Source organism: Gymnodraco acuticeps, unplaced genomic scaffold, assembly GCF_902827175.1.
Source record: "Gymnodraco acuticeps unplaced genomic scaffold, fGymAcu1.1, whole genome shotgun sequence".
Lineage (NCBI taxonomy): Eukaryota > Metazoa > Chordata > Actinopteri > Perciformes > Bathydraconidae > Gymnodraco > Gymnodraco acuticeps.
The window spans coordinates 519,903-625,514 of record NW_022990747.1 but is presented as its reverse complement, the minus strand read 5'-3'; the positions used below and the strand labels follow the sequence as shown (position 1 = coordinate 625,514).

Genomic DNA, 105,612 nt, shown 5'->3' with positions numbered 1-105,612 from the left:
AGGAGGGGAATGAAGAGGAGAGGAGAGGAAAATAGCTAGTGATGCATTGAAGCTGATTCCAAAAAGAAGAAATAAAAGAGACACATAAAGAAAGGGATGGATTGAGATGAATATATACTGTAGAGGTTTATCTATACTCAATCCTCTATTCATTTGCTTTGTTCTTTCTAAAGCTAAGCTACAGATTAGATTTTTTTTCATTAACTCAAAGCAATTTGTTGCAAGTCTTTTAAACAGAATGTTCATTGTGATTTGTTCATTTATTCTGTATGTTACAATGCAACTCAGTATAACACCACCCTGAACATATCAAATATTACGTGGACACAAAAAATACAATGCCACTGAATTAAGTAGAAGCCCTGCATAAAGTCGTTTTTTCATCTCTCTGCTGGGAGGTCAGGAATTAAAACATGAGTGTGGAGCAGCTGCACTTGATGTGACAGGAGCCTTTCCAATTTATTTTGATTGGCCTTGCTTTATGCAGGCTTCTGTACAGATTTCCCATGGGCAACTTTGCATTCTCACTAAGACTGGGAGATTCAAAATGTGCAATGCCTACAAGCAGAAACTACAAATTATTTTCCAGGAGGATATGTCAATTAGGTTTCATCCACTGTGTGTTTTTGAGGGCTGACACTGATATCTTAATGCTTTCTTCAACATCTGAAGCTTGTTTTAAAGTGGAGGGCAATTATCCTGGTGCAAACTTAATTGAAGATCTTACAAAAATCTCGAGCTGAAGCTTATTCAGACTCAGACGGTATTTGTAATTGACTTAAACCCTTGAGGTGTATGATCCTGGTCTGCAGCCTCACCGCCACCCTGCTGCATGTTGGGCCTTACATCTGGCCTGTTTGTGTTTTCTCATGACAGCCAAAGAGATATAGATTAACATTAGATATCAGATGAGAGATCTCAGATTGAAAGAGTTCACTTCCTAAAATAGTTGAGTCAGACAACTCACGTGTTTCTTTAACATGTTTATTAGAAGCAGCATTAAGTTGAGTGTGGCGTCTAGGCTCGGGCCTCATCACTCCACAGATATACATAGCACGATGAGTGATGATTAAATAACTAACCCCCCCCCCCCCCCCCTCCCGAGCCTACAGGTGGAAGCTGGGGTGGTGGTGGGGCAGGCAAGCAGCAGCGACGTGGAAGTAGCTGCAGCAATAGCAGCAGCAAGCAATGCATAGAGAGATCTGGCAGGTTAAATAGAGCGGCATATTAAGGAGACTCTGTTTGGTTGGTTGTAGAGTGGCAAGGGGCGTTAGGTATGAATGCAGCATAAGTGCTCGAGTTGACTGCCTGAACCAGATCGCAGGCTTCGCCCCATTTTGCAGATATCAATATTTTAAGAGGAAACTTAACCATGAAGATCCAGGCTGTGTAATCACCACAACCACCTTGAAGAAAATATCAATCCATATCGTGTCCTGACCTTTTCATTGAAATGGACCTCACAAATCTATAAGTTGGGTTTGACTAGATATATCTGGTTGCCTTTGGATTCTCTTGATGTTTGTGTTACATTCATTTCAATGTACTTTTAACAAGCCTTATTGTTGTATTCATATCAGCATCTAACGTTATAGAATAAACAGAAATAAATGAAGCAAACTTCTACTTACAATGTGTTGACCATGAAACAAAAAAACATGGACATTTGATCATAAAGCATATTCGTGCACAAATGCAGAGATGTATTATGTATATGTGTATAGCATCCATCCACTCATGCGTTTTCTAACAATCTGTGTTTCATCTGAGTATTAACAATGTCAATGTTAGCCTCTGTACAGATAGCACTCTTTTATTTCCTGAATGCTTTTGTGCAACTAACCTCCAGTCAGTGACATTTTAAATTGCCTCCTCTGCCCACGTCGAGCTGGAAGCCAAACTTTGTGTTCTTCTCACTCCCTATGTGTCCTTAATGAATCAGGATTGATAGCACGCCAGCAGGAACACATTCACCTCATCAGCGACCAGCCAGGGGAGGGACGCTCTCCAATAAATAGTGCAGTAAACACACAATTAAGGGCCCACATATCACCGCTCCGTTATTACATCTATACCAATTAAGCATCAGGGGCAATCTCCTCATTTGTATCGCTTGACGCATGTAATCAGTAATTTAGTAATGATGTGCTGAGTCTCATCCGCAGACTCAATAACAAGTGAGAGGGTGAAAGTGGGAGGTGGTGATGAGACATGTGTGCAGTAAAACTGTAAGGTGGAGAGTTTAGGGCATTGCTAGACAAAATGTTGGAGGTATGTGGAGAAAAAAAAAGTGTGCTAATAATCTTAAGGTTCTCTATTCATTCTAAAGAGCCATGAGCTAACAATACGTTTAACTGATGCACTGCTATATATGCCAACAAAAGCAAACAGAGCCAGCATGCTAAGCTGCTTTAATATTGATAATGTTTCCAGCTCCAGGTCTTTTTTCATCAAGCAAAATTCAAGAGTCCTTGGGCTGAGAAATGAATGAAAGGTGCGCCGGAGCCAGTGAGCGTGCATTTATGATCTCTCTCATGTCTCGAACAAAGAGATGTGCATATTCCCTAAAAGCAATCCCCTACAACCACCTGAAGCTCCCATCGATGGAGGTGGACAGGCCCAGCCCCAGCTGCTGTCTGTTGGCTCGCAGCCTACTTCTAAATGTTTGTGTTTGACTGCCATCTAGTGTGAGAGACGGGCCAGTGAATGGCTGGAGCGCAGGCCTGTTGGCAAAAATGCATTGTGTTTGGAATAGCACAAAGACAATGGGTGTTATGAGCAAATATCATTATTATTGAATGCATTTCTATTTGACAACAGCCTTATTTTAGTAGTAAAGAAACAGATGTACGCTCACCACTCAGTTTGTCATGTACCACAATGCTTTTTTAAACTATTGTTACTTGTGTTTGAGTCAGGAAGTGTAAGTATGAAGAACTTGTCAGAAACAACAGCTTTACAAACTGGTATTATCATAGACTGAGGTTTTTCTCAAAGTAATAAACCATTTTAGCTGTCTGATTCTTAAAAGTCCCATGTCATGCTTTTCTGGTTATTACCCGTCCCCTTGTGTGTTATGTCGTTTTTTCTGCATGTAAACGGTCTGCAGAGTCACAAACCCTCAAAGTACACCCTGTAGCGAGTAAAACTCTAACACAGAAAAGACCTGTCTATGCTGCCCCAGAACGCCTCGTTGGAGATTTTCTTTTTCCATTTTTTTTTCTTCCGGGAACCAAGTGACGTAACGACGATCCAAACGGACCAATTGGTCCAAATGGATCCTCTCACACACACACACACACACACACACACACACACACACACACACACACACACACACACACACACACACACACACACACACACACACACACACACAACACACACACACACACACACACACACACACACACACAAAGGAAGCAAGAATAGATCTCGAACCCATAACCCAATATAGAGAAAACGGACACCCAGCAACCACCAATAACAATGTAATATTGACAACTGAAAACCAATCTGAAATCAGTGACCAAGAAGTGAGTGAAAGCCTATCAACCATAAATACAACCTCTGTGGATGACTCAGCCGACAACATTGTAGGGACCACAACCAACAGACATAATCAATGGCGAACAATCTTGATCAACTGTGGTGGCGTAAAGGGCAAGACCCCCAACCTGCATGCTCTCATCGATGACACCAAACCAGATTGCATAATTGGGAATGAGACATGGCTAGATGAAACCATAAAGAATGGTGCAATATTCCTCAAACACTATACTATCTTTAGGAAGGATCGCAATATAAACGGAGGTGGAGTCTTCATCGGCATAACGGAAGGCTTTACAGCAACAAGGATTGCAACCACAGACACAGAAATTGAAATCATGTGGGTCTCGGTCAAGGTTTCCCAAACGAGCAAAACATTCTACATTGGTAGCTTTTATAGACCACCAAGTGATCATCATACCAAACTGGATGAGCTTCGGAAATCAATTTCTCTATTGCCTGGTAACGCATCAGAAAAAACTATAATGCTAGGTGGTGACTTCAACGCACCTGGTATAGATTGGGAAAATGAACAACCAGGGACAAACAACATAGCTCTAAACCAACATGTTTTAGACATAGTCAAAGAATACTCACTAACACAAGTACAACTCGAGCCTACTCGAAAACAGAACATATTAGACTTGATATTCACTTCAAATCAAACGCTCGTGCAAAATGTGCAAACAATACCAGGCATATCAGATCACTGTGCTGTCATGATGGACTCTAGTATACATCCTGTATATACAAAGAAAGCCCAGAGAAACATTTACAAATGTTCATTAGCAGACTGGGAAGCCATCCAAACTGAGCTGGAAGTGTTCAGCACAGAATTTGTTAGAACAGAAAACCAGCAAACTGTGAATGACAACTGGAATATGCTCAGAGACGAACTGTTTTCACAGATGGATAAGCATATCCCGACCAAGTTCACTACCACACGGCACAACCTGCCCTGGCTCACTCACTGCATGAAACGCCAAATAAAAAATAAAAAGAAGTTATACAACAAAGCCAAGCGATCAGGCAAAACTCGTGATTGGGAAAACTTCCGCAACCAAAATAAACATGTTCAAAATAACCTTCGCAGTGCACACTGGGACTATATCGAAAACACACTCACCCAGAGTCTTGCTGAAAACAATACCAGACTATTCTGGAAATATGTCAAAGAGTGTGGAGCGGACAACATTGGAGTCTCCCCTATTAGAGAGGGTGAAGACCTCTACAGTAGCAGCAAAGACAAGGCTGAACTCATTAACAAACAATTAAGGATGATGGTAGCCAGCCCTCTATATCAGGAGATCCAGCCCCGCAGATAGAAGACCTGATCATCACGACTGAAGGAGTGACCAAACTACTGGCAAATATTAAGATCAACAAGGCTAGCGGCCCAGATGGTCTACCCAATCGTATACTCAAAATGCTGGCCCTCCAAATAGGCCCACTGCTCAAGTGCGTATTCACGCAGTCACTGCAAACAGGAAATCTACCCGATGACTGGCTGCAGGCAAATGTTACGCCTATATTCAAGAAAGGGGACCGGCACACCGCCGCAAATTACAGACCAGTTTCCCAGTTTCCCTGTATGTTGTAAACTCCTGGAACACATAATTTGCAAACACCTGTTGAATCACCTGGAAAGGCATAATGTCCTCACCCCGTTCCAGCATGGATTTCGACAAAACCATTCGTGTGAAACTCAACTCCTAGTTACAATGCATGACCTGGCAAAATATCATGACCAGAAATTGCAAGTCGATGTGGCAATCCTTGATTTCTCAAAGGCTTTTGACACGGTTCCACATAAGCGCCTGTTGCTAAAGCTGGCCCATATGGGTATAACCGGCCCAATACTTGATTGGACCACAACCTTTCTCATGCAAAGAAGCCAACAAGTAGTCGTAGAAGGGGTGAAATCAAGTACAGTTCACGTTGACTCTGGTGTCCCACAAGGCACTGTGCTGGGTCCATTGCTTTTCTTATGCTACATTAAGGACCTGCCGTCACATGTAGCATCTACAGTGCGGTTATTCGCGGATGACTGCCTGCTCTACAGGCCTATTAAAAATGGAAGTGACCAAGAAGACCTACAGGGTGACCTGACTAGACTTCAGGAATGGGCTAACACTTGGGGAATGTGCTTTAATACTAGTAAGTGCTACATCCTACGAACAAGCAGATCAACAAACCCGCACATTAAAAACTATACTCTATGTGGCCAGGTGTTAAAAGAGGTGACCCACCAGCCTTATCTTGGGGTAGAAATCCATAACAACCTGAAATTTGGCCAACACATTGGCCACATTGTAACACAGGCAAACCGTTCGCTCGGCTTCCTACACCGGAACCTGCGACGCTGTCCCCAGAAACTGAAGGAGACAGCTTTTGTGGCCCTAGTACGTTCTAAACTAGAGTACGCCAGCTCGGTCTGGGACCCCTACACTGATAAAGATAGTGATGCCCTGGAATCAGTACAAAGAAGAGGTGCAAGATTCATTTTTGGAGATTATGAATGGGACAGCAGTGTCACAGAAATGCTCAAGCGGTTGAACTGGGTGGAATTAAGTGAAAGGCGGCGATTGGCTCGTTTGGTTCTCTTCTTCAAGATTATCCATAACATCTCAGCCATTGATGCATCAATGTACCTAGAGCCAGTTAGAAGAAGTGCAACCCACAAAGCCAACTCTTTGAACTTTGAGCAAATTTTCGCAACTAGTGACACTCTTAAATACTCCTTCTTTCCGAGAACAATCAGAGAGTGGAATTTGGTACCAGAAGAAGCTGTCATCGCAGAAACCGTGGAGTGCTTCCGGCAAATTTTAAGAGACATTTAGCGGGGATCATCCATCCCCCACTGAGCGTGATACCTCTGGGTTCTGCTCAGTATTAATCCAGATCCAGATCCAGACACACACACACACACACACACACACACACACACACACACACACACACACACACACACACACACACACAGCCTTATTTTTCTCAGCTGCAGCTCCGCGGTTTTCTCAGCCTGGACTCAGCCTGAGACAGCGGGACACGGCGAGGCCCGGCCCGGACTGTCCCGCAGACCCCATGCAGCAACCAGGAAACAACACCAGCAAGCCAGCTCACACTGTCCGCTCCAGCAGCGAGCCCCGCAACATCCCGCCAACACGGCACCCAGACCCCACGCAGCATTCTCATCTGTTTGTCATTACTGCTGTCATTTTCTGGTTGCTAACGCCATTGTAACAGATAAACACTGATGTTCCGCTGTAACGGTGGTGGATTTATCAGAAGAACAGAGTGGGCGAGCTGATCAATCAGAGCACACTGGGCTCATAGGGAGGGGGGGGGGGGGGGGGGGGGGCAGGAGCTCCAACAAGCCGTTTAGGACAGAGAGTGAATACACATACTATACAGAGATGCTGTATGAGAAACCAATGTGAGTTTGGAAAATTGCACAATATAAATCTATTCTAGTAGACCTCAACAATGGAATTATGATCAGTAGAAATGGCCATGACATGGGACCTTTACATATATAGTTACCATCTTGATCCATTTGTAGCCATTACATATTCACACATTTCTAAAAGCTCCCTTTCAAACTACTGGAATCATCCAGAAATGACCTGAAAAACATTCAGATAAAAGTATATTAATGATCTAGCCACTGGTATCTCCTGATCCCAATTCCATGAAGTAGCTTTGGGATTAACTCACTGCAGCACCTCCTCCACCATACACCTCAAGCAGTTGCACTGATAAATGCATAATCAGCTTTTACACTGTTGCACTACCATTCCCCAAGTAATTAACGTTTATTTTTAAACAACACTGCCGGCCTTTAATAGACCAAGATACTCTATAGAAGTTTTTGTAAAAAAAGGCAAGAGGAGAATGTATTACTCTCTAGGGATTTGATTTGTTCTCCCATGGTGATGAGAGACATAAATATGACTTGTGGAAAGTAATGCCACTTTGTACAGCATGCAGAGATGTGCTGAATTTCTATAATCTTAGCTCCATTAATCATACAGTAGCTGTGGTATTGTTGTCAGATTTGTATTCTAAAAGCATGATTTAGTAGCCTTTATAGATATCACTGTTTTTATGTTTATTATAGTCAAGTTAAAGTATCACATTTTGGGATTTTATTGATTTCTTTGCAATTTTGTCACAGGTAAAAAAAAATTGGATTCATTATTCTTCTTGATTCTTTCTGTTTTGCTATCTTTGTTTAACATGCCTATACAAAAGGTTAAACAAAATCCAAATAAAACAATGTGTATTATTATTTATTTAATATAATATATTTTGTAATCTTTTCCATACGTCATTTTCACCTGCTTACCATTTGAATAATAGTCAAATCTGATCCTGTTATTAGCCAAAAGGCTTTTGAACAACAAGCATTTTGAATTTGGCTTTTATTAATTATCAAAAGAATGAGATCTACATAAGTGGCCATCTGTTTCTCTTGTGGGGGTATGAGTTAGAATGTCCTTTTTGCCAAGACTAGGGGGCATGTTCACAATATGCCTGCTGAAAAATACAACCATAATAAACATTATTCAATAGACTCACCTTGTCATCATCTATCCACTTTGTAGCAGACAGGGCTCAAAGGAATACAACGAAACACAGTGACTGATTCACATCTGGTAAGCATGATTAATCTGACAAGAAAAGAAAAAAGGAAAAGGAAAAACTGAAAGAATAAAACCTGTAATATATAAAATGCCCTCCTATTTTGTGCCAATGTTGTTTGGGAGTTAAACCTTCAAGAGACCTTCTGGCTTCCGATTTGATGGCTTTAATTTATTGTATTTAACATTACTTAAAATGTAAGAAAGTTTAAGTAATCAAAATGTCATGGTCCCTCTTAATCAATGTGTGAACCCTGCCAGTTTCTACCCCCATTTAGATTTCAGATGATGATGCTGGAACATCGTTATATATCAGTGCAGTCAAAAGCAACTTATTCTGCATTAACAGTTTGACCTGATAAAAATAATTCAAATGACATTTTCAGTTTTGGATACTTGACAAGCAGGGAGACATATTCCAGTTTGACATGTAACGGATTCTCTCCATACTGTAGATAAAAAAGGGTTTTTGAGTTTTCTTTTAGTCATCCATCCTACAAAACGTGTTAGGATTCTTAGTGTTGCAGCCATTAAAAAGCACACAGAACAACTTTGTTCTGCTCCATGCAGGTTTTATGATCCATATGGTACAGATTCTCATATGACCCCAGGGTCGGGTTAACTTTTAGTTTAAATGTTTTTAATACAATGATTTTAACAGGCTAAAAAGAGGCATACTCATACAATAAAGAAATTATGGTATTCTGTCGTTAGTGAAATCCAATTAACTTATAGTGCCATCAGTGGGATGTGCTACAACATGGCCAGATGTCCTCTGAAATGTCTAATACTCAGATAGACATTTAATTCCACAGGACTAGAAGGAACATTTGTTTTAAAAGTCCAACCCCATCAACCTACTGCAGATGAATTATTGTCATTATACATTTACACCACATGATTTAGTGCCATATTAAATGTTGATTAAGTAAATACTATTTTGCTCTAATTGGGATTTGCCTATTCAATTGTGTTTACTCTTTTTATGATGTAAAGCTTAGATTTGTTTTTCAACACATAGTCACAACCAACAGATTTTGTTTTGGATCCTACCCAGATGTACATGTTTTGCTCCTCCAGTTGCAAAGACTGTAAGGCATTCATGGTTAAGGTTACAGATATTAGATATTTTTTCTGTTGTCAACAAATACCATGAGTTGGCCAAGTCCAACGGGGAATTGTCCTACTAAACATTGTCTCTGTAGCTAAAGCCTGACACAGCTTATTACTCTGTGTCACAGCTCTACTGTTGTCTAAAGATTACATTGGGCCACACCACTGCACTGTGTTCATTACAACAAACATTTGCTGTATAGACTAGTTTTTTTTTTTTAATCAGCTTCATATTCGCCATCCTAGAATTTCCAAGTAACCCTTTAAACAATTTATCTACAGATGAAAATAGTCCCAGACAAATGCACTATTGTCAGCTATACCATTGGCTAAAGATTACAGAGCCCAGGTGTAACTTGGACTTGTGGTGCTGATTTAAAGCACATTCAGCTGAGGATTTCTTTGACTTTCATTACACGTATCCTTTCAACTGCATGCTACCCTCTATATAATGAAGGCAGAACGTGGCCAAAGATATGGAAATACTTCGCCTTTTTTACGTGACTGGATTTAAAAATGGTTTGTTTAAAATATGACAAAGACTGAGAGCTACATACAAAGTCTTAACCTATAAGAGATGAGAGGTAAGAGCTAGATGCGAGTAGAGCGCAAAGGTTCCTTACAAGCAGCCTTTCAATAATTAACCAACGTCTTAAAGTTAGACTACAGTCAGTATTTAGAAGACCAGTTCATCCATTACCTTGCTGTCCCTCTGTTTTGTGACATTTAACTCTAATACTGTATTCAACAATAAAATTCATTTTTAGGGATTTGTGAAACCTGGGTTATTGGGTTGTGTGACCGAAAATTGCTATGAGACACTTGCTGCTCAATCCCCAGTTACGTTTGAGTCGCCGAGAGGCTAAACTTGGCTATGAACTGTGACGCGTTTTTCGAAGAGAAAGTCCATATTGAAGCAATTTATGGATATTTAATAAACAAAATCAAAACATAGTAACTATGGACAAAACGGTCAACAGAAAAAATGACAGCACAAGCTCACCCTCTGTCATCCCACTCGACTTAAATAGACAAACCACACCCATGTGACAATTACCGGAAGTGCTCAACAAACAAATAAAAGTGACGTAAACAAATAATAAAAATAATACAAATTAAAGCTGCAAGCAGCGTTGAGCGGGTCTTCGAAGTTCCGCAGGCTGTTGTCCGCACGTCGACATATGTGTGTTGGTGTCTCGAGGACTCGGCCGTTGGCAAACGTGGGAAGTTTCAGGCCGATGGGACAATGTTTTTGAGTTACAGCAGTAACACAAACGATTTTGTTTAATGGCGGGCGATCTGTCTCCATGGCAACGGCATTTGATAACACCCCATAATATGCTTAGATGTGTTGAGGGCTGCATGGTTATCAAACCTGTGAGGTTTTGGGCCGTTTGGAGCATGTTAACTGGAGTTATGAGAAAACGGTGTTTCACGGCGACCATTTTGTTACCATAGCAACGAAATTTGACGAAATCTCAAAACTGACACATATATGTGTTGAGGGCTTGACGGTTAGCACAAATGTACAGTTTGAACAGTTTTTGACCATTTACACAGGACTTATAGCAATATGGTGTTTAACGGCGAGGGAAGCGTTGCCATGGCAACAGCTTTTGAGGAAAACTCACTATTGTCATATTGAGGTGTTGAGGGCCGGGCCATTAGCCATCATATGAAGTCTGGTGCAGTTTGGAGGGTTTTCCATTGAATTACGACAACACCAGGTTTTTTGGCGAGGGACGCGTTGCCATGGTAACGGCATATGATGACATCCCATAATTGACATAGTGCTGTTGAGGGCCGGACTAGGAGCCATCATATGAAGTCTGGTGTCGTTTGTAAGATTTTCCATTGAATTACAACAACACCAGGTTTTTTGGCGAAGGATGCGTTGCCATGGAAACGGCATACGGTGAGATTTCAGATTTCACGTAGAGCTGTTGAGGCATGGACCGGTGATATAAAAGTGAAGATTGGGGGACGATGGGACCGTGTCCATTGGAGTTACAGCGACAACGTTGTTTATGGCGAAGGATCCATCGCCATGGTAACGCCAAATTAAGTAACATCAGATTTGACCTAGAGCTGTTCAGGGCTGTAGTGTTAACCATCATGTGAAGTTTGGTGGCGTTCTGAGTATGTCAGTTTGAATTATGACATCATCGTGTTCCATGGCGAGGGACCGCCTAGCATCGAGTGAACGCGAACTTTGGCGCCAAATCACAGCTATGCCGTGCGAAAAAAACAAAAACTACGTGATAACAATTTGCCGCCCATGTCTCGAGATAATACCCGACGAATTTCGAGTCGTTCGGATAAAGTCTCGAACGCGATACAAAATTCGTACGGACACAAAATTCAAAATGGCCGACTTCCTGTACGTTATTTTATACCCCTCCAAGAGGCTTTTTGGTTCGTCTCTGCACCCTAGATATGCGTAGCGAGTTTCGTTTGTTTACGTGAAAGTTAAAGTAGGGGGAGTTAACGTTAAAAACGGAAGTGGGCGTGGCCTACGCAATTTTTGACGCAAAATTCCGGTACCTATTACACATTGCAATTTTGTCAACTTTTGACGCGCGTGCAACATTTGGTGAGTTTTCACATATGTTGCGGGGCTCAAAAGTGCGTTACAAGAGTTCAAATAATAATCATAACAAATAATCGGTCCGATCTCAATAATGTGCGATTTAACATGGAGGTGGGCTACGCCCACCTCACTGTAGTCGCATGGGCTACGTACTGGCATGATTTAGGCCACTTTTAATGGGCTTTTGCCCTCTTTTCCCCTGTTTTTGGTGGGTTTTGCATGGTTATATATTATACTACATTGATCGTAACGATATCAATTATGCGAGTTGCAGTCACGCGGCCTATCAGCCGTCATGATTTCCGAACCTTTTCTGTGCTTTTGCTGGTCGTTTTCCCTGTTTTAGATGTTTTTCGCAGGTTTATCGGTCGCTGCGCGACCGATTTCAATAGGGTCTTCGCCGACCTAGGTCTCAGACCCTAATAATGAACTTGGGCTAAGTAGCATTATGGCACCTAGTATAGTAGACATCCTACACAGTCATGTTTCTCTATCTTTGTCTTTTGTTTAGCTTCGCTTCTTCATCCAACATTTTTGTTCACTCACTCTCGCTCTGTTATCCCCCTCACATCATTTCTGCCAAAGGAATCTGGCATGAGTGCTAATTTGTGATTCGACCTGGAACACCACAATATCAAAGAGTCGTTGCAGCCAGGATGTCAGCACTGCAGGGAAAACATTGCACAGGGGAACAAAAACTATGTGGGGATATTTTTTAGGCAGGAAACAAATATTTGGGAAGAAAAAATTAAGGTTAAGGTTAGGTCAATGATATACATGCAAATAAAGTGTTTAAATTGTGCATGTAATTGATATTCAACAAAGATTAATGTGTGTGATTATGGAAGAGCAGCAGCAGATGATGTATCTGTCCCTGACACTGATAAGAAATTACTTTTAGTGAAGCCTTTCAAGCTGACCAATAGTGCTGCAAATCTATGATATGTAACATGAAATGCTATAATATAAAACACACACATGTAAGCATCAGCTAACTGGAGCAGTTCTGCTATGAGATTACATCTCCCTATCATTTATAAAAAGTGCTGTCCCCTCCCATGGGCCAGACAGTAAACAAAAATCACAAACTGGTACACTGCCACACAACAGACTGATAACACGTCTGGGAGACCGATCAAGCAACTAGAAATGATTCATGCACTCTGGTTTAGATCATGTTTGTTCTCTTGTAATCAGTCATTGTTGAAGTGATGATTAATCAGGGACTGATGCTGGAGACGATATTGTTATTTGTAGAGATGATTCGAGGTGGTTGTTTGAGATGTCAGGATTACATTGTGTTGTTGTTGTCGGCTTTTTGCACTTAGTGATACTGAATTGGCGGTAATGAATGAATAACATTTCCAGACAACATCCAACATAACATATAGACACCTTGAAATTAAACTATTTACATGTATACAGTAAATAAGTGGGCACAATAAAGTGACATCTGTTAAGTTATAAGTAGAGAAATTGGGATTCATCTTTGTGGTGAATGTGAATTGTGGTGGTCTTCCTGAGAATATAATTTTAGTTATTTATCAGTTAATTTGGCCAACAAGAAACATACATTTATTTTTTTGCAACACTTATTAATGTTTTGTGTTGTGTTGTGTTTATTTTTAACTGGAAGCTTACTTACCATCCATGGAAGTATTACATCCGGAAGTGAGTCCCGTGCGCTTCGTAAATCCACCACTGGACGTCGCCATTGTTCTGCTTCCTTCTTCCTACGAGCCCAGTTTGCCATCTGCTGAGTGATCACGTGACACATCTGTCAGGGGACAGCATGGCGGACATGCATGTGGAGCATCAAAACAAATTGCACCGACTGTCCAGCTAACCCTGCCGCGAGAAACATCCATACCGCGCGTAAAGACGGGCCGTCGGTGCCCGAACAGACTGCAGGATGGACGAGGCGAACAAACTCCAGTTCCCGTCTCTGCCCGCGACCAAAGATGACCTTTTGGTGAGGCAGCCTGCTTGTCCGGCTAATGCGAGCTAACTACACTCCTGCAGTATTGTCTTGGAAGCTCAAATACGCTCAGGAAATGCTGTACAATTTGGGACATTACGCAGAAGTGTTATTCCGTTTCACATGCTCGTGTATTTTGTTGCCTGTGTCGATGGCTGCATAGCGTTACTGTTCTCTCACTGATCCAACACTCAGTAGCATAGTCTCCAAACATTAGCCTACAATGTGTCCACAAAGTACACCGGTGCTCATTCCCCACCATGCCTGCTGGCTGAAATCCCTCCAAACTTCCCTCAGGTGCTAACCTCGTTTTTATTTCCCCATGTTACAGGACTGGGCTTATCCAATGAGAAGAGAAATGCAGGTATGTAGAGATTCTGTATGCTGTACAGAGAAGGATCATACTTGACAGTGTTTCACTATGCACCAAATATGTGGATTCACACATTTTAAAGCCGTTCTTAAAAGTATCTTTATTGTTAAAATATTTTCCATCAATCATCCAACTCAATTACAGGCTAATGTGTAAAAGAGTGTTAGTTTAAAAATATGAGTTGCTATTTAAGGGTGTGGCCATATTTTAAGGATGAAAAATTCTGCAGTCCAAAGTAATGATTGCCAAATGATTTACTGAAGATGTCTTTTTTTTGTTTACGTATTGAGTATAACAGTGAAGCCCAGCATTTAACGCCAATTACATTATTTTACACATGCTTTGAAATAATTTACAATGTTGGGACTCAATCTTTAACATATTCCTATAAACATATTAACTTCTTGCTGATATCAACACATTGCCCAGTGTTATACCTGAGATCAAAGTTGTTAAGGAAGCCTGATATTTAAAGGTTTATATAGTAGACATAATGGCTGTGTGAACTTATATCCAGGGTACAATTTGTGTGTGGACATACATATAAAAGTAAATAAGACATGTTTGTAATGGGGCTTTCCTCTCCTAAGTGTATAAACTGAGCCTAGGTTTGGGTAGTTATTACTGACTGTGTTGTTGTTGTTGTTGTTGTTGTTGTTGTTGATGTCTTGCTCTATATTTACTTTCAGGAGATCGTACCAGGACTCTTTTTAGGTCCCTACTCTGCTGCAATGAAAAGCAAGGTAATTATTTTACAGAATTTAAAGTTGCAATAGACACAGCTTTTAACTTTTCCTTTCCCAGCTATTCAAATGGTATCATTGGTATCACACACTTTCCTTATTGGGTTGAGCTTTTGATTCTACATGATGAATTACTGGAGGTCTTTTCCTCCTCTGGGCTCTTTTTGCTTTCCTCTGTACATTATCAACATCACAGTAATATTAAGGTACAAATGACTCCATCTGTTAAACCACCGGTAGCTATCAGGGTTATAAATACAAATAAATGGTGTTATTATCTGCGAGATGTTTGACATATCAATCTAAACACAGATTGTGTCATTCATTAAGCATTACATAACTTTATAATGATAACTAAAAGCAAAGAACATGTTTATTGTCAATTTACACTAATGGTATTTAGAGACAGCCACACAGAGAAAGTCATTTGCTTAAGTTGTTGTTGCTCATATTGCTTTTCTTTTTCTTTGTGTCTAGCTGCCAATCCTTGAGAGACAGGGCATAACGCACGTTGTGTGTGTTCGCCAAGACATTGAAGCCAATTTTATCAAACCTAATTTCCCTCATTCATTTAGGTAAGAATTATTGTGATCTGTGCACTCTGCTAGAGGATATCTGCATGTTTCTGTTATTTGAAGTGATTTCTGGCTAACATGTCTTGTTGCCTCTGCAGATACCTTGTGTTAGATATTGCGGACAATCCAGTGGAAAATATAATACGATGTTTCCCTTCAGTGAGTTACAAAGTGGGCTTTTACTTCCCTTCTTTGCAAGTGTTTGACTGACTAGAAGCAATGGCCTTTACAAAGTGCCTGATGTACTGTCATTCCTTTCCCTCCTAACAGACTAAAGAATTTATTGACGGCTGCTTAGCAACAGGAGGTAAGGATTTGTGCATTTTTCATACTTAAGAGCGTCAAGTAGAAAAAAAAGTATTTCATCATCAATCTCGGGTCTCATTCTTTTAGGAAAGGTACTGCTCCATGGTAATGCAGGGATATCAAGAAGGTGAGTTGGTTATACAAGTAATGCATTGGCCATCAGTATGCAATTTCCAGGGTTCGTACGGGTGCTTGAAATCCTTGAAAATGCTTGAAATTTGACGTGGTGTTTTCAAGGTTGGGAAAGTGCTTGCATTTTGGGAATGGTGCTTGAAATTGAGATAAAGTGCTTGAAAATGTAAATGCTTTACTTTTACAATAAATTGCCGAAACAAGTTTAATATTCTGAAAGCCAAGAATTGTTTATTTGAAAACAAACTGTCTTTATATAAAATTGAAGTATTATACAAGTAAAACTACATGTTGCTTTAATCCCATGTAATTGTAGAATGAACACAGTCTTACTTTGAAGATGTATAAGTAAGGTGTCTTGAGTAGTCAGCATTACCTACAAATCATTGTACACATTTGTAAATATTATTTTCCACTTGTTACCATTGTGAGTCTATTTCTATGCAGCTCTGCGTGATTTTGTGGCTACAATTCAGGCTAATACGCTACCAGAGGTGGAATAAGTACTCAGGTATTGTACTTGAGTAAAAGTATAAGTACTCAGATCTTGTAGTGAAATTATAAGTACTCAGATCTTGTACTTAGCAAAAGTAGAAGTACCAGAGTGTAGGAATACTCTGTCACAGTAAAAGTCCTGCATTCAAAATATTCCTCAAGTGAAAGTAGAAAAGTATTCTCATCCAAATATAGTTAAAGTAGCGACAGTAAAAGTAGTCATTGTGCAGATTGGTCCATTTCATAATATATGATATGTTTTATAATGATTGATCATGAAAGTGTTCTCAAAGCTGGTAAAGGTGCAGCTAGTTTGAATGACTTTGTATACTGCAGGGTAGCTGGTGGATTTACTCCAGGTGGAACTAAAGTCTGATTTAACACTTGATTAGATTTCACATCATTCATCCAGATCTGTGAAGTAACTAAAGGGATTAAATACATGTAGTGGAGTAGAAGTACACCATGTACCTCTGAACTGTAGAGGAGTAGAAGTACACCATGTACCTCTGAACTGTAGAGGAGTAGAAGTACACCATGTACCTCTGAACTGTAGTGGAGTAGAAGTACACCATGTACCTCTGAACTGTAGTGGAGTAGAAGTACACCATGTACCTCTGAACTGTAGTGGAGTAGAAGTACACCATGTACCTCTGAACTGTAGTGGAGTAGAAGTACACCATGTACCTCTGAACTGTAGTGGAGTAGAAGTACACCATGTACCTCTGAACTGTAGTGGAGTAGAAGTACACCATGTACCTCTGAACTGTAGTGGAGTAGAAGTACACCATGTACCTCTGAACTGTAGTGGAGTAGAAGTACACCATGTACCTCTGAACTGTAGTGGAGTAGAAGTACACCATGTACCTCTGACTTGACTTGACTGCCAACCTAAAAGTACCTCAAAAATAGTAATCAATAATGTATTGAAAAGTTATTTGGCTGATTGTTTTATATTGGCTCAGACAGGTTATATGGGACATACAGATGGGTCACTCATTTTGAAATATTAAACTTAGTTTTCTTTTAATTTTTCATCCTCGTGTAGAATGCTATCACGAAAGACACATTTGGTTGTTTATAGCATAAAGAACATCTGATTTAATGTGAGGTAGGGAAATAATCATTTGAGTATGTGTATATAAATATGTAATTTACAACGGCTGTAAGATGCTTGAAAAGCTGGAAAATGCACCTTGAAAATGCTTGAAAAGTGCTTGAATTTGACTTTGGAAAAGGTGTAAGAACCCTGAATTTCCCTAACATATTATTACTGCTTAAGTTTTTCTGTATATCATTGGATATTGTGTTTTTATAACTTTTTTTAAACCAAATTGCAGCTGTGGCTAAAATGGTGTCTCCTTCTTTCATTCTTTCAGTGCTGCCTTAGTGATTGCATACCTTATGGAAACATTTGGGATGAAATACAGGTGATTTAATTTGTTCACATCTGATTATGTCTTTCTATTGTACCACATTAGATTAAATTGTTGAGTTTGATTCAAGTATAAAGGATTTAGTTGAACATATCATTGCATTTTTGTATTGGACAACACTGTATGCCATGCGTTAAGTATAAAACCACGGGGAAAAAAGCTGTAATGGTGTGCAAGTTTATGAAACATACTGTTGCATAATTGGTAGGATGTCAAATGTAACTTTATAGAAGCACAAGTATATTCATATTTGCTGCAGCTGAAATGATAACACTAAACTGAATGTTATCAGTATTTGTTTCCGTTTGAACAGTTTGCAGTATCTCTCGGTGCTGTGGTTGTAATGTTCAAACATGTACTCTATAGGGATGCATTCAGCCACGTCCAGGAGAGAAGGTTCTGCATCAACCCCAACGTGGGCTTTGTGCATCAGCTCCAGGTAAGACATTGATTTCTCACACTCTGATCAATCATCATGAAAGTCCAATAAATAAGTAATCATTTTAATTCTTTATTATTGTAACTAAATGCACAACTAACTTTTTAGTCTACTTAATAAACTGTCCTGAGCTACTTTACTTTAAAGGCTGTTTCAGGCTGTCATCTCACAATGTGTGTTCTTATTCTGAGCCACTAGCTTCGGATGTGAAACTGCAAAAAGGATTTCCTTATCTTTGCGTATGCATGTTCAATCTCTGCAATCAATCAATTTGTCTAGCATCTTTCATACGGATAAGTGCAGTTCAAATTGCTTCAATAGATTGCAGAATGACAAGCACAAAGTAGACTGAACTAATCAAAACAACTGAAACATTTTGAGACCAATGCCTGAACAAACGTGAAATTGTAAAACGTATATAAAATAAATAAAGAGTTATAGAAGTCAAACAAAAACTGATATAATAATAAATATCAGGTTAATAAAATATTTTAAAAATGTATTGGTATTCAACTCTTAATACATTATATGTGATAAAACAGGATAAATCAGCTGTCAGATCCTCAGGCAAATATTTCCTGCAAATCAAAGTATAAAAACTAAACGTCCTCAGACCTCCATTTTAGAACAACCAACAGATGTGTGCCTGAGGGGCTTCACTGTTTCACATAGACACAGAAAGCATCTGAAATATTCAAATGAAATGACAGGCCTAATCTTTTAGTTCTCTTTCTGCGCCTGGACAGAACGCAGAGTAGGGTTCACTGTAGTTACTCCAGTGACGGTCCACTCTAGACATTTCACCTTCAGTGGAAGATTTATTCCAAAATTCACTAAAGAGAACCACAGGAAGTCATTCCCACCTGTGTCCTACAGACTCCTGAACTCCCTTAGAGCCAGTCTGAGCCAATAAACTGGCACTGGGACTAACCTCACCAATCAGTAGCTTAAACCATCTTAAACTGCAATATGGATAATACTCACTGTTGGCTGTATGTGCAATTATTCAACTGTAAAACACTGGTGATTTGAATTAGGGCTGCTCGATTATGGCAAAAATCATAATCTCGATTTATTTGGGTCAATAATTGATATCACGATTATTAAAAACGGTTATCCATTTACTTTGAAAACATCAATTTATTGGAGAAAAAAAATGTGAACAGTATGTTTTTAACAGTTGATTACCCTGAACTTAAAGTATAATTCAACGGAAAAACCAATAAAAGAAAATGTTATTTAAAAACAAAAAAGTAGTAGTAATAATACAAAAATAATCGTTTTATTTCGATTACGTTGTTTTCGTAATCGTTGCAAGCCATAATCGTAATTGCGATTAAAATACGATTTAATTGAGCAGCCCTAATTTGAATCCCAAAGGAGGCTGGTTTTGCTAGAAAAACAGAAATCCATTGTTGATGATTTCATACCATAATGTATTAATCTTTTCTCAATGTCATGGATTTTCCTTTTTACATTACATAAAATAAACAAACATTCACACACATTTAGAGCCCTCGATAAGCGTTTTTCATTCAATGTATTCTAACATGGAGCACCTGTCACAAAACTAAATGTAGTATTTCTTTTTTTTTATAGGAATATGAAGCAATCTACTTAGCCAAGTTGACCATTAAGATGATGTCCCCGATGCAGCTGGGCCGGTCCTTCTCCTTACAAGCTGGGATGACAGGTTTGTACCCAATGTACCAGTCAGCCACACCCCTCCCCTTGTTTTTGATTCACTGCCAGACTATTTTAGAAAGCATATTAAACGGGTTTGATGCGTTCCAGGGAGGGGAATAGCATTAGCTGTTCGTTTAGCACATTGTTGAGACTGACTTACAGGATTGCTGACTTAATTTATCATCAGTGTTTCGTTATTGACGATGATTAAGAGACAGTAGCTCCTAATGGTTATAGTTTTTCTTTGAATCGACAAGGAGGCTGGCTCTCATTTGCTAGAAAACCAGCAAATCCTTTGTGGGTGATTTCATAACATACTGCATCCTCTTTCTCAATGTCATGATTTTTTTCCGTTTACAAGACAGTAAGAGAAACTAATGTCCACCTACACTTGGAAAATATCTCATTCTTTTTTATTATAATTAAATTATTTTTGGTTTCTACATTTATGTTTCAGGAAGCCGTAAGCGCAGCCTGGAGGAAGATGAGGACTTTGGGTCGATGCATGTCACAGCAGCGCACAACGGATGAGCTGTGCTGATAGCTGTGCACTCGATTTTTTTTCCACATTTTTAATGGGATTAAAAATGTTGTAAATATTTGAACTTTTTCTAAGGGGAAGGGACCGGGGTGGGGGGGGGGGGGGTGCTCGTATCTGAGACATGCAGCACTGTCGGGGAACGGGACGATTTGATAACTCCTTTTTTTTCTCAAGCTGAATGCACTGATGGGAGAATTTTTGCAGTTTTATAGTATTTAAAGCATTTTGCATTTGCAGCGGGACAGTATTGCAATAATGCACTTTCGATACTTGAATTTGTGTAGAAGATGAGAAGGGGGCGGCTGGCAAAATGGAAAGTAGCCAGGACGCCGCCCGGTGGAAGACACGAAGAGAGGAAAAGCTAATGCCTTTATTTTGGGAGTAATAGGATTAAGGACTAATATCAGGCTTAATGTGGTATAGTAATGAATGGAAAAATAACAACTCACTGCTTAATAAAAAGAGTCTGACTGAGTACTGGGTTTTTATTCCTATAAAAAATATTTCCAGTATTGTTTCTAATAATGGAATGTTACTTTTTATCCATATTGCCTTTTTAAAGGCTTGAATTCATTTTGAACAACTTTGTGCAGACAATATAGCTTTGGAACGCCCAGACGCGCACCAACTCCCCCGTCTTCATCACCGTGCCTACGTCAACCACCGCCCCCCCTTCAAGACACCATCTGCGGTCACCGAAGCCTGATAAGAATGTGTGTGTGTACAAAACGCAGCAAACTCATACTAATATGTGCTGGGTCCAGGCTCAAGGGCGTATGGCACTCTCAACTCTTTCCAGGACATGCCGGGGCCCTGCCTGCCTATAGCTTTGCCGATATCTGTGTTGATAAGTAATAGATTAAGAGCGGTGAATCACCTTAGAAACAGGAAGGGCTCAAAAGTTTGTGTGAGTTTATCACATTTAGAAGTGATTCCATGTCAGCCACAGCTTGCCACAAAAAATCTGTCTGATATGATTTAACAAACTTAAACTAGCTTTATTAAATGTCAGATCATTGGCAGGAAAAACGTTTTTAATCATAGATTTTATCACTGAGCACAATCTCGATTTTGTTTTTAACGGAAACTTGGATTGAACAAAATAACAGTGCAGCTGTTCTTATCGAATCAACCCCTCCCAACTTTAGTTTTATGAGTCAGGAAAGAATGCATAAGAGAGGAGGTGGAGTTGCTATTTTGTTCAATGATTCCCTTCAATGCAGGAAGACATCTTATGGGAACTTTGCTTCCTTTGAATATGTGGCCCTTCAGCTGAAATGCTCCTCTCGAGCTCTGTTCCTAAATATCTATAGACCACCCAAATACTGTGCAAGCTTTTTTGGTGACTTTACCGAACTGCTGTCTATAGTGTGTATTGACTTTGACCGTCTAGTCATTGTTGGTGATTTTAAGATCAATGTTGACAACCCCCAGGACAGAGGGGCTAAAGAACTGTTTTGTGTTCTTGATAGCTATGGAGTGACTCAGCATGTGACGGAGCCCACGCACAATGGGGCACACTCTGGCCTTAATTATCTCAAAGGGTCTGAATATCTCTGAGGTTGTGGTGACTGATGTTGCACTCTGATCATTCCTGTGTTTTCTTTTAGAGCTCTATTTCTGTTCACACAAATGTTCAAAAAGAGGTAACCACAAAGCGATATTTAACTGAAAATACTACGGAAATGTTTACTCAGAATTTTTCTTCCACACTTGCCCCTACTAACATCTCAGTAAATGAGCTAGTAGATAATTTTTAATTTCAAAAATAAAAAATATTATAGATGCCATTGCTCCAACTAAGGTAAAGGAAGTGACTGGCAAGAAAATATCTCCATGGAGAAAGGCCATGACCGTGAAAACAAAAACAACGCACGTGCTACCGTTGACAGACTAACTAACCCCCCAGTGTCAGTAGCCTCTGAATTTCTATCCACCAGGGCCTGCAATTAATTTGCCTCCTTCTTCACTGACAAAATTCAGAAAATCAGACAAGCAGTCAGTGCCTCTGCATCAGGTACAGCAAATGTGTTGTCCCTGTGTCCACTTAAAATCAATTCAAACACCATGACACAATTCCATCAGATTAATGATAAAAACCTAGAGGACATTATTCAACTTCTGAAATCCTCCTCCTGCTGCCTTGATATTATTCCAACAGGATTTTTCAAAAATGTTTTTCCACAGGCCCTGAAAACTGCAGTCATTAAACCGCTCTTAAAAAACAATAATCTAGATGCTTCAGTAATGAACAATTACAGGCCAATATCAAAACTGCCATTTATAGGTAAAATCATTGAAAAGGTAGTTTTTCAACAGTTGAGTAATTTCTTGCATTTAAATAACTGTTTCAATGGTTTCCAATCAGGATTTCGTCCGAACGACAGCACTGAGACTGCTCTTGTAAAGGTCTTCATTGACATCCACTTAAACACAGACAGTGGCATAACTTCAGTGTTAGTATTATTAGATCTCAGTGCTGCGTTTGACACTGTTGACCACAACATATTACTAGACCGACAGGAAAACTGGGTGGGACATTCGGAAACAGTTCTAAATTGGTTTGAATCCTACTTAAAGGACAGAAACAACTTTGATTCTATAGGTAAATACACATCTGAGTTGACAAATATGACATGTGGGGTACCTCAAGGCTCCATCTTGGGGCCTCTTCTCTTTAACATCTACATGCTACCACTGGCTCAGATAATGCAAAACAACAAAATAAGTTATCATAGCTATGCGGATGACACCCACATTTACATAACCATTTCACCAGGAGACTATTCTCCAATTCAAACACTGAGTAAGTGCATTGAACAAATCAATGACTGGATGTGTCAGAACTTTCTCCAATTAAACAAAGATAAAACTGATGTAATGGTTTTTGGAGCCAAGGCAGAATGTTTTAAAAGTTAGCGCAGAGCTTCAGTCTGCAATGTTCAAAACAACAGATAAAGCCAGAAATCTAGGTGTAGTCATGGACTCTGACCTGAGTTTCAACAGTCACATTAAAACAGTTACTAAATCAGCCTACTATCACCTAAAGAATATATCTAGGATAAAAAGACTAATGTCACAGCAGGATTTGGAAAAACTTGTCCATGCTTTTATCTTCAGTAGACTGGACTACTGCAATGGTGTCTTCACAGGTCTCACTAAAACATTTATTAGAAAGCTGCAGCTGATTCAGAACGCCGCTGCTCGAGTCCTCACTAACACTAAGAAAGTGGATCACATCACTCCTGTTCTGAAGTCTTTACACTGGCTTCCTGTGTGTCAAATAATAGATTTCAAAATACTGCTGCTGGTTTATAAAGCTTTGAATGGTTTAGCCCCAAAATACATTTCTGACCTCCTGCTAAATTATGAACCATCCAGGTTTCAAGACCCTGGTTCGCGGAGGACACCAAAAAAGTCCTAGAAAAGACAACTTAAAATGAACTAATGGGCATTTAAAGAAAAGAGAAATAGTTTGGCGAAAACTAAAAAGGTACCATGCGGTACAGGAATTAGTTTTGGTTTCAAGACCCTGGTTCACAGAGGATACTAAAAAAACTCCTAGAAAGACAAGGTAAACTTAACTATGTGCATTTCAAATAAAAAAGAGGAATAGTTTTGGCGAAAACTAAAAGGTACCATGGGGTCATATTATAATTTTACAAAGGGGGGTTCGTTCAGATGTGTGTATCTCACACTGCACTGTAACTGTGATTTCATGTATCTTTGCATTTAAATGAGTGTTTTTAAATGCCATTTTATATCATTGCTTTTAAATGAGTGTTTTTAGATACCATTTCATAATATGTTTCTTAATGCTATTAATGTCTTTCATTTTTGTAAAGCACTTTGAATTGCCTTGTGTTGAAATGTGCTATATAAATAAACTTGCCTTGGAATTGTTGCATCAGAATTTATGTAAAAAACATCACATGGTCGAGTTGCTTTTTATTTCTAAATTCTTTGCAAGGCTTAGAGATCCATTTGATATATAGATTGAAATACTTTGCCACAACTATAAGAAGACATTCATATAAAACAAATGTGTGTACATTTGAATTAGTAGAAAAATAGGAAAACAAACACAGATCATAGAATATTTTATGTGATTATTTCATATTTGGAAAATAAATTACTTTAACTTTACTGTACTCCAGAATAACAGCATAATTATACAACTTAAATAATAGTCCATTAATAAAAATCATTTTTTATCCATTTCTCATCACAAAATGTTTCTTTCACATGTTCCTATCACACCTGGGATCAAAATTCAAATGTCGGCCAAATACAAAATGTTAATTCCTCACCACTGATGCACAAAATATAAACCTTTTTTTTCACTAGAAATATTATACATTACACTAACAGTCTTGATATTACTGATTCATGTCTTGTAGTGTTAAAACCTTCATTAGTTATCCAGCAACAGTACTGTCAAGCATATAGAGCACTTTGTACCAAAGAACATATTATAAAAAGTAACAACTTAAATGTCATCTATAAATCCTAAGCAATTGTATTTACTGGCAATTGGATAAGTCATAAAGATCATTATTTTCTTAGTAAGTTCCCAGAAAACAACTTATTGTTAGAAACACAACGAGAAGACATTTAGAGTAACTGACATTCGTTTCTTCGGATGTTGGAGGAAGATGATGGCAGAGCTCCACTCTGGTGAGGTAGCTATGGGTAGCTATGGTTACCAAAGGGGTGGAGGATGCTGTTGTACCATACGGCTTCAACGTCCATTTATGTTTACTCAGTGTTGAGTTCAGGATCACAACCACTGACTCATCCATGGCCAGCTCTCCTAATTCTTAAGACATTTTGTTTTGATGTTTCAGCGAGTAGATAAAGGTGTGGTCCATCCCCTCCAAAAACGGAGGTTTAAAGCTGCTGCTGTCCTTAGTTGGGAAATCGACACTGCATGTAAGTCTCGTGCGATGCGGTGTAGCCAAACTTTTGGTAGAAAGCCACATTGGTGGGTGAACATTCAAGTGTGATTTTGTAGCATTCCAGTTTTTTGCTGAGAAGAGTAAGAGCTGAAACCAACCTACAGGGACAGAGAGAAAACAACAGAGAGGAACATGAAAATAAAGCTCATTAAAATCCTAAATAACTGCATTATGTTTGTGATGTTTGATTTGTGGGACATAACATTACATTGCATTTAGCTGACGCTTTTATCCAAAGCGACTTACAATAAGTGCATTTGACCAAGAAGATACAAACTTGAAGAAAACAGAATCATATAAGTACATCAGGTTTCAAAGAGCCAAAACATTTCAAGTGCTACTCAACTAGCTTTGACAAAGAGAAGGTTCTCTATACTCACAGTTTACCCAGCTGCTTCCCTCTGCACACGTCACTGACTACTACTTCCTCCACCCGGCCTCTCTACAAATGAAACAGAATAGAGGATATCCATTAAAAACATTATGGTTATTATTCAAATTGAATTTACAAAGTTACAAGTGAACCAAAAAGTATTTGGAACTTTTCTTATGGTTAGGAACAATGGTGATACTAGTCACCATTCTGATAACCACTTCATTAATAAGTAACTTCTTTAGAGGAAATTCAAATAGCTTTACGGGATGTAATTTACCTTAGCACAGGAGTGGATGAATTTATGTTCTGTGATCAAGGTGGCTGTGGCAACGATCTGTCTCAGGTTTGTGTCCTCCACCACAACGACGTAGTAGTCTCCTGACTTCTTCATATGATCAAACTTTTCTGGAAGCAATCAGATAATAAACAGTTCACTGATCTTTCCTTACACAGGATTGTATATAAAGTTATTTTTTTAGGATAAGGGTTCTCTCTCTTCTCAAATATGTGATCTAATGCGTGTCAAATATGTATGTGTTGTGATTGTTTTGGCACAAGATGCAAGTTGGTAACACTTTAGGATTTTAAATATGAAAACTGCAAGTGGTAAATGTAGCATTATGCTAAGCACGACTTACTCGTGAACTGCTCTGGTGTGACGTCCCCCGTTGTGGTGAGTTGAGATAAAACTTTGAAGAATCCTAGAACACAAAAACTCTTATTAAATTATATAAATGTTGAATTAAAATATGAAATTCCCAAGATCCTCAGCAGGATGCCAAGGAACAACAAACATGCTTTCCACATCAAATGCTGGTCTGTAATATGTTGTGTATGCAGTATTTGACTCACCCCTGTGGAAGTCTGCCGTGCAGAGGGGCCTCAGCACCAGGCCCTCCCCCGGGCTGGAGGGAGAGATGGGGGGAGAGAAAGGGACAGTGTTGCTACTCCAGTCCAGCTCCTGGAGGAGGGAGGGCTCAAAAATTGGAGTCTCGTTTAGCAGCATTCCACAATCTCTTCTACGGAAACACACACATAGGCAGTAAGTAACCGGTAAATGCACCAACACACACCCATGACAAATGGTATATGGAAAATACAGGAAATATGACACAGAATATATCAGCCCGTCAGACTGGATTTGTCTGTTGTATATCACATAGAACTTTGACCTGACAAATAAAGTTTCACTTGGTAAAAAAAGTTTTCATTACTTTACTGCCACACTCCAGGAGATAAACTAGTTGGACAAGGAAACACTTATATATTAATTTCAATGTTAATCATCTTTCAATAATACATTATAAAGTGATTTCCGTCTTTAGCATTATGTAAGGTCTGTGCTCAAGACTGACCTTACAGAATTCATAAATGATTTTCTTTCCAGGATCTGGCCCAGGATATGTAATCTGGGGAGGGACTGTCCTACTAAATGTTTCCTCCTCATCTAAACTATCTAACTATGACTAATGCGTCATAATTCTAGTTTCCATGGCAGCAAAACACAATTACTATGGTTTACCACGTCATGTTAATTTAAATTAGTGGTATTATTATTATTTATTTCCCCTTCTGATGTAGCCTTTTTACTTTTATTCATTAAAATGGCATGGCTCATATCAATGAAGAAAAACACAATTACTATTCAGGGGTTTCCTCCTTCCCTGTGTTTGCCTAGAGTAATGCACCTTGTCGAACATTTGACTCTACTGCTTATATTAAAACATGTTTATCAAATAAAGTTACACTCTTATGTTTAAAGGGTAATGTTTGTCTAGCTAACATTAGCATCACACACCAAGTCTAATCCCACTATTAGTCATTACTTAATTAATTAAGTAGGAAGCTAAACAACTGCATTGATATGTTTTTTAAGAGTCGTACTTTTCTCCTGTGTCCTGTCAAACAGCTTCAAGAAGCCACCTACACGTGAGTAAACTATGTATAGTTTAGACCGCGTCAGAGCTGAAGTTCACATCAGCGTCACCCATTCATCCATGGCGTAACCCCCAAAGGCTAATACGCTAGTTTACTATTTTTAATCACTTACCTGTGGCAAACACACCCGAAAGATGGTCTCGTAAAGTATTCCCAGAGTGAGATAAATGAATGACAACCGGTGTAGGAGATTAGCTGGTGATCGTCCAGTGTGTTGGATAGAGGCGTCTTTGAGGACCCACTGTGGACGGACCAGGAAATGGAAAGTGTGATCGCTTCGACTCTTCGTTCTCTTTATACACGTGTGGTTCACATTCATCTTTTAGTATGTTTATGGTATAGTATGTTAGCCTTAGAATACTTGTATCCGCATTCAGTACGCGTTTTAATCTGTGTTTTAAAATGTCGATATCAGGACGTTTACAGATTGGACTAGACAGTATAGGTGACTGTGGAGATGCCTGTTCAGAACTTCGTTTAAAACGTGTCCTTTTTGACAGATTTATTACCAGACATCGTTCTTACTGTGATGACAAGCAGGTTTGATACCCGTATATACCTTCATACAGCCTATAGGTGAAGCACAGGTTGTGTGATAGGGTACGGATCGGGTAGTGATAATAAGCACACGTGGCTGATCTGTTGGCTGCTACTGTTGGCCGATGACATCAATGCATCAGTAAAAGTACACACCCCTCTCAGATATTAGGCTTGTTTGAGACGCGTTGCGGCTCGCCTCGAAAGTAGACGAGAATAGCCGATCGCAGCCGGGGGAGGTCTCAAAAAGCTCGCCTGAAGTCGGACAGCTCGGAGTCGGCTTCGTCTTCTTCTTCTCTCGGATTTCTTGCGGATTGCAAACAACTTTAAGGTGCATACCGCCACCTCCGGAGTCGGCTTGACTTGGTTTGCATTTATAAAGAATGCACACATGTGTTTAATCGTTAATGTCAGATATGTACTAAGAAAATACATTTGTTCCTGCTCAAGATTAGATTCAACTTTATTGTTATTGCACATATTACAGGTACGGAGACAACGAAATGCAGTTTAGCTTCTAACCAGGTACAACAAGCAGTAAAGTGAAAAGTAATGGACACAATCTACAGAATAAAATATAGAATTAATTGAATGATGAATAAACAGTGAGGGGTATGAACACACCAGATACACACAGCAGCCTGTGAGCAGTGTGAACAGTGTGTATGAATATGCTAAGATATATAAAGTATGAAAACGGTAAACATTGCAAGTATAGTATAAAATATATGGATATTAATTTCATGATGATAAACATTGTGGAACAATGATGAAAAATGGGAATGGAAGTAGTGACGTAAAACTGACACAAAACAACAACAAACTTTTGCCGAGCCAATTGGAGAGTTTCATCACCAGCACGTGGTAAAAACCAACAATGAGCGCTCAGCTCGAGATACCAGCGAGTCGTTTCCCATCAAGCATTTAGCTTCCGCTGCCCGTGGAGAGGAACTGTGCCGCCTCGCCGCGCCTCGCTCTCAAGGCTGCGGGCGTCTTTGTCCCGCGAGATTTCAACGTCTCATGTAGGCGAGCCTCCAGAGCAAGTCGGACAAAATGACTAACCATCATGCAACGCACGAGCAAGACGTTGATCGAAATTGCGCAGGTCTGCGCAGGTCTCGCTTGTCTCAAACAAGCCTAGTAACTTTTTTCTGGATATAACAAGTAGGCAACACTGTTATGTGGGATTAAGATGTGTTTACGGAAAGCAAGTGTTATTGTTTATGAAGGCAAACATTATATGTGCCGTTTGGTTGTGTTATGTATTTTAAATCTTCTCATTGAGTAAATGGAGTGTTTTATATTCATAAATGCAAATGTTCTGACTTGTTACCTAATATTCACCAGTACAATAAAATAATGAGAATTCAGTTTTATAGTGATCTAAAATGCAATGGCCGAGGCTATATACAGGACTGTCCTGTACACAACGCCAAATGGCTATACTGTATACAGGACCGTCCTGTACACAGCTCTCTGAAATGGCTATATACAGGACGGTCCTGCACAGAAGCCCTGAAATGGCTATATACAAGATGGTCCTGTATATAAGGTCTCTGAAATGGCTATATACAGGACGGTCCTGTATATAAGGTCTCTGAAATGGCTATATACAGGACGGTCCTGTATATAAGGTCTCTGAAATGGCTATATACAGGACGGTCCTGTATATAAGGTCTCTGAAATGGCTATATACAGGACTGTCCTGTATATAGCCATTTCAGAGAGCTGTTTACAGGACGGTCCTGTATATAGCCATTTCGGAGCTTGTATACAGGACGGTCCTGTATATAGCCATTTCAGAGAGCTTATATACAGGACCGTCCTGTATATAGCCATTTCAGAGGGTTGTGTACAGGACGGTCCTGTATATAGTCATTTGGCGTTGTGTACAGGACGGTCCTGTATATAGTCATTTGGCGTTGTGTACAGGACGGTCCTGTATATAGTCATTTGGCGTTGTGTACAGGACGGTCCTGTATATAGTCATTTGGCGTTGTGTACAGGACGGTCCTGTATATAGCCACTCCCAAATGCAATACAAATATATTTAAGTTAAATATGCATGTACCTCTTTTTTTTTTTTTTTTAACAAACTGCATTCCTTATATTTTTTGTGAAATGTATAAGCATTTAATTAAAGAACTAAAAATAAAAGCAAACTGATATTAACAGAAACCATTTCATATTTGATCAGACTGATATATGACTCCGATCAGTCATTTAGTCTGATTGCCTGTCAGAGCACTCACAGGTACAGTACACATTAGACCAGGGGTGCCCAACCTTTTTTGAACCGAGAGCTACTTTTAAAGTTGCCAGTCTGCCGAGATCTACCAGTCCAAATAGAGAGGCGTAGCCATTACTGACAGCCTACTACCAGGTGAATACACACTTCTACTTGTATAAAACTGACCTTTGTATGATGAATACTTCATAAAATACTGCAGATCCTTTATCTTACCTCTTTCTAATCTACACACATACAAGTATTTAACTGAAGTTACACAATAGTGTTGTTGATACAGAGTTGGTGTTTATTCACACGTCACTACAGTGGGTAATGTTTTCAAGAAACATTGAACAGTGCTGCCACATATGACACAGGGAAAAAAGAAAAGACTCTGAACCCTTTCTTTGCCATTATATAAAAATAGTGTTGCTGCAAAAGTATAAATGAGGCTTACTAATAAGACAACTCAGATCTGAAGCTACACAGGAATCTGCTGCAACAGTGCAATAAAAAAGACAACATTAATAGAATCAAACCCTTTTTTTGTTGCATTTTATTAGAGTATAAAAAGAAATGCCTGTAAAATAGGATGCAAGCAACACTAGTTTCTTAACCTGAATTGATGATAGACTATAATCAATTTAAGTTTGCATTCTTATACCATTTTGTACAATAATTATAATGAATAAGTTCAAACAAACTAAAACTTACAGCTGATTAATAACGGTATCTAACTTGAGTTGTTATCATATCAAAAACCTGTTGAAATGCTACTGTTATTTTTACTGTCCCCCAAAAGCGCGTCGGCACGATAAGATGCTCTGGTAGCAGCCTTGCTCTTGTTGTTGGGCCTGGTGAAAATGGACTGCTGTGCATTTAGCTGTCCTTTCAGGCCCCTCCCCTTTTGGGAGCGGAGGGCAGAATTAGGAGGGAATTCCGTCTCGGAGCGTTTGTGCACTGTTTTGAAATGCCGCTCCTAAATTACCCTTCTTCAATAAAGCCACGCTCGCATTGCAGATGAGACAGATGGACTTTGAATTGGAATAGATACAAAAATAATCATCCTCCCACTCGGAGTGAGAATTATATATTTTGGACTTTTTTGCTTCTGCCATAATTGCGGTCTTGTGTGTGTGCGGACTGTCACTCCTGTTGACACGGACAACGTCAGCGAAATAGTGCCCACTGCCCCCCAGCCACGCCCCGACACATGGGGTCTAGCCGGCCAATCACAAAGCTTTGATGCGTTCAAGTGCATTATTCTGGCACAGGAAGATTTTGTTATAGGACATTAACGAGAAAACAGAATATTGTTGTTCTTTTTTTAGACACATCTCGCGATCGACTGGGAATCTCCCCGCGATCGACCGGTCGATCGCGATCGACTGGTTGGGCACCCCTGCATTAGACTAATCAACTCAAAAGGTCCAATGTATAAATACTGGCCACTACTCATTGGGAAGGCTTCCCTATTACCTATATTGATTTACATTAGCAAAGGTGGTAAACATTAACAAAGCATCAACAAAGGTGGGTTTGTCTGGATACAAAATATTAAATTACCATGTTTCGTTAAAAAGCTGTTGAAGCTCTGTTTATTAAGTCTTTTGTATTCACATATTTTACAAAAACTACATTTACAGAAATTATCCATAACCGAACCAATCTTGATTTAGGCACAAACATACAGGAAAGCTCAGTCCAAAACGTTCCGTCATTAATAGTTATGAAAGATAACCAGGAAAATATATCATGGATATTAAAGAAAATAGTCCAATTTCTTTTGTAAATTGTGACAAATTGAAATCAAAAATCCTATACTGTATCATCTTACAACACCTTCAAAACAAAGAAATAAACACAAAGTAGAAATCACAACACTTCAGCTTTAAGTGGAAGTCTGTGGGCTGTTCTTTGGGATAAGGAAACAAAAGCACTTCTTCATGCGCATTTCACCTCACACTGCCCTTGCACTCTTATAACAAATAATTCAACTAATAACAAACACAGCGTCCATATTTTATGTCCATTGATAACAAACTTCAGATTCAGTGATATTTGACAATACTGGAAAGGATGTGCATCTGCTTTTCATTCATGGCGTGTTGTGTCTTTCCCTCCTCCTCCTCCTCCTCCTCCTCCTCCTTCAGCAGCAGTAGCAGCAGCAGCAGCAGCAGCAGCAGCAGCTTGTATTTGGGACTGATGTGATGTGGGTATTTTTCCTGTGAATTTGTAATCCTGTGTTCACTGATTGTATTTATTTTAGGTTTAGTTTAATTGTTGGATTAAGATCACACGGAGTCTTCCTTCTTCATGTTGGCCAGCACCTTGAGTCTTCTGTTAGTAGACTTTACCGTTAGTTAGAATGTTTAAAGATGAATTAAGCTACTCTTAATGTCTTTTGGTTATTCTAGGTATTTTTATAAAAGTGATTCTCTTGGGTTGTAACAACTGCACTACTTAAAATATATTTAAGCAGAGGATGATTATGTCCCTTACTATGAGTTATAAACTGGCATTCCTCAATGTGATTAATCAAAGGCAGATACGATCATTAAAAAAAATGAAAGATTCTCAGTCTTTCAGGTAATTAAATATCCAGAACTAATAAGTCAAAAGGACAGTGAACTCGTTGTCGACTCTTGATTACGTTTACTGCCAAAGCCTCTTGGATGAGTAGCAAAGAGTCTTCCAGTAAGTAGAGCTGTCACAGACCAACAATTTCTACTTGCACTTTCGTTCCAAAATGACGGACACAAATGACCCACTGTTATATTCAGTAGAATATAATATGATCTTATTAAGAGAGAACTGACCATTTTGAGATGCTAGTTAAAGACTGAGAGAACTTGTACAAAATATACTACATCCCGTGTTGCCTATGCATCTCAAGCAAACAGTATTAGAAAAACTAAGATGTACATGTCCACTGTGTTAAATAACAACTGGTTGCAATGGATGATATTTCACCCTAAATACAGAACCCATGTGGGTCAAAAACACTTTGTCTGCAGCATTATGTTGATAGGAACATTCATATTTGACATAAAGGCTGAACAATACTAAAGTGACATTCTCTTACTCCAAGGTAAGAAATAAGAACATGTGATTTTGCCTACAGTTAATTCACAGTCGAAACCCATAAAATAATAACGATACACAAATACATCAGATGAGTTTCTCCACTCAGAATACGTAGCTGTTCGCCATTAGCAAAACAAGTGAAAATAAAGTCTGATAAAAGGAAAACAAACAAAGACCCAAATAGCTTTTACCTAGTAAAGACACCTTCAAACCCCTTCTCTCTGAATGCAAAGCATGCTCATTTCTGACAGCCAGTCCTAAATGTGGCAGGAACCGACTCCCTGCTGAAGCTGGTGGTTCAATGTGTGGCACGTGAATAAAGGGCAATGCAACCTTGCATTTCTTGACTTGCACCCATCGATTGATATAAATGTTCCAAACACTCTGGAATCAGTAATGCAGAGGCCATTCACAATAGTCCCACCTTATTAAGGCAGCTCGAAACAGTCCAAAGGCCATGTTAGCAATGCTTTAAATGATGGTTTTGAATAGTTGATAACCACTGACTGTATACCAAATGGAGCAGGGTTGAAATAGCTCTGTCTGTGCCTCTTGTGATGATGATGATGATGATGTGGTAGACTCTCCTGCTGAAAACTATCTGTGCCTCAGGGTGCTGGGTCTTGTTGACTCTGCATGCGTCTCTCTGCAGCTGCTGCCATGGTTCTACGTCTCAACGTAGTCAAGTTCAATTCTGGACCAGTGTCCTCCTCCTCCTCCTCATCATCCTCCTCTTCCTCCTCCAGTTCAGGCAAATCCACGTCCGGATCCTCTGGACTGTTGTACATATATCTCCTAGAAGGGAGTAATAAACAACATACAGCATGATAATGGGAACAGAACATGGTTTGTTTTTTAAATGGGGAAAAAGGCAACCATAAATGTCTCCCAGTTGTGAACAGAGGTTCTACTTATTAGCTATTCTGGTAGCCAAATAAAGAAGACTTTTAAAATTGTTTTATGTGTCTGTTCCTTCCACAGACCAAGACAAACTCGACCCACAAAGAAGGGTCTATTTCCCAAAACACAATTTCTACAGCTGTGCTACGATGCATAATCACAGTCACATTACATATATAACCATAGCCAAGCAGCACATTCTACGAGTTATAAAATGAGCAGTGTGTATGTCCCAACCTGCGAGCCTGCTGGACCATCTCTTCTTTCCTCTGCCTCAACATCTTCTGCCTCTCCTCAGCCGACTTAGAAAAGCGACTTCCTCTGACCTCCATGGTTTCCGCCTCACTGAGGCCCGGCTCAGCTGCCTCACTGGACCCCTCCTGCCCATTAGACTCAGAGTTCAGCTGTGAAGGGGCACGCTCTATTGCCTGATGAAAGAAACAAAGACTTTATTATGTGACAAATTGTTGCAATCTGCCTTTAAGTAAACCAAAGGGAAGTCAAACAGAGATCCAAGAAATATTTGACTGACCTGTGTCGGGAAAGGCACCTGGATGCGTCCCTCCAGGATGTTGTCAGTGGTGACCTCCACAGAGCGGGTCAACTGCAGATCCTGCATCACCAGGTAGGGGGGCACCTGAGGGAACATCTCCTGGATCTGATGGGCCTGATGACCACAAGGTTCATCAAACATTAAAAAAGCAATAGGGACATTATTTAGAGTGATTATTGGAGATGGAAAACTTTGTAATGACTTAAACAGGTCTTAAACATACAGTATACATGATTTTTTAGGTATGAAGCAGTTTACATTTTCACTTAAATACCCTTGGCATCTTTTGTAACCAACAGTTTAAGTAACTCAGTTGATTAAATAAAGTTGTTATCTCTGTGTCAACACGCATTAACCAGGAAGTCAAATAAGGGTCATGGTACAAAACCCAGGCAACATTGGCTACTTATAAACAGACAGACAGGGAGTGGAGAGTGACTAATTGATGACAGAACTGGATTTATGCAAATCAACTATACCAAAACCACATACGTGGCCTCAAATTGCTATCTGTATACCACCTCTCATAAAACCAACAAGAATGTCAACAGACTGTGAACATGAACTCACCATGGCCATGAGCTGAGAGTTGTTGGCCTGAGCAATGCCCAAGATATTGGTGGTGTGCATTACTTCCACTGAGAAGCTGGGCAGCCAGCTGGCAATGCGAGATCCTGTAAGAGAATGAATGGATTTTAGAATGTATTCTCATTCACAGCCTGATAAGGTACGGCCACTTCCATAACACCTTCCTTAGGCGCTTTCACACCAAGTACTTTTCCTAGGAATAGTTCCCGGAACTTTTCACTAAATCACATTCACACCGGAATAAGTCCCTGAGGGAGGATTACGCAAATGAAGCCGCTGATGTCACTTCTTCTTCTGCTTTGGGTTTACTGGCAGGCCGCAAACAACTTCACGGCGTAATACTGCCCCCTTCCGGAGTCCCGGAGCCCCCCGGAGTCCGGGACTTTGGGTGGCAGTATACGCCACCCGAAGCCCCGAGTAAATCGCCAGAAGTGCCGACACCTCCTCATCACTCCACCGATCCCACGTTTTATTTTGTGTTCGATAAGTTAGTCTCTCTCCGTTGGTGCGCTGGGCTAATGCTAAGGCTAATAATGCTAATGCGAGGAAATAAAATGGCGGCTTCACAAAAACTTTTCAGAGTTTTACTGGGCGTGGTTTGCAATTTGCCCAGCCAATCAGAAATTGGAACCTTTTTCTGCCCAGGAAAGTACCTGCTCTCTAGTACCTCATTCACACCAACGCAACTCCTGTTCAAGCTCCGTGCTAGAGCTTTTCAGGTTCAGAACCGGTTCTTCGGTTTAGCGGAGGCTCTTTTCACACCGCCCAGAGTCCGACTGGTGCTGCGTCATTGCGTCATCGTTTGCGTCATGACGTAACCGTTTGCGTGCCTGCTTCATAAAGCCAAAACGCGCGGAAACCCCTCACAGCTGACACCGACAACAACAACAATGGCCGATTGTTCTCCAGCTTCCTCTGTACCTCTTCGGAAGACCAGATTCCCAGTAGGTAGCTGGTCTCTTCAGTGGACCACTGCTGCTTGTTAAGTTTCTCCATCGTTGTGTACAAACTGGATAAAACGCGGGCTTCTTGTTGTTGTTCAGGAGTTGATCCCGCCCCTGCCCCTGCCCCCGCCTCGACGTAAGCGTGACGTATGTGGTGCTTTTGCTCTGGCCGGACAATTATTTGGTGCTTGAAACGAACCGGATTCCGGAGCTAAGAGGCTGCTCCGCCGCGGTGTGAAGAGGAAAACCTGGTGCTTTTCAAGCTCCAGCTCCGAACTGGCCCTAAACACCGTTGGTGTGAATGAGGTATAGCAGACACTAAAAAGGGGTGAAAAGGTTTCCGAAAAAAAGGATATTTTTGGTGTGAACGCAACATCCCAGGAACTATTGGAACTATTTCTGGGAAAAGTACTGGAAAAGTACTTGGTGTGAAAGCGCCTCTTGTGTGTGACAGACTCACCATCAAAGTGGAAGAAGTGATTGTGGTGGTTGATGTGTGGTCTGGCCTCTGGAGCGGCTCCTACGGGGCCAATGTTGTCTTCCAAGCCCCCGCCTGGCTGCTGGCCTCTCGCCGGGGCCCCGTCCCCATTGATGTTCAGGGATGTCCGGCATGTTGGACAGGAGGTGTCCTGTTCGAGCCATGAGCGCAAACAAGAGCTGGAAACACAACCACAACTCGCTAATGTTATAATGGCATTTCTCTGTATAGAACCTGACATTATTTTAGGTATCAGAACAAGTCTTCTATAGCTTAACATCAGAATGTGTGCAGGGAATCTTAATGAAGCTTAAACTGGTATAATGAGAGGGCCGGAGATACATATCCAAACAAAAAATATCTTATAAAAGCTAATAAAAGTTCCAGTCGGGTCTGTTTTGGGAACTAACCAAATTAAGGATACTTTATTCAGGGGTGGTATATCCAGTTGCCTACAATTCCTTTAGCCTCTCCTTCAGCCATCTTTATTCTGTAAGTAACTTTTTCTATGTAGGCAGCCAGTTTAAGTCCAAGCAGGGATGCTGCTTAAAAAAAACACGTTACTTGTGGAAGAGATGGCCACAGGGTAGTCTGCGTGCGGTCAACATGGTATCCCAGCAGATGGCACAGTCATCGTCATTAGCTGTCAGCTCCTCTGCAGTTGCCACGGCAAATCTGCAAAGATAAAAAATAAGAGTACATAATGATGAAACAGTTGGTGGTCGATGGATTTATGAGAAACAATTGAACTATACCAACAAAAAACTACAACACAATGACATAAAAATTAAATCAAATATATATATATTATTACCTGGCCTCCATGTTGTTGATGACACGAAGGTAGTTCTTGTGTCTGCGTACACGGCGCTGGACCTCGTGGAAGAGATACCGCAGCTGCATGAAGATCACCAAGCTAGCCATGGACAGCCAGATGTTTCCAAAGAGCTAATGGTACAGAATTATTAAAGATTAAGAGAGTAAAACATGAGAGGGACAGATTAAATGATGATGACACTACATAGAGACACATGCTTCACTTTTGTCTTACCAGCATATGGATATGATGCATCAGGTCTAGGAAGAGCATAGCCAGCTCCATAACGAAGTCAGTGTAATAGACATATGTGCCCTTATTCTCCCAGGTCCCTGGATGGTTCAGATCCCACAGATGAATAGAATATCTGCGGAGACATGTATAACTCTGTCAGGCCATAACTAGGGTTGGGTACCGAGAACCGGTTCCGGTTCGGAACCGGTTACAACATTTCGATTCCAACGGCATCAATTAGAAATGTGAATTTCGGTTCCGCTTTTCGATGCCTGAGGAAATGTTTCTCACCGCTCTCCGTAGCCTACTGTACGACTGCAGCGGGGCGGGAAATGTAGCGTTGTACCTACACTTCCTACAGCGTAACCATGTTCGCCTAGGGCGCCAGTTCTGGGGGGTGCTGTGCTGACAGCTCTGGGAGGAAAAAAAAATGTTTTGACCGTTGGGGCTCATCCTAATTTTCGGCCTTGATGTAACAACATTCATATTTAAGTAAATGTAACACCCTTTTCATCCCGGTTACACGTTTCATTTGCCCTGTACGATGGGCGCTGTAAGTGATGAAAATGGGGGATGTTGGCTTATCTGGCGCCCGCAGCTCACAGCCAAAGTGCGAGTGAGCGTGGGAGCGAGCGAGGGAGAAAGGGAGGGTGCACCGGTACGCGCTGTTGTTATTAGCATCTGGTGCTAGCTGCTCTAACGGAAGAAGAAGATGTTTCTACAATGATGTGGAGGGAGAGTCCTCTCCAGTCAGACTGAGTGGCTGATAACTACAGCTCAGTGAGGTAAAGGTCTCTGAGTGTTTAGATAGTTCCCTTTAGTCTAAGTTATCTCAGTGGGTCTCAAACGGTTTGATCACAATTTATGTAAACACGTATTTTCAAGGCACTCCTTTATAATTATTGGGATAAAACAGGTTTGAAATCATTCCAATGTATACTATAGGACAGTAAACCAGACATATCGTTTTAAACTGGAGAGATACAAAAATATGCATAAATAAAATAGTAAAATAAGATATGAATGAACAACAAAAATAAAATACGTTACATGTATTTGTTATTGGCTATGGGTTATTGGTTATGCTCACATACTTATTTAATTATTCAAATGTAAACCTATCTTTTTCATATGGGTGTTTAGAGTTGTACCCCCTAGATCTAGTCTCTAGTAATTCTGCTTAAAGTGCACCAGATTGAAGCATTTTACTTTAAAATGTTCAAACATTTCTTCCCGGTATGCCTGAGAAGGCAGATATGCTTGTTTTTCTCAACAAGAACTGTTCTTTAAAAGTTGGACTGTTGCACTGTTGTAGCTTCAGTGGTTCTCAGGTTACAGTTACATAGCAGTGAATATAAACAGACTGATTAATGTGAATATTACTGTAAACTAACCTGTGTAAAAGTTTCTCGAATAAATGTAATTTTGTTGGTGGAAGAAGCATGCATCATTTGTGTACCCTGCCCCTCAAAGAATCGGAATTGAGAACCGTTAAGAAACGGAATCGAAAAGTGGAATCGGAATCAGAATCGTGGAAATTCAAACGATACCCAACCCTAGCCATAACACTGGTGATATTTAAACTGAATGGTGGTGACACAGCCTTTAACGTGAATGGATATTGTAAATTCATAAAATGAAGATGGTGTTTTGGGCAGATTAAACCGGCCACATTGCCATCAGAAGCTGCACACTAACATCCCAGGATAACTAACAAGAAGAAAGACTGACATCTGTTTAACAGCGTTATGCCAGTATGCTTGGTTTGAAATATTCAAACAACAACATATGGTGTGTAGAGACACACGTTAACACAAACAAAGAATGTAAAATCAATATATTTTTCGTTGATAAAGTAATGCAGTCTGTACGTTTTAACGTTAGATAAATCTGTAAGTATCTATGAGCACCGCGGGCGGCTGATTAGATTTGTATCCGCTGCTCTTATAATCCCAGCCACTCTCTTTGGGACAAAGAAGCCTTTCACACTAGTAGAAAGAGAACCAGAGAAAAACAAGGGCACGACTAACATTAGCCCCTAATTCTAAATCTGCACAGTCTATCTCATCTGCAGTGCTGCAGCATGCTCACGTGCATGCATGTAATATAAGGAGCCTTTGAAGGGACTTACCGCATGATGACATGCCCAGTGCGTACAGTCACAAGCAGACACTGAGGAGAAAAAGGACATAATGGTAATCAATGTTCCATAGAGATATTGATAAAGGTCCCAAATATTACATTTCAGCTGTGGATTAAAAAACTCAACAATTAAAAAAGAAATTAAAGGAATACATTAGGTGCAGAGTTAACGTGTGTATTTATAAAACTAAACCTCTCTTTTTAAACGTGTTCCTTTATGGAGACTTCTGCAGCTTCTGGATCAAATAAATACTACTTTTCCACCAGAGATTATGCCTCGTCATAGCAGACAAAGCAGTTGTTACTGAGAGCATTAGGGATTGTCCCAGAGCCCCCAGAGCCATGCTCCTGAGCCGGCATGCTCAAAACTGGGTCACTGGCACACATCAAATGAAATGCAACCACTATTTTAAATGACAACTAAGCTTTTCCTGCTTTATTGTCCTATTGTTTTCTAAAAAACATGTTGGCAGTGTTTACAGTATTGCACATGAAACACACATACAGATTGTCCAAGGCTCATTTGAGACATAAGTTAAAATTAAAATAACCTGAAGCTTAATTTATAATAAAGAGCCCACAATCATCCTGCCTTTGTCCATACCTAAGACACCCATTTTTCTACAGTTGTGTCTCCTTGTTTCTCACCTCTGCTGCCATAAAGCTGAAGGTGTGCATGCCATGAGAAGCTCCCAGCAGACCCCCACAGCCAATGGCCAGACCACAACAGTCCAACAGCAGGGAGACCAGCAGACAAAGCACTCGCACATGGCTGTTCATGGGAGTGGAGGGGGAGAACGACAGCTGCAGGGAAGAACATTTGAATTATGAGTCAAAGTGTGTTCATTACATCCAAAATATTTGTATTGTCTTTTCAGAGAGCTTGTGATGGTTTATGAGGGTCTGTTAGAACACAACAATATGTTCATAAAACAGGTTGATTTTGATGGCAAACTGTTTAATGAAATGGTAAAAACAACACAAGAATATTCCAATTAAATAATTAATTAAGCCAGCATAGAATATAATGTTGTTGGGTTGAACCTGCTCTCATGCACACACAAGCCTTAGCATTGGGCCCATTAACTAAGAAAGGCTGTAAAGCGAAATAGAACATTGTTTATAGGCAATATAATAGTTAAAAGTTAAAGGAAAAAAACAGGTACCATCGATCCAAGCACATTGACAACATATCTCTATGATCTTTAGAAGTGTTACCTACAAGCGTCATCCTGACCCAAAAAGCTAGAACCACATGCACAGTAAGGAAGACAGCTGTGCTAACACAACTGACAGACCTCGACGGAAATACAACATGCAAAATGCATAGAGTCAAAGCTAAGATGCAAAACCAAAAACTTCCAGACAGTTACGCTCTTAAACAACCATGTGTAGTAAAGGACACAGTCACAAAACGGTACATTTGTACAGCATTGAGACAGCATTACATCACAGGCAGCATACCAACTTAATGCCCATTTGAAATGTCACTGCTTGTAAGGAGGACGATTACATTTGATATTTTGTTTACCCCAACATGCAGGCCACAATCTGATACAGGGACGTGCCAATCAGCGGCCTCACATGCCAGTGAAAGGAACTATTTTTAGATTCAAAGCTGAGGAGAGTCTAGTTACTGTCAGACTTTGAGGACACTCCCCACACCTTTCAAAAAGACCACTTTATAAAAGTACCTGTAGGTGTTTTCAATGCCAGGCTTATAGCTACCTTCCAATGAGGTTTACTGAGTAGAATAAATAGGAACAGGTTTCAAACAGGGACATGTAGACCTGTCTATTAAACCCTATAATTCTACTGCATATCTTCACTTTTTAAACAAGATTTGGAGTTATTTGTTTAATGTATAGATCTCTATGTTTGCTTGATGACATAGCTACTTCCAATGCCTCCAAGTCATTGGTAAACTGTGTATAACTGACATTTCTAAAAGTAACCTTTGTGTCCCGTCTGAACAAATAAGAGCTCTGTAGCAGAAAAAACGGCCCCATGACAACAGTGAGATGTTTGCTTGAAATGCAAAAAGGAAACACTTTTATAAGAGCTTTAAGATTTCAAAAAAGGCATCCATGTATGATAAATGTTTTTTACTTTTAGTGGGCCATCCAGAAATATCGTGCATTGTCTAATATGTTATTGATAATACTGCTGTTTTGTATTGTAGAGTAATTAGTTGGTTGGTATAATATCATTGTTGTAACTCTTCTAAGTTGGATTGGATGAAACATTGGATGAAACATCATTTATTCATAATTCCAATAGTTTAATAAACGTGGTGTTTTGTCTTAGTCCAGATTACTATACCCTCTAGCCATAAACCATGGTTAGGGGCACTGAAATAAATCAGAAGAAGAAAACAATGTTATATTTAAATGACTTACATATTCAAATCTGTCTTTGCAGAGCTGCACCATGAGGTGGAGAAAGACCAGGGCGGAGAACCATAAACACCACATCACCACCTCCTCCACTGTCTGCACGTTCAATACGCCAAAGATGAAAATGAACTTGTAGAAGATAAAGTTCCAGAACTTATCTTTCAGGTGCTGAGGAATAAACAAAAACATCAAATTAGATGCATTTCTCTGGCAGGTCTGCACAGCGGCATGAAAGTAGTTTCAATCATCTTCTTAAGGCAAAATATGTGAAACTCCTGCATCTAGAGGTCTGTCTTTCAAATAGTAATAAAAGACAGAGTTTGGAAGTGCCTTGAAGCAGAAGGTATGTGGAATCATGATTGTCTTCACCACCATGTCCATAGTTGCTTGGCTCTGCAAGGTAAACAGTCTGTATTTCCCCAGCAGACGAAGAGGCTGCGAGCTTCTCAGAAATGTTTGCCTAGTTTGTTTTTTAAATAAGGTAAAATCCAGACATTGGATGACCAAGATCCTTTATCCATTTAACATCTATAGTTAAATGACCAAGATCTATAAAGTGTATCGTAAAAATGTGGCTTATAAGTGGACAAAAACTCCATTAATTACAACTACTGGGAAAAACTACAACGCTGACACATCTGCAAGGACGAGGATACGTTTTCACTACAGGCTATCAAATAAAACGTACTGTTACCGTGACTAACAGTGGAGATATTCTTTAATATGTTTGTAAGCATTGGGAATAACTTAACTAACGAAATAAATAACTAGTTTGTCATTTGTATACATTCAAATGCAATATTTTAACGTAGTATATTGTTCACACATTAACTCACCTGCTTCTCACTGACTCTGAGCGGGCCGAAAACCATATACTGAATCATTTTAGCTATTAACATCAAAGAACAGCAGAATGTGTTAACCAAGACCTGGAGGAGGACAGAGAATATAGTCACAATTAGTTTTCATAAGAAACACATCATCTAATCTAGCCATTAATAGTTAAAGACTAGGTGACAGTACTCACCCATACAAAGAGACTGTCAGTGACAAGATACCACAGGACAGTGGTTGCCAGTTCTGTGTTAGTAATATCATTGTTTAGATGTTCAAGATCCACATCAGGGGCAGCTGGTGTTTCGTCTGGTTCCAAGACCCCAAAGCCCGGGTCTGTCACAGTGGTGTAGGCACTAAAGATGCTGCCAGCAAGCAAAGCCAAACTCAGGGCAGTGTAGGTCTGCAGGCTGGGCCAAGGAAACCTCTCCAAAAACAGCAGAGGCATTGCAGTGTTTGCGGCCCACTTCTCAACTTGTAAAAATGGTGTGTGTCCCGAACCAAGAACTCGAAGAACCTGCGCAGTGAGTTAGTTAGCTCAAATTGGCAAAAGTTGCGTACCTTTGATACATGCAAATGAGTTAGAATACGACCCTGGCTATCTCATGTTAATAAGTGATTTAGTTATGATTTGAAATGAATGACACTATTTTTGTTACTCGTTTCCAAGAAGCTATAAGACTCACGTTAGCTAGCCGCATACGTTAACATACGTTGCTGTCAGTTGTCAAGCAATGCTAACTTCTCGTTAGCTCAGTACAGTTGGTAAAGGTGGACCTTTTTAATTGTCTTTAGTGAAACGTCAAAGGTAAAATCAGTCAAACAACATGAAAAGCGGTAACTTAAACTAACTGACATTAATACCCCCAGTGTCTATAGTGTAAAATACATTTAACGCAAACAAATAAGAGTTCACGCCCCGTAACATTAGCCATTTACGTTACCTAATTCTAGCTAACATTAGCAACGTAGCTAGCCTCTGTTAAACACCAGACAACACACTAATACTACATCGTCACTCACAGTTTTTAACTTATTTAGTTAAACAGAATATCCAGTGTCCCTCGCTGTATCCATCCAGTGCTGTGCTTTTAGTGCAGCTGCACTGAGAGCGTCGTAGTTGTCAACATCGTCATGTTTTTATTTAATGGAGAAGGCAGCTGACTGAGAGAAAGCCTTCTTCTTCTTCTTCTACGAGGTTTAACGCTTTTACTGCCCTCTTCTGGACTGGGTTAACATCTATATACTGTGTCAACATTTGCCTGATTTTTCCCATAAACTGTTCTACTGGGAAGCTGATAAAACCAGAGGTGGCGAAAGTACTTAGATTATGTAATTAACATGGTAATTAATGCCTGAATAGTATAGGCCTACCATGTAGGAATACTCTGTGACAAGTTCACGATTTACTTTTGAATTGTAGTGGGGTAGAACGTACAAAGTAGCAAACATTGAAATACTCAAGTAAAGTTCCTCAAAATTGTACTAAAGTGCAGTACTTGAGTAATGACTTAGTTACTGAATGAAACCCATCATAAATAGTCGACCGTGTCCATTTTCACCACAGAATGTATTGTATTAATTACAAAAAAATGTAAATGATACATTTAAGCCAGTGTGAGATATGACAAAAAGTATGTGGGGTTTTAGGTTTAAGGTTAGCCTGATTCTGATCCTGGTTGCAATAAATAACTTTGTTATATCTTTTATATCACTTTAAAATGATGCTCTTACCATGTAATACAACCTTGTAGCCCTGCAAAAAAAAAACTTCTATAGTTTTTTTACACGAAATTGTGAAAGTTAAGAAAAATGGACAGGGGGTTGTTTAATGAACTATTACATAAGTGTGCTTGGCACAGAAATAATTCTGACTGTAGCTATGAAAAAGCAAGTAATGATAATAAGTAACCATTCCAACGATTGCCATTCATGCAATAGATAAAGCTGACAGAGTTAAAGTTAAAGTGTGTGAATGGGACTTTCCAATTGCAAAGGTTGTTGGGGATGTATAGGGTGAGACGGCACAGACACAAGTCTAGCTTTGTGTCTAATCTTAGAAATATATGAACTATGTTAAAACTGGTGATCTCAAAGGTTTTGGAAGAAGGAGAAAAAAAAGTCATGACTTTCTTTCAGGTCAGCTGCACCATTGCAGTAACGGTCAGTTTATTATGATTTGCTCTATAATGTGTATTCCTCAAACACAGGTGGAAAAGAGAAAGACATGTTTCTTTTTGGAAATAATTAATATTTATTAAATGTATTTATTGTAGTATATTTAGGTTGCCAATGTAGAAACAAACAGAAAAACACATTTTAATAACAAGCATTGTTTTCTGATGTACACTTTGGAACATATTAGGTGCATGTCATTAATGTGTGTTGTGTAACAATCCAGATTGTATCTTTAACCTGTTAAGCCCTGTGCCTGTTTTTCAGGTCTCAGGCTCGAAAATGACATTCCCAGAACAAATGACTATATCTTCCCTTCTAAACGGGATACATTAATCATCTTTTTTCTCAAAGCAAGGTTACATCTGTGAGTTGGATGCAGAAGTGTCAGAATCAATATAGATGTTTTTATTTTAAAGTAAATTCAGATTGAACATAGTAAAAAAAAAAAATGATAGTGTCCGTCCAAAAAAAAAAAATTACTTATAGTTAAAACCACCCTTGAATGATGAAGGGTAGACTAAAAGCTTTAGGAATCCAAACTATCACATATAATAAGTACCCTGTATAACAAGTGACATTTGACCTTTTTAGAGAGGTTTAGAATAAAATAAAACACTTCTGGGGTCATTTGGGTGTATTTTCCATATCTCTGGCCCCCCTCGTTCGATGTTGATGATTGACATCTCTTTTTAACCATTAGAACCAATAGAATGGGGAAATTCCTCATCTGAACATTACCCATTGGTGAATGAGTGATGCGCGCAGCCAGAATGCCCCGGAACCGGAAGCTGCGATACACTCTAGTGGCTATCATTAGCAGCTAATATGAAATCTCCGTTTTTTACATAAAAATTGAATGATGGATTATCAGTAATTATTTCAAAGTGACACAGACACATTGGATTAACCATTGGATTAACCTTCAGCATCGTTTCTATCGTTTTAATGCCATTGAACACAACTTTTGATCAGAATAACAGCTAAAGTGAGGCGATCTCCCTTACGTGTTGTGATGTCTGGGTTTGCTTCCCCTGTCGCGAGTTCTAATCGCTCAGAGATTATACTGATATTTCTGGAATCTGCGGAATCTCAGTTTGCTAATCGCTGGATTGGATGTGCAGTTACGATAAGTAATGAGGGTATTTATACCGTGAGTTCTGTGCTAACTGTGTTAGCACTTAGCATTCTTGTGAGACTTGTGCTTTGTTTCGGTAAGAATGGTTCATATCTTCAGTTAGCTGAGATTCTAACCGTTAAGTGAGTATGACACATTAATATGTTTTTAAATATTAAGAATCCCTGAGACACAGTTTCATGAAAAAACTACCCGCCAGACCCGGATTAGGGTCCTCTCGGGCTTAACAGGTTAATTGTATTATCCTTGCGTGAATCTTTAGTGCCCTGTTTTCCATTCTCTATCTGTTGCTGCTTTAAACTCCTGATTTTACCCACAGGGATTAATAAAGGTCCATCTTTTCTTATTTTATACACTTTCTCAACCATCACAAATATACACAAAATAAAAGCATTCAGTGATTGAACTATAAAATACCTAAAGTAAATCATTACATGGCAATCAAATCAATATCACCCTGACTTGATCCATAACATACAGATAATAAAGTTCATCAACAGACCATGGTCTCAGAATAGAAACAGAAAGGTCTTTGGAATAACGGTAGATCATCGTTCTAGGATCTTACTGAGAAACCTGGTTCCTGTTCCAACTTATCCATAAAGGGAAGTTAAGACTTGCTTGTACAGCACTTTGTTTTTCTTTTCATGCAGACGCCACTGTAAAGACATACACTTGCAGCATGAATCACTCGACCGAGCTGTCTTCTTCAGTGGAAATGGTCCCTGAGGAGTTTGACGGCTGGACAGTAGTTGTGTGTGTGATCCTGGGTCTGTCATTTCTGATAGGAGCTCCGGGGAACCTGCTGGTGATCTGGACTATCCTGAGACATGTCAAGCAGCGCTCCCACACTGTGCTGCTCATCCTGCACCTGGCTGTTGCTGACCTGCTGGTCCTCATCACCCTGCCTCTTTGGATCTACTCCCTGGCTGACACCTTGGTGTTTGGAGGAGCCTTCTGCATGGCCTTGGTGTACATTGTCTATGTCTGCATGTTCAGCAGCATATTCTTTATCACCCTTATGAGTGTGGAACGCTATTTAGCCATCTGTCATCCATTTTTAATGATGCGCTGGAAGAACAAGAGCATTATGAACACATGTCTCGCACTTCTGTGGTTCCTCGCATTACTTCTAGGAGTGCCTGCATTACTGACCGCACCTATGGATGAAAGCGATGTAACTGAGTCGTGTTTCATCAAGGAATTCAGCTCTGTGACTCAAGCGATCATCTTGTTATGTTTGGAGTCCTTGGCAGGTTTTGTAGTCCCTTTTGTCATTCTAAGTATCTGTTACTGTCTAGTAGCTGCCCAGCTAAGGAAAATGAATTACAACTCCAAACTAAAATCTATGGTGCTTGTGCACACTGTGGTGATAGCCTTCACATTGTGCTGGCTGCCTTGGCATATCATCAACATTATTGATGTGGTTTGCATCCTAAATTCAGGCACAGATCATGAATGTGTGCAAGAGAGTGTTGTCTTCACCTCTGGAGCTCTTGTTTTTATCAGCAGTTCAGTGAATCCTATATTATATGTCCTCTTCGCAAGGAATTTACGAGGGAGTTTGGAGCAGTCCCCTCTGGTCAGGCTTTTCCAGGAAATGGTCACTCACACCAACAAACTCAGAGAGCTGGTAATACAACATCAGACAGGCCAGAGGGCAGCAAACACACAGTTGGAGCTGATGAGCGACTCAGAAACTAATTGAATCCCTGGAACTGTGATGCTGGGGAAATGTGACATTTTTATATTGCAGTTTATTATGGGACTATTCTTTATTATGAAGGCCTTTATATGATCGAAGGCTTTGAAAGACTGTACAGTATGTCACATGCACTTAATGCAGTCTCATCATTGACACAAGCCTTCTCTCATCGCCTTCCCATTTACCCTAAGATGTCAAGGCAAGAAAACAAATGACAATGTGTTTTTCATTTTGATGATCATATATTGATGTTTTGTTGAAAATCTTGAAAACATTCAATTTGATATGCTCTATGATTGTGATAAAGTGTTTTTTGTTTTAGAGTAAAAGTCTTGTATTTCTTTACATCAGATTTTTCTTCCTCCAATTTTCTCAATTTTGTAGATGATTCATGAACTGTCATCATACATATTCTCCCAAGCCTTAATGTTGTTGTGTGTACCATGGAGTTGCTCCCACATAACTTTTTAGTATGTGAGATTATGTATTTTCTGAGATCATTTCAAAAAGAAATTGTGGGTTTCTCTTTTACTTATTTGACTCATTTACTTACTTTTAATTGAGGTTGACCATAGGTAAAAAACAAAATGGATGTATGACGCATGTATGAATCACCTCTCTGTGTCTCAAATAGCCATGTGAGGAAACCCCTTTCCTGAGCTGTCTATTCTTAAAGGGAAGTGAATACTTGCTTGTACAGCACTTTGTTTTTCTTTTCATGCAGACTCCACAGTCAGCACATACACTTACAGCATGAACCACTCGACCGATCTGCCCTCTTCAGTGGAAATGGCCCCTGAGGAGTTTGATGGCGGGACAGTAGTTGTGTGTGTGATCCTGGGTCTGTCATTCCTGATAGGAGCTCCGGGGAACCTGCTGGTGATCTGGACTATCCTGAGACATGTCAAGCAGCGCTCCCACACTGTGCTGCTCATCCTGCACCTGGCTGTTGCTGACCTGCTGATCCTCATCACCCTGCCTCTTTGGATCTACTCCCTGGCCCACTACTGGGTGTTTGGAGAAGCATTCTGCAAAGCCATGGTGTTCATGATCAACGCCTGTATGTATAGCAGCGTTTTCTTCATTACCCTCATGAGTGTGGAGCGCTTTGTGGCTGTGCGCTATCCGTTTGCCTCAGCTGGCTGGAAGAGAAAGAAAGCTTTGGATAAAGTTCTGCTGGTTCTGTGGACTGCAGCATTCTTGTTTAGCATACCTGTCATCCCAACTCAGGTGGTAGGGACAGATTCTGGTGAGGAGCACTGTCTATACCGGCTGTACACTTCTGTGGCCCAGGAGCTTGGGTGTGTGCTGCTGGAAACCCTGGTGGGCTACATAATACCCTTCTTCATCCTCGTCGTCTGCTATGGCTGTCTGTTCAGCCGGATTACTCAGATGACCTTCAAGTCCAAGCGCAAATCCACTGTCCTGATTGCCAGTGTCGTGGTAGTGTTTGCCATTTGTTGGACGCCTCATCACATAGGAAATGTCCTTTCAGTCATCATCCTGGCCATTCACCACTCCCTACCTCAGGCAGCAAAGAATCTGGCAAGTGTCAGGGACACCATGACCTTCATCGCTGGAGCCATGGTCTTCATCAGCAGCACTGTTAACCCCATCCTCTACATGTTCGCAGCTCGCTCCTTCAGGAGCTCTCTGAGGGACACCGGCATCCAGAAGCTCTTCCGCCATATCTCCAGCACCTCCCCAGGTGAGGGCACTAAAGAATTGTCCTTTGTGACCAAAAGACAGAGCAATCAAACAACCAACAGTTCTCACTGTGAGTCTGAGCCAAAAGACCAAATGGATATATTAATAAATATGTGCGAAAATAATCCATCCTGATATTTAAATTGCATGTGTCTGTGCCGTGTGTATATTCATGTGTGTATTTGAAATGTATTTTTTTAAAGAAATAAAGGGGCTTTTTTCTGTGATTAAACTAATTTTGTATTAAATTACAACACAGAAAAACAGGAAGTGGAAGTGTATCTGTGCAATGCTTGTTGAAATCTGTAAATTACCTTTTTTAAATGTTGAAATTGTGAACACATATTTATAAAAATGTCCCATATCGTGTAGTTAAATGTTTGCGGTATAGTTTTCAAAAATTGCACAATAAATGATTCTATAAGCAATGGACACAATGGTCTCAATGGAAGCATTTTTTAATTTATAGCTTTGTTAATGCTAACAAAGGGAAATAATGATTATGTTATTGATTCTGTGTACATTTTTTCTAATTGCCTGTAATGTGGGAACAGAACACAGAAGGTTTTTATCTGATAAGGCTGTGGTTGTGTCAGACACTTCTTATTTTTTCTGAATTGCAGCAGAGGAATATTTCACTCACAACCACAGTGTTATTGTGAACTCATGCTACAAAACAATTTATGTTGTAGTGTTAAATTCTCCTCAATTGACCATTTTATTAATCAAATAATCCAAAAGGTTTCTTTTCTTCTTAAAAAATGGTTTCCACTCGTGACAAATTAGCAAACAATTGTCCTTCTTTCCCACTAGAAACAAAAGTCAAGCCTTCAACTTCCTCTACATGAGAAGATTGCAAAATGAACAACTGCATGTTCCCTTTGCTGAGCAGCAAAAAGCGGAATCATGTCTTAATGTTTGTCACAGTCTTATAAAACTAAAACACTTTAAGAAAAAAAGCTCAGTGTCAGCTTATTCCCTTATTTTTAAATGCCTATGTCTGTCATATATTTATAACATTTAGCATTCAGTTTGTGTTGCCATCACTACAGAAAAATGCTCTTACCGACTGGCACAACCAGTAGATGGCAGTGGCACTTTGTTTTTAAATGGAATTTAGATACAATTTTAGTGGTGTCTCATTAATTATACTTTTCTTTTACTATCCCAGTATATGTATTTTCTTATCCAAGGACTGGCAAAGGTGAGACTCTCTTTTTCAGCGTAGTCTTGCTTCATACATCACAGATCTGTGTGTTGACATAGCTGCACAAAAGGAGTAAAGTCGTAGAAACAAAGCAGAGGGACATCTATATGATAAAAAAAAGACCAAATTCATGATACTAAATATAAGGTGACATTTCACTGTGGAATTATATTACTTTAGTGGGACCCAAAACCATTTTAGGCTGACACAAATCTTTGCATTTATTAATAATTGTTCATGTCGACGAGGAGCTAAAAGTAACATGCATTTGATATTAGGAATGACAATTGAAAGTTGGGATTTGGGGAAAAAACATTTAAAAGAATTGACATGGTTGTGGTTGTTGTGGGGTGTCTTTGTATGTGTCAGATACTGTGAGATGGCTCATTGTGATACTGATTTGAACTGAAGTTTTAATAACCCATTCTGAGAGTGCTTGTCACCTCTTTGGCCCTAAGTACTAGTGAGTCAGACATATTTTAACTGTGATAGTTGAACATTAAAGAGGGCAAAGGGTATGACAACAAAATTAATTTGTCAGACGTGATTACACAAAAATCATAGCTGACATATTAGACCTTTTGCTCACAGAATGATGAAGCAGCATGTGAACGAAACAACATTAGCAGTGTGGTAATGCCTTTCATTATGAGTACAATCCTACACTATGCATGGTTATGAAAGCCTTAAGTGATGGGAGGAAGAACAATTATGCAGGACACTGTGACAGCCAGCTTGTTCAGCCACAGGCAGATTCACCTGCACTGTATGAAGGAGGTATGGTAAGTTCTTCCTTCCTGCTGCTGTCAGTTGCAATTCTCCCAGATGGCTGCACATACCAAGACTCAAAATTAATTTACTCGTTCATCTGCAATCAATATTATGTGCAATTTCAAATCCTGTGATATATTTTGTATCATAATTATGTGCCATAATCTATATCCTTTTTATGTGTATACACATTTTTTACTGATGACTTACTTACTATACTTGGTGTTTCCTCCTGTTGTTTCAGTGTTGGTGCTGTAACACTGTAGAAAGCCCTTTTGTAAGACTAATAAAGGATTATCCCATCTTATCATACTGTAAATTGATAACTTTTGCCTTCAAAATTTGCCTCTCAGCCATTAAAGTTTCAAATAGTAACCAGATTAAAGTTATCCATTTGAATTGAACCAATACTTCCACTAGCTAAAAGTACACAACAGGATGGAGCTGCCAAAAGCGATGACTGAGACACGAATCTTATCCACCCCAAAAGTTTATTTCAAAGTGTGTCAAAAGTGTGTCGCCTAGTTTAACAGCTTTTACCTCTGGCTTGATAGTAGACATGCAAAACACCTCACACAACATGATACTCCTCTGAGTCCAAAGCAAAGTTAATAACTGGGTATTGGGGTGGCTCGTACAGATTGCCTTCTCGATTGTACAACTTTTTTCTAACCAGTTAAACCTGCTTGAACAAAGACTTAACACTTTGGTGCCATATCAAGACAACTTGTATAGCATGCTGATCAAGCTAAATGCTCTTTGCTGTTGAGGGGGAACATCATTATGTGTCTAGGATTTCAGCTGAAGTGTTTCCAATGTGTCCCTCAACCAATCAGACTGGTTCAGATACTGATAATTACTCTCAAATAAGTTTAAGGAGGGGAAGAGTAAGAAAACCATGCTTTCACTACCGTCTACTGGCTCATAGCAAGCAGAGATGGGAGTGTCAGGAGCAACAAAACAGGGCATTCTGGGAACCAGGCCAAAGACTGGTAAAAACTCCAGCAGGCCAGTAAGGACCCGTTAAGTTTTTGAAACCTTTTGAGTTGTACATTGTTGCCCATTTTTTATGTTTCAAATTGTATTTCACTAAAAGAGCTGCTCATAGAAAAAAGTACTGCCATGCAAAATAGGATGAGACTTCATATAGAAAAACAGATACATGAATGTAAAGTGACAGTAAGTTATAGCCTATTCCATTTCACAGTGGCACTCCCACTGAAGCAGTAGCAGAGGTTCTCAGAGGATGAAAGGTCCCAGGTTTGAAACATGAAGGAGACAATACATGTATTTGTTCCCTCTGTCTCTAATTCTGCATGTGTCTGTCTGTGTTTCTTTGTTTTGTTTCTCCCTCTTCCTTTAATTATATCCTTCCTTCATTCCATTCTACCTTTAGCTTAAATCCAAAAGTTCAGAGGGCAACTGTCATACTTCATTTTTTTTATACTGACAAAAACCTGGAGCAAGGGCTATAGGACAGGCAACATTAATACGTCTCAAAACTCAGTACAGTTTAATATTGTCTTTATTGTCGAGAATAAGATGTATCTCCCACACATTTTTGTAACCTGTTATTTGATTTAAACATTATCAGCACTCAGTCAGCACTATGAGAAGTAGACCTGCATAACTCTTTTATCATTTAATACCCAAACACACTCAAACGTTTCTCTATGTTGGCAGCTGTATAGGTGTTCTTATTTAGAAATTGCATGAATTCCAATGTTCATTAACTTTCCCCTATCAAAGTGAAACATAAGTAGCCTATGCCTCATGGAGGTATTACAGCCCTGTTTTGCCAGACTACTTCCTCATTAGCACTTCTGACCAATGAGATTACAGCACTCACCTCAAACTCCCGCCCTCACCTTTCCAAACCGGCCAATAGGCGAGGCCTTTGGAGCTTTCCTCGCTTGGAGGCCGGGCCACACAGGTAACTCAGAAAAAAAAATAGAAAGGAGAGGAGGAAAAAAAACTCCAAGGCTTGTTATGGAGTTCGTGTGAAAGAAACACGGATTTCCACCCTTCTTTACCAGTTAAACCAGTATCTCTGGATAGAGCACACTCAAGTACTTCAACAGGTAGAGTCTCCTACCGCAAAACTCTTTCGTGGCGCCTCTGAAAATAATCTCCCCTTTTTTCTCTCTCCGTTTACCTCAATTGAGTTTCTAGCCCTTTTGTTCGCTCTTCTTATCACTTGGAAAAAGGTGAACCCTCGTGTTATTTTTATTTTAATCTTTGCTTTAATTGTAGTTTTTTACCCTTGTGGTCCCTGATGGCTTCGCACAGTGATACTCTGGTGGTGTTCTTTGGGGCAACAGCTGGTGCAAATGGGGGTAAACTGGGTTCGGATGAGAGGGAAATAATTCTCTTGGTGTGGCAAATTGTGGATCTACATGAGAAAAAGGTACGGACCTTTCTGACCCGTTCGTTCGTTGTACGGTTTCTTATGTACCCAGTGTTTGTGGCATAGTGTCTACCTGTAGTGAAACAGTATGTTTGTCATTTAAACCAACATGGTGTGCTCTCTGAAACCGTCTGTAACCTGCTTTATGCTAGCTAACGCTACATCAATTCTCCGTCCAGCCGTCTTATTAGCTCACCTTTTAACAGGTGTGCAACCAACATTTATCAAGCAGGTGAGGACTGTAGTTTCGCCTCCCAGGGAAAACACACCGTTTTGGTTTAGCATGTCAGCTTGTCAATACAAACAACGCTTTTAATGACAATTGAGTGATTTTTGCAACTACATTGTCAGTTGTTTTACTTTTGTAAGAGTGCATTTCCTAAATGTGGGGGGTTTTATTATACAATTTGCCATAAATTAGCAAATCTTCCACGCTTTATTCTGCGCCATGAACCGCTAAATCCATTCACAGGTCGGGAAGCTTCATAGGTGTCTAGTGAAGCCTGACTCTTTGGAGCGGACAGACGAGTGTAAAGAGGAGACAGGGCTGACTGTGGAAGATATCCTCAAAGCTGAGCCCCTGGATACAGTTCTGCAACAGGTGAGTCTCCCTGCTCTCTTACTAGAGAGGTGCATTTCTATAGAACTAACATTTAAGAATCAGGTGTCTTTTTTTTACACTCTTGATAAAATAAAGTGTTCACTCTGTTCTTGCACACATTAGCTTGAATGCACACACAGGAACTACACCTATGCATTATCATTAAGATGAAATGTCAGAGTAGAGTCCACACTGTGTTCCTAGACCTTGAATGCCACCTTGACATCCCCAAAAATTATTTCCCTTGCAAAAAAGGCCTTAGAAGTCCTGGTGCCATTTTCCTACCGTGATAAAAAATCTCTCACTATCATTAATGTCTATGGTATGAAAACCACAGCATCGGCTTGTAACATCTCGCTGCTGTCGGTAACAATGAGTATTTCAAAAGCTAATTAAACTGAGCCAACTTTCTTCTGACAGTTAATGCCCAAAGCGCGATGAGACAAGCCTGAGATGCTATTGAGCTGCAAGTTAATGTGAAGAGTGTCACATTTACCTGATGACCTTTTAAAAATAATAGTCTTCCACCTGGTTGAGATATGACATTGGTGTTACCCTGACAGTTAAACTCTGCTGACAGTTTGTAGGAGCTCAGGGGCTAGGATAGGCACAGCCTGAGGCCTCCTAAGATTAGGAGGAGTCGCAGGTCTAGTCTTGCCTTGGCCTGATGCATGCTGTAGACATCTGGAAGGTGGAATGTTTACCTGGGACCACACCTCTGATTTACACTGCAGGACAGACAGGAGGGAAAGCTTTTCAAAACTTCATCCCCATCACACCACTTCTTCACGGCCAAGATCTACATTTGCTTTGTGGTTCCTCCCAGTCAGGAGGTGTGTTTCGACAATAGTGCTTAAGTTGCCAAACATGTTTTTCAACCACCTTTGCAAGAGTGTTTGTTTGACTGACTGCACCTTCCCCACATGTCACAGTTTAGAAAACCTATTGTTATCATGCTGGACCAGGTTGGTTGATATTAATGCCGCTGAGGTCTAAAAACAATGCATTCACAAGCAGCTTAGTTCTGGTAATCAATCAAAAATAGGGTTGTATTTTTTTAATTATTTATGGGGCTTTAAAGCGATGAGGCTCCGGGGGTTATGACAGTCAGCGCAAAGCATAAAACAGTTACAGTTTTATTGACTTTTGATCCAATTGGTGAAGTCATTTGTGCCTCAGACAGACCTGGTAAGACTTCAGCTCTACTGTAGGTTAGTTTGTGTGCTGAACCTTCAAATATTAACCCAAGCTATCAGCTCGTTCTTCTCATGCCTTTGTGTTGTTGGTTACTTTTACTCCCTCTTTGTCATTCTACGATAAGTTTGATCCCTGTTGATACTGGGAAGTAAAATACATTAACATTATTTCTAGATATGTTGAAGTGTTGTCTAAAACTGCGGTGTGCAAGCATGTGTTCTCTTTAGATAAGGTAGCCCATTCCATTGTATTCAATGATAGAAAACAAACAAGCAGAGGCCTCTTAATGGTGGGCTTGTTGTATTGACCTGTGTGGTCAGAGCCCCCAAGGACATGAGTTGGTTTTCTTTAGTGAAAGATTTATTTATGGAGAGAAAGCTAGAGGGATTAAAACACTTAGTTTTCAAGCGTTTTAATGTAAGATTCTCTACTTGGAGCACAGCTGTCAGTACTGTAATAGCAATTAGGAGTTTTAAAAGGCTGCATTACAAAAACCTGTGACTTCTCTCTTGCAATGCTGTCAGAGTAGACCAATGAGCACGAATATGGCTATAGAAGATCAAGCATATATGCGTTTCACTATTACCTGTGACCCCCTTATCACGTTATGGTGTGTTCCACACCTGCAGTTCAGTTCCTGGGAACAGCCTGATGGATAATTGACCTGCTGTCAGGCTGCTGCTGACTGTACAGGCTTTGCTTTGGTCTGGACACTGCCAACATGTCACAGCCTGTAGAGCTGCACGTGAAGTAAGACCTCACCGACATTGTTTGTTTTGTTGTCATTGTGACAGCGCTTTCAACACTTTCAGACCACAGCCAGGAATACTGACTACTGGCTTCAGCGTTGACTTAAGTAAATGACTTAGCGTTATATCGTGACATGGAAAGCATGTGGAGTCACATCTTCCAGTGATTCACACAACACTATAGCAAAAGGCTGCATAATTATCAATTTGATTTATGAACCCGGACCGACAATGATGAAGTGACTGCTGGGGGTGGTTAACGTTTCCCTTGAACAAAATGTCAAGTTAATACCTTTTTGTAAAAGGAACATCATTAAATAATGTTGATGTGTTGTGCCTGTTGCTACAATGACTGTTGACATGTAGCTAAGAAAGCAAGTTATGGGAAGAAATCTGACTGAGACAGGAAGTTACTGGAGGAGGAGGATGTAGTGCTATGACCTCATTACATCAGTCAAGTTTCCAAACCAAGTCTCACTTCATTTTGTAAATGTATTAATGTTATGCAAAAAACAATGCAGTATACTGTAAATGACAGGGCAGCTACATCTTTATTTTGAGACTGCTTCAGGGAAAGAACAAGTTTCCTTATCGTTGGCATGTATTTGTGATTTTTCCTCACACTGGAACACTTTTGCTCTTCAGGTTTTATTTGTTTCTATTGATTATCTTTTCTTTATCTTAGCTTATGTTAGTTATTCTGCTGTGCTTGGTGATGTGGCGCACCTTCCCATAGTGTACAAACCTGGCACGAAATTGGCTTAAGAATACGCACTGCCAATGAAAGATATGTCATTTACATGATTATCCGTAGTGATTGTTTCCCAGTTTGAATGGTCCCTCTGAATGCCAGCAGCGTACTCTAATAAAACATGCTGATTCGCAGTGTGTGTTTGACTTTAGGGCCTGAAACAGTTACCACAGGGCCGGCTCCGGCACTCCCTGCTGCTCTTATCAGAGTTGCTTTCAGCCACCACCACCACCCCACCTCACCTCACCTCACCTCACCTCTGCATACAGCTACACTGGAGAGCAAACTGTGATAGGACCATGTTCAAAGGCCACTTCCTCCCCCTCATCTGTGGAAATGCTTTTCAGAGGGTAGAGTGAGACTGAAAGCTGCTTTAGAGGACACTTGGAAACCTAGTGTGTACAGAAATCATGTTGGAGACAGAACTTGATGTTGAAAACATTTAACTTTTATGCTTCCTTTTTATTATACAGAATTCTATTTTTGGATTAAATGTCTCCAATTATAATTGTTATAAGTATTACATCTGCATGTTCTGCAAGTTGCAACAGGGTACAGAAGGGAAATGTGGATACTGATCTGTTGGCCCTTCAATGTAAAGCAGTTGTTCTCAAATGGGGGTACGCGGACCCCTAGGGGTACGTTGGAGTACTGCAGGGGGTACGTGAGATTTATTTTATGTTAATGGAGAAAAAAAGGGTAACGAAGTTTGAGCAGTGTGGGTTTTATATTAATAGACTAGAGTTACACATACTTCAAAACACTAAGTGTAATAACTGCAGTTTGCCTCGCTGTCAGAATGACACAGATCCTCAGTGAAGCACAAGCCCATGTTTCACTACATTGTAACTTATTAAAAAGATCAGTTCAATGCAACTAATGTCATTTTAGTGTTATTGTATGATGTTAAAATTGGTTTGCCATGAATTTAGAGATGGATTGTAAACATTTGAAATGTAGCATTGAAGTGTTTCTCAGTTACAAGGTTGTTGTTTTAATAAATCAGACACTGATGGTGCAGCGCTGTACTGCACCTCTTTATATAGGCTTTTTCCCCTAACAAATAGTTTTTGTGCTGATCAGGGGGTACGTGGCTGAATTATTTTTTCAAAGGGGGTACATGATTGAAAACAGTTTGAGAATCACTGATGTAAAGGACTTAAATACTATACAGATCATGATGTTCATGAGCCCGTCTTAACGTCCTGTTGTTTCTACTAATCTGTTGTCACTGTGGGATTTCTCTTCTGTTCAGCTTGTTTGCTCAGTTCAAATGTTTTTTTGACACAGTGGAGAAAGGGAGTGGGTGTGCCACTACGTCATCTGAAACATTTGCTTTTCTCTCCGAAATCCGGCTTTAGTAATTTGCCAAGGTGGAGCTGCGTGCACAGCTATGAGCAAACACTACTCCTGTTATCACTGCCAACATGACATTGTCCTGTATGGTTACGCCTGCAAAGTGCTGGTGGATTAATCTACACAACTGTGGAGTAACATAGTTTTGGATTTCTGTGTTTAACGTCAGAACAGTAAAAGCTTCAGGTATTAAGTGGGATTAAAGATGGTACCTGACTTTTTCTTATTATTTTAGAGCGTTTAGACCCATGCTACTCCTTGAGAGAAATAAAAACACAGCAGAGACTGACTTATTGAGAATATACACATTAAATGAGTGAGGGAATTCAAATGTAGGTACTTAAATCCCACAAACGTTGTCTTTTACTTCTTGTTTTCTACTTACTTTACTATCTTGGTAAGGGCTATAATCCAAGGTGTGCTGCTTAGTTTAGCGGTACTGTATCATAACAATTGAAGAAAAGGGAAGGTAGATTGTTGTTGCCAAGACATTTCAGATATTTATTTTATTGTATAGCATGTATGATAATTATAGCCCCTGAAATAGAACAATTTGTGTCTGGGTTCCACCTTTTTAGTTTATCATAATATTGTGGTGCAGCTACATGTGGCGTGTCCTTTCACTAAAATGAATCGTTAACCTATTGTTCTGGCATTCAGTTTATTGTAACCGCCCTTCATTATAAGTCAGTCAGGTGTGGAATTAAAATGACAACACAGCACAACCTTCATCCTGTTGGGAATCTGTGGTGTGATGTCAATTAAAAACCCCTGTATCAGATCCGGGTCACCATGCAAACATTATTTTAAATTATTATTTTAAATAATTATTAGACAATGTAAAAAAAAATACATAAACATACATTATCTTTTGAATGTTGTACCCACTCTGTAACGTGTGTTGTAATATCTGCAAGTTGTCTTTTTGGCTTTAGTAAGGTAGCTGTGACTTTCTGCCACTAAGAACAGCTCTCGTGTTAAGCCCAATTACTCAATATCATTGTAAAACAAAGCTTTTTTTTCTGCTTTCCTTCTCAACTGAGCCATAGAACAACTTTTGGAAGCTGCAACCAGCAAGATGTTTGATTTTTGTTAGTGGTTTCACATGACCTTAACCCAGAACAGGGGCTTAGTGAATGAATGGTAATGACTGTCGATGCCTAAAGTCATTTTTGCACAACTGCAAACATATTTCCTTAATAGTTTGCAAATATTTGTAATTCACGGTTTAGCGACCAGTGATTATAGGTCTGATTGTGTTCATGGGCCCTAACTGTTTTTTCTTAGATCAATGATTCTTTCAGCTTTCTGTCCAGACCCCCCAAAACCCCCAAATCTAACCCAAGGCATTTGTTCCCTTGTCAGCAGCTGGTAAGCGTTGCCAAATAGTCCTGCATGACTGTTGGGGAGCATGCCTAAACACGCACCTCTAATACTCTCCCACTGTCTGAGGATAAGTCATATATAGCCAACGGCCATGTGAAACTAGGCAGTCGCCCTCACACTGAGACAGTCTAATTTAGCACTTACACTGGTGACTTTGAGGGGGTTAGGGAAAAAAGAATAACAAAGTTCTAACAATTTTCTAAAGTGGCCAAAGACACGAGCAAAAGCTACTCCCTGTTTGCATTGGAACATTAGGCCGCAAGGGAAGACCAGAGGCATTTAGGTCCATGATTTCAGAAAGATTTCAGTTTGACAGTATCACGCAAAGCTCGTCTTTATCCACATTGAATCAACCAACTCCTAGTATGTGAACGTGTTACTCGTACTGAAGATCTCGTTGAGAGTCAACAGCTTTCACCTGTCTCTATGTACAGTGGAGTCGCATGTAAACACGTAAGCATCCGCTCTCTACACAACTGATTAAATATTTAGCAAGCTAACATTATCAGATATTTTGACGATGAGCTGGCACCTAAATAAAATGTCATAGAAATGGTTTAACATGGTGTTATTTTTCTGAGACGGTAATCAAACGATGATATTCTCACATGGTTAGGTTGGGCCTCAGAACTCTGTCCTGTGACCTCGGATGTCATTTTCCTGTATTTGTTGACATTTAAGTAATGGCTTCTGTTGACAGTGAAATGTTGCCAAGAACAGGTTGACACAACAAAACGCTCATTTAATGTGGTAGTTATAAATAAACATGTACATACAGTATGTGGGAGCTGCTGGTATGAAGGATTGTGTGTTGTAACTGTCAGCGTAAACTGTAAAGGCAGGTTGGACCCGTAGTACCCGTACGGGTTGTTTTTCCTCCGGCTGTGACCGTTTGTCGTGCTGAGAGAAAACTGTGATTAGTGGTGTGATCATTCCTCTCCTTTGTCTGCTCCCTCCCTCGCTAGACAAACACTGAAACCGGTTAGCCTCGTTTGTAATAAGAAACAAACACGCAGTCAAATGTCAAACACGCCACCTTCACTTGTATGCCTTTAAGATTAAAGAACATTGTAATTCTCACTTTTACATTTTAGGTGGTGTTTGCACATATTTTAAACCAGATATTGCTATTTTCTTATAAATGTTTGTAAAGCAATGTGAATTAAATCATTCTAAATAAAGATGGTTTTGATTTTTTTTCCTTTTAATGGGCACATATTCTGAAGTATTGTGATAGTGTTTCATTTTCTTTTCGCCTTCCTTTTTGTTTCTTTATGCAGTTCCAGCAGTCGGTGTCATCCGAAGTGAAATCCCTCGGCAGAAGCTCGTTCACACTTTGTGTCGACAGTCCGCTCGTCATCCGACAGGCGCTCCATCCAGAAGCTTCCACAAAGGTAATGGTTCATACTGTTGTTGCACACGCCTGTTTTAACCATAAAGTCACATTTTAGACTTGGAGATACAACAAGAAAATGTTTCTAGTAGCATTTATCATTCTGCATTTGCAACACAATAAAGGCTACTAGAAAAAAGAAATGTGTATCTCCAACGTACAATAAGTGTTTTGCATGGAACAATGGCAATTGCTTTGTTCAAATGAAATGTCTTAAATGTGTATGTTTCCATTAAAGTTTTGCTAACTGCAGTTATCCCACTAAACAAATCAATTTGTCGTTCTCTGTGCATGGCTCCAGTGACATCATAGTGTCTGTGATAAGCATGCGGAAACCAAACACACTGTTCATTTCCAGAACTCAGTTAAATGCGCGTCAACGTAAGGATTTGTTACCCTCACGAACGTGGGCATTGTGCAGTATTAAGAATGAATGCATTTCATTGGAATTATTATTTTCTCTTTTTTCTTTCCTGGTATTACCACAAGAAGATATATTTACATTTCATCTTTGCTTACTGCTGTGTCCATGTTGTCATACTGAATCATTTGTTTTTTGTCTATTTTTCAGAATCTCGTCCTTCCTGAATGTTTCTTTTCATTTGTGGACTTGAAGAAAGACTTTCAGAAATGCTGCCCCGACGCCACCGCTGCACAGCAGCTCACACCTGCCTCCATGTTGGAATGTATCCTTACTAACATTACTGAGAGATTGTTCTAAATGCTGCCATTAACTGTATATTTCAGGAATAAGACAAAATTCTCTTTCTTTCTTCTTAGTTTTGGTTAACTGATAAAGTAGGCCTAAAACCCGACAGCAAGTCACATCAGCAAGTAGTACACACAAACGATAGTATCCTGGACAGTGTCCTTAACTGTGAGTGTAGATGTTGGTCTCCCAGCTGTGTCGGAGCAGTCGATGGGAGAGACGGAGGTGAGCAGCATGGTGCAGCTGACCCTCCACCTCCTGGCTGAGCCCTACAGTAAGTCACCACCACATTGAATCCACTGGTTTTGTCTTTAGTGGGAAAGTTCTGTTCATTCATTTCGGGCAAAAGTTAGGCTGTAGGATTATAGGTATGTTGCAGCTCCATCTTTTAGTTGCAGTGAGTTCATTCTTACCCTTTTTTTTTTGCGCAGATATGCTATAAAAACCGGTGTAATTACCTGATGTTTGGGGATATAAAATCAACTCTGTGACTGCCAAATCAAAGTCTTTGTATTCTAACAAAACCTGTCTTGCACATTTGAATAGCATGGAATCTTTGAACAAACCCAAATGTCACAGTGAAAAACACTTCTAACTTTAAGGTGTGGTAGTTTGTTAATCACATAATATCTTGATTATATTATTGCTAGCCAGAGGTCCTTCTATACTTAAACAAACATTAGATGATTAACTGCAGTACAGATGGATGTTATATGACTCCAGATATGTTGAAGTGCAAATAATAAATCAAAACTTAAAGCGCCATCTTGTATCTCGACTGTGGCAGTCGCCTCTGGCTTTACCCCCTTAATAACAGCCAAGCATGTCTTTGGGTGTGACAGTAACAGGAATGCAGAGGGCTTGAAACACACACTGTTGGCAGGGCGAACCTGTTCACCACAGAAAGGAGAGAACATTGTTTTGGACCTACAGGATGAAACAGCACACTCAATCATACAATTATATGTCTTTGTTTTATTTTAGACCACAAGTTCTCCTGTGTGGAAACGGTGAAGTACAAGTTTGATTCTGGCACATGGTATGTATAAACTTTTCATTTATGTACATGTATCTCACTTAATCTCTGCTCCTAACACACCTGTTTGTGTACAGACTGCCCCCCCCCCTCCTCCAGCCATTTTCAGCATTGATTACAGCTACTATGAAACCACAAGTGTGTCATTAAAGCTGTCCAACTTTGCCATCAAGTGCTTACCTGGCTATCTAGTAGCAGAACACCAAATCCTGCTGCTCTCAGACAGGGAAAAGCCTATCACCTTGACAACCCCCTGACATTTAATCATGTGTTACAGTGGTAAGCACTTACTGCGAGTGGCCTCTGTGTCTGCAATCTGTAGACAGTTTGATCAAACTTAACAAAAGCGTGGTGCTTTTTCTTAAAGCTAAACTAATCAGCAGGGTTTTGAATAATCTGTTTCTTATAATTCCTCTTTAGTAAGTTTTGTTTATATGTCGTTAATGTTTTTTTTTTACCCTCTTCAGCAGCAAAACAGAGCCGGTGGACAGTGAGACGGTGATCAGAGCGCGGGGACTTCCATGGCAGTCTTCTGACCAAGACATCGCTCGCTTCTTTAAAGGCCTCAGCATTGCCAAGTATGTTGGACTTCATAGACACAATTCCTTAAGCCACCTTAATCAAATAATTTTTATTAAAACTCCTACAGGAAAACATTTAAAGTGATTTATAGAGCTTTCAAAGTATTAGGGTGCAGATTTGATTTCACTGCTCAGGCATTTTCAGTGTTTTCAAGGTTGTATAAAATGCTTATTTGAATGTCCAATGGAGTTTTCCAAGATGAATGTAAAATGCTTATGTCATGTGTTTAAACACTTATCAGTTTTGTACAGTAGGCCAAAATAGTTGTAAGCAAATCCATGAAACCTCAAGGCATGGCTGTAAAATATTAAAAAGATTAGCTTGAATATAACAAAAGTACGGAAATATTAGGATTGGAGCTGCTTTGATTAGCAACGCCTTGATCTGCCACTGTTCTTGAGCAAATATATTACGTATATTTATAGCTTTCATTTTATTTATGACTTTGTAGGAAGACCTGTGCCGGAATGAGACATCGCTTTAAAAGCTTAAAATAGCTTTCCTGGAGTTTTTCTTGACCAAATGATCTGTGTTGGTACTCATGTTTGTCTCTTTGTGTTTCAGGGGTGGCGTGGCCCTGTGTCTGAACGCTCAAGGCAGGAGGAACGGTGAGGCCTTAGTTCGTTTCATAAACTCGGAACACCGGGACCTGGCTCTCGAACGTCACAAGCACCACATGGGCAGCCGCTACATTGAGGTTATTCTCTCTTTTCTTTTAATTCTTTGCTAAACACAATATCACTTTTAGGTTTTGCTCTTTTGTGTGAATCTCTGAAATGTCTTCTAAACTAAATGATTAATAAATAAAGTGCTTCAATGCCTAAATCTAGTTTTCCTCTTGTCGACTCAGGTGTACAAGGCCACAGGAGAGGAATTCCTCAAGATTGCAGGAGGTAAGATTTCAGATCTGTTTTCCCTCTCTTCTCCTCTCCATGTTTGTATGGGCACTCGTAGTGAAAGGCTTTCTGTTTTTGTGAGGTAGACTTTTATTTCAAGGCTTCCCGCATCTTTGAGGAAAAACAAAAACACACCTGTAAAAAGGGCAGCTCTTTAGTGACCGTTAAAAACAGGGGATCTCATTTGCTCTCCGGCTCTCTCTCCTATTACCTGTGACTTTGCCTCATCCCAGTGACTCTCCTGCAGCTTATCTGGTACTAATGAAAGACGCTTTGTGAGGAGCTTCCCCCCTCTGCCCCCCCCCCCCATCCCTTCCTCACCTCCTCATCCCCATCTAAGTCCTGCAGAGGCCAGTTGGAGAGAAATTTCACTCTCGGCTAACAGCGGCTCACCTGTTCAATGCAGCCTCGAGCGACACTCCCCCGAGGGGGAGACGGCTGCCGGCCGGGGAAAGGACCGGCTCAGTGCTGACACAAAGAGGGTGTGAAGAGACAAAGGCAGGGTCTGGGGTCTCTGGACCGCAGAGCAGCAGCCTCCAGTAACACAGGACAGAGATAACACACAAAGGAACAGTCACAGAGCAGATAACTGACAGTGGCTGCCGGTCCCACTGTGGACTTTACTCAAATGAGTTAAGATCAGCACATTGGACTCCAAGCAAACACTGTAGGTCCAGCAGACAAGATACAAGTGCATTTATCAATAGAAATGAAAGCAGTTCACTATAACCGTGTAACTATATGTATAATCCAAAACCTAGTGATCATGCACCGACATTGTGTAGGAAAATGTTATATTGTACCATAAAGAGCAATCAACAAATATGGGCTTGGCATCTCCTGGCTAGTAGTAGCATGAAGAGGGAGAATAACAATAAATGTGGCTCCACTAATTAGAAGGTTAGTGGTAACAAGTTCAACCCTGGCCCCTGCAGTACATGTCAAAAATATCCGTGCAGCAAGATACTAAAGCCCAAATCGATTTCCATATGAGTGTACTTCAAATGTATCGCTTGTGATTAGCAAGTAGCACCTTGTAAGGTAGCCTCGGATCCCAGAGAGTGAATTGGTTGACTAAGACTAAAACACAAACGCCGTTCATTAACCATGCGTTGTCTAAAGAGTGTTACTGGGATGGTCGTGTGATGCCAGGTGTTTAAACATTTCTGTTCTCTGACTCCAGGCACGTCTAACGAGGTGGCCCAGTTCCTGTCCAAAGAGAACCAGGTGATAATCCGTATGAGGGGCTTGCCCTTCACCGCCACATCCCAGGAAGTGCTGTCCTTCCTCGGCCCCGAGAGCCCCGTCACAGACGGTGCGGAGGGTCTGCTCTTTGTCAAGTACCCCGATGGACGGCCCACCGGCGATGCCTTTGTGCTCTTCTCTTGTGAAGAGTACGCCCAGAATGCCCTGAAGAAGCACAAGCAGATCCTGGGGAAGCGCTATATCGAGCTGTTTCGGAGTACTGCAGCGGAGGTGCAACAGGTAAAGGATTTTATATATGAGGGGTTGTAGAAAGATTTGTACATTTTGTCAGACTTTTAAGAATACTGCTAGGAAAATGTACTCACACACTACAACAAGGATCACAAATCCATGTCATGAAGTTCCTCCCTATGCGTGATGTCAATGACCGTAGACCGACCACAACAGAACGTTTCTAAACAACTGGTGTCATGATCAGTGAGCTGACAGGGTACCGGAAGTATATTACTAAACAGTTGAGACGTTTGCGCAACTGAAAATAATTGTTTTATTATGTCACAACGTATGTGTGTATTGTTGTTTTGTCATCACCCTGACAAACTGTGGGAACTTTGTGACCCTCAGTACAGTTATATTGGCTGGGAAATGTTAATAGAAAGTAGACTATACTTGATTTAACCTTATTTTCATTTGTATGTCAGTCTAGTTAAGGCCTTTTTGTCTTTGTCTTTTTTTCCCTTTTTAAAAAAATAAATAATTAGGATCCCCATTAGCACTAGCATGAGCATTGGCTATTCTTCCTGGGGTCCTCACACAAAACATACATACACACACATACATAAACATACATAAAACAAAACAAAAACAAGGCAAGCTTTATACCAGAGTTCCACTGTGGGGAATAGCATGAAATGATTATTAACCGTAATAGATTTAAGGCAGGCAACGAGCAGTAATGACTTTTCAGATTCATCATTCTCATCGTCTTTGCTCTCTAGGTCCTGAACCGCTACATGTCGGCTCCTCTGATCTCCACCCTCCCCCCCTCCCCCATCGTGCCGGTCCCGGTCATGGCCCAGCCGTACCTCCCAGCGGCCAGCAGCAGTCGGGACTGTGTGCGCCTGCGAGGCCTGCCCTACACCGCCGGCATCGAAGATATCCTGGAGTTCATGGGAGAGCACACCGTGGACATCAAACCCCACGGAGTCCACATGGTGCTCAACCAACAGGTCAGACTGCTGGGGGGTCAGAGACAACATGTAACTGTGAAGGTTCACAGTCTTAAAACCATATTGAATGTCGCTCGTCTTGTTTTTTGGTCATGTTCATACATTTTTGTATTGTAGCAAGTATTTAAGCACAGATAAGATCTCAAGCTGTGACATGTTTTGTTAGAATTTAACTTAATCCGCCAGCCCCAAACTTCACCTACTTTAAGCCAAAGCCACTTTCTTGTAATTTTAGAATTTTTGGGAGAGTTGTTAAAGTTATTCTTGTGCCTTTTGTGTCTTTTATTCATTTTGTCTGTGTCCTCCTTTATCCTCTTCTACAGGGTCGGCCCTCTGGTGACGCTTTCATCCAGATGAGATCACCTGACAAGTCGTTCATGGTGGCCCAGAAGTGCCACAAGAAGACCATGAAGGACCGGTACGTGGAGGTGTTCCAGTGCTCCACGGAGGAGATGAGCATCGTGCTGATGGGAGGAACCCTGAACCGCAGCGGCCTCTCCCCCCCGCCCTGCAAGCTTCCCTGTAAGAGACCACCTCCACCAGTTGAGACTTATAGCAGTGTTAGGATTGTCTTTTCCTATAATACATAATATGTACTGACACTGATTAATTTAGAAATGCTGCCCGAGCTATTAGGCTGACACCTTTCATGCCTGCATTGTTCCTGTGGATTTATCTGTTATTATTTCCAAATAGTCTTTAGTAATGTTTACAGCTTACTATACAACGCCTATATACAATACAGCTTTGTCTCTGCTCTCCTTTGAAACACAAATGCCGGTTCAGACTGGACTGAATGCAACTCTGTACTTTGCTCTGTATGGCTCATATCTGTCTATGGGACTGGAGATTAGATTGGATTGGCAGCCATTGAAGAGCATTTTCATTTTAGGTTGATTCAGTTACTTCCTGAGAGATGTCTTTTCCCCCTTCTACCTACTAGAATTAGAGTTATGGTGATTTCTTCTTGCCCTCACTACCGGAATCACATCACAAAGTCAGCAGTGTTTTGTGTCACTGTGTTGGCACTGAGGGTCACCACAGCAGCCCACAGCCTCACACTGATAATGGCTGTTTGTATGTAAATACAGCCACACTGGCATTTGTGTTTGTTTACATGATAGGTATGACAACCTGAAGGACACAGTAAGCTAAATAAAATACCTGGCTGGGTATACAGTTTGTTTTTTTCCCGGCATGATTCTGGTCTGATGGCTTTTGCAAAGGAAACATTTCTTAATATTTGTATAAATGTGGCTGCTCTGTCCTCAGCTGCCTTCTTGTGACACATGCAGACAGACCAAATGATCGATGTCTGAATGTACATCTTACAGTACATCATCTGAATTTTAGTCTTACAGAAACATGTGTGGTTTTGGTAACGTTTATGGACACACTTATGATGGCTCAACAGTCTGATTTCATGACTGCTTTTTTTGCTATCCCCTAAATCAGGGGTGTCAAACTCAAATACACAGTGGGCCAAAATAAAAAAAATCGGTACTAGTCGAGGGCCGGACTGGTTCAATGTTTATTGTAAAACTATTTGAAGTTAACTTATTGCACGTAGTAAACCTGGAACTAACAAAGCTTAAATGATTGCCTATAAAAACAACATTAAATAATCAGTTGCATTCATTTCTTATGGCTCTATCTGCAGAGTCATTTCTTATGATTACATTTTTCCACAGGCCAACAACAGCTTCAAAAAAACAATTTCCCTCAAAGAACAAACCAAACATGCCCTGTTGTCTCAAGAAACAAAGTGCAGAAGGAAACATCCATTAAACTCAGTGTGCTGCTCTGTGATGCTAGTTCAAGCCATATACTTGGCATCTCATCTTGGGTCAAAGGTCATCAATGTTTGGGCTCAGGCTCTGAGTGGAGGAAATCCTCAGGATTGAGTGAAGGTGTGCGTGCAATATACCGGCGGGCCAGATCTAATAGTAATTTCAATGTATCCTGCGGGCCGAAATTAAATCCACCAAGGGCCTGATTTGGCCCCCGGGCCTTGAGTTTGACACGTGCCCTAAATCCTCCTCTCTTTGTGATGACATTACTTCTGGCCAAGACGCAGATTGTCATTTAAAAAAATAATAATTAAATCTCTTGTTCACATGTCTTGTCTTATTACACCATCAGTCTAAACCCCAACAATGTTCGGTTAACAATTTAGTATATTCCAGACTTCTTTAGTAAGAATTGGTACATTTTCTACCTTCAGTCTGATGTTACGTCTCTCAGACACATGGTGATGTAAGTAACAATAAGGTCACATGGTTTCGCAGGCTGTTGAAATCCTCATGCAGCGTGTTGTTACCGTTCCCTTACTTCTCCGTATATGACAGGACTGTGCATGTACTGAACACAGCATGTGAATGACCGGATCCTCTCTGTCTGTTTCTGCAGGTCTGTCCCCCCCCACAGCCTACGCCTTCCCCACCCCCCCCTCCATGCTCTCTGAAGCGGCCCTCTACCAGTCCCCCCTGCTGGCTGCTCCCAGACCCCCCCAGAGCATGACACACAGCCCTGCTCACGCTCTGGCCTACTATCCCCCCCAGCCACACATGTACATGAACATGAACATGAACTACACAGCGTACTACCCCAGGTTAGTGTCTCATCAGCTACATCTTCATCGGTTTGTACCCTTTTGTTCTTTCTATCTTTACTGACCAAACTATCTCTCTCTCTCTCTCTCTCTCTCTCTCTCTCTCTCTCTCTCTCTCTCTCTCTCTCTCTCTCTCTCTCTCTCTCTCTCTCTCTCTCTCTCTCTCTCTCTCTCTCTCTCTCTCTCTCTCTAGCCCCCCAGTGTCCCCCTCCACAATGAGCTACTTTGCAGCTCCACCTGGATCGATGGCAGCAGCGGTCGCAGCCCAGCCCCACCCTGCAGGCTCCGCCTCCTCCGTAATGCCGCAGCCTGGAGCCCTGATGAGGATGCAGGGCCTGCCCTACAACACCGGGGTCAAGGACATCCTCAGCTTCTTCCAGGGATACCAGGTCAGCACATGTTGCAGATAAATAACCACAGATATAAAAGTGTACAGGGATGTAAATACAACCCAAAGATGCCCAGTGTGTAAATGTGTTTCCAAGAAAAAAACAGATATTGTGCTCTATTTGTGAAATTATGAAACCTTTTGGATTAAAACTGCACCTTATTTGAAGCAGGCCCATTGCAATTAGTTTAAACCATTAACAGCAGCCCCTTGATAATGAAAGTACATCTAAATGCTGACCAGGATAACAAGAGAGAATCTCCCCACAAACTTTAACCCCATGTGAAGGACCTCCGAGTGCAGCTATGAAGATTTACCCTTTACCAAGTCACACCACAGTAGGATTCAATTAAAAGACATGTGTGCACTTGTCCCCCCTCCCTTCTCTGTGCTGCCCATATTTTTCTGTTGCCAGACTAAATGAGGTGGAGTCCTCTGAAGCAGGTATGAACCCTGACGGGTGCGGCCTCAGACGGTTTGGCACGACAGGGAGTGGAGAGGGGTGTGAGGTGGAGGGGTTGTGCTGTGGTTTTTGTATGGCATATGATGACATTTAGTATCAGTACAACAATTATATATGTGTGTGTGTGTGTGTGTGTGTGTGTGTGTGTGTGTGTGTGTGTGTGTGTGTGTGTGTGTGTGTGGTGTGTGTGTGTGGTGTGTGTGTGTGTGTGTGTGTGTGTGTGTGTGTGTGTGTGTGTGTGTGTGTGTGTGTGTGTGTGTGTGTGTGCTGTGTGTGTGTGTGTGTGTGTGTGTGTGTGTGTGTGTGTGTGTGTGTGTGTGTGTGTGTGTGTGTGTGTGTGAGAAAAGGGGGGGTAGGAACCTTTTTTTTTTTTTTCTTACTTGCACTCTGGAGATCTCTACATGCTGAGGGAGTTCATGAGAAGTCTATCTGTGAGTAGATCTGACCCCAGGCCTGACTTTTGGCTGAAGTTCTGTAATTGTATCTCTGAAGGAGTGAGTGTGTGTTTTTCTGGCTGCAGCAGCGTCTCTCACACGGCCCCTGGGTGAGAGAAGAGTTCCCACACCAGAACTGGTCTCCTTCACCCCCCCCAGTCCCTAACTATTTCAAACTGTTTTTATTTTGTTCCTATTATAGCCTTTACAGCACGTTTTTGGTTTGTGTGTTTTTAAGTCTTCCTCAAGGAAGTATTTTTGAGAGTGTATACCTCTTCATCTTGTGTGTATGTAAAGCTGTGTACTGCTCAAAGCCTCCCCCCCCCATCCCCCTGACTGTGCGTTCGTTATTGTGCCGTCTGTAGTACGCCCCTGAGGAGTACAGCGGCATGGTTCAGATGAGCCATCAGGCCAGGAGTCTGATTCAGCCCAAAGAATGGCTCTGTCTTTAGGCACTCACCCCAAGGTAAGAGGAGCCCCCGACCAAAGAGACCCAGAGTGGGCAGAGAGGGCATTTCCTGCACTTAAATAACATCTATATGTTGAGGCTCATGCACAATATGCAGCACTGGACAATGAGCACTGATGGTGATTTGTGTTAACAGTTTAATAAGGTTGGTTGAATATGGAGTATATATTTTAAATGTCATACTCCAGCATTATGTTATATAAAGTATTTCAGTAAATACATGTGTAGCATGTGCCAGGTACACGTTAACATATAGCAATTTTCTACGTAAATAATAGCATATCTTTTAACTAGCAAGTCATTGAACCAATGCTTTCTGTGACCAAACTAGTTAGCTCCCTGAAGCTAAATGCTAAATCCTTGCAGAATAGAAGCTTTCACACCAAGTACTTTGCCGTACTTAGTTCATGAGAACTTAGTTCATGAGAACTCTTTAGTTCTGATGAACTCTTTAGTTCTGATGAGCTAAAGAGCAGATCGCGTTCACACCGGAATAAGTCCCTGAGGGAGGATTAGTCAAATGAAGCCGCTGACGTCACTGCGTCTTCTTCTGCTTTGGGTTTACTGGCAGGCCGCAAATAACTTCACGGCGTATACTGCCACCCGAAGTCCCCGGCCGGACTGGCTTCAGCCTTTGTTGTGTTCAAAATTCCAGGAAAGACAGATGACTTCTAAGTTTAAATATTTATTATGAGAGAGCAAAATATATATATATATAGTCACTTGGCCAAGGACTCCGTCACGTCATAGAAATTACAGGCTGTAATCTGTAACCACTATTTCCGGAAAAGAGCCTCGAACCTCGTGCGTGCATACATTTTTATTACACAGGGCGTTGCCCGTACATTTATGATTGGTCAAGACTAGCTGAAGAGATACCATGGTTTAGACTTGGTTCTCTTTGGTAGGTGCACAGACTCAGAAAAAAGTCTCTTGGCAACACGATCCTCCAATTAGCATTCGTCCGGCCTGTGGAAGTCCCTCCCATCACAAGGAATTTATTTTTTCTGAAGCTTTCTGCAGATATAGTGGAATCTTCATAATGCTGCTTCCTAGCTGTGTGTGGGACCTTTCCTCATGACTCCACCGCTGCCACGTTTTAGTTTGTGTTGCCATAAGTCTCTCTCCGTTGGTGTGCTGGGCTAATGCTAATAATGCTAATGCGAGCAAATAAAATGGCGGCTTCACAAATTTTTTTGGGAGTTTTACGGGGAGTGGTTTGCAATCCGCCCAGCCAATCAGAAATGGGAATCTTTTTCTCCCATGAAAGTGCTTGCTCTCTAGCAGGGACTGAAAAGAGAGTGGAAAGGTTCTCATGAACTAAGTTCTAGTTCCGGATCGTTTTGGTGTGAACGCACATTTTCGGAACTATACTGGGAAAAGTACTCCGGTGTGAAAGCGCCTATTGTAGCTTCCTAAATAATGCGAGTGTGAAACTATGGATAATTAATGCGACATGAAATATCTCACAAAAAATCCATGATGACAAATCACCACACACACCATTAAACACACGCCAGCCTTATGATACATTTCCAGCCCTAATCAAAAGGAATGCCCGATCTACCCACCGAAGCTCTGAGCTCCTGACCCGCATGTCGACCCGCCGCTTCCCAATCTGCCTCCTCCCTGACGTCTGTCCTGTGGGCCTGATAGGAGTGCTGAGTCCTGACACTTAAATAATAACCCATATCACACACAATGTATGAGATATTAGGAACATTTAACCACTGTTTGGGTAATTAAGTACTTGAAGGAAGTGACTACAGGTTAAAACAATTGTCACGATTAAAGAATGTAGATATGATAGTTGATATATCATTTTACAGCTTAGACTTGTGGCTGCACCGCCTCCTGCAGATAATTTGCATGCTTGTAAAATATGACACCCGCTCCTAGCAGGAAGTTTGGTGTTGCAATAAGTCTTTTGAGGATCATTTATTGTCATTGAGCAACACAGAAAATGCAGTTACAACCTGGTGGATTGATGCCACACCAGACAATCGACAATTGAGACCTTGAGATAGATTGTGCTATAAATGGTAAATGAACAGTATTTGTATTACTGAACAGAACAATAAGACAAACATTAAGATGCTTTCTTTTAATTCTGCCTCTGCTTACATAAATATAAGTGTCAGTCGGTCTTGATTCAGCACTCCTACACTGAACCTCGTCATGCAAATTGTTTCCTAAACATTGCCTAAACTCTTCCTCGACTCTTTCCAGTGAACGTCCTGAACGCAGCGCCTCCCTCTCTCCTGCTCTCACATGTTACTCTCCAACTCATTTCATCAGTGTGTTGTTTCGAATCTGCATGTCTTAAGAATGTATCTCCTTTTGCATTATAATTGATTTTGATGTTGATGCATGCAAACTAAGGGGTAGTTCCTGTGTGGCACCCCCCACCTGCCGCTGGGTTTCAGCTGCTCTGGGAACAGCATGTCCTCTGCTTCTGCTCTTTAAGCTCTGCCCATTAATCCTTTTTTCCCTACCTAACTGGACCGGTTTGATGAGCTGATCTTCTCCAATGTTCCTCCTCGGCTTTGTGGGCTCCCCCTGGTGTTTTCACAGTGGCGCTGCATCAAAATACTTAATGTGTCTCCTCTTTATAACTGCAGCTCCAGCCAGACGCCGTGCTCATCTTGTACAACTACAGCGGGCAGTGCAGCGGCGAGGCGTTGATCACCTTCCACAGCGAGGAGGTGGCCAGGCGGGCCGTCAGCGAGCACGCCAACAGCCCCTTCTACGGCCAGCCGGTCCGCATGCTCCTGATCCACTGACCTGCTCTCCATCTCTCTCGTCCTGCAATTTAACCCCCCATTGAAGAGCACTCATCTGCCAATTGCTTTACATGTAGCAGCAACTTTTTAATTTGATCCCAGTGCCACTAAAAAACAATATTAAAAAAAGCCCTCCCTTTTCCCTGATCTGTCATACTGACACCGCTCACCCTGACACCGCCTGTCCTGACACTCCTGAAGCAGCGGCTGGAGTTTGAGTATCCACTGGTGACGCCTCATGTCGGGCTTATGACTCTGTGGATGTTACACACATTAGTATTTGAGCCTACTGTAATAGCTGGTTGTGGAGACTAGAAGGTGAGGAGCCTGGACAAATATGCATGTATATTTAAATGCTCTTTATATGCCCCTCCCCATATGACTGTACAGATGTTCATCCTGAAATGCTTGAGGCTTTACGAACCACTTCTGCACACCATATTTTCTGTATATTTCTTATTTTTTCCCTATTAACCACAACAAGGATTTTCAGAGTTTATGATTCTGCGTGTTAGCTCGATGCTAACACAGATGTGTGCATGCACACTGTTTATTGAGTTGATGACCTCCAGCAGTGTAGTGGTGCCATTAAAATGATAAAAAGAGAGAAGCCATGAAGACTACTGAAGCAACAGTGAATATCAAACTGTACTGCTCACTGGATAATTTATAACTAACCTTGGCTGCAGTGACGATTGGTTAAAACGACTACTTTTCTGTTAAAAAGCATTTATGAGTTTGTCAACCCATTGAGACTTTTACAAGCACTACAAATTTATTTTCTCTAATGTAAGAGTTAAGTGACAGAGCCTCTTTAACTGAGTGGAACGACAAATTAATTCCATTTTTATTAACTTCACTTCCTTACATTTTGATATATGACCAGAGGCGTATCTCGAAGCCTTTTATAATGATCGACCCCAGCTACTAGATCTCTTCTGTTTTGGTTTCCAACGATCAGTCTGAAGCTGCTTTAATTCCTGCTTCTGACCGAGTACTGTGTAAAAGCTGCAGGAGTTGTTCTGTGACAGGCCTGCCGACAGCTGTCTGAGTTTATCCCCTCCCACTTTTTACCATGCCTACATTACCCAGAGTGCAATACTGGCCAAAACTAGGCTAGGTCAACCTCTGGTGGCAGAGGAGAAATGTATTTCTTTTGTTGCAAGTTTGACACTTGAGTTTATATCTGTGTATAAGTCAATACAATAAATAATGTTAAAATCTATTCATGTTTCATGTGGTCTCATTTTAAGAGATGCAATCGTAAGGTCCTAATAAAACCAATAAGTAAATTTGCCAAACAAAGAAATGTATATGATCTTTTTAAATGTGATGTGGAAAAGCCTCCCGTCCGACCTGAAGTCACCGGGCGAGAACATACATTTTTATAAAGATACAACAATTAATCAAATTACTTTTGATTGCACTGCTTTATGCAATTATAATTGTTTTAATAACACTAGAGGGTGCCACATCTGGGATTTTAAATGTTACACATATTACATGTAATTTATACATTTAACCCTGCATTGCTTGATAAGTCACCTTTTTATACTAACTTGCCTCGACACATGCTGCAGTTACGCTAAGCTTTATGAAGGATAGTTTGCAGCTGTCTTTGCTCCATATCATCTCTGTAGTTTGTGTAAACCTTTAAAGGTCACCTATCATGCTATTTTTTAGGCAATAGCATAGGTCTCAGATATATAAAAAACATGTCTATGAAGTGTTTTGCTCAAAATACCAAACAGATCACCCATTCTAGCCACGCCTCGTATCCCTCTATTTCACTTCCTGCTTCAAAAGGGCTGATTTGGGGTATAAAGCGTTAAAAAATGATAAAAAACGGAGGGGGCTGAGCTCATGCGGGAGATTCTACCGGCTGATTCTACGGTGATGAAACTCCATATCATGGATTATCAAGGATTATCTCTGAAACAGTACTGAGCTCAAAGGCTTTCTCTCTTGCCGGTTATACCACAAGATGAGTTCCTTTTTATTTCCTGCTTCTTCACACACATGCTCTCCAGTACAGGTTAGCTCTGAGTGTTAGCGATGCTAATGTAAACACCGACCATATTACGTACAAAACAGTCGGGCATTGTTTCTGATAGCAACGTTTCTGATAGGGCCGTAGGTGTAAAGCCAGCCTACATTTCCAATATTACGTCATATCGGACGCAAATCTGGATCAGCTCCGTTGTAGCCCCGTTTTTAGAGATTTGGGTACGGAGGAAAAGAGAGAGGGTTTTATTTTCTGACGCTGCGTGAGTTCCCTGACACACCGGGGACACATATTGATGTATAAAAGACATCAAAAAGTGCATTTTAAATGCTTGCAGTATGCAGAGTCTGAAGAAAACAGATGCTTTAATTTGTAATACACGCAGAAAAAAGGAGACACAAAGACAGATGCATTTTCAGTTTTATTGATATACACTACTTTAGAGCCTACAGTATGATGCAAGGTATTCCCTTTGAAGAATTTCAAAAAGCACTGCAGTCTTAAAAATTACAAAAAATGTAACATACAAAATATACAAGAAATGACAATACAAGGCTCGGTAAACATCAGCTAAACCTGTATTTCCCTTTTATTTTACAAAACATATATAAGTACACACATATAAGTATATGCACATGTGTCCATATATATATATATACACACATACATGTGTTTATATAAACATGTGTGTATATATGAAATGTGTATATATATATATATATATATATATATATATATATATACTATATATTCATATATAGCATATATATATTCAACACTCACATGTCCCCAACCTTTTAGGAATGACATCCATTTGAAAGTATCAAAAATCGAGTGGTGCAGTCTCTGTCTGACGGGAACAAGTTGTCCGCTCTTTGGTTGAGACAAGAGGACAGAGTTTACTGTCCATGCTGGTTTTCTATTCCTTTTTTTTTTACTCGGGTCTTTCAAGCTGCAGAACCAGCTTTATATGCAACAACTAAATAAAATAAGCTCTCTCCTCCCAGCCAACCCTCAAAGTCCACCCTGTGCCCCAAAACACAAAACAAAGGGAATACAACGAGTTACCGACTTCTGTCTTAGTCGTGGAGAAAAAGAAAACTCAAACAGAACACAAGCAGGAGTTAAGGCATCCTAATAGTTTACATTGTGACATGATTCTCCCTCTCTGAATGCTTTTCCTTTTCTTTCCGCTCTGAATAAGCAGCTAGATTATAATCTCATGTCATGTCTTTGCTGCTGTTGTCGTTTGCATAGCCTAAATACACGTGTGCTTCTTAAAACTCTTCTGTACAGCATATTTGGTAGAAACACACCTGAACCCATTAAGATGCTCGCACTGCGTCCTTAACAAGGCAGATTGGCTCCAGGATGCTAACAGAATCAATCAAGCGTCTACAACAAATCTACTTCTATAGGCATCAAGGTTTGTTTTTCTATTTTTTTGTATTTTTTCTCCTCATTTTAAAAGGCATTAGGCAGAATTTTAATGCATAGCAAAATCACTTTCACCTGGAAACTGACTTGAAAACGTCATAAGCAACACTCCTCCGCTCTCACATGCAGGAGCATCATTGTCAAGCTTAAGGCAAGAAAAAAGATCAGTTCTTCTCCACGCCCGAAGACCCTCTCAGGACCCCGTTATTGCTGCCGTACAGGCACTGCATATCTGTGAGAATAGGAAATATGAAAACATCATTCTGGAGACAAGTAATGAGTTTGATTGTGAACAGGAAGTGCATCCAGATGTTGTTCTCTAGACTTTGGGATTGTTTTTTTAATTGTTCATTAAGGAGGGGGAACAATACATGAATGCAATATATAAACATCGTTATGTATAAAATACTATTCAAATCAGATCATTTCCCATCCAAAGTATGGTGGCGTTTAGGAATTTGAAGGCACACAAGGGCCCCTGGGAGATGTGGGGAGCTATTGCATGAAGAGAGATGTCATTATTAAAAACACTTCTGTGTAATGTGGAAATATCGGGCCCCTTCAAATACATTTGAATGACAATCTGAGAACTCATCCCTTATCAGGATTCACGAAACCATGTTTTTTTGTACACAATATTACAGTCACACTCAAAGCCAGCTGTGCAACACATGAAAAGTCGTTACTTTAGTACCATTCGAAGCTGCTAAGTGTTAATAAGGCATTTGTTCAACTTGAAGAAGACGGTAGAGGAGAGGGAGGGAGTAAATGATGAAGAAGAGGGGGTTCATGTACAGATATCTACACGGCTGCAGGGGGGCTACAGTAGTGGAATGTTGCAGGTTGCAGATCCCAGACCAGATCCTCCAGGCCCTGCACTCCAGACCTGAATGGGTTTATCAGCGTTGCATCACTGAGCCAAAAACTGGTGCAAAACCACAAATGCAGGCAGATATTTAAAAAAATGATGGTTTGATTTGAATCAAGGAATCCAAAGTTGTGTTTTTTTAAACAGTTTTCTCCAACTGTGATTAGTTTTGCCCACTTAACTGTTTTTAATCCTGATTTTTATTGTTGTTTATAATTGTTTTTGCCTTTCTTACTGAACTAAAACAACCTCTAGAAACAATTTGTATCCCAGCTCTGGCTTTCTGTGAGACCACGTTGCACTCCTGAGTTTCTGTTCATCTAATATGTCTTCTTCATCCAAGAAGGGCGATGCTGGTGAGAGGGGACACACACACACACACGCACACACACACACACACACACACACACACACACACACACACACACACACACACACACACACACACACACACACACACACACACACACACACACACACACACACACACACACACACACACACACACACACACACACACACACACACACACACACACACACACACACACCACACACACACACACACACACACACACACACACACACACACACACACACACACACACACACACACACACACACACACACACACACACACACACACCGTGGTGTTGTCTCCACTACAGACAGTTATTCAAAGGGCGAGCTCCAGTCGTAGAGATCTGATGGTTGGGGAAGTCACGGGTCATTGCTGTGACTCCACATGTTCACCTTCTCTGTCTTCTGAGTGGAGTTGAGAGTTCTGTTTCTACATCTCTAAATAAGAGAAGTGGATTTGAAATGAAATCAGAGGAGACGTATGAGAGTGTCTGCGTGTCTAACAGGTCCACGAGGCTCCAACAGAATCACCACACTCTGTTTCTGAACACAGTCTTTCTTAGCTCTTCCTGCCATCGCACACAGCACCTGGACCTGGCCCGTGTCGCAGGGGGTTCCCTGAGCCAGAAGGCTGCATCAGGTCCTGGAGGGGGCGGGGCTATGACTGGTTGTGAGCTGACGGAGGACCGTGGGTGCTGGGGGACTGGGACATGTCTCTGCCGATGATTTCATTCACTGTGAAGAGAAAACAAAGAGAAAGTACAAACATAAGTTCTTATGTTGCAGCTCATTCTATGATATGTTGTCTAGATTTGAAGATAGATACTTTGTAAAGGGCGTTCAATGCTGAAGCACCGACGCTTGATTCACTCCTGTGAAGTGCACTGGTTCATGGAATTGCTTTGAAGCTTGTGTCATTGTGAAGAATAGGAACGAAGCTCAGGACATCTCTCTAACCTCACTGCTAGGTTTCATACATGGCAAAAAGAATGAGGAAATATCAATGTGAAACAGAGAGGAACTCTTTTTAGAAAAAAGGACCTGTCTCAAGTCTGATTGAAAAGTGAATGGTTTATTGTCTAACAGGTTAACTGTGTCATATGTCAATAACATGTATGTGATCAATGATGAGTAACTTTCCTTTGTTGTGTTGTTTTTTTTACTTTTATTTTATTTATCTTCTGCATATTGGTTGTTTGTTTTGTTGTATTTTAAAACCACTCTTTAAAATCAAATATATAAAAAGAAATATAAGGAAAAAATCTACTTTTTTTGCTGCTTTGATAAACATTGGTGGGAAAATAACAAAAAGAGTAACTGAGAAATAGTGCGACCACATGTCCACTTGATGCTATGACATAAGGTACTCAAGTCATATGCAGATGAAAACCCATCTCCAATCGATATTGAATTGATAAAGACTGAAACTATAACTATCAATGAGGAGTTTCATGAAACGCTGGTATTACTTTTGGAAACTGTGCATATTGAATTTGCCTTTACAGAAAAACACAAAGAAATCCCTCAAGCTTCATAACTTTAACTTCCATCACTTATACAACATAAAGCTCTATGTCTCTGTCCAGCAGAGGGCGGTGTTGTCCCACGCTCAGTTCCTCCCAAGACTGAAAGCTCAAACTTAACCAGCTGAAAGCTCAAAGTGGAAAAACTCAAATAACTGGCAGACCCGAAGGTCACCAAGTCACAGCTCTGACGTGCGCTAGAACCACCGCTCACATAACAGATGAGAGAAACTATTCCATTCACTCAAAGACATGCTAGCAGTAAGCAGCACATGGACCGTCTGTCGTTACTTCAGCAGAGCTTTAATGGAGCTCCGGTACATTTCCTCAGGCCTGTTCATGGTTTGTAAGCATGTCGAGAGGGCCGTGGGAAACCGATCCATTGTTAAAAACACGTTGAGGCACAGCGAGGTTAATTACTCCATCGACTCAGCTACAGCCTGATTTTAAATAACTAACACATTACTCTCGTTGTCCAATCCCACGCGCTGCCGCCTGTTTTTCAGCCAACCAGCGTGTGTGGTTCTTTTACATCTGCTGCCTCCATTCAGTATTCACACCGAGACCACCAGAGACCCAGCGGGGCGCCAGTTAAAAGAGCAGCCGTGAAGTAAATCAACTCCAAACACTTGGTGAGGAGGACACAGGCAGAGGGAAGACTGGTTCAAACTCTTCTGCCTTTCTCCCGCGGCTTCAGGCTTCATGTGGTTTCTAAAAAGGTGAGGTTGACAGGTCAGAGGCAGGCTGGGTGAACTGGTTTGGGAGGGTGCAGCGGGGACCTCTGGCCCAGTGTTACACCGGGAGAGGTTACCTGTCTGAACACGACAACTCCACCTACTTACGTCCACCTGTGAAGCTCTACTGTAAACTCACACATTCCCCTTGCCATATTACACCACACGTGTTTTACCGTAAATGACTTTTAAAAGAAGGGGGCAGGGGTGACTCAGTCAATGATGAGAAAAATGAACCCGACCAAGTGCTTCATTAGAGAAAAGAAACTGTATTTAAATGTGATGACACACAGGGACATCAAATCAAACTCAAATGTGCTCGCAAAGCAATTTAACTTTCATTAAATATGATAATCTTCACATTTACAACACTTCATCATCATTTCCTCCAGCTACAAAGTGCTTTTTTCTTGTGTATCAACTAGATATGTTTACATTAAACATATTAACATTCTTCTCCAGTCTGTGTCAGAGAGTTGGGGTTTACATTGTGTTGTTTTATTTGTGTTTTCGGCAGCCAGCTTGTTGTCTGGCCACCATCACTGCCATCATCCTGTTAGCGTGGGAGGCTCTTCCTTTCCCATGTCAACCATGTTCACACACACCATCACACACACACCATCACACACACAGCAACACACACACAGCAACACCACGCACGTATGAGGCTACACTGACACTATCAAAGCAAACATCTACCTGTTTTAACATGTGTGTAAAACACTGAGGGACAATATACTACAAGTGGGCCGCTTCATCGGTTCTTTCCCTCAATTACGGATCGCTGTAATAAAACCGTGATGGAGGAGAACTGATCTCCTTTAAAGGCTGCGACCTTACAAAATACAAACGGTGCAACTGTGTTGAAATAAAAGCTTCATAAAGACCATCAGAGAGAAGCTGTATCCAAAAAATAAAAAGACTAGTGCAGCAACGTAGCTTCTTTTGTCTAAGCTTCAATGTAGTGAAATATAGCTAAAACATGTTTCAGATTTCACTCCTATATCACTTTTTTCCACTTATATATAGTGATGAAAAGTACTCTATACTTAAGTAAAAGTAGAGATACTGCTCTGTAGAATTACTCTTAAATACAAGATTTCCCTTAAGTAAAAGTACAACAGCATTCACAGCCAAATGTACTTATTAAAGTGAAAGTACATGTTGGGCAGAATGGCCCCTGTCAGAGTTATATCCTAATATGGTATTATTGGAATACTATTACTGCACAAAACAGCATCTTATTGTTATAGCTGGAGCACATTTGAACTTCTCTATGTACTGTTGTATAGTTTAACATGTACAACAGTTTGATATTTGTACATGTATAGTAAGTTTTGTTTGTAAAATAATTCTCATTTCAATATAGAGCAGTCAAAAGTTTCACTCTGAGATGAAGAGAAACAAGTAGCATAAAAGTGAAATACTCAGGTGAAGTAAAAAAATACTACAAATTGTACAAGTTAGTACGTACTTGAAGTAAGTGACGCACTTTAGTGAATGTACTTTCCACCACTGCTTGTGCCTGAAATGCATTTGCACTAAAAACGGATCATGGTCTGTATTGATTCTATGGCTGGGTCTTAACAGTGATTTGAGGGCCTGCGCTCACATCTGAAATGTTTTGTGGTTAACTCTTTAACTTTGTGGATTCACCAATCTGCTCCAGCACCACAAAACATATGAGAAACACAGAGCGAAGTGCGAGAGACCGAGAGAGTGGGCGTCTGCAAAAACACATGACTTTCCACTGTTCTGTTTAGATTGTTGCACGGGCCAACATTAACCCGTCTACTTATAAATAACAAAGGAGACACAGAGGGCATAAACCAAAGTGCAACGTCGCATTCATCCGTCTCATTTGATCAGTATTTATCGTTAAAAAAGACGTGCTGAAAGAGGTTAACTCACACGATCTCTGTTAGGTTTCATTCTCGATATTACAGCCGAGAAATGAAAATCTGAACTCACGTGGAATTGAACTTCTGTCCCTGTTAAAAACGACAATGGGAAGAGTACCTAAGTCTCTCCAGACAGAAATAGTTCAAACAGTTGAGAAATAAAGCAGAGTTGTCCCACCTCAGTGAGCGATGACCTATGCGTCAGGTACCATTGAATTCAAGCTGGAGCTCCACACGTCGATGATCCACAAGTGAAAGAGCGGTGTGAGTGGAGTCGGGCCTACGAAGAGTTTCATATGCTGATAGTGTTTCTCAGATTTACTGGTATTCGTCATGACAGAGCAGCAGAACGCGGTGATTCAGCGCTGACTGTCAGCCGGAGGGAGATCCTCTGCAGATGACTGGGAGGAGGAGGGGGGGGTCCCTGATCAGAATATACATGATCAGTCAGCCCAATACTACTACGACGACTCTCAGGTGGGCTTACATCAGGAGATGCTTCCCCCTGCGTGCTCATGGCTTTTATTGCTCATGTGTGTATGAGAGGTTTAAGGATTTCTTAAAGGCCCCTCCTATACACCATGATTTTAAAAGGGCCTCTTTAATTGGCGCTGCTACTTGTACTGTCTTTTCAATGTTTGTATTGTAATGTTTTATCATGAATGTGTGTCTTAAATTTATGCAATCAGGGCTAGTTATAGTCATTCGTTGAATTCAACTTTATTGTGCATTAGCAGTCGGCATCAGTTAAAGTCAGGAAGAAGCAAGGGGGTTTAAATAATATAAAATAATATTTACACCACAAAGACAATTAAAAAACAAATTGTGGCCGCTACTGTATGTCAGACTTTAATAGTTTTTTGCAGCTTTTAAAGATAATTTGTTGCTACAGAACACTGAAAAAACTGAAACATGTACTTGAATGAAATGTATTAAGTCAACAAATATCACATAACTGTATTAGGTTAGTTGAAAGCAATAATAATAAGTTGCACCTAATTCTTTTTATTTATTCTTGCTTTATTTACTTATTTATATTATTGCTTTCAACTAACCTCATAGTTATGTGAAATCTGTTGACATAATACATTTAATTAAAGTCAACGTTTCAGTTTTTTCAGAGAAACAGATGTAGTCATATCTACATATACTTGACACATTGTTTACATTGATTTCCTTTCACTAAAGTGAAACGTCGAGCAGACCGCCGTGAATAGGGAATCTTACGTCTCCGTTTCTAAAGTGCACGTCAAAGGAGGGATATTAAAAAGATTTCCATAATGCAAAACAGAAGTGAAATAGGCAGATGGCCGTTCACTGCGATAAACATGTCTACTGTCGAAATGGAAAATGGGCACTTATCATAACCCTCTATGACACACTGAAAAAAGTTCCCTGACCCAGGCTTAGAAAACATTACTCTGGCAGAGCGGCTTAAGAAAATAACTGAGACACTGACTGATTCTGGAGTCCAGCAAATGAAGACAACATGTCACAATGGAAACATTTGTGCAGAGGGAACAAAACGAGGAAAGACTTTGCCTGCAAGAGGGAATATCAAAGCTCAGTTTCCACTCGCTCTGCGACGACATGCTCACGTCTGCACGGAGCCTCAGGTAGAGAGAGAACGTAAAGTCACTGAGCGATCACACACACATATCGGAAAATAGATGGTCAGTTGATTGAAATCTTCCAGGATGAGAAGCTTTATTCTGGTTTAGTCATTTAGCTTTGTGATCTGTTTGTATTTGAATGTCACTTTTGGAGTCGGTGACTGAGTGGGTGAGGTTCTTTCAAAAGTCAGCTTTTCAAAGTCTTTCATTTCAGTGAATCATCGCTGGATTTCCCATTTGATCTGACGTTAAGTGATTCACAAGACTAGATGGGGGACTCTGAATAGTGGCTCCCCCCTCAGTAGATGACCACGAGACTTCAGGAAGGAAACCACTGGAGCCCAAATGGCCGCCTGGGGGGATCGGTAGTGCTCATTACAATGGATACTAGTTCATGCTTTAGGTCTTATCAGCAGAGACAGGGTATATGCAGGAATCCTGAAGTCAAATGTAATACCTTTTAAGACCTTTTTTAAGACCCTTTCCGTACATTTTAAGACCTCATCGCAGTGAGTGTGCGATGTCCTGTTCAGAGGACGTCAAAAAGTACGACCAATCATTTTAGCCGGCCCGGCTAAAATAACTGGATGGCCTACCTGCCTGTCAGCCTTCCATCTGTGCACAAACTTATCTCGTGCCCTCATTGGTCATGTGCGCGTTCGTTTGTGTTGGAGGAGGGGCTCTGTAAGGAAGTCTGAAGGAAGCGGCAGATTGTTTCCGGGCTGTGTATTTTCAAATTCTAGCGCACTCGAGCTGGGCTGCTTCTCAGGTCGATTAAATGAAATCCTTGCTTCCCTCACTTGCGTCGTTTCCCTGCGTTTAGTCCCTCCCACCAGGGAAGCATGGAGGGACGCAAGGAAAACCACGAGAAGCAGGGAAATGAGTTTTAAGAGCAATGGGACGTCCTTTCCTCCGGAGCGTCACGTGAAGCGACGTCCGTTTGTGATGACGCTGCACAGCTGATCGTCTGACAGCAGCTCTGTCCCCGTTATTTCCACACACCCCCCCGCCTCTGTTAGTACACATTTACTGACACAAACATTTGTATCATCTGTTGTAGACCCCAATAAATAAAATAAAATAAGAACTCATTCTCAAAAAAGATAAACGCCATTCTTAAAATGTATAAACGAACAATAGTTTGATTAATATTGATTAGAGTGCACAATAGAAATAAAATAATTGAGAGAAGAAAAAGAGATATGTTATCTATCAAAACCCAGTTAGATTAACATTCATTGGATTGCACACTTTGTTTGTTTGTTTGGATATGTAGTAAATTAACATTTCAATAGCACTTAATGACTGACTGAATGGAAATGACAATAAATGAAAATGTAAAATGAAAAAAGCGATCATGAAAATGTTTCCAAAAAATGAATTAAATGATTTTTGACCACTTTGTTGTTCAGATATTTCACATATTTGTAACTAAATGAAACATGAATTGAAACAAAACACGGTATAAACTGAGGAGTGACTCCCGTGAGGTTCATGTATTTTCTTCACTCTGCTCTCATGTCAAGAAGCATCAGATCAGTACATGCACTGCCTCGTCCAATCAGTGAGCGATACACAGTAAGGGGGCGGGGTGAGTATCTGAGGATTTCATCGGAGGATGGTCTGGTGGTTCCTCGGTTATCGCTCCTCCATGATCGCTCCTCGCTCCTCGATCCTCGGTCCTCCGGCAGAAATAAGAGCCATGGGACGGTACTCAAGATGGCGCAGGCAAATCAACTTCCGGTGAGACCGAGGACAGAGGAGCGAGGAAATGAAAATAGTCGACCTGAGAAGCAGCCCTGGTTTCTCCAAAATTACCTACCCCACCTTTAAGCAGACCGTCTCGGTAAATGTTTCCGGTTCCATTCGATTATTTTATTAAAATTGTGAAAATGCCCGTTTCGAAAAAGCAATTTTTTTCATCAGCCAAAACTTCAAATCTTTCCTTTAAATTGTATAATGCAGATGCCTTCATTTGTTAATCTTTTAGTTTGAGTTAATATGTGTAAGGGTTGTAGGATCCGTGTATGGCTTTTATACACTTGTCTCCTTGTTACCTTTTCTGTGTGTTTCTGTTCTTCTTCTTTTATGTATCCTCCTCCACTGAAAACTCACTTCTTTTAAACTCAGATGCTTTGATAGATATAGACGCATTCCCCCCTGTACTTTAATAGGGGGAGTCAAATTGTCTTCTCAACACTGTCAAGTCCTCACTTGTGCACCACCGAACATTTGGTAACCAGCATTTATTTTCCAGTCTACAACTTAATGCTTGGCTGACATATCAAGGACGAGCAGACAAGAACGCATCAAACTGAATCATAGCTAAATCCTGATTGAATAGCGTGCTGATCTATTTCATATTTATTTAAAGAGATATGTTGCTCTCATCTCCACTGAGAGGTTTCCATGCGCCCCCCCCCCCCCCCCCCCCCGGTCCAGACTCTGCCAGGACCTTTGCAATACACGCTCTAAGACCTTAATTGTACGGAAAGATGACACAGAAAGGCCGTTTCCACTTGTTTCAGGGGAAAAGACCAGCAAATGTTTGCCATTGTTTTTAACGAGCAGCAGCAGCAGCATTATTTCATGGAAACCATTTTTCCTTCCACTGTTTTTTTTGTCATGCCATCGAATCAAGAGCTCTGTGTTGTTACTGTTATGGTTGTTAATGGCAGCATGATGCCGGTGACTGAAATGGTACCATAAACACAGGTCCATGAGCAAAAATAATAAATGTTTGTTCAATACAAAGAATCACAGTTAAATGAACTACAGATGTTTTCATTACTTCCTGATTGCGTACGCATGAATATAAAAAATATCAGAAGTTAGTGATTATCGGAAAACGTTTTTTTCTGATGCATTATCTTTAGTGATGTTATGAATTCGGAGTAACCAAACATTCATTGCTTTTGAATGAAGGTGGCTTTGTCTTCCACTGAAGGATCGTTGATGATGGTGGTGGCTATTAAATGTCAACATTTGAGGTATCTTTAAAGTACAAAAAAAACACAAAAATGGGTCATAGTCTTCCAGAAGAATAATGTGAACCAATATCATTTACAGACGTAGCCAAAAACCGAAGACAACTTCCAAATAAAATGGCATGTTTGATTTAATTTGGGATACATCTAGAGTCATATTTCTCACCACCTGTCAAAGGTAAATCCAAAATTCACTTGCGTTTTCTCCCCGGTCCGGTCGGCCAATTCCTGAAAACTTTAACCAAATCTTTCTTGGATTGTGAAATGTTGGCCTCGTCACAACTCTCTTGCTTTATTCATTAAGGGCTCTCTGCCATGTTACATTCAGGGAGCTCCGTGAAATTGTGTCGGGAGAGCAGCTCTCCATGCATTGAAGGAGATTTAAAAAAGGACTTGTATATTGTTTGATAGTAAAGCATATTATATCTGCACTCGGAAGCTAGTTTGCTTAGCTTAGCATAGAGACCTGCCAACAGCTAGCTTGGCAGACAATCTTTATATTTAGAAAAATCTTAGCGCATGTGTCCAATCCTCTGAATAACAATGAAGTAGGATGTTAAATCGGAAGTTTGACAAAGAAATTTAAAAAGTCAACCACATGCGAGCAGGGGCGGTTCTAACACTGACCTCACTGTCAAAAGTCAAAAGTTTTTTTTTTTTTTTTTTTAAATGTATACTTTCTGGTACTCGGTTTGCCAAAAACCGCAGGATTTTGTTGCTGTAATGTGAGATTGTGCAGACACCCCTATGTAAAGTAGAGATGTAACTGTTCATTGCCTTTATTTTTATATAAATATGGTGTTAGTGCAAACATTGCACTATAACTTAAGCTGAAGTTAACAGTAATAACTATAAGATCTATCTGAAATAAATAAGTGTACTGAAACAAATACCAATAACTGTATTGCATTGTTTTCTTATGCGCAATTACTTCATACTGTCTAGTTCTCTTTTTCGTCCTGCATTTATTGTGCCCTCCTCAGAAAATAACTGGCCCCCCAGTGGCCCCCCCAGTCAAATTGGTCTAGAACCGCCACTGCATGCGAGGAACTATAGGGCGGCCCAATATGTGATGACAATTTTTTTTTGCGAGTTTCGGACTATTTACAGTGTGTTCTTGTAAGGAGAGAAAACAGAACAGTAAAACCAGTCATTTAAAAGATGTGTTCACTGCACGGACAGTGCCTCGTATATTTGATTACATCTACAGGATAACGACCGTCACTCCCTGTGTGTATCTGTGTGTGTGCATTTGTCATTACTGTGTATGTGTGTGTGTCTTTTAGGGAGTGCAGGGATCGGCTGGTTGTAAACCCTAAACACTGCGCTCGCAGTTGGAGGCAGCTGTGCATTTAGTCAGAGCAGGGCCAACAAAAGAGCAGCCTTTGTTGTGAACACACTCCGCACACTGCTGACAACTGCTTAGCCACACACACACACACACACACACACACACACACACACACGCACACGCACACACACACACACACACACACACACACACACACACACACACACACACACACACACACACACACACACACACACACACACACACACACACACACACACACACACACACACACACACACACACACACACACCACACACACACACACACACACACACACACACACACACACACACACACACACACGCTATCCCTTCCCCTCCGTGCTCTGTAAACACAGAGATCATCACGTGCTGATTAATTACTTAAATGCACGGTTCGGCAGCACAGAGGCTTCAGGTTCTGTCGCCATGACGGCTGCAATCATGGTTACAAGAGGGACTATTCTTCAAGCCACTGCTGTGATGTGCTGCGAGCCAAACGCACACGCTTACACAGCTCTGGCAGACCTGTCTGAAAGTCTTGCTGGGGATAGACGTAGACATTAATTAAAATAAAAACAGTCCATCAATCATCCATGTCCAAGTCCTGCAACACAAATAAATGTATTTATTTTAACAAGCTGTGGTCTCTTCGCCCCAAATGTGCTAAACAGTGGCCATGAAGACGAAGCCCGTCTTTGATGATATTTAATGAAGGAACACCCAACCTTACTCTGTTTTCATTCAGACTTCAAAGCAGTAGAAATACACAAAGCTGGACCTTTTAGTGACACTCAGTGAAGTCCCATGCTGCTTTGTTCAAAAGTTCCTTCTTTGCTTTTCCAGCCCATCGCCTTTGTGAGCATATTATAATCTGCTGTGATTTCAAAGATTTCTTGTCATTTTGATATTGGGAATAAGTTCAATTTAACTGCCAACTATCATATTTCAAGTAATCTATATGGACAATCTGAAATATATTGTGTATACTATACTGTAAAAAAAGGATAAGATTTTTCTGTTTACACATTTTGTTTAATCCCACATGCAGTGCATTTCAAATTGGATGTCGCGGCTGAGTGACCCTGCAGTGGGGTTGGACGCTGACCTTGTCTGTCCATCTGTCTGTCAGTCTGTCTTCTCACCTCCTGTGTCTCCTGCTTTGCACACACACTCATACAGTACACACACACACCTCTACATCATCAAACAAACACAATACCTCATCTAACACACACACACACACACACACACACACACACACACACACACACACACACACACACACACACACACACACACACACACACACACACACACACACACACACACACACACACACACACACACACACACACACACACACACACACACACACACACACACACACACACACACACACACACACATTTCAAGCTTGCTCTGGTGTGCGTCACTAGGGCCATCTGCTTGCTAACCTGGTTAGTTGTATCGCCTCTCATGCAAGTCTGTGATTCTACCGCAGTAGTTCATTTCATGTTTAATGATAGTATGATATGCAACAATGACTTAATCTCAGCTCTCTGCAGGTTAGAAAGCCATGAATCTACATATTTCAAAACACAATTCATGTTTTACTAAAAGTTGTACATTTTTCAGTAAGTGAATAAAATAGAAGAAGTGGCAGAAATTGAGTGATAATTATGAGCTGAAGGGAGTAAAGGTGACAGTAAAAGGGTGCAGGTGATGGCAGAAGACTGGTTTCCCTTGTTCTAACCACATTAATTAAATGGCTATCATTACATTACATGTTACTTGTTAGACGCTTTTATCCAAAGCGACTTACATACTCAATACTGTGGGCAATCCCCACAGGAGCTGTTTGGGGTGAAGTGTCTCAGGGACACAACGACATGCTGACTGCAGTGGGGTTTGAACCTGTGCTCCCCTGACCCCAACACCAACGCTCTATTCCACTGCGCCACAGCCTCCCTATCAAAGAGATTATACGCACTAAAGGAATAATTATTATATATATAATTATGCTAATTATACGTAATTGCTATGGATTATATTTGAGTTTGTGAACAGATTTAACAACTTTAAATATTCTTACATGTGTATCTTCTGCTATATGTGCATTTTTCACTTCTTGTCTACATGTGTGATATTGGTGCCCATCCTGATCTGTGTGTTTATCAAACCGAGCTGAATACGGTCTACTTAACAGAGTGTGACCTGCTAAAACTCAGAGCTGCGTTTAGCTTCACGTAGCTGCTTCAACACATGGCCTACAGAGCTGGGCTGGCACAGAAAGCTATTTTTAGCCACCGGCTCAAAGGGAGAGCTCACATTCCCAGCTGAACCGTGTCACTCACAAACTTTTCTCACACTTTTCTTTTGATAGTGTGAGTGCAGCCGACTGTGGGTCTTTCAAGGTGTGCGTGATAGGGAGAAATCGACCAAACAAAGGCTACATGCTAAAGTGTGTGTTTGAACGTGTTTGATGTACTTCAGTGGTTGTTAGTCTTTCACACATGACTTATTATCAATGGCCATGTGTTAATTAGGCTGACCCATGCTAGCACACAAAATCCTACCTCCCCGACACCCTGGCAATGTTATTTATTAACCCCAAAGCTTTAGGACCCTCATTTGAATACAACACAGGGGTTAACAAAGCCCAAAGAGGCTCGTAGAAACAGATAAGGAGGTAGATGATTCGGAGTAGTCTGGACACACATATTTTAAAAAGTAGAGTTTATAGATGATAGACAAAAGCTGCTAAATGACTTCACGCTCAATAGTCAAGTTCTCTTGAGCATGCTAATTAGAGTGGTTAATGCATGTACACACGCTAACATACACACAAACGTACACAGGATGTAATTACCGCTCTGGCACACAACTGTGTTTCAGTGTTTGCAAGTAGCTGATGCAATCCCCCCCCCCCCCCCCCCCAGCTCCAAGAAGCCAAAAAACACAGTGAGTGTAATTCATCTCCAAACTGCTGCCAGATACAGAAGCTTTTTACAATGAACCCTAACCTAACACTAACCCCCTTTAATATGATACTACAGTTATCAGTGCTATTGTGTCTATGTTACCCAATACGAAGTCATATGACCCCTCAGTAACGAACCTGATGAAAAACGCTATCACCATAATCAGGCACCAAGGTTTCCTCCACTGGAGAAACAACTGATGTTCTGTATTGTTTTACATCATCAGATATAAATCCATCCTGCTCGTGACACAATGTAGTGTAGATTGAATCCCACAGCGGCCGCTTGTTTTAGACTGAAAATGAGATTGTTCACAGATGGGAGGGCTGTGTAAATATATTGTGTTAGAGGACAGCGTGAGGGAGGGAAATGTGATAATGAGAGCAGGATGATTTGACTTACAGGAAACTGGAGAATGAGAGTCAGACGAAAAACAAAAGGGACATGTAGGGTCTCATCACCATAAAGTGAAAGTGAAATGTAGATACGTGGTGTCTTTATCTGATGGCCAGCTTCTCTTTCTAATTGTTTTAGAGTGCTAGCAAATAGAGTGGTGCAGTGACGCATCCTAAAACCCGGAAGTAAGTTAGCATTTGACCACTTCCGGTTCCCTCGACAAAAAAGCAACGCAATTTCTCCATAGGATTTTGGAAAATAGCTGGAATTAAGGTTTGTGGTTGACTCACATATAAGAGACGGATCACGTTTTGTGACCCCACTGGTGATTTCTGAAGAGTTGACGTGTCTGAAAAACGATGGTTGTTAACATGTGGCTGAATAGGACTACAGAAGTTGTCGAGGCCGTTGTACGTCATTACGCCGAACACGTAAACACCCGCGCTAAGTTTGTTTTCCCCGTGTTCCGCTTGAAAGCAAGTACCTGCCTCCTGCAAACTGTTAAAACAAACGCTTCAACTTGTTCAATTTTGAATCTGGATGTTTGAATATGGATATTAAAGGTCCCATGTCATGCTTTTCCGGTTATTACCCGTCCCCTTGTGTTATGTAGCTTTTTCTGCATGTAAACGGTCTGCAGAGTCACAAACCCTCAAAGTACACCCTGTAGCGAGTAAAACTCTAACACAGAACAGACCTGTCTCTGCTGCCCCAGAACGCCTCTTTGGAGATTTCTCTTTTTCCATTTGTTTACCAAAATGGACCAATCCGCGGAGCTCCTCACACACCAGGACCTTTAGCGTACATTTTCAACTAACAGGGAGTCCCCATTGACATTGCATAGAGCTCCCTGGTTGGTAATAAACGATTTGGGATCACGGATGCTCTCCGCAGACCCATTCTCACAGCCTTTTTCTTACTCAATATCAAGCCACACTTATTGTTTTTACTTCGGCTGTGAGTGTTTGTGTGAGCTCAGGATGAGTTTCGCGCTGTCTCGCTGTATCGCCGATCCGGAAACCACACCAGTAAGCCAGCTCACTGAGCAGCGAGCCTCGCAACGTCCCGACCAATCAGAGCACACTGGGCTCACATTGAATACCGGTGAATACACATACGTTACAGAGATGCTGTATGAGAAACCAATGTGAGTTTGGAAAATTGCACAATATAAATCTATTTTAGTAGACCTCAACAATGGAATTATGATCAGTAGAAATGGCCATGACATGGGACCTTTAAGTTGGCGTGACGTTGAAGCAGCAACCCTGCTGTAGTTCGTTTATAGCATAACGTTAGCATTTTGCTTCTGGCGATTAGAGTTACGATTATAAAATTATAAAAGTAGGGTAGACATGTGGAGATTATCCGGCTGAACAAAACGTGACCCGTCTCTTAAATGTGTGTCAACCACAGACCTTATTTCCAGCTATTTTCCAAAATCCTATGGAGAAATTCCATTGCGTTTTTGTCGAGGGAACCGGAGGGAACCCATGCGCAGCTTACTTCGGGGTTTTAGGATGTGTCACTGCACCACTCCATATAGGATAAAGTGTCAAGTGTGGCACTGCCTTAATGAGCCTTATGTCAAATCAAAATAAACTTTTTATAGACATCTTGTGCTCTTCTCTGTCACTTTTCAGGACCACAGCAGAGAAGGCAAGCTAAACACATGCTCTTCACCACCCTCAGTGCTTTTCTGCTTCTAAAGGAAATCAGGTGGACACAACAAGCCCGAAGAAAAGGTTTTAGTCAGAAAATGAGGATAAAAATAACTTACCATCGTCCAGCGTGATGTCCTGTAGGCCGATGGAGCGGAAGGTGGGCTCCTTCTCCTCAGGCTCCTCTTTGATGTCCGGCCTCTCTTTGTCCGAGGGGAAGGGTCCCTGTGGGCTCAGAGGGTGAATCAGAGGCCCCGCTGCCACCGGGGAGAGGCTGGCCATGACCGGGCTGGTGGCCTGGGGGGAGTGCTGACCTGAGTGCTGCTGCTGCATGGGCCCCAGAGGACTGCCACCTGATGTGGGGGAGGAGGAGGAGGTGGGAGACTGGTAGGGCAGCGATTGGAGCTGAGGGGAGGAAGGCCCTGAGTGGGGAGAGGGGATCATCCTGGTAGCAGGGGCGCTGGACGGGGTGGGACAGGAGGCTGACCTCTGACCCACGGGGTGGTAGCCCATCGCTCTCTGCAGCTGGGAGGGGTGCTGCCCCGCGAGGGGGTGGCCGCCGGGAGAGGGCACCTGGGGGGGGTTTGGGGAGCAGTGATAGCCTCCGAGTGTGTGCAGGCGTGGGGATGAGGGGGAGAGCATCGGTTGTTGGCTCTGGGGAGACCCAGCTATGCTGTTTGAGGAGGGGGGAGCTGATGGTGAGGAGCACGGGGAGAAAGGGGACACCATCCCCATCCCCATCGGGTGAGACGCTGCAGAGACGCTGTGCTGGAAGGGCATCCTCTCGTAGCCCTGAGGGGGGAGGGGGGACTGGCCGTTGAAGGGCAGGCTGTGGCCGTGCTGCATGGACTGGTAGGAGGGCCGGGGGGGCGCAGGGAGAGGAGCAGGGGTCGGGTGGAACGTCATGTGGCAGTCTGCGGGGGGGTGGTGCAAGCTGCGACTCTGGAGGTGAGGCAGGTGCTGGAAAGGCGGGGAGCCCAGGGAGGGGCAGGGGCCCTGCAGGGGGAGCAGGCCGTGGGGGGAGCCGGACAGAAGGCCGTCCGATGGGTGGCACTGCTCCGGAGAGGGCAGCTGGGGGCGCACCAGCCCGCCAGCATGGGCCATGGGGAGGGACATGGGGGAGACAGCAGAGAGGTCCAGCTCTTCTCTGTGTTCCTGTTTTACCAACACTGAAGGGGGAGAGGAAGGGAGATGTGAGGAAAAGGGTGATACAGACAAAAATACATCAATCACTCAAATACTGCCTGAATCAGAAGCAGAATTCCTTTATTCCCACACACAGGGTATGGATAGAGACGGAAAAATAAAAATAATACACTATTAGATAAAAAGGTATGTACATAGTATTTAAAAAAAAAAGTAAGCAGAAAATTCAGGGCAAATAAGTGAGCAGCAGCAGTATTTATAAGATCAATGAAGTGTAACATTATGGAATGAAGTGTGGTGGCGGGTAGATTACAGTAAGAATATACATTAGTCAGGTCATTGTATTGCAACATTGTCAGTGTCACAGCAAGTGATGCTGCTGCTAAGTCCAGTGCCTTCAGGCAGCTAAAAAAAAGCAAGTCGGTGTTTCAAGTTATTCCACATTTTCATCCCCCACAAGTTCACCCAATCAGTGTCTTTGAAGTTCAAATATGTTTCAGTAAAACCAGAAAAACGAGGTCACAAGAGCCTAAAAGCCTGGAGAACAGTTTTTGAAATGTATGGTTTGTGAAATGTGTCTCCTTCAAAAAAACGAGTGACATTGTGATGGTAAATGGGGACAATCACTTTTACTGTGACAGCACACAGCTCTGCTATGCCAATCGGTAACCTATTTCCCAATCTGGTGCCTTGTGACAGTGAGTTTTATTTTTATCCAGCTCTGAATTAGAGGGAGAGCATATGTTGTCAGTCCGGGTGCCATCATGTGAAATGTTGTATGGGAAGAGAGGAGCCGAATACCCCGCAGCCCGGATCAGACCAACAGAAAACGAGTTCAGTGCTGTTGCCCTCTACTCACCCCATCATGCCTCTGGGATTGAGAGGCGAGGGGGCACGAAAAGGCCAAACAGGGTTTATTCTGGCTTTAAACGGAGCCAGAGGGATATCAAGGGTAAAGCAAGGGAACTGTATATTTAAAAACATGAAATCCTGTTTTATTATGGCTTCAAAATGAAACCCAGACATTTAAAAAAAATCGTTTTTTACTTCTGTTTGATGAAGACCCCAAGGACAAATAGAATAGGTATATCAAGGGTAAGTAAAGGGTACATTTACATTAATAGATGTTTTTCCTTCTGTTTTAAAAAGACACTTTTCCCCCAAGGTCAAATTATTTTTTTTCTGACTGAAAACCAACATTGAAATCATGTTTTAACACAGAAAATCATAGTTTGTTTCTTAAGTTTAAAAAATAAAATGTGTTCCGCAAAGCAAAGTAGTGTTTATTGTGGCTTCACACCGAGACAAAGGTACAGTATTTGGTGGGTAAGGGAAGCGAATCAAAATTGATTATAAAGGTTTGAGAAATAGTTTGCACGTTATGTTAAATAAAGACAATGTCACAATTTTCTCAGAATTCATCCTTCAACTGGGCCAGGGCCTCTGCAGCCCAGACCACAACGAAAACTTTTTGATTTGTTTTGCCGCCATAATGCAGGCGGTGTCCGTGGTTACATTAGTGGTGTCAGCGACGCCGCTTGATTGACGGAGCAGGGTAACTCTACTCTGCTCTGATTGGCTGCTCTGATCTGTCGACGCTGAAAACAGGAACTGTCAGTGTTGAGTGGGCGTGCTTGCAAACAGAAAGGCTGGGTGGGTGGAGGGGCAACGCTGCATACACACACACACACACACACACACACACACACACACACACACACACACACACACACACACACACACACACACACACACACAAACTTACACACTTTTGTGGTAAAACTCAGGGGTGTGGATATGTTGCACAAAATGCTCACATGCCATTATATTCCGCCAACGGTGTTTCAGTATGACTAGCTTCTCGAGGAAAATAACACAATAACAATATCAAATAGCACGGCAGGAATTTGCCTTTTATGAAAAACATTGAGGAAACTGTCAAATCAAAATATTATGACTATCGAGTTCCCTTATTGCTAAAATACTCGTATGAAACTACTGATGGTCTGCGAATATATAAAGTGTCCTGGATTGCAAAAAGAAAAAATAAGGTTGTCTTGGTAGTTTGAGTAGGCTTTACAGAATAAACAGTTGGCAGGTGTTAATGTTATTGTTAGTGGAGAAGCCCCTGTAAACCACAGTGATGCTTTCTTTGGAGAGAGAAAGAGAGAAACGGGGTTAGTGAAACCCCTGTGGAGAAGTGTGCAACACCGAGAGCACGTTACAACTGTCTCTGCTGTCAGTCAAACGTCTTGTCATTATCTTTGGAGATGAGCTGCAACAGGGAGCAGTACACCCCAAGGAATGCAAAGTAAAGCTTGAGAGAAACCCTTTGTCGAAATGTCTGTAAAAGCATTAGCTTGTGCTCTCTTACCTAACCGAGGGGATTGTCTTCAAAGCAGCTTTAAGTCGAAAATAACCAACCCAAAACTTTCATTAACGCTCTAACTCTGTCTAAAAGTCTTGAGAACCTCTTATCTCACCTGACAGGTAAGTGAAGCGTTGCGATTGGCTCCTTTTCCGCTTGCCATTGCAGACGTAAAACTGCACCTGCACAGCTGAGCCCACAGACTTACTGTGGTAGGGAGGGACCTCCACAATGATGCACGACTACAAAAAAATACATTTGACATTATTTACACTCAATTATTGCCAACACAACATAAAATGAATACAATCAAATGTAAATGCTAGTACAAAAGAAATGAGTAAAAATGTTGCAGTATAAGCATTTTACTACTTACTCCTTGAGTTTTCTCACGCATTATTTTTGCCTCAACTTCCCACTGTGGTCGTCCATCTATGGTTAGGAAAAAATATATATAAATGCACAAACCAGTGATACTCCTAGTGCAGGCAGGGAGAAAGATAGCAGGAACATATATTACACAACATATTACAAGGGGAAGCTTTTACCGAGCATACTAGAGGAAATGTCAACTCAAAAATGCTTCTTTAGATTGAACAATAAACCTCAAATTCATAAGAAAAGGGACACATTTGACCGATAAAAAAAGACTTGAACAGTTCTCCAGTGCAGGTCTGGCTAAAATAGGATTTGCAATGAAGAATACACTGAGAGTTACACAGTATCATTGTATTACATACTAGTTACATAATACACATGAAATAGGAAAAACAATCCATTTAGTGAAAATTAAAACAAACAAGATAATAAATAAACCCAGGCCACACATGACCACTGATGTCTACATTTTATTATGAGGACCCTTTTGAATTAAAGTCTGCTATTTTTCAAAGTAAGTTTCCTCTTCTGGAGAAGCTCTCTTTGTCCATCTTAAAGTTTCCTAAAGATGATGTCAGTGTGCAGGGCTTTCTCAAACAGACAGGGCTTGAGAACCCTACGAGACTTTGAGCACACGATTTCAATTTGTTCTGGAGAAACGAGAGACATCAAAACAATGTCATTTTGAAAGGCCCAGAAGCCCTATGGAGAGAATCTTAGCGGCTATTAAATGGTAATTAAATGTCTAAATATCCTGCTGTTTGTCTTGCCTGGTTAACATGATGGGACAGAGGAGTGGAATAATTGTATTTATTTGAAAAGGCCTTAACACACTGCCAGGTTTCTGGCTAGAAAACATCCTTTTCCAGCGTTCCTATGAGGGATCTAATTATTTGGCGAGACATCTTAAGGGCAGCTGCTTGAAGGGAAGCGGTCGGGCTGAAAACAGACTTGCCGTGTGGTTGGAAGAAATCACAATCATCGCAGCATGGAGGAGAATACAAACTTTGACAACTAAGTGAGTACTGTATAGTCTCTCAGCGGAGTCAAATTAATTTGCAGTTGCCTGTTTTCATACTGCTCACATGGTGCGAGTGTACTCCTGCACCTGCACGGCCTCTTCCTCAAAACCCAAAGGATTCCCCCAAAAACCACCGTCAGGTATCTGCACCATGTCTGCAGAGAGGCAAGCCTATATGTTTCCTTACAAGCACTCAACTGTAAGCCGTGTAACATTTACAATCCACGCTCTACTGGAGCTCTAAGTAAGTGATTTACCTGTTCTTAGCTCACCCTAACATTAGTCATAGTTGTAGTTATCCATAAGCCAGTAACAACTCTGAAGACACTCGTGAAAAAAATCACAGATGACAGATAGTTTTTCCTTTTTCCTCTGAGCAAATGACCTTGAATGTCTTTGCAGCTGACAGCAGTGCATTATTGCAGCGCAGCTTGTTGACATTGAACAGGCGAGGGCCCCACATGCTCCGTCAGACAACAAGCACCAACAGGCACCTTATACCAAGCTGAGACAATGACTCCATCATCCAGACACCCTGCGCACCCCAGTCAGAAGGGAAAGAGCGAGCACCTATTGCCCCGGAAGATCGCACAAAAATAACAAAAGCTGATTACTGTTTATTTAAAACATATTTGTAAAAGCCCACAGTTATTTGCTCTTACAAGAGAAACAACACAGTGACTACACAGAACACGGGCTCTATTAGTCACTACTCAGGGCAGTCAGTTATAGCCTTTAAAGTTCATTCTTTTTCTATAAACATTCATCCTTGTAAAGTTGAAATACTTATACCAATTATGGCGTTATTCTGAACTTCATTGCTTGAGAAGTCTTGTAGCTTTGAAATGCTAATCTTGCTTTTAGGGAAATAATACAGAGAGAAAAACAATAGAAAGTGAGGAAAACAGACATCTATCACATGTTTTAAACAGTATTCACTTTGTGTAGATGTAACCTTTCAGTTGCCAGGCTTTAAGGTAGCAAAGAAAACAGGACTCTGAAGCTATACCATCTATTTGTATTTATTTTGTTTTTTTTAGAAAGTGGCAGGTCATATAAGATTGTATTCTTCTCCCTGCTCCTTTTCGCTCAATGGTGTGTTTATAGAGACGTGTTTTGTTGGCAATTATTGTACATTTATTTGGGTATGCGTACCATGAGCGGGACAAATACAAATGAAATGAAATGAAATGAAATGCCTACTACCACATGGCAAAAAAAGACATTACACTTTGACATTTTTCTGCTTTTAAATATGATCCCACACCAACAAATGCCCCATGATCTGTGCCTGTACATAGAGTCATTTATAGTCCCATCCCATCATCTCTGTGTACTAGCAACCAAATCCCAGTTTCTCCAGTTCCTTATGAATCTACTGTTGTCTTCAAATTCTGACAAATGGTGGAAAAATGTCTGTCACTGCCTCTTTTTTTCCTTTTCTTCCATTCCTATACTTACTCCAATCAGGGCCTTTCTGCACTAAAGCAGGCGGATTAGTCGTGATGAGGGGGATCATTTACACAAACCTAATCAACATCATCTTCCACTCCCCTTTCTCTGTCTCTTTCCACAGTCCGCTGCCTTCGTGCTCCATGGGGCCCAGCTTTCCCTTCATACCCAAGATGCACCTCTCTAAGCTTTCCACTTGCTGCTGTGCTATAAAAACTCGACCATCAGGGGGTTGTTTCAACCGTGCTACCTCTCTTTGCCATGCTTCAGCTGCTACACCTCAAAGAGCTACAGACATTCCTACAGGCTAAAAGAATCTTAGACAATGGCTCTTACTCGCAAAAACAACACCCTTCAACTTTCTGCCATGTGTGAACTTGATTCTGTTGCTCCGCATTTCAAAGGTATCTCAGGCAGGCAGAGACTGGCTCAACGATTGCTGTCCATTTAACACTTCCATCCAAGGGAACAGCTACAACATGTGTTTTGATTACGGAGTGATGTACAAAAGAGAAGGCAGAGAAAGGCCAGTGACTGAACAGGGTGAATTGCAAAGGGAATTTAACTAAGTAACGTATTTAGCGTCGGCCTTTGTTAAACAGATATAAGCAACTTTCAAAGTCACAAATAATCACACTGCAGCATGAAGCATGCAAATTAGCATATGTATTGACCATATTAGCCTGTCCTGTTAAGCATGTGAATTATAAGATGTATCATTTTGTGTTAAGTAAAGATGACAGTATTTTGAAGAAGCTTTGTAGACTGTGAAAATAAAGTTGGTATCTTTTTATGTTTGTGTAATATATTGATACTGCAGTGGTTTGAATAATCAAACCAAAAGACTGTAGAATTTGCTACAAGATAGAATGCGTCTGTGTAAACAAATGTGTACAAATACTGCAATGTAAAAGCCATGTCAGGATTTGCAGTGCATTGCCTCATGCCTACTTGATAGACAGCATAGACAGAGATAAATCAGTTCTGCACCTGACAGAATGCCCTGTGGGAATAGAGGACTTGTTGGGGCTGAGGTAAAGACAAACTTCTGTTTTCACATCCCCACTGACATTTATCGGACATGACTACCATAAAATCCTTCTGCTGACCTCTGCACGACCTAGAAAAGCCTCTGAATCCAACCTAAAGAGTAGAAATGTAAATTAACAACACCCCAAAGTCCGTTTCTTGGCCACTGAAGAATACCCTATTTTCCACCACATAAATAACACATGTGATGTTTTACTCACAGCGGCTTCTCTGATCAAATATGTCAGACAACCATTAAATACAATTCGATTTTCACAAACTGTTTCTGCAGAGGTGTTTCAAAGGTAAGCTGCTGTGCACCTACCAGGGCCTTTCTCCAGGAAGATGACCTTGGACTCTGGGAAGAAGTTGGAGCCGGTGATGACCATCTCTTCTCCCCCGCTGACCAGACAGCTGACCAGGCTGAATTTCTCCACCTGGGGCAGCTCTTGAGCCGAACGCTGGGCTGGGGGAGGAGCAGCAGGGGTGGAGGAGAGAAGGAGGAGCGTCATTTGCCGAGCTGTGATTATACACTCTGCAGTCTACTATTCAGGGTGGATTAATAATGTGTAGACAAATCATCAGGAGCACCTTTAAACATTATGGATGTTAAAGGTCCCGTATCATGCTGTTTTTCATCGATATATTATAGGTCTCAGATATATAACAAACATGTCTCTGAAGTGTTTGGCTCCAAACACCAAACAGATCATTGCAGCATTACCCATAATCCCCTCTGTTTCAGCCCTGTTTCAAAAGTGCTGATTCTCTGTCTGTTACTTTAGATGAAAATAAGGAGCCCCTCCCCACGCCCCTCTGAGAGATATTTGGTTAAAAAGAACACAATGGTGCTCTCGGAGGAGATTCAGGTGATAAGATGGGGGGGGGGTTACCTTGGTTGGTGATTGGCTAATGGTTACACAAGACAAAACATCGTTATGACATCATAAAGTGGCCAAAATCTGATCAACTCAGTTTTTATATAAATGGATCAGGACAAAAAGTGAGCGAATCTTTTTTCCTGAATCTTTCAGAATCTCTTTCCACAGAGGGGACACATGTTGATGTATAAAATACATGAACAAGTGGATTTTGCATACTAGGTGACCTTTAATACAAAACCCCCCCAAAGAATGTGCCTTAAAATAAACCACAAATTAGTGTCAACACCTCCCTAAATGCTTAACAAAAATGGCATGGATAGAACTGAGCGTTTACATTTTTAACAAGTATCAGACGTTCTTATCTTAAGTGACTTTCAATGAGAGCAAACAGTAGTTTGAATCAACATTTCAAATTGCCAGACTGCAAGCCGGCTAATAAAGGAGTGTGTGGGAAGGTTTGTGTGCATGTGCTTTTCTGAATGAACATGTTTTGGTGTGTGTAGGCGTGTGTGTGAGACTCTGGCTTGTTGACACTCACAGCACTCCACAGGGATAGAGGCGGCCTGCAGAGAGAGCACCTTCCCGTTGGGTTGTGGGATGTGGACTCGGAAGACCACGCGGACCCGTGTGTTCTTCCTTCCGATATCCGTCTCCCCCTTCCGCAGCTCGATGTCTGAGTTCCGCAGCTTCAGGATGCCAGCACAGTCGATGCTGCAAAGTAGAGGGGAAATAGTTGGCTCCTATACGGCAATCACTAAGACAGGCATAAGTAGTGAAGGCCTGGGAGTGATAAAACCAACCACAAGCCCGGTAGGGAGTCGGCAATGAGAGGCAAATTGAGTGTTGAATGACAAAATTAGAATGCCTGTGAATATGATTTATTACAACTGTAAAGGAGAAAAGCCCTACCAAATCCCTTCCTATGAGTTCCAACTTAAATGAAACCAGACCTTATATAAATAAAATAATCAAGGGGATGCAGAATCATAAATGTTTGAATAGAGTTTCTGCTCCATGAGAAAGATTTTCCCAACTCTCATGTTGGCTTAAATTAAGAAAATCTACTAAATCTCCCTTGGAAGATGTTATAATCCTATATGATCATAAACATTGTTATTTTTTTGGACCGGGCTTCCTTCATGGTGGTAAGCTCATAACTGAGTAATGTAACCCCCGAAGTGCTTCAGACACCTACCCGGCTGTCATGTTGTTTTCAGGCAGGAGAGGAATTTCGAGAACTTTGGTGCTGGTGACTACAATTTCTTGGCTGGCCGTGGCTACAGTTTTCCCGGTGATCCGGTGCACCTGGTAGAAGGCGTGCGGCCTCAAGTAGCGGTCGTCTGCTGTTCCGATGAACATCTGCAGGTTGATGGGCTTCTCAGTGTAGCCAATGAGCTGAGACATGACAAAAAGAGAGACAGAGAAACAGATGTGAGTTATTGGAGTCCAGATGAAAGGAATACTCTCTTCATTTCCACTGACTTCAGAAGGCCACCCCTTTTGGCGGGAATCTAAATGTCAGTTCGAGGCGAGGGTGTTGTGTTAAGTTTGGCAGTCCCGCTGGAGGTTCATCTGGTCGTTTGGCTGAAAAACACGCGTTTTTTCAACTAATGGACTTACGATTTTTTTCCCTCAACCGCCTGCCCCTTAACAGGATTCCATGCAAACCACCGTTACCTCCTAAAAACCCAGCCAGAGCCTTAAAACCTGGTCTGTTCAGTCGTTCCACAACCAACAAAAATGTGTATTGCATCTACAGTGCCTACTACAACAACAACAAAATAAAACTGAGAGAACTGAATTGGCTTTGAGATTATTAGAGGAATTGATGTGGTCAATCATTGGATCAATTTACGAAAAAAGGTTGTAAAAATATACAAAGCATCATTCACACGCTCCTCAAGTCATTCTGTGACGTCTCGTGCACATAAAAAACCTTTTAATGGTTACGCTGGGGCTGAAAGGGAAAGAAATGCCAGTAAAAATGTCAACAGCCTTTTCAAATCCAGTGCTTCGAGCAGGCCAAAATGGATGGCATGGGGCACCTAAACTACTAGCTGCCCTCTCTATTCATCACAGTGATGGCACCGCGGTTTCTACTCAGACAGGTGAGAAGTGGGATGAAGGACATTTTGTGTGCTGTCAGGTAGAGACAAGGGGAAGATGGAGAGGCAAGCAGGACCCTTCCTCCTCAGAGGGACAGAACAAACAGGCAGGCCACACAATCCCACCTCTGTTGTAATGTTGTACTTGGCAAACTGCGTGACGGCAAATGGCACCCGCGCCTCCTGCACACTCCCATCGCACTGCCCTCACATCCAGCTCATATGGAGGGAAGTCCATTGAGTTTAACAGAGAAGAACAAGGCCATTCATTGCTGTTTCACCCCAGGAACTGCCAAGCCTCAACCTCACCACAGCTGGCTACTGACCCTTTCCTCCCAGCAAGTTTGCGTCACACACCGCTGTGTCAACGTTTGGTGGAAAGAGAAAAAGTGGGTGTAGCTTGGGATTTGTCATTTGCTGTTCCAAAACCAGCTAAATTAGAAAGGATTAAATTGGTCACAATCAGGCC

The 105,612-nt window shown here is 41.0% G+C and overlaps 7 protein-coding genes across 10 annotated transcripts in view; 4 read left to right on the top strand and 3 right to left on the bottom strand.

The window, feature by feature from the left end:
• The first annotated feature begins 13,608 nt into the window (after positions 1 to 13,608).
• On the top strand, positions 13,609 to 21,074 carry styx (serine/threonine/tyrosine interacting protein). Its single transcript, XM_034232149.1, has 11 exons — positions 13,609 to 13,867; positions 14,205 to 14,237; positions 14,936 to 14,989; positions 15,467 to 15,564; positions 15,663 to 15,723; positions 15,835 to 15,871; positions 15,958 to 15,997; positions 17,877 to 17,927; positions 18,300 to 18,372; positions 19,972 to 20,065; positions 20,516 to 21,074. The coding sequence occupies exons 1-11, from the start codon at positions 13,808 to 13,810 to the stop codon at positions 20,587 to 20,589; spliced, it is 675 nt and encodes a 224-aa protein (XP_034088040.1). The 5' UTR covers positions 13,609 to 13,807; the 3' UTR covers positions 20,590 to 21,074.
• A 3,456-nt stretch (positions 21,075 to 24,530) lies between these two features.
• On the bottom strand, positions 24,531 to 28,665 carry gnpnat1 (glucosamine-phosphate N-acetyltransferase 1). Of its 3 annotated transcripts, none has more exons than XM_034232157.1 (7): positions 28,431 to 28,665; positions 27,984 to 28,112; positions 26,786 to 26,952; positions 26,572 to 26,634; positions 26,211 to 26,338; positions 25,938 to 25,999; positions 24,531 to 25,655 (listed from the first exon to the last, which is right to left on the bottom strand). In XM_034232157.1, exons 3-7 carry the CDS (start codon positions 26,937 to 26,939, stop codon positions 25,508 to 25,510), a joined length of 555 nt encoding a protein of 184 aa, XP_034088048.1. In that variant the 5' UTR covers positions 26,940 to 26,952; positions 27,984 to 28,112; positions 28,431 to 28,665; the 3' UTR covers positions 24,531 to 25,507. The 3 variants fall into 3 exon arrangements, with proteins under 3 accessions (XP_034088048.1, XP_034088049.1, XP_034088050.1); XM_034232158.1 differs by having other exon boundaries at positions 28,565 to 28,581; XM_034232159.1 differs by lacking the exons at positions 27,984 to 28,112; positions 28,431 to 28,665 and adding an exon at positions 27,818 to 27,935.
• A 3,543-nt stretch (positions 28,666 to 32,208) lies between these two features.
• Positions 32,209 to 44,809, bottom strand: LOC117556707 (E3 ubiquitin-protein ligase AMFR-like). The gene is made up of 14 exons (XM_034232197.1): positions 44,635 to 44,809; positions 43,805 to 44,128; positions 43,614 to 43,706; positions 42,781 to 42,945; positions 41,030 to 41,185; positions 40,371 to 40,411; positions 38,240 to 38,372; positions 38,003 to 38,136; positions 37,753 to 37,863; positions 37,171 to 37,367; positions 35,749 to 35,852; positions 35,158 to 35,292; positions 34,863 to 35,053; positions 32,209 to 34,520 (listed from the first exon to the last, which is right to left on the bottom strand). The coding sequence occupies exons 2-14, from the start codon at positions 44,057 to 44,059 to the stop codon at positions 34,334 to 34,336; spliced, it is 1,902 nt and encodes a 633-aa protein (XP_034088088.1). The 5' UTR covers positions 44,060 to 44,128; positions 44,635 to 44,809; the 3' UTR covers positions 32,209 to 34,333.
• Positions 44,810 to 47,606: 2,797 nt separating this feature from the next.
• On the top strand, positions 47,607 to 49,102 carry LOC117556688 (leukotriene B4 receptor 1-like). Its single transcript, XM_034232161.1, has one exon. The coding sequence runs from the start codon at positions 47,607 to 47,609 to the stop codon at positions 48,630 to 48,632; it is 1,026 nt and encodes a 341-aa protein (XP_034088052.1). The 3' UTR covers positions 48,633 to 49,102.
• A 150-nt stretch (positions 49,103 to 49,252) lies between these two features.
• Positions 49,253 to 50,768, top strand: si:dkey-148a17.6 (uncharacterized protein LOC108190685 homolog). The gene has a single exon (XM_034232160.1). The coding sequence runs from the start codon at positions 49,383 to 49,385 to the stop codon at positions 50,469 to 50,471; it is 1,089 nt and encodes a 362-aa protein (XP_034088051.1). The 5' UTR covers positions 49,253 to 49,382; the 3' UTR covers positions 50,472 to 50,768.
• A 3,482-nt stretch (positions 50,769 to 54,250) lies between these two features.
• Positions 54,251 to 76,185, top strand: esrp2 (epithelial splicing regulatory protein 2). Of its 2 annotated transcripts, XM_034232186.1 has the most exons (16): positions 54,252 to 54,721; positions 55,194 to 55,322; positions 62,042 to 62,155; positions 62,726 to 62,840; positions 63,042 to 63,137; positions 63,848 to 63,902; positions 64,367 to 64,477; positions 65,046 to 65,178; positions 65,332 to 65,374; positions 66,561 to 66,862; positions 67,582 to 67,812; positions 68,136 to 68,334; positions 70,222 to 70,423; positions 70,617 to 70,812; positions 72,074 to 72,174; positions 74,799 to 76,185. In XM_034232186.1, exons 1-15 carry the CDS (start codon positions 54,590 to 54,592, stop codon positions 72,158 to 72,160), a joined length of 2,145 nt encoding a protein of 714 aa, XP_034088077.1. In that variant the 5' UTR covers positions 54,252 to 54,589; the 3' UTR covers positions 72,161 to 72,174; positions 74,799 to 76,185. The 2 variants fall into 2 exon arrangements, with proteins under 2 accessions (XP_034088078.1, XP_034088077.1); XM_034232187.1 differs by lacking the exon at positions 72,074 to 72,174 and having other exon boundaries at positions 54,251 to 54,721.
• Positions 76,186 to 79,810: 3,625 nt separating this feature from the next.
• The window catches only part of nfatc3a (nuclear factor of activated T cells 3a), a 58,622-nt gene continuing 32,820 nt past the window's right edge, over positions 79,811 to 105,612 (bottom strand). The window contains exons 4-10 of the mRNA XM_034232190.1: positions 104,234 to 104,433; positions 103,577 to 103,749; positions 102,480 to 102,620; positions 98,651 to 98,706; positions 98,390 to 98,516; positions 94,880 to 95,929; positions 79,811 to 80,364 (exon numbers count right to left, since the gene is read on the bottom strand). Coding sequence (XP_034088081.1) covers positions 80,288 to 80,364; positions 94,880 to 95,929; positions 98,390 to 98,516; positions 98,651 to 98,706; positions 102,480 to 102,620; positions 103,577 to 103,749; positions 104,234 to 104,433 — 1,824 coding nt within the window. The 3' untranslated portion in view covers positions 79,811 to 80,287. The remainder of the gene's footprint in view (positions 80,365 to 94,879; positions 95,930 to 98,389; positions 98,517 to 98,650; positions 98,707 to 102,479; positions 102,621 to 103,576; positions 103,750 to 104,233; positions 104,434 to 105,612) is intronic.

What these genes read in the sequence shown, in the direction of transcription:
- styx (XM_034232149.1), top strand. Translation starts at nt 13,808, where the DNA reads ATGGACGAGGCGAACAAACTCCAGTTCCCGTCTCTGCCCGCGACCAAA. An exon ending in CAATGAGAAGAGAAATGCAG is followed by an intron (nt 14,238 to 14,935) that starts GTATGTAGAGAT and finishes ATTTACTTTCAG; the next exon opens with GAGATCGTACCAGGACTCTT. An exon ending in CGGCTGCTTAGCAACAGGAG is followed by an intron (nt 15,872 to 15,957) that starts GTAAGGATTTGT and finishes TCATTCTTTTAG; the next exon opens with GAAAGGTACTGCTCCATGGT.
- gnpnat1 (XM_034232157.1), bottom strand. Translation starts at nt 26,939, where the DNA reads ATGCTGCTAAACGAGACTCCAATTTTTGAGCCCTCCCTCCTCCAGGAG. An exon ending in CACACCAGAGCAGTTCACGA is followed by an intron (nt 26,339 to 26,571) that starts GTAAGTCGTGCT and finishes GATTGCTTCCAG; the next exon opens with AAAAGTTTGATCATATGAAG. An exon ending in GGGAAGCAGCTGGGTAAACT is followed by an intron (nt 25,656 to 25,937) that starts GTGAGTATAGAG and finishes CTGTCCCTGTAG; the next exon opens with GTTGGTTTCAGCTCTTACTC.
- LOC117556707 (XM_034232197.1), bottom strand. Translation starts at nt 44,059, where the DNA reads ATGCCTCTGCTGTTTTTGGAGAGGTTTCCTTGGCCCAGCCTGCAGACC. An exon ending in TGTGGCCATCTCTTCCACAA is followed by an intron (nt 37,368 to 37,752) that starts GTAACGTGTTTT and finishes TTGTGTTTCCAG; the next exon opens with CTCTTGTTTGCGCTCATGGC. An exon ending in ATGGTCCAGCAGGCTCGCAG is followed by an intron (nt 34,521 to 34,862) that starts GTTGGGACATAC and finishes ACTCCCTTCTAG; the next exon opens with GAGATATATGTACAACAGTC.
- LOC117556688 (XM_034232161.1), top strand. Translation starts at nt 47,607, where the DNA reads ATGAATCACTCGACCGAGCTGTCTTCTTCAGTGGAAATGGTCCCTGAG.
- si:dkey-148a17.6 (XM_034232160.1), top strand. Translation starts at nt 49,383, where the DNA reads ATGAACCACTCGACCGATCTGCCCTCTTCAGTGGAAATGGCCCCTGAG.
- esrp2 (XM_034232187.1), top strand. Translation starts at nt 54,590, where the DNA reads ATGGCTTCGCACAGTGATACTCTGGTGGTGTTCTTTGGGGCAACAGCT. An exon ending in CCTCCTGGCTGAGCCCTACA is followed by an intron (nt 63,138 to 63,847) that starts GTAAGTCACCAC and finishes GTTTTATTTTAG; the next exon opens with ACCACAAGTTCTCCTGTGTG. An exon ending in TGGGCAGCCGCTACATTGAG is followed by an intron (nt 65,179 to 65,331) that starts GTTATTCTCTCT and finishes TTGTCGACTCAG; the next exon opens with GTGTACAAGGCCACAGGAGA.